General features: G+C 40.6%; 2 protein-coding genes and 1 long non-coding RNA gene across 7 annotated transcripts in view; 1 reads left to right on the top strand and 2 right to left on the bottom strand.

Annotated features, from left to right (window-relative positions):
• Window positions 1-8,495: 8,495 nt before the first annotated feature.
• On the bottom strand, window positions 8,496-34,025 carry LOC124626971 (uncharacterized). Its single transcript, XM_047153228.2, has 2 exons — window positions 33,916-34,025; window positions 8,496-8,905 (listed from the first exon to the last, which is right to left on the bottom strand). The coding sequence occupies exons 1-2, from the start codon at window positions 33,920-33,922 to the stop codon at window positions 8,496-8,498; spliced, it is 417 nt and encodes a 138-aa protein (XP_047009184.1). The 5' UTR covers window positions 33,923-34,025.
• A 14,400-nt stretch (window positions 34,026-48,425) lies between these two features.
• On the bottom strand, window positions 48,426-126,782 carry zbbx (zinc finger, B-box domain containing). 4 transcript variants are annotated; one of them, XM_047153224.2, is made up of 18 exons: window positions 126,674-126,782; window positions 126,212-126,294; window positions 125,826-125,939; window positions 122,233-122,308; window positions 121,330-121,375; window positions 119,083-119,186; window positions 113,747-113,842; window positions 104,859-105,026; window positions 96,523-96,700; window positions 89,293-89,404; window positions 76,268-76,380; window positions 71,912-72,030; window positions 71,697-71,755; window positions 69,290-70,731; window positions 65,519-65,736; window positions 63,445-63,616; window positions 59,215-59,367; window positions 48,426-48,959 (listed from the first exon to the last, which is right to left on the bottom strand). In XM_047153224.2, the coding sequence occupies exons 2-18, from the start codon at window positions 126,271-126,273 to the stop codon at window positions 48,712-48,714; spliced, it is 3,480 nt and encodes a 1,159-aa protein (XP_047009180.2). In that variant the 5' UTR covers window positions 126,274-126,294; window positions 126,674-126,782; the 3' UTR covers window positions 48,426-48,711. The 4 variants fall into 4 exon arrangements, with proteins under 4 accessions (XP_047009180.2, XP_047009181.2, XP_047009182.2 ...); XM_047153225.2 differs by having other exon boundaries at window positions 71,960-72,030; XM_047153226.2 differs by having other exon boundaries at window positions 126,217-126,294; window positions 126,674-126,685.
• Window positions 126,783-139,578: 12,796 nt separating this feature from the next.
• LOC128629597 (uncharacterized) overlaps window positions 139,579-144,179 on the top strand; it is a 10,878-nt gene continuing 6,277 nt past the window's right edge. The window contains exons 1-2 of one of the 2 annotated variants that reach the window (XR_008393957.1): window positions 139,579-140,290; window positions 141,929-141,976. This is a non-coding gene — a long non-coding RNA (uncharacterized LOC128629597). The remainder of the gene's footprint in view (window positions 140,291-141,928; window positions 141,977-144,179) is intronic. The other variant, XR_008393958.1, reaches the window with a different exon arrangement.

Here is a 144,179-nt window from a genome sequence, read left to right as displayed (position 1 = left end):
TTTGTAAATATTTGATTATATCTTTTCATGTGACAACACTGAAGGAATGACACTTTGCTACAATGTAAAGTAGTGAGTGTACAGCTTGTGTAACAGTGTAAATTTGCTGTCCCCTCAAAATAACTCAACACACAGCCATTAATGTCTAAACAGCTGGCAACAAAAGTGAGTACACCCCTAAGTGAAAACGTCCAAATTGGGCCCAATTAGCCATTTTCCCTCCCCAGTGTCATGTCACTTGTTAGTGTTATAAGGTCTCAGGTGTGAATGGGGAGCAGGTGTGTTAAATTTGGTGTCATCGCTCTCACACTCCCTCATACTGGTCACTGGAAGTTCAACATGGTACCTCATGGCAAAGAACTCTCTGAGGATCTGAAAAAAGAATTGTTGCTCTACATAAAGATGGCCTAGGCTATAAGAAGATTCCCAAGACCCTGACACTGAGCTGCAGCACCGTGGCCAAGACCATACAGTGATTTAACAGGACAGGTTCCACTCAGAACAGGCCTCGCCATGATCGACCAAAGAAGTTGAGTGCATGTGCTCAGCATCATATCCAGAGGTTGTCTTTGGGAAATATATGAGTGCTGCCAGCATTGCTGCAGAGGTTGAAGGGGTGGAGGGTCAGCCTTTCAGTGCTCAGTCCATATGCAATTCTCCAACCAGAATTAGGGCATCAGGATTGATCAGGCAGGTTGAAACCATCCAAACATCTCAGTCCACCTGTCACGGAATGGGACTGGAGGCGGATGTAGGTGCAGGTCACACTTTTTATTATTTAAACAAGAAACAAATAAACAGATAAACAAACACACACAGGGAGCGCGGTCTCTACTGACTATACACACTCTGGTCTCCTAGCTACGACCGCTAGCATGCTACACCTTAGCATATACCGTTACACTTCCTTGACGAACCAAACCAACTATAATACTGCGCGATGTGCGCAGTCAGGGGGGGGGGGGGTTAAATAACAAACCTAATTAAACTAAAACATTAACACCTGGGGCAAATCAGAGACATGCTCAAACTTAACTCAGTGTCCAAGTGGGAAGTGAACGAAAACAAAAGAGTCACGTGACCAGTCAGAGGCCGTACCGCAGTGCCCTCTGCTGGCCGTGGCGTAACACCACCATAACACTCTATATAAATGAACCTCTAGATCTGCTTCTTTACAGATAGATTTTGGAAAAAATCTATTCATGAAATGCTTGACTAAACAAATATGTTTTCAGTCTAGACTTAAACACTGAGACTGTGTTTGAGTCCCAAACACTAATTAGAAGGTTGTTCTATAACTATGGGACTAAGAAAAACTAAGAAATAAGCTCAGACCCCTGGTGTAGCCTTCGCTATTCAAGCTACCAACAAATAGCCTGCACCTTTTAATTGAAGTAGGCATGCGGATCATAAAAGCCCAAAAAAGACCATTCAGTGTCCAACAGTAGTATTTCATAATCAATGCAAAATTTGATTGGGAGCCAATGCAGGGTGGATAAGATAGGGGTCATATCTTTTGATTCTAGTAAGTACTCTCTTTGCTGCATTCTGGACTGACTGGAGCTTGTTATGGAACTGGTTTTTAGCATTGCATAACATTATATCTCTTATCTCACCAATATTTCTGAGGAAAAAGAAGGCTAGTAATATTATCTACATGAGCTTTAAATGAAATACTGGTGTCAATAATCACACCAAAGTTTTTTTTACTACTGCACATGATGAAACAGAAGATCGTACATAGATACCATGTAATCAGAAAGCTTACATCTAGCTGCATGTCATTCTAATACAAGTACTTCTGTCTTGTCAGAATTAAGTAGAATGAAGTTAATAAGCATCCAATGTCTAATGTCCTTTACACATTCCTCAACTTTATTAAGCTTGTGGTCATCTGGCTTTGCTGAAACATACCTAATGCTAATATGAGTGTGTGAAAGGGTGAGTGAATGGTACCCTGTGATAGACCGGTGATGAATTACATTTGTGATTATATTGGGGATTTTAATACAAATGCTATAGATGTATTGCAAAAAATAAAAATGGGACACATTATTTCTTTGGAGGTTGGGATGTTCATCCTGTTTTCCCAAACAGGTACTGCTCATTTGCAAGCCATCAAGCTACCTTTGATGTGTATCCTTTGGACCAAAGAGGTCAAACCATTATAAAATAAAGTGTGTAGTCAGGTGGGCTGCTCTCCAACAAGTCATTATTACTTCTTATTTATCCATCCTTATTATTTTATGTCCAAGATCAAAGCTAAACCTTAGACTAATATCTGGGAGTGACTGTATAAATGAGACAGAGAGAGAAAGAAATATATACAGTAAGCAGAAGGAGACAGAGAGTGAGTAATGAGGAGAACAACACATTAATTTGCAGTTCTGTAAAAGTTGGCATATGGATAAAGAAAATATGTGATAAAGACTGATTGAGGATATGCAAGGCATTTTCAACATTGTGTAATATTACATCCTGGAACTTAAAAGGATGTAGTTTGGATTATACATAAGGAAACTCCACAAAATAATCCATAAAATTTAAAATGGGTATGGAGGAAGTGAACAACCAGTTGTCATCAAAAGTAATGCTGAATTAAGTAAATTAAAGTGATATTCAATTGAACTCTCTGCTGCATAAATTATTACTATTGCCTCAAAAATGTTATGTATGATTATTACTTGAATTAGTTCAAGTAAAAAAAAAATACGATTAAAACAATTTGCAATGGTGAAAAATATCATATAGTCAAAAATAACACAAAAGCATGAAAACATTACAATTGCAATTACTGCATTTTCCATACTATAAGTTGCAGAGGTTTTTTTTGCCAGTAACCAGGTAAAAGTGATATCTTCTAGAAAGGAATTACAGTTGTAAAAAGTATGTGAATGGGTTTACTCACTCAAAATACATACAAAAATTAGACCCACACATATTTTAGGTGAAGTATCTTTTTAATTCTTTCCCTTGAATTCTTAATAATTTCTTTTGAAACAAACAACCAACCAAACAAACAAACAAAGTAAGGTGGAATTGCAAAATGTCTGAAATTACAGTTTTTCTTACTTTGAATGTAAAAAATGTAAATATAGAGAATATAGTGTCTAGTGTCTTTTTTTGCTATGTAGACTTGTTTCAATTCATGAATGCACATATCACAGTTCCATTATGGTATGTTGTTGCCATATGGCACCAATTACATTTTACAATTTAACAGAATGCTCAAAATATATTAACTTGTTTAAATGACAAAAAATAACTGTTAATTTATCTCAGATTTTTAAAAAATTTTCCCTTTAAGTAGTTTTGCCTAAATATAGAAAAATTCATCCAATTTTAAGAGCCCTCATATTATTCACCATGCCATGTGATTGCAGAAAAGGAAGTGCAAACAGCAGTTCCTGGTCAGGTGACATGCCTTTTTTTTTTTTTTTTTTTTTTTTTTTTTTTGCTATGTCAAAGTTAAAGTCCCCTTTCTTCCAGTTACATAGTACAAGGAAAATAGTAGTTTTATATTATTAGCTGTCAAAAAATTGGAGATAAATTAATTGCTGCCATATGGCAACACCATGTGGTAAAGGTATAAAGACACCTTTTCCTGGAAGAACCCAGAGTTTGTTGGAGAGCATACCTAAGCAAACAACAACATAAAGACCAAGAAGCTTTTTAAGCAAGGCAGAGACAAAGTTCTTGAAAAAGAAAAAAAAAACAGCTTTTTTTTTGTCCTGGTTATCCTATTATCTATTATTTGCAAACACCTTAAAAAAATTTTATTCAAAATTATGACTTAATCTGTTTTGATAAAACATAATTCCAAATTAATCAGTGCTACTTCACTTAAAGTTTAAGTGGTGTGAATTGTTATGCAAGGCACTGTACAGTCTGTGGACTGCACAGATATGAAAACAGAAACAAGACAGAGTAAAAAGCAGTATAGATGAGATGCAGATTATCTAAAATCTTTCTCAAAAATAAAAATGCTGAATTTGGACTAAAACTAATAATTTGTGTAATTCATCAAATGCCCTAGTGAATCTAAGCGCTCAATTTTGAAAATAGTGCCTCTGAAAATCAAATAAATTCTACAATGATGTACAATGTTGCCAAATGCCCCTACATTGCTCATAGCTAACTGTGTTTAATGACACACAGTAAATAAACAGTGAATATGTTATTTGATTTGTTTGTATTTATAAATGTAAGATATACAGCAACAATTGGGGTGGCAATGTTTTAGCTGTGAAAATGCTGACTGGAGGCTAAACTTAAAACAGCTAACCACAGTGAGCTACAATGTTCATTTAAAGCCCTGGTTCTAACATTTGGGCTGTTTCTTAAACTGGCTGATGCATTAGTTTTGAACACTAAATCCACATGATTTTGAGACAGTGCCATGACTGTGATGATGTTGCTCCTCTTCAGAACATTCAACAGGACATGCTCTTTTATAGTGTTCTAAACATTGGATAAGCATTTGCAAACCACTGGGATGAAAATAAAATCTATGACACAGTCACAGAAATACTGAAACAATATTCCTAAGAAATTCCTAAGAAAATCAGGCATGATAGGATGCAAGAAATAAAAAAGTCAGCCTGAAGGGATAAGAGTTCCATGGAAGATAATGGAATGTTCATGATGAGTTATTGAATCGAGGATGGCAGAAACAAGCTATTGATGGGCTCCGGCATGTCAATCTGTTCTCCAAAGAACGATTTTGTTCTCCACTCCTGATTAGAAAGCTTACACCTGCTGATGGATTTTGATTTGTACAATATAGAGAAGTGGCACATCAAATTGAAAAAAAAAATAAATAACTGAATGATATGTGAACAGGATAGTTATATAGATTTTAGTTTCATTTGATGATTCCTTTAAGTAACAAAACTTTGAACTACAGTAGTTACCACAAAGCAGGTTTACAGAAATTAAGGCTAGACCATAGACATACAAATTAGAGACCTACTGTTAACTCCAGAATTATTAGCACCCTTTGTGAAAATGATCAAAAATGAATACACAGCAAACAATTTGACGTCGAATAGTCAGCGAAAAGTCGCAAAGATTATTGTTGATGTGACGTATAATCAAGTCGCTTTCAAGCCATAAAACGGGGACACTTTTATACGCATTTTATTGTTGAAATCAAGCCTCTAAATGTAATGGCTCTAAGCGGACATTATACGTCGAAATGAAGTGTGATTTCGACGAAACCATCGTGTACCCTATTATCGCTCACATTCAAGCGTGATATCGACCACTATCAGATCATCTTTCATATTTATTAAACGCGATTTCCACCACATATTAGCAACGAAGGGATTGCGACTTCAGAATCTTTTATTCAGGTATATAAAATAAACAACATTTTTCATGTCATGGAAATGCCTAGAGTACAATCTATTTAACAGTCCATTCATATATAACACAAACATACCAGATCAAGATATAGCCTATATGTACAATGAAATCTAATGTGGTTTAGGGATGATATCTGTACATGTGCGTGCTTAGCTTCGTATGTTTGGTTTCGTATGTGCAGTTTTGTATGCAAGAGATTTGGTATTCCCGTAAATTGGAGAATATGCTATCAAAAAATGAAATAAAAATAAATCTTAGTGAACAATTACCAATCACATCTAGATATATTTCTTTGAAATTACACAGCAGTGACTTCATTAATCAGTTTTTTTTCGCATAATTTCAAAGTAATATAGAGTTTCAAGAACGTTAACATTGTTCAAGCTTCTTTTCTATGTATATTAGACGTCGATGATTTTTTTTCATCGTGATCAGCCTCTTTTCGACTAACTGTAGCTTTCATTTCAATGGCAGGGGTTCGCTTGACTTCGTCGAAAGCGCGTTTGTGTTTGCTGAGTATGCAGTATAAAATGAAAAACAAATACAATGAGTGTTATTTTCATCTTAACATATGCAGATGCATGTAGCTTTATTTTATTTTACTAGCTTTATTTAACGTCTTTGAAAAGAATTTAATAAATTAGTACTTTTACAAAAATACTTTTAAGATTCCCCATACTCTTAAAGTTAATCTTTAAATTTTATATTGAAAGATTTTATTAAATATTTTAACAGTTCATGGTATTTTATTGATGATATCCCAACAAATTCTGTGCAACAAAGTGCATGCCACCTCTGCCACAAGAAGAATGTAAACAATAACAAGAATGCAAAACAAGGTAGCATGGCCTCAACCTGATGGCCAGCAGCTCAACATCAGATTCTTGTCTTTGTAGTAATATGCCCTGGGTTACACCATTTGGAGTCAACAAAGACAGCAAGTCCGCCACACCCAATGTCTTACCACTTTGTTTCTCCCTGTGCACCCAAACTAGCGAGAAGCTGGCTAGTTCCACTGAACAGTCAGGAATTTTCCTGTTCAGCCATGTCTCCAACATTAGACATTGGCTTATGACTTCAATTATCAAATATCGAACTCCATTACCTGTAATATTAAACATTAGTCTGATTTGACAAACTATATTGCAGTGTGCACATGAATTGTGTACATCAGTCTGAAAAACCAGGATGTCTGGTTACTTTAATATTAGTGGGAGTTCCATTCTTAGTCAGTCTTTTATAGTCTATCTGTGTACATTTATCTGCCATTGGGGCATGGGAAGAGCTTCATTTAAAAAATCTATACCAAACTGATCCCTTGACTGTATATTTGGTAAAATTAATAAAGTTATTTTAAATATTATAATACATCTGGAAATGATAGTTATTCATTTAAAAGCAATGGATAGAAAAATTACATAAAGATTGTATTTTGGTTTTGTGCTGGCAACTCTGGATACCGTGGAGCTAACGCAATTTGTGCAAAAACTGTTTATAGAGTGCTAAACCTGACATTTATTAGTTGTGCATTTAAACAGAAAATCACATTTAACACTCCTGTGTGTATTGTCATAACTTTAGTTTGCATATTTGATTTTGAGACTGCGTATTATGATGTGTTTTTTTGTGAACTCATTCCAGTGTCTTCCCCATGTACTACACTCAATACAGAACAGCTTATATAGAAATCAGTGAAACTTAATAAGGGTGCCATTTTAGACAAGGCATTAGTGTTCACCAGACACACACACACATGCAGTGCACTGAGCTAAGTTGTACCTTACTTAAACATGTTCAAACATTTAAATTAATTTTACTTATTATTTCAACCAGACAAAATGTTTGTTTGTTTGTTTTTACATTTATTATTATTATTATTATTATTATTATTATTATTATTATTATTATTATTATTATTATTATTTTATTTTTACAAAAACGGCAGCTTTTGTTTAAAAAACTAAAAGAGCCCTTTTTTTACTGAGGTTAAGGTTAGGGTTGATTAAGATTATAGTTTTGATTTGCTGCGTGTAATATTTTAATTGTGGAAATTCAGCTTAAATGAGCTTAAATGTAATAAATAAAAATGACAGCAGGAATAAACAAAAAGCAACACAATAACACTTTGCTCAAAAATATGTATTATCTTTGTATGGCACCATGATCTCTGACAAAACTTAAATTTTCAGTGCTGTTTCTTTTTTCCAGCATTTTACCACTCCTTTCTTCTCCTGTTTTTTTTTAGCCCAGTAATGAGAGGCACCTGTTAGGGACCCAATTTGGAAACCTTTTCTTCAGGGCCTATTAGGGTAGGATGGGAATTTTGCTCATCAGAATTTTGCTACGCTTCATTAGCTGTTCACACTGTGGCACATGATTTGACACAGAGTGGACTAGATCGTCCTACAAACATGATGTGGATAATGAAAGATGCGGCTGCTCATCTACATTGCAGATTAATTGATTATTTTGTTTGTTTACATGACCACAATAATCATAAATGAATTTCCCACAACATTCATTTCAATCTATTTTTTTCTGTAAGACTGACATGCTCAGAGAAATTATATTAAATGACTAGTTTTAGAGAAAATCTCATTTACATTAATTTTCCACTCAAATGTGGAAAATCAACCAAGACATGACTGGTGTACAAATTATGTTTCTATACTGGTGCTAGGAGGCCCATGGAGCTAACATTTAATTGAAACTTATGTTGAATTATCTGCATAGCAACATCAGAATCTCATTGCTTTGTTTTGCAGCTGTAGCTATGAATGCAGACACATACATACACTGATCTAAACAATCCAGGAAATTGTACATAATGTCACTTAAATAAATATTTTAAAACATTTCAATTTATTTTACTTATTATTTCTACCTGACAAAATGTTTTTCCATTCCAGTATGGAACTTACCTGGTCTGCATTGATATCACAATGATCCGCTTTCTGATTGATTTTATAATCATGTGCCACTTTAATTTTAATATTAATTGACAACTATAATTTAACAAGTAAGCTAGCTAGCTTTAGCTTGCTAGTGTTGTAAATAATTTGGTTTACTGAACAAGGGAAGTAAGAAAATAACCACAGGACATGGAGGGTAATAGTATATTACCGCATTTATTGGGAAAAAGGGGGGCTAGTAGGAGAGTAAGAGGGCCTGGCAGGAGAATAGGAGGGAGAAAAAGACGGATGGTAAGGGGTATGCCCTGGTGAGGGAATAGGGCTCAACGGGTCATCAGAATAGTCTGTACTGGGGGAATCCATTGCCTCGTAATCATCAGCAGAATATAGGTAAGGTGTGTTGACGGCAGGACCCGTCTGAGTGGAGGCATCAACAAGGGTAGCAGCTGGGCTCAGCCGATATCGCAAAGGGGGAGGAAAGGTAGACGTTGTAGATGGAGTGCGTAGGACGTCAACCAAAAGAGTGAGGTCTGCAAATAGGTGAGACAGCTGGTATCTAGTGTTGAGATCAAAGCCCTCCAGTCCTTCCAGGGCAGCGAATAGGAAACCAAATCCCGCGTTGTGAGCTGCATACCAACAGACATAAGAGAGGCATGAAAAGGGGGGGCATTCACCATGTGCACCTGGTCACTGGTAGCCAAAATAACATGCAGCACTAAGTAGCAAATGGGCCACCAAGAAAGGAAAAGGAATGAGGCAAAAGCAGAGAGCTATCTATAGATCTATATATACACACACAGAAGGAGAGGGAAAAAGACGTATAAAGGAGCAGTAAAACATGAACAGTCACAGACAAGAGTAAATAATCTAAAACACTCACCCATGTTCAAATTAGTGGGAAAAATATCCAAAGATAAAGCAACAGAGACCCACTTTGTCCTACGACCAAAAGCCAAGTGATGAACAAAACAGGAAGTACGGTTTTAAAAAACCCAAACCGGGCTGGGTCGAACCTAAGGGGATTGAGAAAAGGCTAAAACAGGGACCTAAGGGGTTAGGGAAATAGATATAATACGATTATAAGGGTTGCTGAGATAGGGCACTGATGAAACATAAGGGTCGTTAGAACCTGTACAAATACGGACATAAGGGGAATGGGAGGTAAAAATAGCCAGACATATTGGTATTGGGAAATAGAAACAAGGGGGCGGAGGCTCATAGAAAATTGTATAAAAGGGGAGCCCCGCTCCGGGCTAGTCAGATCACTCTTTGGGATGTCTCAAATGGTTTGGATCTCATGTATTGGGCTAAATAAAATTGGACCTTTTGCTTTTCCTCACTCACTGATTCTGTGTGATATTTTGAAACCTGAATGAAGACTCGGCTGAACTAGTATATTTTTTGATAAAATTCCTAACTTGTGTTATATCTGTACTGTATAGTGGACAAAGAATTGTTTCCACATTTTGGCGACCCAGATGGGACTGGGCTAAGACCCAAATATCCTGAATCTGGGTTGTGGGACTCGGTCCCGAGGGACAGCAAAAAGGCCGTATAGGGAAAAGGTATGACAGGCACCTGTTTAGACAAAGTCCTGGCTTAGATAATCTGCTGTCACTCGGGTCAGGCCCCGCGGGATGGAGGAAGGATAGAGTTGGTCTCCAAAAGAGCCCAGCTTAATTGTACTACAATTTGGGCCACAGTTTAAAGAAGTGAGTGAGAAAAGGCAAAAGATGATGTGTCATGTAAAAAGTGCTTGACTAAAAGTAACAAAGTGAATAAGTGAAACGTGTGTTTGAAGTGCATGTGTGAAAGTCCTGTGATACCGCTGAATTAATAGATTCAGGTCGATACCGGCCATGTACAGGGTTGTGACTGCTTGGTGGGGACCCCTGATACCGCTGGAGCGAGTCCAGGTCTGCTTAGAGGGGTATAAATCCTGGGCCCAGGTCTGGGTAGAACAAACCCAGTGAGTGTATGAGTAAATATAAAAGTGTTTTGAATAAGGGAAAGTCAGAGGGAAATTGGAAATGTGTTATATGTAAAAGTGTATGATAACGTGTGAGCATTGTAGTACACAGTCAAAAGAAAACGAAGCTGGGCCGAGAGGACGAAAAGGAAGGGGAAAAGGAAAAACACACATAAAAAGGGAGGGCGAAACGGGAACAGCCAGGTAGGAAAAACGCATTCGGTTGATTAGTATGGCTACTGCAATGGAAAAAGGAAGGACAGCGCTGGACATTATTGTGGAAAAACACAAGACAGATGAAAAAGATATTAGACATTATTGTAAAAAATGGAATGGGAAAACTTGTGGACTATGGAAATGGCCTAAAGCGGGCACGTTCGAAGAAAAGGAGTGTCAAAAGATGAAAGACCGAATTATCATTTGGGGGAACAGAAGAAGGGACAAAGAGCACGAGAAAAGCAAGTCAAACAGGAAAAGATAGCAGACTGGTTTTACCGAGAAGGAAGAGAAAGGAGAGATCGAGAGAAGGCTTGGAAGGAGAAAGAGGAAGCGGAAGAAAAGGAAAAAGAAGAAAGAATGGAGAAAGAGATAACAAGGAAGGTGCAAGAGACTATGGAAAAAGAAAGATCCAGGATTGAGAAAGAAGTAGAAAGCAAGAGAGAGGACGTGGTGCCCCAAGCTGAAAAGCGGGGAGAATGGGGACCCCCGCCCCGTACAACCCCCAATTTAAAGCAGAAATAAAACCGCAGAAAAGGAACCCGCCGGTGGGAATATACCCACTGGTGGGAACAGGATTAGAGGGAGAGGAGGAATGGGAAGAAGCGGAAGTAGAAATGCAAGGAGTTTTCAAAGGACTACAAAAGAAAACTACGCCTACTCGAGGAGCACAGACGGAGGCTGAAGGGATAGAAGTTAAGAGGAGCATACACAGAGACACCTGTATAGAAGAACGAAGTATGGACCTTAGCATGCCAGATGTTGAGGATACAGAAAGGCAGAAAATGATGGAAGACTACGTCCAGAGCCAGCAAAGGACGCAAGAGGAACAAACACAGAGGGACAGGTGCGAGCAGTATCTATGGGAAGCAGAGCAGTACGAACAAACACAAAGGAGAAAAGTGGAATGGTACCTAGAGGGAGTGAAAGCTGAAGGCGCCCATAAATCTGAGAAAAGTTATGGGGGGGGGGCCCTACCAGCACCCCAAAGCCAAGTGCTCAGGCCAGCAGAAGGGAGAAGGGGCAGCAAGGGGAGAAACACAGAGGAGGGGACGCAGAGGGAAAGGCAGTCAGGAAACGTGAGGGTCGACAGGACTTTGTGGATAAAGCTTGGGACAGAGTAATAGAGAAAAGATGGATAAAGGGAAAAGGAAGGAAGGTGAGAATGGAAGGGGATGTTATAATAAACCCCTACCTAGGGTCAGATGATGAGGAAATGGAAGATCGGATAGCGAGAGTGGAAGATGTGATCATACATGATGAGGGAACGATGAATAGAATGGAGGAGCTGGCCGATCAGTCCAAACAAATAGCAGACGTAGTCAAGGTGTTACGAACCGAACTGGTGGAAGAATTAAAAAGGTTACAGGCAATGGAACAGGTGCTGAGTCAATCCACGACTCGACAGATGGAAGGCCTGAAGGAAACGACCCACATCCTGGCCGCAGCAGGGGTATCGCCAGAAGAAGAGAATACGGACCGGTACCGGCCAGTGGCAGAATTGGATGAAGAGAACAGAAGGAGTATGAGACAAGAGAGTGAGGGAGAGAGTGAAAGGAGTGACGACGACAAGTATGAACCGACCCAGGTGGAAACACCAGAGGACGAAGATGACAAGACAGGAAGGAAGCTGAGAGACAGAAAAAGCTAGAAACCCCCATTCAAGTATCAAACGAATCATACCAGAGGGAAACCCATGAGCAATAAACAAGAGGGCTCACTAAAGACGCAATACCCCCTGATGGTCAAAGGGAAAACACTGCAGTACACTCCATGGAATTTCATGGATTTGACTGGACTGATACAAAGGTTACCCAATATGTGTGAGGGTGGCCAGAAGTGGATCACGCAGTTTGAAGAAAAAACCGCAGAGCAACACCTGGCTGTAGGGGATATAAAAGCCATTTTGTGTCAAAGTGGGGAAGGGACGTACGGAAGAGATCTTAAAAACAGCCGATATAGACGACTCGCTAGATGACCCAAAAATTGATCCCGTAAAATTCGGGGGAATGTGGACGGCGATATGGGATGCTATACGAGAAATATATCCGGCTAAAATGGACCCGGGGAAACTAGAAGTAATCAAGCTGAAGGAGGACGAAAATGTGTTAGCCTTTGTACAAAGCTTCCAAGACAAATAGAGAGACGAGACGGGAGCGAAATGGGATTCCTCGGTAGTGAGTGTAGGACTGTTCAAAATGCTGTTGAAAAAAGCCCTACCGGATGAGGTACAGAAGAAGCTGGAAGAAGTGGTAGGGCTGAGTTCAATGGAATGGAATACATTTATGGCGCAGGTAACGCACCACGTAGAACAGCACAGAAAGATGAAAAAGGAGGCTAAAGATGCCACCGAGACTCTATTAGCCCAATTATACAAGGCACAGCTTGGGGAAATAGCCAGGACTAAACAGGAAGAGAAAGAGAAAAGAAAAGAGAGTGCCAAGCAAGCAGCCATGATGGTGCCTGCACAGCCAACAATCCTCGCTGGAACAACAGTAGAGGCAAAGGGAGCAGACACCCAGGGATATCCCCAAATGCAGGCGACGCAAGGATCTGTGATGATGCACCCGACTCCCTATGATCAGATGTATCCAATGGGTCCCCTGTTGGCTCAAATTTAGCCTATTACCCAAAAACATTTAAAACTCAACTTAGAAGCCAATACTCACATCTACCTCTGAGCCCAGTTGGAGATAGAAAAAATACACCAGCCGTGAGTGAGAAGAAGCAAGGGTCCAGCTTTATTGTTCCATTCCACCACACGAGATCCACACCGATGAGAATTCTCAAAAGTGATCCCCATACCCTGAGCTTAAGCTCCAGTATTTATACTGTATTTACACACTAGATAACCCATATGTTTCAAGAAGACTATGATCTCACTACCAATAGGGTTAAAAAAGAGCTCATTTACCTTACTCTTATGTTCCAGAAAAGGCCTATTTCACTTACACATAGAATTGAAACCAGGGGTTTTAATTTACACATAAAATGAGAACCCAGGCATTTCTAATAACCCAGAAAATAAAAACCCAGAGTGTTGAATTACACAGAGAATCAGAAACCAGGATTCTCAATTACCTAGGGAAATAAAATGACGTAGACAAGACGACTAAACAACCGGGAGGGACCTTGGTCTTATCGTTATCTCGAGGGGGGGGGCAGTTTGACCCAGCCACCCTTATAACTGGCTCTCTTCATGGTTCTCTAAAAATTAAGGCTTTCCTTGCGAGACGAGAATCTTCACCATCTGAATCATGAGTAAGTTATATTTTTCCTGTATTTCTCGTTTATAATTTTTCATATTTGCACTATATTTCTTATTTTATATATATTTATACTACTTGAAAAGCGGTTTACTGTACTTCCAACTTCTTAATATCATTACAGTTCTACTGTCCTGCATATCCTACTATTCTTTTTTATAGAGTTTCTCTATTACTATAAGATATTATTAAAGTTATTCATGTGTGTGTATGAGGAAGAGAGAGTGTGTGTGTATGTATGTTGTGTCTACTTGCCCGCCCTTGACTGTATGAGCGTGTGTGTGTGTGTGTGTGTGTGTGTTTTTAGCACTCCTCAGCTCGTACACTTCTTTTTGACTTTTTTGACTATTACTGCTCTTAAATTGCTCGTAATTCCAATCTGTCAATGTCCGCCTAATCCCGCTTCTATGTGTCTAGGTGCCCGTTTTTTCTTCTTCTCCCTTTTGCTGGATGCTAGGTCTCCCTTATGTTTATTTTATGACATTTTTTATCCACAACACCCCCCATGTACTCCGGACAGCCATATTGGAATAGAGGAAGAGGATATGGCAGGAACAGGTTCATGCCCCGAGGAAGTAACCAGACTGAGGGATGCTGGGAGTGTGGGGACCCCAGCCATTTGCGAAGGAACTGCACTTCTCCCGACTGACATGGGGTGAAAGGGTGAACAGGGCTGAAAGGTGAGGGCAGGTGTTGGGGCCTAGAGTTCCCCAACCAATGCCAGAAGGCAGCAGAACACAACTGCCCTGGCAGCCCCAGGCCCCGGTACCTCCGGGAGGCCACATGTATGGCCCCAGTGGAGGACAGGGACAGAACCAAAGTTGAAGATGCCCAGAGAAGCCAGAGGGTGAGCTGATGCAGTATGCCACCACACTGCACCCCGACCAAGAACCCACAATAACAGTGAAAATAGGAGACATGTTTAGCACACCTTTCATGATCGATACAGGGGCCACCTATTCAAGCATCGGGAAAGAAGGCTCCCAGCTCCCCCTTTCATGTAAGGCAATACAAACAATGGGCTTCTCAGGGAAAACACAAACCTTACGATTTACTGAGCCTCAGGAATTAACACTGGATGGGGTAACAATCCAGGCCCTGCTCGTGTATGCCCCAGATGCACCCGTCAACTTACTAGGAAGAGACACTTTGTGTAAACTAGGGGCACAAATACGGTGCGAAGCAACTGGCATATGGGTCACATTTCCAAAGGCTAGGGCCATGCAGTGCCTAATCGTACACGAAGAAAAAACAACAATACGGGAAGTGGACAAGGTGTACTGGCTGGAAATACCAGACTTACATCAGTCGGAACTATGGAAAAAGTATCAAGAATGGCAACCGTGGGTCCAATATATGCGACCAGAGTACAGGGAAGCGAGCGTTCCGCTGCACTGTACCATCAAATACGATAGAGGCGGGCAGGACCAGGACTACGCACAATTATGGGAAAAAATGGAACAAGGACAGAGAATGGACATCAAGACGCTGGATGTGATCTGTGGACCTCAAGGAGTGGCGGCAGTAATTAAACTCCCAGACAGAATAATGAATTGGTACCAAGAAGAAGAAGCCGCTCCCCATGTCACCCTCATGGTGGCACACGGTTTTGAGCCAAAAGACTTAGGACCCATGGTGAAGCAAGCGAAGGAGGTAAGGGAATGGGAACCCACTCAAAATCAATACCTACATACGTCACCAGATGGTAAATACACCCGCATCTCGATAGCAGCCATCGACATAGCGGTTGCAGGAAGTATGGAGATACACCGGAGGATGGATGAACAGAGTAAGCAAATGGCTATAGTGAAGCCAGGAAGTGACGCTACACAGGATCTGCTGCACGATATACCCGAGCAACTATGGACCAAGCACGCAACGGATGTAGGATTGGTGAAGTCAGCAGGACTAGCAAAGATAAAGGTCAAGAAGAATGCAAGGTTGCCCTATCAACGACAATATCCGCTCTCGGTGCAAACCAGGGAAGGTATAAAGCCAACCATAGAGGGACTGCTGGAAGCAGGGGTCCTCGTTCCCACCAGCAGTCCCTGCAACACACCCATCTTTCCGATAAAAAAGCCAGGTACAGACAAATGGAGATTGGTCCACAATCTGCGTGCCATCAATCAGATAGTGGTGCCAGAAACACCCATAGTACCGGATCCCCACACGTTGCTGACGAACATCCCAGAGGGAACAAGGTGGTATACAGTCATTGACTTGTGCTCAGCCTTTTTCAGCGTGCCTTTACATCCAGAATCGCGGCACCTGTTCGCTTTCACGTATGAAGGGAAACAGTACACCTACACGAGGCTACCGCAAGGGTATTGTGAAAGCCCATCAATATTCAACCAAGTGTTGGCCCAAGATTTGGCCACTCTGGATTGCCAGAGCACGGTCCTGCAATATGTCGACGACCTCTTGATATGCAGCTCCTCGAAGGAAGAATGTCAACGAGATTCACTAAAAATATTGAGGCTACTAGCAGAAAACGGCCATAAAGTCAGCCGGGAAAAGCTACAGTTTTGCAAAACCAAAGTAGAATACCTAGGTCGGGTATTAGAGGGAGAGAGCCGCACAATAGCTCCCATACATGTGGAGTGCATTAGTAAGGCCCCTAGGCCTCAGAAAGTACGGCAGATGATGGCCTTTTTGGGTATGGCAGGATTTAGTCACCCGTGGGTATGTGAATTTGCTCTGAGAGTCCAACCCTTGCGAGACATGATTAAAGCAGTAGACCATATGCAACCGAATGCTAAATTGGAGTGGACACCTGAAGGAGACGCAGCCTTTATAGATATAAAGGCAGCGCTGGCCAAAACTTTGGCAGCTGCTTGTAAACTGGGCAGTGGACAACGATGCAATGTGTACACAGACTCTGCCTATGCACATGGGGTATGCCATGGTTTTGGTCCTATATGGGGATTCCAGCGCGCCGACGGGTCTACTGCGACCCATGGAGAGGCGATCTCGGACTTATTGTATGCCATGAACTTACCATCAGCGGTAGCTATTATCAAATGTAAAGCACACAAGACAGATGGCTCTTTCATTACTAAAGGAAACACGTTGGCAGATGAAGCCGCGAAGAAAGCTGCAGTAGGACTGGCCCAGATGATGGCGCTCACGCAACCGGAAGAGATCTCAGTCCGTTACCCGATGGAGGACAATGTAGCACAAATAGTGGAAGTGCAAAATACAGCCGGAGAAGCAGAATTCTCCACATGGATAAAATGGGGGGCGAAAAAGGATAAGGGAACTGGCCTTTGGCGTAGTATCGATGGCATGTGTGTGGCCCCTGCCAGTCTCCTACCATTGCTGATAAAAGAAGCCCACGGTCTTGATCATACCAACAGAGCAGAGATGATCCGAAAGATAAGACAAGAATGGTTGTCACTGTATCTGCCCAGTGCGGTGGACCAAGCACTCAATAACTGCGAAACATGCATAAGAAATAATGTACGGAAGAACTTCACCACACCTCTAGGCCACATTCCTCCAACAGTGGGTCCGTTCAGACATTTGATGATGGACTATGTGGATATGGGGGCTGAAAACAGGAAAGAATCAAAACGCTACATATTCGTAGTAGAGGATCGGTTTAGTAGATGGGTAGAGGATACGGCCACTTCTAGAGAAGAGGCTAAATCTGCAGCCAAGTTCCTCTTTCGTGAAGTCATTCCACGTTTTGGTATTCCAGACTATCTGAGCTCTGACAATGGAGCTCACTTCGTCAATCAGACCATTGAATTGATTACCAAGGCACTGGGGATTGAGCACAAGTTGGGCTGTGTGTATCATCCCCAGTCCCAAGGTATGGTAGAACGGGCCAACGGCATATTGAAGAGTAAATTGGCAAAGATATGTGATAGCTCACGACTAACCTGGTTACAGGCTTTACCCCTAGCCCTGCTTAAAATGCGCTCCCAAACTAGCCGAGTGACGCACCTTACGCCCCACGAAATGTTGACAGGACGCCCGATGCCCATGGCGTTTACATGCGCCCCGTACACGGGCCCCTCGTTAGAGCAGTTGGAGGGTGAAATGAAGGACTATATACGCACCCTCACACAAATCCACAGACACTTGTATTCGCAGGTCCAGGAGGCGGTCCACGGCCAGGAAGTCCCCCAGGTGAGGCAAATCGATCCGGGGGACCACGTCTGGATCCGATTCTTCAAGAGAAAGAACTCTCTAGAGCCACGGAGGGAAGGGCCATTTGAAGTGGTGGCTGCCACAGCAATGGCGGTAAAAGTAGCGGGACAACCCCACTGGTATCACCTGAACCACTGTAGCCGAGGAGGATTTGGCAAAGGACCGCTACTCTGTGAATCAATGAACAACCGTTGCCCCCTGGCGAGCAACCCTCGACATCAGGAAAGACTCATCCGGCCCAGCTCCCTGAATACTCGGCTACCGACTCCAGAACTGACAGTGATAGCGGTACTGAAGAAGACCGCAGTCCGGCACAAGGTACAAGGGCACAGACCAAACGACAGGCACATCGGCAGACCCCTAGCCCCATCTCCAGTCCTGGCGGGGGTTGGTCCAGTGACGAACATACCACTGTTGGAAAGGCAGCTGGCCCATCAGGGATTGGGGAAGCACCAGTAAGCCAGGAAGCGCTGCCGATTCCCCCCACAGAGGTTGAAGACTTGAGCTCTATCTCAGCTGACTTGGCCTCTATAGTGCAAAGTCTAGCCGACCCGCCTGTCCAGTCATCTGTACCATATGAGACTATAGATTTTACGGATTTGGGCGGATTGAGTCCCCTGACCCTACTCTCGGAAAACGCGGCAGGTCCTTCCCCTGTACATGACCATGCCGGGCTCCCGGATAGCGGCCCCTCCATATAGACTCATGAGCAGCGACAAGGCAATTATTATAGTATGGGCTGTGGTCCTGGTGGCCGGACTAACCATGGCTCTCTTACTCGTTAGTGCACCTTTTCGCAAGCGTGAGGATACCCATGATTCTACCCCTGGATGTAGCTACACCCCGTCAAGTACCATGTCACCCAGCGCCGAGGCACCTGTTGCTACTTTATCCCCTCACCATTGATCTTCTGATCCTAACACACCCACGCCGAGATCACCCCGAAGACGTGAGAGAGAACGCACGAGTAGGTCGTATCTCACCAGATGACCTCGACGAAAATCCAGCAGAGCGTCAAAAGGCGGACCTTCTCTCCTTGTCCGTGTTTAGCCAAAATCTCGAAAACCAGGTCATAGAGCGCCTTGAGGCACGTCGTATTGCGTCGCGTCGTTGTGGCCGACCTGTCAGCGCCCTTCGGCCAGAAGGTTCCCCTCGACCCTTAGTGGAAGTCTCACTCCTGTACATGGCCACCTTGTCGGCTGTTCCCTGCCGTGAAATATTTTGTGCTCTGACCTTGATTAGTCTTACCTATCGGGAATCATTGCTTTGCGGCAGCCCACATGTGGCCTTCTATGGGTTTGGCCACAACTCCCTGAACCTCACCATAGGCCACCTCAAAATTATGGGGATCCCAATGAGTTGGTGGTGCTGCTTCAACCAGTCAGACCCCGTCCCCTCAAACAGCTTTGGTGCCTTGCCCCGACTCTCCTTTCGCTGTACAGCTGGTGCTTGTGTAACCCGGGGAGCTGAGACCTCCTTGTTCTCCCGCCACGCTTCCGACCCAATAGCCATGCAACTCACCCATGCTGACGCCTTCATGAAATTGCAACGTTACTCCATGTCTACGGCTGACACGCCCTTGACTGAGGATCATACTAACCTGTATCTTACCTGGATGTTCCATACTGCCTGTCCTGTCACGGATCGTTTCTGCCTGGTCTGCCATGACCGGGGATCTGCGCCACATTTCATGTTTCCCCTAGGCGACATTGCCGAGTGCCTCTCCGCCCCATATACAGAGAAGTTCCTGTGTCCCACGGTCTGTTTACTGGGATCTCTATCTATGGACTATGGCCCAGACTGGATGCGAAATGCCAGTTCGTTGTGTATGTTTCAGCCGGTGCAAACGCATGATGCTGCTTTTGTGTCTGTCCACCAGGAATTACCCCCAATCTTTCCCGTATGCTTGTGCTCCCCGTTCGGCACCTATGACGTCGATAATCTATCAACCCGCTGCAACCTCACCCTCCCCTCAGAGGTTTTGCGTATCCCCATGCTTCTGTCATATAACTCCACGACAGACAATTCTAGTTCGCTGCCAGCATACCCCTGGCAGCGATCCCTATATCCCTGGTGTTCGGCATCCGGGCGGTAGCAGATGTGTTCTGGTATTGCGGGGGAAACCGGGTCTGCCAAACGTTACCGACTGAATGGCAAGGATGTTGCGCCCCCGTCCGACTTGATGGAAAGACACGTATCATTGTACTACCTGACCCCCCTGGACCTCCTCCTCCGTGTTCTCGCACACGCCGTGATACTGCGCTCTGGAGCCAATACCTTAAGGATGCGGACACTATGAATTACACGGACTGGGCAGCTGACACGGTGGTCACCCTGAACTGGGCAGGTGCTCCGGTGAATGTCCCGGAGAAATACAAGGCCATGGGGTCGGTTGGAAGCGGGTTCGCCGTCACCCTGCTCAACTATCTGTGGTACAATCAGCAGAGATTCATTAACTACACTCTGGGCGCCTTGGGCCTTATCCGGGACCAACTTCATGGTACTTCTCTGATGGCGGCCCAGAATCGCTTCGCCCTTGATCAGATAAGAGCCCCAGAGGAGGGGGTCTGTACGATGATTGGCCCTGAATGCTGTGCGGCTATTCCTCTTCATACGGGTGAACGGGGTGCCCTGTCCAAGGTACTCGCCCGCCTCCAGGCCTTACAAAGGGAGCATGTGACCAACTGGATGGCAACTAAGTGGCACTTTTTTTTTTGCGACAGCACTAAGTAGCAAATGGGCCACCAAGAAAGGAAAAGGGATGAGGCAAAAGCAGAGAGCTATCTATAGATCTATACATACACACAGAAGGAGAGGGAAAAAGACGTATAAAGGAGCAGTAAAACATGAACAGTCACAGACGAGTAAATAATCTAAAACACTCACCCATGTTCAAATTAGTGGGAAAAATATCCAAAGATAAAGCAACGGAGACCCTCTTTGTCCTACGACCAAAAGCCAAGTGATGAACAAAACAGGAAGTACGGTTTTAAAAAACCCAAACTGGGCTGGGTCGAACCTAAGGGGATTGAGAAAAGGCTAAAACAGGAACCTAAGGGGTTAGGGAAATAGATATAATACGATTATAAGGGTTGCTGAGATAGGGCACTGATGAAACATAAGGGTCGTTAGAACCTGTACAAATACGGACACAAGGGGAATGGGAGGTAAAAATAGCCAGACATATTGGTATTGGGAAATAGAAACAAGGGGCGGAGGCTCATAGAAAATTGTATAAAAGGGGAGCCCCGCTCCGGGCTAGTCAGATCACTCTTTGGGATGTCTCAAATGGTTTGGATCTCATGTATTGGGCTAAATAAAATTGGACCTTTTGCTTTTCCTCACTCACTGATTCTGTGTGATATTTTGAAACCTGAATGAAGACTCGGCTGAACTAGCGTGAGTATATTTTTTGATAAAATTCCTAACTCGTGTTATATCTGTACTGTATAGTGGACAAAGAATTGTTTCCACACTAGTAATTATTATATTAAAAGGAAAGGCTTGGACTATGTTGTCTACTGATAAAAAAGCAAAGTCACAGCATTACAAAATAAGGTTAAATATTCCTAATATTAAATACACTTAACAAGGGATCAATGAAGTACCTAAATGTTAGAAAAAAGTTCATTTTAATTGAATTATTTAGTAAGTCAGCATGGTCAATGCTATAACTTGCATGGATCCTCCAGGATCCTGGGGGAGCTATGAATGCTGACATATGTAATGAGACCCATTAGCATTACTGTGACTGTGTTAAATCAACATCAACATGTATTAATGCTAAATAACCTGTTTGGCTTCATATTGTCATTTGTACAGCCCATTTATTGGTCTAGATAATAATGACTCCAAACAAGAAAGCATACAGGAAAGACTCTAAACCTACTGTTTAAGGGTGGGTATGTGATTTCACTATGACCTTGCTACTAATTAATGTAAGTAAGCTTACTTCCATAGCAAAATTACGCTTATGTGTACGTATATGTTAGAGATTCACAGATGTATCGGCCGATAATCGGTATCGGCCTCTAAAGACTATTTTTCCCGCTATCGGCCGATAGTATAAAAACATCCGATGATCAGTGCCGATTATATCCCGTCAATCAAAAGAGGGCAGGAAAACACAGCTATTTGGCGCACAAAAAGGAAAGAGCGCTCCTCTAGCGGGTGCAGCTGGGGTGCTGAAGAGACAGCTCCGCTTCAGCACCCCCAATGTTTTGGACAGCCAGCGAGCGCATGGCGGCGGGGCGGAGCCGCCGAAACACACACACAGCTGGCAGCCGATATGCAGCGCATTCGTTCTCCACCATCCAGCAGATGAGGGGGGAGTATAAAAGGGCGATCCTCCACTAGCAAAGAGAGAGAGAGGACTCTCTAGGTGCGTATACTAACTTCTGGTGTGTTTCTTGCAGAAAGCTCGCACGTGACTGATGGCTCCGCCCCTTGGCTGTGTCAGCGACGAGGATGAAGGACTGAAGCCGACCCTGGGCACTCGGCAAACCTCCAGTGTGGCACTTACCACCCGCGGATGACCACGGCACTCCATTCGAGATGTAGCTTGCACCGAGGTTCCATCGGTTACAATGTTCATTATATACACTTCAGGCATAGTACCATATCTAACCTTAACCAGTCATACACAGTTTCCTTTTCGGTACATCCGATCACAATCTTCCACACATATCCCAGTTGAATAATTTCCCATTATCTTTAACAGGCCCCAAGTTTTTCCATTTACTGTGGCCATAAGTTTCCAATTAATTTTTTCTTGGTTCACCTTTCCTCCTGCAAGCATCACTGTTTGCATCATTGCACTAGGGCTTATATGTTCTCTACCATTTTGCTCATTCTTTACTTACCTTTGAGACCTTCTTTCACCATGGACAGGTGAATACATTACCTTTACATTTTCCTACTGTGTGCCTGTACCATGGGTGAGTCTTTTTTCCCCACATTATCTACTCCTGTATGGTGTACTTATGGACTCTCATGTTTATTCTATGTGCTTTTAAGGTCAGGCTTGCATTTTTAACAGTCGTCATCTGTTTTCTGCTTCTGTGACTAGATGTAATGACCGCTCATGTGTACATGTTTTCTTGACTGTTCATGGGGCCCCACTGCTCTCACACTTCAATGCACACACATGTTGCACAAACAGTTCACATTATTCTTCCTTAAACACAGCTGTTTCCAAAGTGTCAGGTGATGTTTCAATTATTTTATATTTTATTACTCTAAATTTGTACATAATTTCCCACAATAGTAGAAATGGGCATTTTCAATGCTTTTGTTATATTCGAATAGTTACTTCTCATTTTGTGAAGCTCAACAACATTTGTTTATGAAGGGAATTTGGCCTATGTAATACCTTTATACCCCTGTGAAACACAAAGTCATGGTTGAACATTATCCTGTTCCTATTCAACCAGGTTTAATAAAGAAAATTTTAATATCAATGGGAATGTAGTCCAAATATATTTCTCTTATATGAATTCATAGGGGTGACAATAATTCATAATCTCATGAATTCATTGGGTGCCAATAATTATTTAACTTAATTATTTAATTTAAGTTTTTTGCAAATCTTTGATACCCATGCGAGCAGAGTAGTTTTATAATTATTTTTAACAAAAGATCAAAAGGTTTAACAATAAAGACACTTTTTCACAGCCTTCTTTGCTCATATTTACCAAGGGTAACCAATATTAGTGGAGGGCATGCATGTATGCTGATCACCCTGATTGAATGTCCATACTTCAGGATAATTTGTAGGTTACTGTCTGTTGCAGTGGTCATTCTAATGGTCTCAAGCCATTGTGGTGTTGCAGGCATGTTGTAGCATTGTACATCTGAGTAGGTGTGTCAGTGTTCACATCCAGGGGTTCGAGCCTCAGCTCAGTTGAGTGTGTTTATTTAATGAGCATTTTTGGCTGTTGCAGATTAACAGCAACCAGGGTTCAATTCTCAGCTCAGGGGGAGTTTAATTTTATTCAGGGTATTGAAAATATATGATCAAATCATGTTTGATGTACAAAAACTAATTATGTTAACGTATTTCAATTCAATGACATGGAACTGATGTGTGCATTTGAATTAAGTAAATTCAGTTAGCTTTTTTTTCAGTGTGTGGACTTCTGTGTTCACTTTAAACCAGTTTTTTTAATAGTGAAACTTTAAATCTAAGAAAAGTTCAAAAGAAAGGAGAAAATGGAATTCATTCAACACTACTTTATTTACACGTGCACACACAAGTCGTCCTTGTACACTGAAAAGAAATGCTCATTAAATGAGTACTCTCAACTGAACTGAGGCTCAAACCCCAGTTGCTGGTGTAGCACACCAAGGATAGTACCACTGTACATGACTCGATCAGGCTTACTTCTTATAATCCATCCATCCATCTTCTATAATGCTTATCCTCTTCAGGGTCACGGGGAAACTGGAACCTATCCCAGGGAGCATGGGGCACAAGGCGGGGTACACCCTGAATAGCGCAGGGCACAATCACATACATATTCCCACACATGCCAATCAGCCTACCATGCATGTCTTTGGACTGGGGGAGGAAACCGGAGCACCAGGAGGAAACCCCTGCAGCACAGGGAGAACATGCAAACTCCGCACACACAGGGCCACGGCAGGAATCGAACCCCCAACCCTGGAAGTGTGAGGCAAAAGTGTTAACCACTAAGCCACTGTGCACCCACTTTTTATAATCGAATCTTGTAATTAAAAACTTGTTTAAATTAGTTTTAGAATACGTCTTGATGAGAAACTTAATATTTTTATGTGAACCATACATAATATTTTTATTAAATCTAACTAACCACACATTCCATTTTTTTGTTTAATATGTGTTCAGTTACAGTATGTTGTTCCATGTGCCACCTGGTGGTTTTGAAGCACAACAAATGAACTTAAATTTAAGAACCGTGCCTGCAGGGTACCACGTAATCACATGTGACAAATTGTGTGAAAAAACATGAATTCTTAAAGGCCACATCTGTGTTCACCAGCTGGTTTGAATCTCTTAAGCCTCATGAGAAGTTGCTAACAAGTACATTTTATTCACCTGGGGCACTAGACACTTGTGATCAGTCATGACCTTGAAAGTCTCCAGACCAGCCAGGTATTTTTCAAATCTCTTGCAGACCTAAACACTGTCAAGACACTCCTTCTTGATCTGGGCATATCTGGTTTCAGCCTCAGACAAGGGTCTCTTTGATGTATTATAAAGCTGCCTGTTGTGGATGGTCATATGTCCATCCACAGTATGTCCATCCTCCAGTGTGACTGGAGTAGCTCATACAATGGGTGGCACACTGTTGACAGATTAGGAATGTACTTCCCCAGTAAAGCGACCATGCCAAGAATCCTTCTCCTGGACATTCTGTTGTGGTAAGAGTTTATGGATAGCTCATACTTTTTCCGGGTCAGGACTCACACTTCACTCATAAGGTCAAGGTCAAGGAGTTGGTATTGTCTCATTGCACACTTTTCTTTATTCAGCTTCAGTGGCTTTTTATGCCAAATGGAAGTTGGTTAAAGGATTATCTCCCAGAGTGCATTGTGAAATTAATTGAACTGTTGCTTTCTGTATGTAGGGGTATCTGCCAAAACCCGAATGCTGCATCCAGTAATGTAAACAGTCTCAGTCATTTCACTAACTGACTTGGTATGGCACATCCATTCCCACTCCCACCTACCTTTTTGCATTTGTCACAGGTAGACTTCATCGCTGTTGTTTACATTTTAGTTTTCCACATCTCCCACAGGCCTGGTTCACTCTCTGCTTCTGGTATTTTCGAATTACTGCTTTGATTTGCTGCTGCTGTCACACATAGTGGCCTGGACCTTCTTAAAGGGTCATACACTTTTATGCAATAGGTATTATATGACACCTGGGAGTTAATTTGTGCCTCTTTCCTGAACAATGCAATGTCTGTGTTACCAGAGTTACTATAGACTCCTTGTCAGCATTATAAAGTGGATGGTGAGTGTATAAAATAATACAATTAGTACAATATCTAGTAGTTAATATTTGATAATGGCAATATTAATTACTGTTAATAGATTTTAGGAGTATTTGTTTGTTTGTATCTGTCAGACTTATAGACTTGGAATTTTGAAGGACATTGTGTCCAGCATGATGTTTTTTTCTTTCTTATCATTTTCTCAGTCACTCAGTTTTCAATCAGCCACTGTCTGATTGCACTGGGATTACCAGGAGTCTACACACACAAACACCCACACACACACACAGAGACCATGCCATTAACAGCCTCCAAAATAAAACACTTTTACATCCAGCAATAAGTAACTGTAACACCTTTCCAAACTAGATGTCTCACACATGCACACAAAAGACTTATAAAAAATACACCTATCACAGACAGAAACATGATTTCCACGAGGTATGTTCAATGAGTACAATCAACCTTATAATTCCTGTATTCCAATAAGAAGACATTTGACGGCAAATGAAGGCATTTGCGAGGGCATTTTATTTGTGTAGCTCTTTTACTAATGGCCATTGTCACAAAGCAGCTTTACAGAAATAAATATATTCAGTATATTCTATATAGCACATGGTCAAAAAGTGCAATTGTGTAAAAAGTAAATTCATTACAGTTTTCACATGTCTATTTTGTTGAACTTATCCACTGCTAACTGATGGAGATTTGGGTGCAAAACTTTTTGTGGCAATTGCAGTCCTAAAGCTATCATAGTAATTGTACTCCTAAGCCAGCATCCAAGCATCCAAACATCCCATTTCACCACAACACTCTATGCCCATGAACCTTCCAGATCTGTGCCTTTACCTAAGAAAAAACTATTCACAAAAGGCTTGACTAAATAAATATGTTTTCAGCCTAGACTTAAAAACTGAGACTTTGTCTCAGTTCTAATTGGAAGGCTGTTCCATAACTGTGGGGCTTTGCAAGAGAAAGCTCTACCTCCTACTGTAGCCTTCACTGCTCGAGGTACTAATAAATAGCCTGCACCTTTTGATTTAAGTAGGCGTGGAGGATCATAAAAGACCAAAATTTCACTCAGGTACAATACAGTGCTTTATAGGTCAATAGTAGTATTTTACTGCCAATGCAGTGTGGATAAGATGGGGTGATGAGGTAAAAATCTTTTGGTTCTAGTTAGGACTCCTGCAGCTGCATTCTGGACTAACTGGAGTTTGTTTATGCAACTACTGGAACAGCCAGACAGTAAGGCATCACAATAATCCAACCTAGAGGTAACAAAAGCATGAACAAATTTTTCTGTATTATGTAGTGACATTATAGTTCTTATTTCAGCAATACTTCTGAGATGAAAAAGGCTATATAATATCATAATATTGTCTACATGAGCTTCAAATGAAAGACTGGAGTCAATATTCACACCACAGTCTTTTACTGCTGCACATGATGAAACAGAAAGGCCATCCAGAGTTATTATGTAATCAGAAAGCTTACTTCTACCTGCATGTGGTCCTAGTACAAGTACTTCTGTCTTGTCAGAATTAAGTAAAAGGAAGTTAATAAGCATCCAATGTCTAATGTCCTTTACACATTCCTCAACTTTATGCAGCTGCTGTCTGTCATCTGACTTTGCTGAAACATACAACTGTGTGTCATCAGCATAACATTGAAGATAATGCCATGCTTAAAAATAATTGTTCCCAGAGGTAGCATATGTAAAGAAAAGAGAAGTGGGCCTAAAACTTTACCTTAGTATGCGTAGAGAAGTCACCATTTACATCTACCTGGTCTTTTGATTTTGTTATTCCCTCGATGTTGATTCTCTACCTTACTTAGTTTGGGTTGTTTGCATGATCGTTTGACCCTTGCCTCTCTATGGTTATTGATTTCTGCCTAACCCTGTGGATTTGCCTTCTCATTAAACTGCCTTAACGGCATTTGTTTCCATTTCAGCCTCCATTACATGACACTAACTGTTGATCATTAGTTAAAAAAACTGTCTGGTTTTAAATTAATAGTCTGAATTTTTTTGCCTGATATTTTAAATTTTGACATTGAAAAAATTCATGAAGTCATCGCTGCTATATAATGATTGTGGGCATGTGTCTGTTGTGTCCTTGTTCCTAGTTAATTTTGTTACACTATTAAATAAGAATCTAGAATTGATTTTGTTATCTTCAATTAAGTTGGAGAGATATGTTGATCTAGCAGCACTAGATTTTCTATAGTTTAGGAAGCTCTCCTTCCATACAGTTTGAAATACTACCAAGTTAGTTTGATGCCATCTACGTTCTAATTTTCAAGTGGTCTGTTTTAAGGTGTATGTGTGATGGTTATACCAGTGGGCTATAGTATTTTCTTTTTAAATGTTTTTGTTGAGCTACCTAACATAGCAGAACATTGACTCCAAGCATTCAGTCACCTGATCAAGTTCTTTGGAATCAAATGGTGATCTAATCATAGTTGATAACTCTGGGAGATTATTGATAAAACTTTGTGCAGTAGCTGACATGAATGTATGTTTGACGCAGTAGCGTGGCAAGGTGCATAAACTACATTAAAACACATTTTATGAGATGAGATAATGATCCGAGATAGCTTCAGAGTGTGGAAATGTGACTAGATTTTCTACATTTAATGTTAGTACAGTGATGGGGAAAAGTACTTGTCCCATCCTGGTTTCTTCTGTTTTTGTGTATAACTCATAGTAAATTGTTTTAGAAATTAAAACAAAATACAGTGGGGGAAATAAATATTGAACTCATAAACATTCTTTTCAGTAAATATATTTCCATTCATACATATGAGGCTATTCACATGAAATATTCACCAGACATCAGTATTAACTCAGGAAGTCCACAAATATAAAGAATTCACAACATTAAAGTCCATAAATAAAGATATGTGTAATAAAGTGTAATACATTTGGCATAAACCAAACACAGAATTCCACAAAAAGAACATCATACCTTCAGACAAGCATGGTGGTGGAAGTGTAATGGTGTGGGATGCTTTGCTGCTTCATGGCCTGGGCAACTTACAATAATAATAATAATAATAATAATAATAATAGGGAAACATGAATTCTGCTCTCTACCAGAAAATCCTAAAGGAGAATGTCCAGTCTTCGGCCCATAAGTTGAAACTCAAGCACAACTGGATTATGCATCAAGACAATGATAGGTGCATAGGAGTAAATCCTGGTCCTAGAAGTAAGTGAAAAACTGATCTCCAGTTATCAGATCAATTTATTGCAGTTATTGCTGTTAAAGGTAGCACAAGCAGATTTTAAGTTTAAGGGGGAAATTGATCTTCACATGGGTTTTAGGTTGTATTTTGTTTCAAGGGTGGGTAGCTGCAGGTCAGAGTAATGGGTGTGTCGTAAGGTCTTTTCAGTTGGTCGCAAAAGCTGTCTGTTCCACTGAAAGGTAGGCCGTAAGCTTAAATGCTATTTTCCAACAGGTTTATTAACAGAAAGTGACAAGTCCAACATAGACCATGGGTGTGTACCTTGTAGTCATTATCCCTAAGCTTATTTCCCTTCTTTGACTGTAAGAATGGAGATAATGACAATAAAAATATTAAATCTAAATTTATCTTTGGAACTTCTGTCTGTCAACTGAGACGGCATGGCCAGGGGTTACTGATGTCATCACCAGCGCGCGTTTGATTTGGTCTTGGTGTACTAGCAGTTAATTCGGGCACCGTTGATCAGGAGCATAAATAATCAAAACAGATTACAATTATTATTTGAAGGATACTAATACGTCTTAAAAGAAGACATAAGTTCGAAATTTGCTTTCTTGTTTATTACCATTGTATTGACTGCACGTGATAGCAATAACATCTGTTATAGAAGTGGCAATTTCTACTGTTTAACTTGCAATACATCTATGATTTACAATTGTATGTTTCTCTGTAATTTCACTGCAAGTGCATGCAAACTAAAAACTGGAAAGTTTTTTCTAATAAACCAATGAAAAAACTGGAAGTGTTGAACATAAAACATTCAACATTAAGCACAGAATTTTTTAAAGGTAAACTGCTGCTTCTAGGTGACTAAGAACTATTTAGTAGCCTTCTATTAGTTGGCATTAAGCAATTTAGCAAACACACACAATTTTAACCAATAAAGCATTTATTAACTTATCAGTGGCAGTAGTGTGGGCCATGTGTTCAGAAGATATTTTGAACAATTTTAGACAAATCCAACATTCACACACATGCACTGACATTCACACTGTACTAGCAGTCCATAGTACAAAAGCCATCACATTCTATCTTTGAATAAAATGCTGTGAACTGCCTTTCTTTCTATGGCCACAGTATCCCACTGTGTTTTTGTAGATGCATTCACATCCAAAACACTTGGTGAGCTTAAACTCTACTCTGTATTCTTGCCTTACTTCTGGGCTGACATACTTCCAGTCAATGATGCCTACACACACTCAAAAAATTTTTTTAGAAACTGACAACCTCTGTAACATGTGTCTGCCAAAAACAATAAAATAACTCTAAAGCAGCAGATATAACGCAAATGCAGCAATGCATTAATTATGTTTGTATTTTAAACAGCTTTTTTAATATCACACCACTTACCTCCATTTTCTTCGTCTTTAATTTATTATTCATTTTCATATGGTTCATTGACGTGATTCATTTACATGTGATTCATTTACTAATTTGCTTCTCTTCAAATCCAGTTTTAGACTGTGATATTACAAAGGTCTTTCCAGATTATTACTTGCTACACTGTATGAGATAACCCCAGTAAAATTGCCTGAATTCTATAATATAATTTGTTCACCATGTTAGGTTTAAATCCTCTAAAAACAGATTCGCAATTAAATAACAACATTACATCCTTCAAAGCACTGGCATGTTCTGCTTACTCTCACAATCCTCCAAACACACACACACCCAAAGTCTCCATAAACAAATGAGACAGCAGTGTATCCTACAAAAACTGAACGTTGTCCACAATGTGAAAACAACTCGGAGAGTAAGCTGAGAGTAAGAGAGTAAGAGAGAGTAAGAGAGTAAACTCCATTTTCTTCAAAGCAAATGACATATCTATATGGTTAACGCTGACTGGCCAATGCAGTTCCAAGCAAGGAGCTCCTTTCACGAGAATCCTTTAGACATGCCTATACCTTTAGACACACCCCTACCTTCAGATACACCAATTTTCTCTGACCTACAGCTATCCATATCTTTTGTTTCAAGGTCTAAATCTATTTAGTAGGACATATACAGAAGAAATCAAATACATTCTAATTAACCCTGACTGAATATAGAACACAACCACCAACAATTAATGCTTTGTATAAAAGAACAACCAGGTTTGAGAAGAAATCTGCAAATTCACAAAGGAATTCAGAATTCAGCCCTGGGGGATCTGTAAAGAATAATTAGTGGAATTGACTAGATAGACTTATTATTTGCGGCTACATATATTATGTTAGTATATAGAGCTTCAATTTCTTTACAATTATATATATATATATATATATATATATATATATATATATATATATATATATATATATATATATATATATATATATATACACATACACACACACACACACAGTATCTCACAAAAGTGAGTACACCCCTCACATTTTTGTAAATATTTGATTATATCTTTTAATGCGACAACACTGAAGAAATGACACTTTGCTACAATGTAAAGTAGTGAGTGTACAGCTTGTATAACAATGTAAATTTGCTGTGCTCTCAAAATAACTCAAAACAAAGCCATTAATGTCTAAACCGCTGGCAACAAAAGTTAGTACACCCCTAAGTGAAAATGTCCAAATTGGGCCCAAAGTGTCAATATTTTGTGTGGCCACCATTATTTTCCAGCACTGCCTTAACCCTCTTGGGAATGGAGTTCACCAGAGCTTCACAGGTTGCCACTAGTGTCCTCTTGCACTCCTCCATGACAACATCACGGAGCTGGTGGATGTTAGAGACCTTGTGCTCCTCCACCTTCAGTTTGAGGATGCCCCACAGATGCTCAATAGGGTTTAGGTCTGGAGACATGCTTGGCCAGTCCATCACCTTCACCCTCAGCTTCTTTAGTGTGTTTGGGGTTGTTATCATGCTGGAATACTGCCCAGCAGTCCAGTCTCTGAAGGGAGGGGATCATACTCTGCGTCAGTATGTCACAGTACATGTTGGCATTCATGGTTCCCTCAATGAACTGTAGCTCCCCAGTGCTGGCAGCACTCATGCAGCCCCAGACCATGACACTCCCACCACCATGCTTGACTGTAGGTAAGACACACTTGTCTTTGTACTCCTCACCTGCTCGCCGCCACACACGCTTGACACCATCTGAACCAAACAAATTTATCTTGGTCTCATCAGACCACAGGACATGGTTGCAGTAATCCATGTCCTTAGTCTGCTTGTCTCCAGCAAACTGTTTGCGGGCTTTCTTGTGCATCATCTTTAGAAGAGGCTTCCTTCTGGGACGACAGCCATGCAGACCAATTTGATGCAGTGTGCGGCATATGGTCTGAGCACTGACAGGCTGAACCCCCACCCCTTCAACCTCTGCAGCAATGCTGGCAGCACTCATATGTCTATTTCCCAGACAACCTCTGGATATGATGCTGAGCATGTGCACTCAACTTCTTTGGTCGACCATGGCGATGCCTATTCTGAGTAGAAACTGTCCTGTTAAACCACTCTATGGTCTTGGCCACTGTGCTGCAGCTCAGTGTCAGGGTTTTGGCAATCTTCTTATAGCCTAGGCCAACTTTATGTAGAGCAATAATTATTTTTTTTCAGATCCTCAGAGAGTTCCTTGCCATGAGGTGCCATGTTGAACTTCCAGTGACCAGTATGAGGGAGTGTGAGAGCGATGACACCAAATTTAACATACCTGCTCCCCATTCACACCTGAGACCTTGTAACACTAAAAAGTCACATGACACCGGGGAGGGAAAATGGCTAATTGGGCCCAATTTGGACATTTTCACTTAGGGGTGTACTCACTTTTGTTTTATCTCACAAAACTCACAATTATATTTTCAGTGTATTAAAATCTGCATTCATAGTAACACTGTTTTGAATGTTAGTAAGACACTGAAAAAAAAGGTGTCCTCTTTTTTGGAAAAGCAGAATATAGTCACCCTAACTTTGTGATGTTATCTTTTATTTATTCATTTATATTTATTTATTTATTTTCTTAAAACAAACATTAAACATGTTTTTATGCTCTACAATAAGATCTAAATAAAAGTATTTTTAATCAGATTTCAGATAATCAGATTACATTACTTTCATATTGTCATACTTGGATTACATTACTGATAAAAAATTTTATGAAGTAATTTGTAACTGTAACAGAATACATTTTTAAAATAAACCTCCCAACCCTGAGCTTGTGTAATTGTCTAGAAATTCCTACTTTTATTTAAGTAGTTACTTGCCAGACTACTCTTACTTATGCTTGAGTCATTATTTGTTAAGAAACCTTTGCTGTAGTAAGTTTATTTGGCTACGCTACCCACCACTAAAGATGAATAACTTTGAAGACTGCTAAGACTGATGCCTCCAGAATAAAGTGCAACTGTTTTTTGTTTTGTTTTGCAAAACACCTATATATGAAATATATAAGACCTGTACCCTTGTGTCAGGACGTTGCCAAAGCAAAAGTGCAAGACAGTGTGTGTGTGTGCCAGGCTGAAATAAGCTTAGCCCGCCAAGAGAATCTAAGCAGAAGCCAAAAGAAGGGGAAGACAAATCTGCAAATAGAACACACACATACCACAGAGATATGCATGTCTGCACACTCACACAGGTGATAAACATAAACCCAGGAGGAGGTTTTATCAGTGCAAGAGCAGCCTTGTTCTTTCTGCAGCCATAAACACAATTCATCACCTGCATAAAAAATGTGCCTTCACACTGGCTACATCTAATTAAGAAAGAAAATTTGATGACAACAAAGAAATGGATTGAGCATGAGACTCCTGAGGATGAGGCTGGCAGTAGTATAATAACTGACAATCTAGGCAATGTGAATCTCTCCATACCTTCCATCTCAGTCAATCTCCCTTTCCTCTGAACATATATTTACACTGGCAGCAACATGATGTGCTAAAAAGGCTAGCAGTCATTTGTTTTTAGTAAGACTAATCAGTTTCCATCAACAAGGGGTTTAACTTTGCCAAAACATCAGTGATTCCATTTGGCAACTACTAATTAGCAAGGGCATGAGGACATTAAAGTGCTTAAGGTACTACAAACAAGTACCACTCTGATTGGTTTCTAATTAAGATGGAGGAGGAACTGACTGTTGCCAAAATAAACTTTCCTGTCTTGCATTGTTAGTCAAAACAAGGTGTTTTAGTTTTGTTGCATTTGGCAGACAAAAATGCCTTGACCATGGATGTAAAGAAAAACATTTTCCTTTCCAGAATGTGAGACAAGACATCAGTAGGTTTTGTATGGATAACAAAAATGTTATCAGTGAAAATGTCTGGTAACCCTGGTCCCTAAGAAGGGAACTCCATGTTGCGTTTAGCATAACACTATGGGGAGCGCCCTTGTACGCGACCAGCATCTGAAGCTTGTGTAAAATCATGCCTATTTATAGGCCTGCCATGATCAGGTAACGTGCCAATTAAGTGTGTCGCATGATATATATGGCACCTGTGAACCGTGCTGTCAGCCTCTATTATCTGAAGCGAAGATGCAATTCACAGACCTACCCTGGTATGACAAAGCTACATAACATCTTGTTCCCTTCTCAGGAAACAGAGTTACATGCGTAACCCAGACATTCCCTTTCGAAGGGAACTCCATGTTGTGTTTAGCATAACACTATGGTAACGAGAATACCCACTCCGTCATTCCAAGGGTATGGCCTGTTCAAAAAGACCCATGCCTGAGGGTCACTTCAAGCCTGGGGCAGAATTAATATCCAGGCTATAATATCGACTGAATGTGTGTGGCATAGACCACTCTGCAGCAGCACACACAACCTGTTAGGATACCCCGTTGGACAAAGCCTTCAAGGAGGCGACCCCCCTAGTGGAATGAGCCCTTATGCCCAGAGGCGTAGTGAGACCACAAGCCCCATAAGCAATAGAGATTGCTTCCACTATCCAATTAGAGAGGCGTTGCTTTGACCCAGCATCTCCTCTACTGTCACCACCAAGCAGACCAGCAGCTGCTCCGACTTACGCCACTGGCCGGATCAGTGGACATAAGTACAGAGAGCCCTTACTGGACACAGCAGGTGCATTCTCTCTTGATAGGATTGACCCTGCGCATGTTGGGGATAAAAACACCCTCATCGTAGTAGAATCCTAATAACCCCTAGAAAAGTTGTCCACTGCACTGGAGAAAGCATACTTTTCAGAGGTTCAACCTGAGCACCAAGCTCTTCATGTGGGTGAGAACAATATCTCGATGTTGAACTGCCAGTTTCTTGGATCGTGCTAGAATTAACCAGTCATCCAGGTAGTTTAGTACACGGATGCCCTGGAGTCACAATGGAGCCAGAATGACATCCATGCACTTTGTGAAGGTGCGAGGGGATAAAGCTAGCCCAAAGGGAAGAACCCGTTCTTGGCTATGTAGAAATATGAACCTTTTAGATCTATCGTCACAAACCAGTCCTCAAACTGAATCTGTGGAACGATAAGTTTGGGCATCAGCATCTTGAACCTGTATGTCCGAAGAGTACAGTTCAGATGACACAGATCTAAAATTGGCCACATACTCCTATTTTTTGTGGACAGGAAATAACAGCTGTAAAACCATCCATCCCTAGGGGAACAGGGTACATGTTCTATGGCCCCTTTGTCCAAGAGGGATCTTACTTCCTGCGTTAACATCGGGCTCTGGTCTGTACTGACTACTGCGGTGAGCACACCTCTGAACCGGAGGGGGGTCGAGCTCTAAATTGGACCCAGTAACCCTTTTCTACGATAGACAAAACCCATGGAGACACATTTAACAGTAGTTTCCATGCTTCCAGATGGTCTTTTAGTGACGTTAACTATTCCACATTCTATTGGAGGGAAAGCATCAGATTTTCGTTGCCCTGTGACAGCTCAGTGACCAGAGAATACTGAAAACGTGGGATAGCCTTGGCTAGGGGAGGCCCTACAGTAGCATTGGGGCCTTACTGCCGTAACAACCTCATGTCCCCTGATACGTCCCTCAACGGCCCTTTTCTTTTTCTGCCTGGCCTTTATGACCATTCTCAGATCAGGCCTAGTAGCAGGCCATGACTGTGGCTGCCCGGTTCCCCTGGCTGACTGCGATGGTTGGCAGGCTGCCATACTCGATTTCTGTGTCTGCCTCGCACTAGCGCTGTGAACTTGACACAACAAGGAAGGAACTGGCTCACTTAGTCAAGCTCACTCAGCAGGTCTGCTATGGTAGGCCTGCAACACTGTCATTGTCTGCAGTGACCCACAAGCAAGACTACTACTGCATAGACCTTGTCCACCAGTGCCACGGTGGCCTTACACGGTGGCTTGGATGGCAAAGGCGGCCCCCTAAATTACCCTCTGTGGATGGAGAAAGGTAGCTCGCAAGCGCCTCCTCCACTTTCATCATAGCTAAATAGCCATGCCATTCATTCCCCACAGTGGCCGAATAAGCCAGCATCATGGGGTTATAAATACAGTTTATACATGGTTTTCCCCGAGAAGCTTGATATTTTGTTATGCACTTCTGGAAAAAAGGGGAGTTTTCTGCAGTGTGAGGGATTTACTTTCACTGGGGAGAAAAAAGCTCATCCAGCCTTAGTAATCACTTCAAGCAGCTCTTTATATGCTGCTCTCAGTTTTTAGTACACCCTTCTGGCTCCTCGGTGTCAGAGAGGAATTATAACTATTATTTTTGTGTGTGTGGTTTTTGGGGTTTTTTTTTCGTGACGTGTGCTCTAAAATCCAATGGCGAGCCGGACCCAGAAGACAGAGCAAGAGATAGAGCAGCACTCATCTCCGGCTCCTCTTCCGGATCCATAGGAAATCCCCCGTACCTGAGACGGCTAGCTGCCTCGGCAGTGGCCGGCCCAGATCCGCGAGGCTCTGAAACCCAACTTGCTTCGGCTTCCAAGAAGAGAGCGAGTCGTGAATGGAGCTGCCTAATGTAGGCGTTATAATGTACAGTCACACACCTCTCGAGGGCTGCCGTTGCATGCTCCAACCTTAGACACTTCACACAGAAAGTGTGCACTACTCCGCGTGATGAAACAGGAGCAAGGCGTAACACACTTCCTGAATTCTCACTCATATTTTTTTCTCACTCATTCCTTTGTTTTTCTTCTCTTTTTTAAAGGGATAGAAAAGTTTGAAACCCACTTGAAAACCACTGCACTAAATTGTTACACTATACACTTAGTACCTAACTATTTGCTAACTGGATCACGATGATAATGTCTTAAATCAAGCAATAATATTTTGTACTGAACTGACACTAAAATGAACTAATAACACTAATGCTAGATTTTTTTGTAAAGGTGCTTTGCGTTGTATGATTTTCTTAGATTGCTTATTAAGGTGTGCTCACTGGAAGACAATTTAGTTGTGTCAGAAATTTTGCATAAAAATTTTGGAATGTGAATGATGCTATGACAGGAGTCTAAAACATCACTTTGTTGAATCATAGGACTATTTTAAGTCTTATTTGTATAGCCCAACTTGCAGTACACATGAACATAACTGAATTTGGCCGAGATTTGGTATCATATTGTCCAGTGTGACACACAGCCTTTAATCCTATTTATAAAAGTGCCTTAGTTAGCTGTGTGAGAAATCCTGCTGTGAGCTGTTGTCACTTAATGACCAGATCCTAATATTGACCTAGTTAGTACACTCCTCTACAACGTGTGTTCTCGGTTTTCATCCTTGCTTCTTTCAGTCAGTAAGAACATACTTTTTAGGACCATGCAATTCATTTCTAGAGGGGATAGTGGGCTATCTGTTCCTGTCAACAAAACACCGATGGCTGAGATCAAAGGTCAGAGATCACATCTGCTACATCAGTCTTAAAAAATCAAGATCAAGCAGAGGTGGTGTAATACAAAAAAAACATTATTTTCTCACAAGACAAGCCTAGACAAGCAGCGATAGCCCTCTAGGGAACACAGAGTGGGCACTTCTGAGGCAACAAAAGAGAGAGGTTCTCAGAGATGTAGATAAAAAGATTAAAAATAGAGAGACAGAATGATGGAGAGAGTATGGGGAGCAGGAGAATGGGATTTGAAGCAGATTATTTTTCTTTTATCAAACATCTTAAATCAGAATATTATGGATATTTATGGAAGCAAGTGAAACAGAACTACAAATGTTTATACACAGAAAAATACACAGAATGGCATGAAGAAGCGAGACTGGGGCTGATTGCTTTCTAGCCCAGACTGCAGATTCATGACTGTGACAATTATGCCAAGTGATGTCACATACTAAAATTCCTCTTAGATTTCATGCAATTTTGGCTGATATTTCTATAAAAACTTCAGCAGTGTCTGAGAAAGAGCATGTGAAATAGTTGTGAAATAGAAGTATTTACTCTATTATCTCTTTTCTATTCAAAATGTATTTGGCGGTGAAACTACAAGTTGATAGACAAAGCAAACAGTATTAAATAAAACATACTGAAATTTCTACAATGAAAAAATAAAATCAATGAAAAAAATATACCCTTTATTAAAATCTGAGAATGTGTACTTTACCTACATCTGAATTGCTTGAGTACAAATTTAAAACATAAAAAAGTGCCTTTGTCCCAAATATTATTGAGGACACTGTATTTTGTGATTGATGAGAGCTTGTGATATAATGCAGTGCTAATATGTTCATTGAGCTATTGATGGATATTAGATTTTAGCGCTTTCATCTAATATCATGGATTGTCATCACTGATGTTGAGATAGAATGAAGAGGGAAAAGAGAGATAAAAATCCCAACAAACCAAGCAAAGCATATCACTGTACTAAACTTTTTTATTTTTTTTATTTTAAGAATCAGCTTCATGCAGCAGATAGCAGATACTCTGTTTTAGCTTAGCTTAGGCAGCTCATCAGACCAAGGACTACCTACAAAGAGAGCTAGAGAGGTCAGAAAATATACCCTTGTAACCCTCTGTAGCCTCAGGTTTCTGTTCTTGGCTGACAGGTATAGAACCTGATGCGATCTCCTGCTGTTAAGCCCATAGTTCAAGGTTTGCTCTGTGGTGCGTTCTGAGATGGTTTTCTGTTCACCATAGTTCTAAAGAGTAGTTACTGTAGAGTTCATATCAGCTTAAAACAGTCTGCCTATTCTCCTATGACCTCTCTCTTTAACCAGGCATTTCTGCCCACAGAACCAATGCTCACTGTATGTTTTTGTTTTTGTTTTTCTGTGTAAACTCTTGAGATTGTTGTGCATGAAAAATTCCAGGAGATCAGCAGTTTCTGAAATACTCAAACTAGCCCACCTGGCAACAACTATGCTATGGTCAAAGTCTCTGAGCTCACATTTTACCCCATTATGATGTTTGATGTTAACATTAACTGAAACTCTTGGCATGTATCTGCATGATTGTATGTATTGCACTACCACATGATTAGCTGATTGGATAATTGCATAAATCAGCTGGTGTACAGGTGTTCCTATTAAAGTTGTAAGTGGGTGTAGGTACAAGCCATTTAACATGAGGGGGAGTGAGATATTTAAAGGGAGTGTTATCAGCTGCAATATGATTACAGGCAAAGGTGAGCACACTTTCCTATTCGAATGCATTTATATAACAGCTTATAAATTGAAGGAAAAAGTAAAGCAGCCGACCGACTAACATTTTCAAATATCTAACAACAAAGTAGCAGCATAAATAAATTTTGCCTGTATACTAGCAGCTAGTCTGTAAGTTTCATTAGATGGCTTGTAAGCATAACAGTCAATATACATCGATGAGTAAAAATATTATGACCACTCACAGATGTAGCGAATAATGTTGAATATCTCATAAGTCTTGTAGAGGCCACGGCATGGTGGGTTGGAGCTGTTTTGGTGGCACATGTTAGACAGGTGGTCATAAGGTTCTGACTCATCTGTGTAGATATCATGTTTCATAGAAGAAAAAGCTGATTATATTCTTTAAATACTGCCTCACTTTAAAAAAGAAAGAAAGAAAGCAGGAAATACAGCATAGAGGTGTTTGGTGTAGCCTGTGGGAAGAGCAGACACACAGATAGACACACTTCTCTGAATCCTGTTACACAACACGCAGCACAGTAACTAATACAGCAAAGAGACACACTTCAGATCACATGCCTGAAGCACAGATTTGCCCCTACTATTACACAGACATACTAAAAGACACCAAATTATTTAAGCTTGCTTACATTTTATACCAAGTTACACACATAATTTGGGAGACACACATACAGCCCTAAGCCTGTACACATAAACATGCAGTGCTATTTTACTTAACTTGTCATGGTAAAGGGTTTTACAAGCATTTATTCAACTGAGGCCTTGAACTAAGGGAGGATAAGCAGAACATGAATACAGAGACTGAGGGATATAGACACAAAAAGATAGGAAGTAGGAAGAAAATCGGCACAGGGACACAGTCAGATGACTATATTGGTACTTGAAAACAGTATCATGTGTGTCCTTTTTGTCTTCAATAGGAACTTGTGAATTTAGCAAGGTTCTTATTACTACTTTTTGTTAAAGTTGTTAGATTCTGGCTAAGCAACTGAAAAATTAGTCTTCTATCATAATGACTGAGACAATTTAGATTTAGCTAGCTAGCATAGAGTCATATGGACAACATAAAAAGAAAGTGAAACAAAACTATAGAATATTAACATTTCCTTGGAGATGCTGATAAAATATTAAAATCTCCATGCAACAAATATTATAGTGCAATTACACTTAGCATGACCCACTAACAAACCTCCATGTATCCGGCCATATTGAGAAACATTAACATTGTGGCATTGTTCAGATTAGTAAATCACATGTATAACCCTGTCAGACCTTAGCAAAAGAGCTATTAGAAAATAACAAATATTAAAGTCCTACATATCAAAAAAGTGGCCTGTTTTAGTTACTAAGCACAGGCATCTGCATAATATACAGCTGAGCAATCAAGGTTACACAATGTGCATTATCAATTCAAGCCAATCAAAAAATGTAATTCAATATGAGCATCTGGTTTTAAGATATGTGGCTAGCTAGCCTGCAACAAAGATTTTCCTTCTGATTGGTAAGGCATTGGAATTGCTACTAACAACATATGCAGTTGTGGGTTTATGGTAACTGTGCTTTTTAAAAAAAAAAAAAAAAAAAAGATTGTGCCTTTGTACCAAAAATTATGAAGGGCACAGTATTATGACATTGATGAGAGCTTGTGATATACTAAACATATTTTTAAACACAAGTCAGCAGGTAGCAGATACCCTGTTTTAGCTTAGCCAATCAAATGCATTTATATAAATTATTTAGCTAAAGGCAGCTCATCAGACCAAACACTACCTACATAGAGAGCTAGAGAGGTCAGAAATGGACTTTGATTTTACTCTTTCTGGTGATATGAAAGTGACCAGGCAATGTGTCTTCAGTTGTCCAGTTTTTAAAATCTCTATACAACAAATATTATAGTGCAATTACATTTAGCATGAGCCACTAGCAAACTTCCATGGATTCATCCATATTGAGAACCATGTGGTATTCTTCAAAGTAGACCTTAACAAAATATCTATTTGAATATTACAACTTTTGAAGTGGTTCTATGAACAACCGTATATCCTATAGGAGCGGTAAATATCACCTTAATTCCTCCTTCTTTCTTGCATGCACATATGCCAAACCTTCCAACAAAGTCACAGCGTGACTGTATGATGTAATCTTTGCTGAAAAACATTGTCATACAGCCATCTTCCATTGAAACCTTCTTGCGGAGTTCCCAGGAGATCAGCGCTGGTTCCAAATGACAGGGAGCCCTGACAGTTATCGGGTGTTCATAGAACCACAGAAAATGCATACATTTACCCCCTGTCAGGGGTTGTACATGTCACTTGAATAGTGTGTGCCCTGGGATTGACTGGAAATAACATTGGCACTAACTGGAAAAAGTGTTTGGGAGGGAGGGAAAGAGCAATTGTAATCTTTTATGACCTGGAGAAGATTTACAGTGACACCCGGGCAGAAGCAGAGCAGACATCCTGGAGTAGTGCACCTTTATGTAGTGCACTTGAGGAGGAGAAACTCCTCATAGCGTGGCATGTCACAATAGTGGCTAAGCATCTGGCTCACATGTAGGGCATGGGGATGATGTCAATCACTTAATAGGGATAAAATGCAAAATTCATATACTGAATTTATATATTTCTGTAAAGATTATTTGTGGCAATATCCATTATTAAAAGCACTATACAAATAAAACTGAAATAAATTAATAGTGCCTGCAGACTTAGAAACATCCTATGTCTTTTCTTCTTGACAGATGACCAGTTGATTTGGTGAATTAACAGCCACTGTCTCGTCCACATAATACCATAGGGTGTGTATCGAGCATGACAAGGAACTTTTTGCAGAAGACTGCAAGGTCAATTGATTGGTGAATAAAATTAGATAAGTTTATGAGCCCTCAGTGAGACACCAACCATGGTGCTGCAATGCCTGCCATATGTGGTGTAGACAGGGACTTTTCACGATCTATCAGTCCCTGCAGGCAGGCTAATAATCGAACAACTGTGCAGTGCATTGGATCCAATGTAGTGAATACCATTTGCAGAAGTTTCCACCTGAGGGCATACAAGGCCCATGTCAAGAAGGAAAGATGTTGGAAGTTTCCCTGTCTAAATTGAGTCTGACCTATTGGGTGATGGACATCATCCCCATGTACAAGGGGCTCTTAAGTTCAGGAGTATTTCTTGGACTGCTAGATCAGACTCCAAGGAGCCAAAATCAGGTTTGCAGGTAAGCTGACCAAGTGTGCTAAATCTTTATCCATTTAGGACTACAGATCTAGCTGAGGAAGAAGCTACCAGGGTGTTCCAACCACTAGTAAGCGCAGCAGTGGAAACATCAGGACTTTGGGGCCTAATGGCTGAATTCTGTACAATATGGCCTGAATCAGCGGCAGAGACAGAAATGTTTACAGTAGACAGTTAGACCAGTTTTGGACCAGTGCATTATTTCCCAGTGAGCTGCCTGGCATATACACTGCATCATCAGCACACCTGCTGTACCACTGCGCCATCCTGGGAGGAGGGTTGCTCTTAGTGTGGATGAGCCCAGTTGAGGAGCTCTTATGCAAGCTGGAAAGCACCATCCAACAATGCTTGCACTAATGGGCCGCATGGTTGCTGTGATAGAGGTACAGCAGGGACACTAAGCTTAAATGTTTGTAAAATGACAAACTTTTCCAGTAACATTTTTGTTGATTATGATGCCTTTGTTTTATTTCTTTCTTTTGTTTTATTTAATTTTTTACTTATTTTTGCATTGTACTTCATGTCTTGTTTTGTTTGTATTTGTCTACCTCATACTTGTTCACCTCATTGTAACAGCTTAACTCAGTGTTCTTGATTACATAAAAGACACAATTTACATTTGCACATGTTCCTGTATGTATTTTGATACACATTATACGAATAAATCTTTTTGCACAACAATTCTTGGAACAGTCATTTATTATGTGAAGGAAACAATGGCAAACAGTGAAATAGTAATAGTAAAATACTAAACTTCTATTTTACAATAGTAAAATAGAAGTAAACAATATTAAAATAGAAACAACAAGCTCAATTCAACATTTTCACCCTTCCTGTGTGTTGAAGTACTGCAACAGTGCAGTTCATACATCAGTTCCTTCTGGGTGTTTGTGCTGAGGTCATGCCTGGATGGGTATTCTGTTTACATTCACAGCTGAATTGTCCTCATAATAACATTCTCCAAGCTATTCACAGATACTGTGTAGCAAGGCAGCACCATATTCATAATCAGCTGCAGTTTACATTTATCTATGTTCATTCCTTTTTTGTAGACATCTCCATTGTCCTTTTAACCTCCCAAAACTCATCTCCACAATTGACCTTGCTTGACCCTGTAATTGTACCTTTGCTGCTGTGGAGTTAATCGGCCAGTGTCAGAAAATAGTTTCATGAGCCAGTTCTGCAGAGGGTAAGCTGAGTCCCCAATCAAGTAGTAGACAACATCACAGCCAGAGATAGTGACTTTGTGTTGGCTAAACATATATCCATTTCTTAAAATGTTTCACAAAGATGACTGTCTGAAGATTCTTGCATCATGCACACTCCCAGGATAGCCAACACACAAATCCTAGAAGAGTCCTTTCCCATCCACCACTGCTTGCAGTACTATTGAATGCCATCCTTTTCTATTATAATAGTCATAAGGACACTCTTCACGTGCTATAATAGGTATGTGGCTGCCATCAATCATGCCGACATATTGTGGTATTCCCCAGCGATTTAAAAAAAATGTGCCATCTCCACCAGCGTAGTAGAACCAGGGAATTGTATGTGTCTCACCATAAGAACTTAAAGTACTACATTACAGAAGTCCTGCACACAGTTAATACTGTGATTCTGCCTATCCCAAAAAGGTGACTAACACTTTTGTACTCGCTGCCGGTGGCCAGTTTCCAAAGGGCAATGGCGACTTGTTTTTTTAAGGGGCAGACACAAAGGATAACTTGTTTCTTTGTTCCAGTTCATGCCTCAGATGCTCACATATGTAATCAAAAGACTCTCTCTAGACTCTAAAATTCATGATGAATTGGGCCAGAGTGAATTCAGGAACAACACTGTTCCACTAATGACTGTTCCACCTCTAACCGCAGAGGTCTGCCTTCTCATCATCTGTGAGATTATCTGTTAAATAAATATGAATAAACATTCCGTTGTTTTAATTTACAGTATCTAGCTCACTCACTCACTAGCTAGCAAAAGTATACCAAAATAAATGCAAAATTAAGATTTAACACATTACCTTCCATCTTGAGCATAGATGTTGTCGATGGCAGTCGTGTTGAGCAATGTAGTAACGATGTATTACATTTCTCTCTGTTCATGAAAATTCTCAAAAACATGAGTAACAGCTGCACACAAACATTGTGATATGCCATGTTGGTTTTTGGACTGGTGACATAGTCATGTAAACAACACATAGCAAAGTAACCCATTCCAGAACTAAGCGAGTTCTGGAACCTGAATGTGAACCGTTTTGGTGGAGAACTCTTCACAAACAATGGTGTGGAATGGAATACTTATGTACATGTGCTTTTTTGTTTTTTATTTTTAATAAATTTGCAAAGGGGGCGAATGGTGGCTTAGTGGTTAACACGTTCTCCCCGTGCTGTGGGGGTTTCCTCCGGGTACTCCAGTTTCCTTCCCCAGTCCAAAGACATGCATGGTAGGCTGATTGGCGTGTCTAAAGTGTCTGTAGTGTATGAATGGGTGTGTGAATGTGTGTGTCATTGTGTGCCCTGCGGTAGACTGGCACCCTGTCCAGGGTGTTGTTGTGGATAAAAAACCCCACCTTGTGCCTGATGCTCCCTGGGATAGGCTCCAGGTTCTCCCACGACCCTGAAAAGGAGTAAGCGGTTGAAGATGGATGGATGGATGGATGGATAAATTTGCAAAGATTTCAAACAAACTTCTTTCACGTTGTCATTATGGGGTATTGTTTGTAGAATTTTGAGGAAAATAATTAATTTAATCCATTTTGGAATAAGGCTGTAACATAGCAAAATGTGGAAAAAGTGAAGTGCTGTGAATAATTTCCGGTGCACAGTATATGACATATATAAGACCACTGCTCTATTCTCTAACACATGGTGACCTCTCAACTGAAGAGAAGAATTTCAGTGCTAGGTGTACGGTGATTTATATAGCACACTAGGTGCGGGTCTTACACAGCCTGGATGGCAAAGCCGGCCCCCCTGATTTCACTGCCATTGATGGAGCAAGGTAGCTCACAAGTGCCTCCTCCACCTTCTGCAGCGTTTGTCTCTGATTCCTCCTCCAGATCCATATGGAACCCCAGGATCTGGGCCGGCTGGCTGCTTCAACAACAGACGGCCCAGAGTCATAAGGTTCCGAAACCCATCTTGCTTTGGCAGAGAAGCGAGAGAGCTGGGAGCAAAGTCGCATCTTTGCAAAGCATTCACAATTAGTGCAGTCAGCCCCCTCAAGGCCTGCTGCAGCACGCTCTACTACCATATACTTCACACAAAATATGTGTCCATCCCCCTCTGTAATAAGAGAGCAGGGAGTAACACACTTTCTGAACTCTCTTAGGCTCATTCTGTTGGCACAGGATACTGACAGAAGAGAAAGGAAATATATATATATATTTTGAAAATAGAGAGCAGTGAAGAGTTTTAGGAATGTTCACACACACACAACTGACATGCAGCTTCGCAGAAGACAAAAGAGCTGATGACGTGGTTTACAGGTGCCATTTTATAGTCACGCAAAATGTCATGTCACCTGACCAGGATAGGCGTATAAATAGTCATGATTTTACACAGACTTCAGAGACCGGTCACACGCACAAGCGCTTCCCACAACATGAAGCTCACGCATCATTGAGTTCCCTTTGAAAGGGAACAGGATGCCTCTGAACTATTAAGGACTACAGAAGCATTGCACTCCCTTCATACATCATGAAGACCTTGTAAAGGCTGAGCTAAACAGCTCAAACCATTGGTTATAATACATATAGTTTACCTGAACTGGTGGTGGGTATGTTAAGCATTTTTTTCTATGATATGGTCAGCTGGGGGAGCAGCATCTCTGCAGGAAACACCAAACTCTCAATATGCTGATCAAGAGAGCTAACGCCATCAGAAGACTGACTCTGGATTCACTGGAAACAATAACAGAGAAGAACAGTTCTGTCCATCCTTGCCATGGCACTTTTCCAGGAGAACCTTTAACTTTTGGCTCATTCCATGCAGTGCACTAGGAAGTGCTATTGGGCGTGCAGTGATCCATTTTGCACTGTGTGTAATTTGTTAACATGTTGAATGTCTAACTTTGTCCTGTACATCAATATGTCTTTTGCTACTGTATCACCCAATTTTCCCATTTTTGCATAGCATTTTAAATGACAAAAGGTCAATTGAACCATGGAGATTGAGGGGAAATGAATTCCACAGCCTGGTAGCCATGTTGTTAAAAGCGCTACCAAAAGTTGCCATCAGTACGAATGTTATTTGAATGACAGGAAGCTCAGTCAGGTAGGGTAGAACAAGGCAATTCTGGAAAAAAGTATTATATTATATTATATTATATTATATTATATTATATTATATTATATTATATTATATACAACTGGAAATGGTGAACTGAATAAGACCTCTTCATAGACGACAGAATGGGAGTGATGTGGTCTTATTTCCTAGTGTAGCTGTTAATTTGAAGGTGAAATTAGAGTCAGGTGTTTGTAATCCCAGTGATTGAAATCAGGTGTGAGTGAGCACACTGTTTTATTTAAAGAACATGGATCTATCAAAGTCTGAGCTTCACAACATGTTTGTGGAAGTGTATCATGGAATGAACAAATGAGATTTCTGAGGACCTCAGAAAAAGAGTTGCTGATGCTCATCAGGCGGCAAAAATTACAGGTTATGTACAAATGAAGGACATTCAAGACCATTGTTTCTGCAAGAGCAAGACATGTAATTGTCCACAAGGTCACAAAGGAACCCAGGGTAACCCATAGTAACTAAGGCCTCTCTCACACTGGCTAATGTTAATGTTCATGAGTCCACCATCAGGAGAACACAATAACAATGATGTGCATGGCAGGACTGCAAGGAGAAAGCCACTGCTCTCCAAACATTGCTACCTGTCTGCAGTTTGCTGAAGATCCCATGGACATGCCAGAAGGCTATTGGAAAAGTGTTTTGTGGATGGATGGGACCAAAAGAGAACCGTTTTTGTTTAAATGAAAAGTGTTATGTTTGGAGAAAGGTAAACACTGCATTACAGCATAAGAACCTTATCCCATCTGTGAAACATGCTGGTTGTAGTATCATTGTTTGAGCCTGCTTTGCTGCATCTCGTCCAGGATGGCTTGCCATCATTGATGGAACAATGAATTCTGAATTATATCAGGAAATTTTAAAGGAAAATGTCAGGACATCTGACCGTGAACTGAATCTCAAGAGAAAGTGGGTCATGCAGCAAGACAACGTCCCTAAGCACACAAGTCATTCTACCAAAGAATGGGTAAAGAAGAATAAAGTTAATGTTTTGGAATGGCCAAGAAAAAATCCTGACCTTAAACCATTAGAAATGTTGTGGAAGGACCTGAAGCAAGCAGTTCATGTGAGAAACCCACCAACATCCCAGAGTTGAAGTTGTTCTATACTGAAGAATGGGCTTCCTCCAGGCCGATTTATAGGACTGATCAAGTGTTACCGGAAATGTTCAGTTGCAGTTATTGCTCAGTATCTGGGGGTCACACCAGAAACTGAAAGCAAAGGTTCACATACTTTTGACAGTCCCAGATACATAACATTGGATCATTTTCCTCAATAAATAAATGACGAAGTATAATATTTTTGTCTCATTTGTTTAATTGGGATCTCTAGTTTTAGTATATACATAATATATAATACTCTGTGTTAATAATAGTTGCATTAGGTTTGAGCATGCATTTCACAACAGAGGGTTAGTAAAGGGTCAATTATTGTGATATTGAGAATTAATATTTGCAAAACTTATTACATTTATATGATCAAAGACTGACTGTTATTAAAAAAAAAATAAAAAAGGATCTAGTCATGCCAAAAACGGTACTATATGGTTACAAAAATGTTATATATTTTAAAAAAATCAGTCATTTTTTAATCCATTTTCTATTGTCCTCATGTCCATCTGTTACAAATAAATTTGGCTCAGCACTCATCTGTTTGAACTCTTCCTCCAGGGAGGCAATGGTGAGCAGATCCTCCTCATCCTGTTTGATGTGTGTGATCTCGGCTTGTTCCAAACTCTGAACCTCCAAAATCTCTAGAGCAGCGCGAGAAATGGGAAGGGATGCACACATAGGATGAGAAACACCCTGAGTGACTGGAGCAGATGCACCTAAAGGGAATGATAGGAAGATAAACACACACAGTGAATGGTGAGGAAAATAAAAATCTAAGAAGAGAATAAAAGAAAAAGGAAAGAGAGAAAAGATGTGATCAAAGGATTTAAAGACTCATAAGAATATGAAAAAGAAGAGACAAGATTTATAGAGGAGAGAAACAGAAGGGAGGGTTGAAAAGGAGAAGGATGATGAAGGTAGGAAAATGAAAAGGCAAGGAGACAAAGGACAGGATAGGAAAAAGAAGGAGAGGACAAGGTAAGAAAAAGAGAGAGGAGGTAGGATAAGAAATGAAAATCAAATACAGGATATGAAAAGAAGAAAAAGAGAATACAGGATAATACAAATAGGAGAAACATAGAAGAGACATCATGAAAAAAGAAAGAGAAGACATAAGAAAAGAAACAAAATACAGATTAAGAAAATGAAAAATGACCATAAATGAAAAAATGGGGATGATGATGGAATGAAAGTGAGTAGAGTGACGGTAGGATAAGAAAAGAAAACAGAAGACAGCATTAGAAAAGAGTGAAAAGATGGCATGAGAAATATAGAGGACAGTGTAAGAAATGGAGTGAAGATAGGATAAAAATTCAAAAGAGGAGATAAGAAAAGGAAATAGAAAACAGGATTGGAAGAGTAATTAAATAGGAAAAAAAACATGGAGAGGAGAGGACACGGGAGCAGAGGAAGAAAGATAAATCAGAGTGATAGTGAGTAGAGAGTGAGAGAGTAAGAGAGATAGATAGACAGTATAAAGTAGGAGGTAAACGAGTAGCAGCAGGTCAGCTGTGTTTTTGCCCCTCAGATCTAATCAAATAGAGCAGCAGGAGACTTCTGCCCCTCAGGCAATCACACACACACACACACACACACAACAAACTTGTTAGAGAGAGACTAGTGAAGGATGCACTACACATACACACACTTGCAAAAACATACTGTACAAGCCTGAGAGAGGCAGAAAGAGCAGTGTAAGATGTGGTAAACACACACACACACACCAAATCCACCCCCCTCCCAACACAAACACACACGGCCACACAAACATTGTAGACTGTAAAAATGCCTTTCTTGAAACAAGCAAGACACAAAAAATCTAGTTAAAGTGTACTAAGTAAAAACATCTGCCAATGTGGTAAGCAAAACTGACTTGGTACGAATTCTTGAAAATAGCATAAATATCTAGTCACTACAAATGCTATTGGATCTTAAAACTAGACAAAAATGACAAAATTTAGGGAATTCTTATTACAAGCAATGAAAACTCAGTTAGTCAAGATAGACTTACTTAAAATTAGTATTTTGGTCTCTTGATTATTGAGCTGACAGTAAGAGTTTATCCCTTAATCTAAGATTAATACTTAGCACAAAAAGGACAATAAGACAATTTCGTAATAAAAACAACAGCATAATAAAAACTTATTGAATTTGTCTTAAATTAAGGCACCAGAACCATTGTTATTTTTAGCTTTTTTTTTTTAAACAGGGAAAAACTGCAACATAGTGTCAGTGATTATAGAAGCAATGGGCGGATACAAGGGCCAAAACTGAAAACAAGAATCATGAACATACCAATGGACACAAGGCAAAAACCTGCAGACTAAGAGCGGCTGTAGGACACATGATAACACATGAACACGACAACAACAACAACAAAAAAAACTAGAGCTGCGTCCAAAATCACGTACTATGACAGTATGTACTGCATTCGATGAAGTACCTAATGCATGGCCATTGAAACAGTACGTACTACTCAGTATGTGTGTGTAGTATGAATTCAATCCCGGACATACTATATCCGCCATATTGGCAGTCATGTAACCTTCAGCATTATCATAAACACAAAAATCTTAAAGGGACCACCAGAATAAAGTAACCACACTAATGGCAAATGCACATCAGGAAAGTTAACTGAATTAGCAATTTAATGTGGGCAGTGTTGACAGGCGGAGGTAAATTCGTTGCAGTTAGCTTGGCTGGCTAAGGCATGATGGAGATCACAAAAAGGTTTCAAACGCTGTGAGAACTGTTTTCTTGTTTATACCTTCAATGAGTTAACGATTTATTTTAGTATTGTTAAACAAGTCCTGTTTAACCAAGGTTTAATACTTAAAAAGAGCCAACGTGCTGTCTTCCACGATTTTTTTCTGAGCTTGTCCACACCAGTCCTGTTGCATTATGTGATTTGTGACTCACGTAGTGTTCATTGGTTGCACACTGCAAAATCTTGCCAGAAGAAGTACGCCATCCTGGTATTTCTTGCCTAGTGTTTCTCGTCTACCAAGAATTCGGACATACTACCCCTCTGGTGTACTGCTTTTCACCTACTGTGTAGTAGGGTAGTACACGATTTCGGAAGCAATAGAACTTCTATTGGGGTGCTTATTTGGGGTAACACAGAACAGGTGTGAGTGATCAGTGACAGACAGCAACTGCATAAAGTTGAGGAATGTGTAAAGGACATTAGATGGTGGATGCTTATTAATTTCCTTGTACTTAATTCTGACAAGACAGAAGTACTTTTACTAGGACCACATATAGCTAGAAGTAAGGTCTTTGATTACACAGTAACTCTGGATGGCCTTTCCATTTCATCATGTACAGCAGTAAAAGACCTTGGTGTGATGATTGACTCCAGTCTTTCATTTGATGCTCATGTAGATAGATATTACTAGGATAGCCTTCTTTCATCTCAGAAATATTGCTAAGATAAGAAATATAATGTCACTACATGATGCAGAAATATTAGTTCATGCTTTCATCACCTCTAGACTAGATTATTGTAATTCCTTACTGTCTGGATGTTTCAGTAGGTACATAAACAAATTCCAGTTAGTCCAGAATACAGCTGCAAGAGTCCTTACTAGAACCAGAAAGTATGACCACATCACCCCGATCTGATCCACACTGAATTGGCTTCCAGTAACATTTTACATTGATTATAAAATACTACTACTGACCTATAAAGCAATAAAAGGTCTCGCACCACAGTATCTAAGCGAACTTTTGGACTTCTATGATCCGAGGCGCCTACTTAGATCAAAAGGTGCAGGCTATTTGCTGGTACCTCGAATAGTGAAGGCTACAGCAGGGGAACCAGCTTTCTCTTATAAAACCCCACAGTTATGGAACAGCCTTCCAATTAGTGTTCAGGACTCAGACACAGTCTCAGGGTTCAAGTCTAGGATGAAAACATATTTGTTTACCCAAGCATACCATGAATAGACTTTCTTTTACGCAAAGTACACAGTCCTATCCATCACAGGATAGTAAGCATACCTAATAATCTCTCCCTCTCTTTACCTCCCTCTCCCTCTCTCCATCTGTCGAGCCACGCATGATTTTATGGAGATGCCAGTGATCCTAACCCTTTCTGCTCTCCGGACCTGCCTGATCCATCCTGATGCCCTACCTCTGGACAGAGCTCTCATCAACTGGAGGCTACAGCCTGGAGATTGCTTAGGGTGGTACGGCTTGAAGTGAAATGAAATAGTTTTCACATGGACATTCTCACTGTGGTTGCTGGGACTATGGTTGCTTCTATGGCCTTGGGATTGCAATTACCACATGCAGTTTTGCACTCAGGTCTCCTTTGGTGAACAGTGGACTAGTTCAACAAACAGAATGAACTTTCCTTTACTTTCACACTATCCGTTGTTACCCAGATGAGGATGGGTTCCCTTCTGAGTCTGGTTCCTCTCAAGGTTTCTTCCTTATTTCATCTTAGGGAGTTTTTCCTTGCCACCGTCGCCACCAGCTTGCTCAATAGGGATAAATTCACACATTTTTTTGTTAAAAGCGCTATACAAATAAAATTTAATTGAATTGAATCAGTGGGACATGTGACATGGCCTTGTGCCCGATGCTTCCTGGGATAGTCTCCAGGTTCCCCGTGACCCTGAAAATGAGTAAGCAGTTGAAGATGGATGGATGGTCATGTGACATGCTGGGGCTGATGGCTAATGTAGTTTAGTGTGGATTTCAGCATAAGCATACTGTAGCTGCTTCATTGAAAAATTTAAGTATGCAAGTGGTCTTAGTATTAAAATAAGTAATACCCATCTTGTTACTCTGCTGGTATATTATTCAAAGCATTGTGTCTTTGTGTCTCTGCTATGAGTTCCATAGATACTGTTTTGTGTTTTGTTTTGATTTGCATTAAATCTTATCTGCACTTACATCCACCTTCACCTCCAAACGTGACAGAATGAAAGACATTCAAATGGATGCAATAGATTTTTTTTTGTATCCAAGAGAAGATCTTGGAGTCCCTGAAGTTGGAACCGAAGGGGAGGGAATCGTGGATCAGGGCCACAGAAGAATGGCTGAAAAGCCATGCGTAAGATCTTTCCCCATCCTCCCTCCCATGTTGTGGATTCCTCTGGGCCTGCCTCTTTGACAGACAATGCCATTCAGCCTCCCTGGTTGATTGAGGATTTCGTTCAGCCTTCCTGTTCTGCTGAGGATGCTGCTTAGCTTCTCTGTTCCAATGAGGACGTTGCTCTGTCTCCCAGTTCAGATGAGAACTCCGCTTTACCTCCCTGCTCCACCTCGGACATCACTACGCGAGGCTCCACTTTGGACATCACTCCACTTTCCTACCACGCTGAGGATGTCGCTCCACCTTCCTGCTCAGATGAGGACATTGCTCTGCCTCCCTGCTTGGCTGAGGACGTTGCTGTCATCCTGCTCTACTGAGGACATCACTCTGCCTCCATGCTCCGCTGAAGACATCACTCCATTTCTCTGCTTCACGCCGCATGTCACTCCCCTTTCATGCTCCATGGAGGACATCGCTCCCCCGTCATGCTTCACGGACCGCAACCTCTGGCCTCATGGAGAACTTCACTCCTCACTCTGGTCTCATGGAGAACTTCACTGCCTCCTCTGAACTCCTCTAAGTGAGGGATTCTGTCATGAAAATACCGGAAAAAGACAGAAAAGGTCATTATGCTAAACCGAAGGTGGAGGAGGCGCTTTGTGAGTTAATTCTCTTCATTGATGGCAGCAAAATCAGGGGGGGTGGCTTTGCCATCCAAGACATGTAAGGCCATGTAAGGTTGGTTGGAAAAGCCTATGCAAAAGTGGGTCTTGCTTGTGGGTCTCTGCATACAATGGCAGTGCTGCAGGCACAGAAGTGAGGGAGGCACAGAAGGTGAGTGTCGAGGCCCACCTCCCCCTGCAGAAGGTCAGTGGGACTGGGTGGCCACAGTCACAGCCTACTAGTAGGCCTGATTTAAAAAATTATAATCAGTGCCAAAAAGGCAGAAAGAAGCAGTACTGAAGGGCCATGGAAGGAGGTATCAGGGGATGAGAGGTTGTTAGGGCAGTTAGCCAGTATTTCTGTAGGACTCCCCTAGTCATAGTCATCCCAAGTTTTCAGTTTTCTCTGGTCAGCGAGCTGTTACAGGGCAATGAAAATCTGATGTTTTCCCTCCAACAAAATGTGAAAAGTTAACATCACTAAAGACCACCTGGCAGCAGGGAAATTATTTCCAAATGTATCTCCATGGGTTCTGTCCTCCATAGAAAAGGGTATTGGGTCCAGTTCATAGCTCGACCCCCCATGGCGTGCTCACCACAGTAGTCAGCACAGACCAGAGTCCGACGTTAGTGCAGGAAGTAAGATCTCTCTTGGACAAAGGGGCCATAGAACATGTACCTCTTTCTCTGAGAGAGGCAGGATTTTAAAGCCATTATTTCCTGGTGCACAGAAAAGATGGGAGTATGGAGCCAATTTTTGATCTGCTTCATCTGACCCATGCTCTTTGGATATACAGGTTCAGGATGTTGACGCTCAAACTTATTGTTCCACAGATTCAGTTTGAGGATTGGTTTGTGATGATGGATCTAAAAGAGAAGCATATTCCATTGCCCAGTCAGGAAGTTCCTGAGGTTTGTGTTTGGAGGCAATGTGTAGTATCAACGTGCTGTGGCGGGGTGGTCTATACCATACACATTCATTCGGCATTAAAGTTTGGTCAAGGATCTTACAGTGACCCTCAGACACAGACCTTATTCTCAGTATGATGGATTGGGTATACTCATTCCCACAGTGTGAAGCTCACACAACGTTGAGTTCCCACTGAAGGGGAACATCTGCGTTATGCATGCAACCCTGTTCCCTGAGAAGGGAATGAGATATTGCGTAGCTTTGCCATACTTGAGTATGTTTGTAATTGCGTTTTCGCTTCAGACAAAGAGAAGCTGATGACATGGTTATACGACGCACGTAATGCCACATTACCTGACCACAGCAAGCCATAAATTGGCGTGAGTTTACACAAACTTCAGTTACCAGTCACGCGCAGAGGTGTTACCACATCATGAAGCTCACGCAACATCTCATTCCCTTCTCAGGGAACAGGTTTACATGCGTAAACCAGACATTCTTACCCTAGATAACACCTTTCCTTATCCTTTCTTTGACCTACTGTAGCGTCAATCCTGCTTAGTCCCAGTAGTAGTTCTAGGCCTCTAGGTTCTGATCCTATGTCTAATTCTGATCTAATTCCTAGTTCCAATCCTAGCCATAAATTCGTGTACTTTATAGAACTCATTTGGGTGTTAATTCTAGTTATAAATCTTTTCTTGGTCTTTATACTACTTCTTATTCAAGTGTTCAGGAATTATGGAGCAATGATGCCTCTGCAGTGTGTGTGTGTGTGTGTGTGTGTGTGTGTGTGTGTGTGTGTGTGTGTGTGTGTGTGTGCGTGCTTTGGCCAGTGTATTAATCTCATCAGCTCTGCTTTAATCACAGAGTGAGAGCTGTAAATGTGTTTCAGTAAATCACACCTACAGTGAACATTTATGCGTTTCTTGCGTTTCCGTCTAAGTGGACGAGGCATGAAGTAAACAGTGTATTCAGCCTTGTTGAGGAGCTGCTGCATAAAATATTAATAAGATTTTTACACTATAAATAGATATAGTGGTACACTCTAGATTTCATCTCATGGAATTTTTAATCTGGGTAGCAGTTCAGGAAGGTGGAGGAGCCTTTTATTATTATTAGTTATTATTTTGGAAAGATGTGATATTTTTAGCTGTCTGAAGAAAATAAGAAAAGTTGTCATGTGCTCCCATGGGCTTCTTAATCTTTTAGTAAAATTGTGTGTAAGTGTTTGCATAAGGGTTAGGGTTAAAAATATGTACAGTATATCTACTGTACCCAGGTGACACTGGATACCAAGCACAAAGAGATTGCTGTGTTTAATTGTTTTTTGTTGTTGTTGTTGTTGTTGTTTGTTTGTTTGTTTGTTTTTATTTTAAGCAAAGTGTCTCCCTGATACCATATTTGAAAACCAGAAGGGGCTTGTTTCTGCAGGAAGCAAATGGTCTGCAGCGCACTAGGGAGTATATGACACATTGTATTGTAGCTTGAGACATACCAGATCAGTCACTTATCGGTCACTTAGTGCTGGCTGTAATGAAGTTTTGAACCACTGGAGTCCTCTTCCACTCCTCCATGACGACATCAGGAAGCTGGTGGATGTTAGAGACCTTGTGCTCCTCCACCTTCCATTTGACGATGCCCCACAGATGCTCAATAGGGTTTAGTCCATCACCTTCACCCTCAGCTACTTTAGCAAGGCAGTGGTCGTCTTGGAGGTGTGTTTGGGGTCGTAATCATGCTGGAATACTGCCCTGCGGCAGTATTCCAGCATGTTCCCTCAATGAACTGTAGAGGGACAGTTCCTACAGTTCCCTCAATGAACTGTAGCTCCCCTGTGCTGGCAGCATTCATGCAGCCCCAGACCATGATACTCCTATCACCATGCTTGACTGTAGGCAAGACACACTTGTCTTTGTACTCCTCACCTGGTTGCAGCCAAACAGCTTGACACCATCTGAACCAAATAAGTTTACCTTGGTCTCATCAGACCACAGGAGATGGTTCCAGTAATCCATGTCCTTAGTCTGTTTGTCTTCAGCAAACTGTTTGTGGGCTTTCTTGTGCATCATCTTTGGAAGAGGCTTCCTTCTGGGATGACAGCCATGCAGACCAATTTGATGCATTGTGCGGCGTATGGTCTGAGCGCTGACAGGCTGATCCCCCACCCCTTCAACCTCTGCAGCAATGCTGGCAGCACTCATATGTCTATTTCCCAAAGACAATCTCTGGATATGACGCTGAGCACGTGCACTCAACTTCCATGGTCAACCATGGCAAGGCCTGTTCTGAGTGGAACCTGTCCTGTTAAACCACTGTATGGTCTTGGTCACCATGCTGCAGCTCATTGTCAGGGTCTTGGCAATCTTCATATAGCCTAGGCCATCTTTATGTAGAGCAACAATACTTTTTTTCAGATCCTCAGAGAGCTCTTTGCCATGAGGTGCCATGTTGAAGTTCCATTGACCAGTATGAGGGAGTGTGACAGTGATGACACCAAATTTAACACACCTGCTCCCCATTGACACCTGAGACCTTGTAACACTAACAAGTCACATGACACCGGGGAGGGAAAATGGCTAATTGTGCGCAATTTGGACATTTTCACTTAGAGGTGTACTCACTTTGTTGCCAGTGGTTTAATTCAATTCAATTCAATTCAATTTTATTTGTATAGCGCTTTTTACTATAGACATTGTCTCAAAGCAGCTTTACAGAAATATCAACATGGTATACAGATATTAAAGGTGCGAATTTATCCCAACTGAGCAAACCACTGAGTGGCGACGGTAGCAAGGAAAAACTCCCTAAGATGTTTTAAGAGGAAGAAACCTTGAGAGGAACCCGACTCAGAAGGGAACCCATCCTCATCTGGGTAACAACAGTTAGTGTGAAAAAGTTCATTATGGATTTATATGAAGTCTGTATGGCGTTAGGAGCAGCCGTAGTCCCAGCAGTCTGGAATTAAAGAAGATTTGAGCTCCATCCAGAGGCAGAAAGGATCTGGATCTCTAGTATCTCCATAAATTTGTGTGGGGCTCGGCGAAAGGAGAGAGGGAGAAAAAAGATAATTATGACTGCGAAGTAGTAGAACAGAATCTAGTCAGGGTAGGCTTGAGTAAACAAATACGTTTTAAGCTTAGACTTAAACACTGAGACTGTGTCTGAGTCCCGAACACTAATAGGAAGACTGTTCCATAACTGTGGGGCTCTATAAGAGAAAGCTCTTCCCCCTGCTGTAGCCTTTACTATTCGAGGTACCGTCAAATAGCCTGCATCTTTTGACCTAAGTAGGCGTGGCGGATCATATAAAACCAAAAGGTCGCTTAGATATTGTGGCGCGAGACCATTTAGTGCTTTATAGGTTAATAAAAGTATTTTATAATTAATGCGAGATTTTACTGGGAGCCAATGCAGTATTGATAATATCGGTGTGATATGGTCGTATCTTCTAGTTCTAGTTAGGACTCTAGCAGCTGCATTCTGGACTAACTGGAGCTTATTTATATTCCTACTGGAACATCCAGACAGTATGGCATTACAGTAATCTAATCTAGAGGTGACAAATGCATGAACTAGTATTTCCGCATCATGTAGTGACAATATGTTTCTTATTTTAGAAATATTTCTGAGATGAAAGAAGGCTATCCTAGTAATATTATCTACATAATGTCATTTAGACATTAATGGCTGTCTGTTGAGTCCATTGTTAATGTTATGTTCCCCAAACACACCTCTAAGATGACCACTGCCTTGCTAAAGAAGCTGAGGGTGAAGGTGATGGACTAAACCCTATTGAGCATCTGTGGGGCATCCTCAAATGGAAGGTGGAGGAGCACAAGGTCTCTAACATCCACCAGCTCCATGATGTTGTCTTGGAGGAGTGGAAGAGGACTCCAGTGGCAACCTGTGAAGCTCTGGTGAACTCCATGCCCAAGAGGGTTAAGGCAGTGCTGGAAAATAATGGTGGCCACACAAAATATTGACACTCTGGGCCCAATTTGGACATTTTCACTTAGGCGTGTACTCACTTTTGTTGCCAGCAGTTTAGACATTAATGGCTGTGTGTTGAGTTATTTTGAGGGGACAGCAAATTTACACTGTTACACAAGCTATACACTCACTACTTTACATTGTAGCAAAGTGTCATTTCTTCAGTGTTGCCACATGAAAATGTATAATCAAATATTTACAAAAATGTGAGGGGTGTACTCACTTTTTTGAGATACTATATATATATATATATATATATATATGTTCATTTTGTCAAATTGCTGCTATTTCCATGCTAGTTTTTCTAATGCGCACATTAAAAATTTCCATTTAAGTGCATAGAAACTACATAAGAAATATCATACCTGATTGACTCAGCCTCCAAGATGGTTCCATTTTACGTATTGTTGTAAAAGATCGTGAGTTGATGCTGATTGGCTGGTTGTTAATTACTACACCAATAAGCTTTGCCTCTGCATGATTTAGAAGGCTACTCTCTGGCCTCCAGATAATGTTACCTACAGAGAGAGAGAGAGAGAGCAGAAACTTTGGCATTATTCGAACAATGTTTTGTGTGTGTGTGTGTGTGTGTGTGTGTGTGTGTGTGTGTGTGTCCATCCATCCATCCATCCTTCCATGTATATATCCATTCAATATGTCTGTCTCTTTATTCGTCTTTCCATTCACCCATCCATCTACCTGTCTGTCTGTACATTTACTGTCATCCTGTCTATTCACCTGTCTATGTTTACTTGTTTTCTATCTTGTTTTCTATCTGTATGTGTCTGTCCATTACTCTTTATCTGCCTGTATGTCTGGTGATTTACCTGACCATCTCTTTGTTTGTCTGTCTGTCTGTCCATTCACCTGTCTCCCTATCTATGGCATATACTTAGATCTGAATTCAAACTAAAGCAGTTAAGCCATAGATAACATCAAAAATCACTAGAATCTATCACATAATTCCTTGTGTTCCAAGTGTGCTGTTTCCAGTATCCTTTTTTGTGAACATATTAGCCTGATAGTCTATACTTGAGTTACAGTTGAATACTCAAAGAGCAAAATGTCAAAGTGCATAACTCAGATTAGCTTTCGCTAATGAATTTATGTCCCTAAGTCATGGACATACTAAAGTTATTTTTCCTGAGTTTTAGAAAGTTGAAGACAGCCAGACACTACATATTAAGGGAGCAGCAGATGCATGCATACTGAGAGACATGTCTCTGGGGTTAGCACATGTCTCCTTTCTGTGTCTTAAATGAAGGCTATAATTAAGCCATTTTCCAGCTCAGTGGTTGCTGCCCTTGTCACTGTGCTCAGGGGAATGCAAGCTAGAGAGACAGACCAATAAAACCTATTAGATCATGGCACTCTGAGGAATAAAAAACGATGAGAAAAAAGAGTGATGGCTATATGCTGCAAAGAAAAAATGAGCAGAGGAAAAGCAGACACTGCTGACAGGGAAACATCACTCATATGACCTTTCCTGCCTCTCATTAAGGAAACATTTTGATATATAGCATCTACAGTTGAATTCAAAATGATTCAACCCCTATTGAAAATCAGGTTTATTATCAAAATCTACAGACTTTCAGCTGTTTGCAATGAAATCAAACAAAAGCAATTGAAATAGTTAAACACAACGAATGCTTCAAGTGGTTTACCCAAATTCAACTGAGAATGCAATTTATAATAACTTCTCCAGTCTCAAAATTATTCAACCCCTTCATGGCAAGCATTTTTAGTACTCAGTAGAGCACCCTTTTGCTGTGATGACCTGCTGCAAACAAGATGCATAGCCAGACACCACCTTCTGGCCTTCCTGAGGAATCTTAGCCCATTCCTTATGAGCAATGGCCTCCAGTTCAGTAATATTCTTGGGTTTGTGTGCTACAACCGCCTTCTTCAAATCCCACCAGAGATTGTCTATGGGGTTCAAGGCAGGTGACTGTTATGGCCTTGTAGGACGACTTCTGCAATCATGCCTTGGTGGAATTTGAGGTATGATTGGATCATTGTTCTGTTGGAAGGTCCAATGAGGCCCAAGCTTCAGCTTCCTCACAGACGGCATGAGGTTTTCTCCTAGCATTTCCTAATACTTCATTGAATCCATCTTGCCTTCCACACACTGCAGGTTTACAGTGCAGACGTGGACAGAGTGCTCTTCATTCTTCTTCCTCCAGACATGCAGCTGATCCATAGTGCCTAAAAGTTCCAGATTTGTTTCATCGTTCCACAGAACAGAATCCCAAAACTTCTGTGCATTATTTATATGATTTTGAGCCAACTTTTCTTGTGCTTTTGGGTCAGTAGTGTTGTACGTCTTACGTTGTACCTTACTGTGCTCACTGAAACCTCAGTGCCTGTTGCCACCAAGTTTTGTTGCAGGTCTTTTGCAGTCACTCGAGGGTTTTTCACAACCTGCCTTCTCATAAATCTGGTTGCATTCATTGTGTTGAACTATTCCAATTGCTTTTGTTTGACTTGTTCAAACTTGTACAAACAAATGAAAGTCTGTAAATTTTCACAATAAACCTGATTTGAAATGGGTGTCGAATAATTTTGATTGCAACTGTAAAAATGAGGCCATTAGAGTTCTGTTTCTCTCCACTGACTTCCTCCCTACTGTATTAATGGCAATCTTAGAAAGTACTAATGGAAATATTACTGTTTACATTCTAACTTATGCACTCTTAAGAGTAACTCATTAAGTGTGGGGAAAATGGAACAGGGGAATAAATGGATATATGAGAATGGCATAATCTGTGCAGTGGCTGTTACCCTGCAGTATTTTGTTGGGCCATTCATGTAAACACAGAATAATTATGGTCCGAATAGCATAGTGCTGTAAAAAATACAGGTTTTATATATTTTTCATTTACTTACTTTCATTTACTTAAAAAAAAAAAAAAAAAAAACACCTGGAGGAAAAAATGGCCTGATAATGCAATACAGAAAGCTGTTTCAATTTCAATTATGAAATACAAATATACACCGGTCAGCCATAACATTAAAACCACCTGCCTAATATTGTGTAGTTCCCCCTTGTGCCAACAAAACAGGACTCCACAAGACCTCTGAAGGTGTGTCATGGTATCTGGCACCAAGATATTAGCAGCAGATCCTTTAAGTCCTGTAAGTAGCGAGGTGTGGCCTCCATGGATTGGACTTGTTTGTGCAGCACGCACCCAGCCATCCAAATGATGTAAAAGAAAATGTGATTCATCAAACCAGGGCACTTTCTTTCAATGCTCCATGGTCCAGTTCTGATGCTCACATGACCATTGTAGGCACTTTCATCAATGGACAGGGGTCAGCATGGGCACTCTGACTGACTGATCTGTGGCTACACAGCCCATATCCAACAAGCTGCAATGCACTGTGTTCTGACACCTTTCTATCACAGCCAGCATTAACATTTTCAGAAATTTGTGCTACAGTAGCTCTTCTGTGGGATCAGACCAGACAGGTTAGCCTTCGCTCACCATTCTCATCAGTGATCATTTCGATGGCCATGGCCCTATTGCTGATTCACTGGCTTGAACCACTTTTGGTAGGTACTACTCACTACATACTGGGAACCCCCCATAAGACCTGCCATTTTGGAGATGCCCTATGCCAGTTGTCTAACACTCACAATTTGGCCCTTGTCAAAGTAGCTCAGATCCTTACATTTGCCCATATATATATATATATATATATATATATATATATATATATATATATATATATATATATATATATATATATATATATATATATATATATATATATATATAAATTACACTACCTTTAAGCACATTTGTTAAAGATGAATGAGAATCAGACCAATAATGGCACTATTGGGTTAAGATACAAAGCGAATCAGAGCTAGGATGAGCTTCCTAAGCTTAAAAAAAAAATCCATCTGTATTGTATTATTGTCTCATACCTCAAGCTAAAGCCTCAGGTGGACATAAAGTCTTTATTAACTCATCTTCTACCGTTTTTTGCCAAAAATAATAAAAAGCTTGAGGACAGGAATAGTGTAGAAAGGAATAAAGAAAATCCAGCTTGTACCAAACTCCACTGGGTTACAATCTGATTTGATTTTGAACATGCACACATGCGCGCACACACAAACACAAAAAAAAATAAAATAAACACATGACAGTGTGTACAGGAAGCGTTTGAAGTGCTCCCTTAGCTAATGCATCCTCCATTTATATCATATTATCATCTCCGGTGGACATAATCTGTCCCTCTTGACTGACAATAAATGTCTTTCATTTTCTACATTACTTATTAAACGGTTCCACTCCATATGGAACAATAACACAAATGAAAAGATAGCACTTTTGGCAAAGTTGTAGCCTGGATTGCAAATATAATCCATTATAACTACTGACAAGGAGTAGAAAGATTTGATTTGATTTACTACACCAATCTCCGTATCTATAACATAAATAAACTTAAATAAACAAAAATTAAATAATCTAAATATAAACTAAACACTTACCATCAAGTATGATGAAATACATTGTACTGATTGACTCTTGACATAGAAATCAATTTTATTCACCAGAGAATTTTGGACTGTTTGCACTAGTACTGACCTAACATAAAGGCCTCTGAGTTTGTGGAGTGTGTATGCATCTCTGGAGGAGCGTGTGATGGAGCTGGACTCAATGGAACAGACCTGGAGTCTAGCCCCAGCGTGAAGAAGCCATCCAGGCCTTGGTAGTTTGTGGATACACTGTTGTATCTCTGCGCTAATGAGCTTACAGCCTGTAATACAAAGAAACATTATTAATATCATTAATAACTTCATTATTTTTACCATATATTTCCTTACACCTAAAGCACCACTAAAACCATGATCAGAAAACTCATTTACTAACACAATGTTGAGCATAATTATCATATCACAGCCAAGCCAAGACTCAGTTTCCCAGGAGGCACCGGTGACTACAAACATGGCCGCTGAGAACTACACTTCCCACACATGCATGTGCTCACCTTCCCCGGAGTTCTAATCGCACATAGCTGCTTCCAATCACACACACACTCCCACTACAGCATTTAAGAGACTTTAGAAGCAAACAGACTTTGTGAAGTAATACGTTTAGTAGACTTGCTCTCTGCTGTTTTGCCCACCCGTTTTCTTGTGAGTTTTGATTAAGTGAATTTGACCAGTGTTTATGTCCCCGACCTCGATTTCTGCCTAGCCTCGTTTTGTTTGTTTGCCTGATCGCCTGACTCCTGCCTGTTTTCACGACTACGAACCTTGACTCTTCCTTTGGATTATTCTGCTTTGATTCTGTCACCTGCAACTGGTTCCGTCTCCACCCTCAGAACGTGACAGTAATGGTCCAGAAAAATTTTAAGCTGGATAAAGCTGATACAGCTGTGTGCATAGTTTTTTGTTTGCTTGTTTGTTCTTTTAGATGTGAAGCACCACACACACCTGGTTTGTACCTAGCTAGCCAAATGAATTTTAAAAAAATCTCACTCATCAAAGCCATCTGTGGCTGGCAGCCAAGGGGGCAAAATTTGCCATATTCTCTGGATGGGAGGGATGGCATTTTCTCTCTCCCCCCTGTCAATCACAGCTACATAAGCCAATCCTGTGCATTGGCATCTCATGTATGCAGAAGAGTGTAGATAGTGCTTTCCTCTGAGTATTTTATGCTGTCCTATGATGCAGAATGAGCAATAATTCATGTGATTGGGTGGCTTTACATGTCCCAGAAGCGCATTAGTCCTCACCATTTCCAGTTGGTAGCAGTGATATGATAGGGGAGAGCTGGCTGCTGGGTGGGAATTGGCAGGTGATCAAATTGGGGAGAAAAAAAATCACTCATGCCAAAAATTCTGAACATTGTTTCTGTTGAATGTTAGGAACCCACAACCGCTGGATGTATCAAATGAATACTTTATACTAATGCAAGCTACATTCAATTTCTGCTGCCACTGCAATACAACAGTTTAATGCTGATGTGAATTGTTGATTCTGTAGAAGTATAACGGTAGACACCAAACTACATTATTTACGGTAGGTCGGGTTTAAATAATTTTTTTGTGAAATTTTGTTATCTGAGTGACACCCTAATGTTTGGCACTGACCTACTGTATGCACTTTAGTAGAGATGACCACAGGCAAAATACACCAGGGTGCTTTGACAGTGGTGCCTCTCTTCAATGATACCTTGTGTCATTGGTGAAGAAAGGAAATGAGAAATGTCCATTTCGTGATTGTTACCAGGCCGCTGTAAATTTGACGCAAAATTAATTTAGATTAGATAAAAACCTAAAGAACATGAGCCAGACAAAAGAGTGAAAATGAATGTCCTCTGACTAGATATTTAATTTATATTTTAACTTACCACTTTCTCTCACTTTCTCCCTTAATTTTTGGCAGGTCAAAAAGGCTATTTATCACACAGGAAATTTGATTCACAGAACTAAATTTCTCAAATATCAGTAATATTAAACTCATTGGGTCAATAATTTAAAAAATATTGGATCTTTGCAAGAACAACATTTGTTTTTTCAGTTCTGCTTCCCCTCAAAAACAAAAAAATATTTCTGCAATTTCAATCCTACTTTCTATCTGCACATTCTCCATTTCTATCAACATATGAGAACTGAAGCACATTGCAGTGAAACAGACACGTTTGCTATGCTCACCAGGGATGGTTTGGTAAAGAATGCTGACTGCTCTTCAATCGTGGGGCTCTGAGAGGGGAAAGGAAAATCTGCAATGGGAAACAGTGATGGAGGGAATGAGAATGTGTTTCTCTCCTCCTCTTCCTCCATGTCCTGCAGTGCACATCTCCTCATTTCTTCATCAGAAGAGTCTTCATCAGTGGGCATCATGCCAACACTGTCACTTGACATATCTGAATCTGCACAAAAACCAACAGAAAAGTTTTAGTGTTATTAGAATTGTACTAAAGATAGTGAAGATAGCAATGTAATTTTTTAAAAGTTATTTCTAGATGATGGCACATAAACACTTCTTGAAGTGTTCACCAAAAAGGAATGTACAGTTTCTTCCACAAATGTACTCCATTAGCCAAGACATGTTTGGTGTCTGAACTTTACTGTAACAAAGGTTCAGTAAACAGTATGACCAGTTGCATCATGTCTAAATTATCCTACACTCAGATAAAAAGACATTCCTCAACATGGTTTGAGGTAAAAGTGTGTAAATGTGTGAAGCTACCCTTATAGTAAGCAACATTAGCCTTTGATCCAGTGAAAAAAATAAACATGCTAATATCTAAAGAAGCAAACATCTCTGGGATAATGTAAGAAGGAGAATTTTGTTAATTTCATTTTTACCAGATTTATCACTTTAATGAGGTGAAAATCTTGGAAAGTTGTCTATATTGTTCTGTTAATTTACAAAAAGCTGAGTTCCCTTTCAAAGGCCAACCAATTGAAGGACACAACTGCACAGACACTATGACAATTTGGAAATGCCAATCAACCTACGACACATGTTTTTGGAATGGAGGAGGAAACCCCCAAGAACAGGGAGAACATACAAGTTCTCTGCATGCACCCTGCAGGAGACAGGAATTGAAGTCAGGAATCGAACTACCAACCCCAGAGGTGTGAGGCAAACATGCTAAGCCATGCTCCCCCCATAGATGGTTCTGTAATAAATAAATAAATAAATAATCATTGGCATATTCCTGTGGTACAAGAGGGATAAAAATCAACTTCTGCTTCGCATAAGGCCATATCACACCACCCTGTCATGTTTTATTCCTTTCTTTATTATTTTCATTCACACTGTTCCTAGTGTATTGCCAATGTTTTTTTTGTTTATTTGTTTGTTTGTTTGTTTTTTGAACTGCTTCCACATGTCACATGACCTGTAAAGCAAGCAGCCTATATAGCTAAACAGGGACGTGCACAGACATTTTGGGGGGTAGGGGCTCAAGTGGAAAAAAGTTATCATAATTGTTTCTTTTTTAAAAAAAACACACACAGCATAACTGATGGTCACAAGGACTTAGTTTCACATTTGAGAGAGGGCTGTCTGTATCCTTTAAAGCTCTATCAGCCTACAACAAACTAATAGAATGGATAGTTATTAGATGAGGAGCCTACAATCAAAATTATGAAGTTACTGTTTAAGGCAGGACACTTTTTTTCATGTAGTAGTCAATTTTGAGATTTTGGTCTATTTTGCTTCCATGTCTTCTTTTACTCTAATGGAAAGAAATGTGCCAAAATACACATTTAGATGGTGTTTATTTTAAGCCTACTACCCTCCGTCTGTTTGCATCTGTAGATTATTTCTAAATTAACCAAAACAAGCTAATCTGCATATTTAAACATAACATTTCAGGGGGAAAGACTCCTGATGTAAGTCAATAACTGGGGAAGATCTGTGGTGGTCTGCTTTAGTTATTTTGTTTATCCTATTCACCTGTAGTGTCTTGTCAAATGTATGCAAATTCGTGCATTTGAATTAGTTAACACATCATTTGTATATCAATCTGGTGATTGTGATGATGTTATTAGACACAAATTTTACGGTATTCACCTGCAGTGTCTCCACTGAGTACAGTACATTAGCCTGTATGGCCATGATATATTGCCTTAGCTAAACTTTAGGTAACTTATTACATTAGCTAGTAGCTCATGAGTAATGCATATTTTCAAGACACAAGTTAACTGTATTTGTCTTTTGGCAAATTAGATGTAATTTCATTGGTAGTAACTGGACATTGGTATCTTAGTCTTTTGTTCATCACTATGAGATTAATTTTCCATCAAAAGTATTGCAGTCACGGAGGGAGGGAAGGCATCTAAACTCAACAAAATCTCATCTCCTGACCTGATATTTAGATTTTTTATTCAATAAATATATTTGTTTGACCAGGAAGCTGTGCACAAACAGGAATATCTTCATTTATTAAATAAAAAAAAAGCACTCCAGAAAAAGGGCACTTTCTCTCGATGAAGAAAGAGGGCAGGTGCGCAAGCCCCCTTTGATGTCTATGTGTGCACAAGCCTGTAGCTAAATATAGTACCATTATGATATCATCATTATGAAATTATACATACAACTGTGTCTGCATTTCTTGAAGGAAACTGTTGTCTGTCCCATAGATAAACACAACGATTGCCAAATGTGAACGCGATTTTATTAACAGAACTCGAGTCACAAACACGACACATCACCTGTTAACATAGCTCACGTGGGTTCCTAGTACATGCGCACTGAGGGGCAAGGGTGTTCTTAAAGAGCCCAACACATTTAGAGCATAGCATATTGGAATATACAAATCATGCTGTATTTCTGAACAGATCATTTATCACAATGATCTACAGAAACCCTGGGTTTACAAAACCCTCAAAAGTTTGGAAAGTGTTAATGTTCATAATTGAAGTGATACATGAATAATCTGTCAGTGTATTGTAATGATTACATTTTACACTAAAAATATATTTTAACCTTGTTGCCTACAAAACAAAGCTTGAACCGGGTCTGTATTCAATCTGTTTCAGGATGGGATCATCACAGAAAAATGAAGACAATTAAATAGAAAGTCCTCTGTGATTATCTTGCAAATATTGTTTTGTATGATTAAGTGGGAAATGGGATTATAATTATTATATTTGTTATATATTTTATAAATTAAGAATGGCTCCAAAAGCTGCCAGTTGTGGGGTGTTCTCGTTCTCGTTCTCATTCTCTCTCTCTCTCTCTCATCTTTCTCTCTCTCATCTTTCTCCCCAGTGCTTTAATAACATTTATAATACACAGCTTGATGCCTGCATGGTTCTGCTAGTCAGCAAGTAAAGCTTAAAGTTCCTGCTGTGTGGGAACAAAGCAGTGTATGTGTGATTCTTAGTCAGAGCGTGTGTAAGTATATGTGTCTTTCTTTGCATGTCTCAAGTCAGCAGAGTTCCTGCTGTGCTGTGTGCATATCTGCATTTCAATTCCGATTGTTGGGAGCCCCAGGTGATGGTGGTGATTAGGTTCCTGCCTTGTGTTCCTGTAGTTTTCCTCAGTGTGTAATTGCCTGGCTTAATGCTATGGTGCACTGGGTATTTATTTAATGCTCTAATCGATATCTAAAGAGAAAGGCCTTTATTGCTCTGTCTAAATTAACTTTGGCAAGCAAACAGGGAAAGTGCAGACGGTCTGTGGAATCCAGGACTAATCAAAAATGATGCACAAACTTGCACATCTTGATGTTGCCAAGTAAACAGCCTTCCAGATAGCTACTTAAATTAGCTATCATTTTATAACATAACTATGTCACACACACAATATATATATATCATCAGTGTCATTGCATTACACCCTTTATTTACTGTATATAGTTAACTGTATTTAGATATATTTTACTTGTTATTTTTAGCTGATAGATGATGGCAAAGGTACAGAATATTGCTTAGTAGTGAACAAAACAGGATGCTAATTTTACTCACTTGATGATCTCAGGTGAATAGGATATGAGCTTTGAAGGATTTCTGACTTTGATGATGATGATCCTAAAGGAAGTAAACATGGTTCCTCGTTGTCTGAGAATAAAGGTGATTTCTGAAGTTCTGAAGGTGGCTGGAACTGTGATGGAGTGTTATCACTTTGGGTCTGAGAGGATGATTTAATAGACAGTGGCTTCAGAGCTTTAGCTCTAATATGATCGAGTTCTGAAGGCATTGGACTCAATTTTATCCTGGAGGAAATGGATAAAGCTGGCGAGAGGCATTGAATTGATGTGGAAGGCGATGGGCCATGGGATTGAGCATAAAAAGAGGAATCAAAGCTCTGTGTCGATGTGGCTTGGAGTTTCTGAAAGTCAACAAGTCTTGGTGATTTTAAGATTTGAGTAAACCTATTTTTATCCTCTTCTTCTTGGACAGTCCTACACAACAGTGGTTTAGGAACTTTAGCATATACAATGGTACACTGGTCTTCTGGAGATACTGGGCTCAGTTTTGGCATGAAGGAAGCAGGAAATGCTGCCGATGAGGAAAGCAATGGACTGTGGGATTGCAGAGAAAGAGACATGGAGGAATCCCAGTCTACTGCTGACTTGTATTGTGGTGAAGAAGGCTCTTTAAGTGTCTGTGGTTTGTGAAAATCATTGTGTCTTGGTAACAGAGTTCTTTGAATTGTGTGTTCCTCTTGTTGATGTGATGTTATTAAGGCAGGTACTGAACTGTTTAAAATAGCTGAGATATCTGATTTTTGACCTTCATGAGAAGTGAATGATGAAAGTTTATCAGATTTTGGTGATTGTGAGAACTGACTTAGCATTGTTTCATTAGCAGGTTTAAAACATCTTTGTGAGAAATCGAGTGATTTTGTTTGACACTCAACCTCTTCTGATTGGGAAGGCAATGGGGGATTCAGAGTATTTGATCTTGTTTGATAGCTTTCTGAATGAGTCAGACTCTGTTTTGGATTGGACAAAACAGGGAATGCTGGTGTTTGACTCTGAATTGATGTGGAAATTAATGGACTATGGGATTGAGAAGAAAGAGAAATAGAAGAGCAGGAATCCCAAACCTGTGTTGTACATTTGAGTGTTGACTTGGATTTTGATGGATATCTTGATATCTGTGGTTTGAGAAGTTTTGGTGATTGTGGTTCTTGAAATGTGTGTTCCTTATATTGTTCAGTGTTTAGTATATCAGAGTCTGTTAAAGTGGAGATAGCCACAGATTTTTGGAGCCTATGGAACGTGAGTGATAACAAGAGCTGGTCAGAAGGTGGTGACTCTGAGAATGATTCTACTGACCCACTCAGAATTCTTTCATTATCCAGTGTTTGAATTTTTAGTGAGAAATCCAGTGGCTTTGTTGGATTCAAAACTTCTTCTTCTGCTTGGGAAGGCATTGCTAAAGCATCTCCTCCTTGATTCACTCTGTAGGAGAAAAAATACAGATAAATCCACATCAGAACCCAAAACACAATTAAGAAATGAAAGAAAAAATAGGAACACATACCAATTTTTGAGCATCATGTCATTGGCTAATACCTCTTCCTAATTATCTCCTTTGTTTCCATTGTGTTCTAACTACATTTTTCATCCCTATCCCATGTATTAATTTTCAAAACAATCTGCATCCAGTTCCCCTGTATTATTACTTCAACTGATCTGTGTACTATGTTGTTGCCTGATCTGCAGCCACTGTATCATGTACCTGAACTTTACACCACATGTCATTACCCGATCTGTATCCCACCTGATCTGGGTCGCAGTGTCTTATCTGATCTGCACTCACTATCATTATACATTATGCATCCTTTATGTCATTGCTCATTTGCAATCTCATTAGCTATCCAATCTGCTCCCCCTGTGTTCTTACCCAATCTGTATCCTTAGTCATGGTGTAATCTTCAGCCCATTTGTTATTACATGATTATTTTATTCCTTGTGTGGTAAGCTTACAATACATTACATTTTCTGAAACTGCTCAATGCATACCAGAAATGGAACCAAATATTTTACACTATTTTATGCAAAGATATTTTACTATTTTATGCTAAATATAATTGTACACTGTATACAGTATTTTTTCCATTACCTTGGAAAAATAAGTTTTAACTTAGAAGTATAAATAGTACAAGTACAAGACGTTTACAACCGAAGTAAATTAATACATAAATAAATACAATAAAACTGATAAAACAAAATGACATCAGGTTTCCTGTTTTAGTTTTCAGTCCAGTGTGTTTGGGTTTTCATTTTCATTCCATTCAATTACAGAATAAAATAAATATACAATTCCATTAAAATAGAATTTATGACACAAGATGAGATACTGAGAACATACTGAGAACTTGTTTATGTTGTTCAATATCTCTTTTCTATGTAGCATGACTCACTTTTTATAATTTCTCTGCTTGACTCCAAAGGAAGCACCCACCAGAGGGTCTCCTGCTGTCTGGATAAAATAAAAACCAGAAAACAACCGATGGGAAAAATCTGGAGAGGAGATTAAAATGTAAATGCATAGCTTACAGCCATACACTAGTTAAATAGCGGATATCTCAGTGCCTACAGGTGATATGGGCAGCAGCCACAGAGAGCACTGAATTACCTCATCTATCTCTCTGATACTCAGGCATGATTTGAAAATGTTATTCACTTTTTCTGCTTCTGCTGAGCTGGAGATGGCAAAAAGAGAGACGCAGTAATGGTGCAGATCCATCTCCTCAGCTGCAGCACATGTGAAAGAGAGACAGAGATTATGTGACAGGTGGAGTCTGACGGATATTTTATCAACGTGCAAAATGTAATCAGTGTAAAACAAAAGTAAGAGCATGTTTCAGACAATACATTTGAGACAGGAAGGATTTAATAATGCAAAAAAAAATTAGTCAACTATATTTACAGTGCCTTGCATTTATCCCCTTGAACTTTTCCACATTTTGTAGTGTTATAACCTAGAACTGATATCGACTTAATTTGAATTTTTACCATTTGATTTACACAATATGGCTAAAACTTGAAAGTGACATTTTGACACAAACTTAATTCAATAAAAAAGCAGACAATTGGTGGTTACATAAGTATTCACTTTGGGTCAATAATTGTTAGACCCACATTTGGTTGCAGTTACAGCTGTATTCTGGAGCATGTCTCTATAAGCTTTGTTCATCTGTATCCTCATATTTTTGCTCATTCTTTTTGGTAAAATTGCCCAAGCTCTGTCAGATTGGATGGAGACTATTGGTGAGCAACAACTCTCGCCACAGATTTGACTTTGTAAGCTTCAGTAAGCTTTGGCACATTGAACTGTTGGAAAGTGAAACTCTGCACAGGTCTCAAGTCTTTCGCAGACTGGAACAGTTTTCTTCTAGTATTGCCCTGTATTTGGGTCCTTCCAATGTGCCCTCAAACCTGACCAGTTTCCCAGTCCCTGCTGATGAAAAGCATCTCTACAACATGATGCTACCACCATCATGTTTCACTGTGTGGATGATGTTCTTGGGGTGATGAACAGTGTTGTGTTAAGTACTGCTTTGTAGCGAGGCCAAAAAGTACAATTTTGGTCTCATTATAGCAGTCTCATATTCCATGTCTTCTGAATTTGGAACAAATACATTTAAATGTCTTTTTTTCAATAACTGCATTCTTCTCACCACTCCTCCAAAAAGTCCAACTTTGTGGCAGGCTGCAGGCTGTGGCTGTCCAGTGAACAGGTTTTTCCATCGGTCTCTCCAGCTCCTTCATAGTTACACTTGCCTTTTTGATTGATTCTCTGACTAATGTCCACTATGCCCAGTCTCTGTCTTGAGATGCCTCCTCTAGTTGGTTGTGCCATATTTTTTTTTCTCCATGAATTTAATAGTTCTCCATGGGATGTACAAAATTTGGGATTTTTTATCACTAAACTCTGAGTGATGCTTTGTCCAAGACTTGTTTTGGAATGTATGCAAGTATGCAATCAACAAGACCACTTTTAGCTTGGTTTTGCTAGTTAACTAATCAGCATAAACCAGCTACGAATACATTTTTTGCAAGTCTAAGCTGTTGCTTTTTAGTGGGAAAGCCACCGAATGGAAGCTTTAAAGAAACAAGCCAAATATAACAGTGAACAAACAAAACAAATGTCATGTCTATCAGGGAATATTCACCAACACACCAGTAAAGGGCATCCTCCCCTGAATTCTACAACTCCTCTTCAATTGTTGCAGACACTTCCTATTCCTAGAGTATAAATAGCACATGGGCAGTTCGAGTAACTGCAAAACCCAGCCGAATAGTTATTGTGTAAGTTCTGAGCCTTTGTTTGCTTGACCCCTGCTTCTCATCCTTTTTTCCATGTTCTTTGGACATTCCTCTGGTTCTCTCAATCCTGTATCTGATCTGTACTCTGTTCCTTGCCTGTTCTATTGACTGCGTTTTCATACTGTATACTATGGATTGTTAATAAACCTCTTATACAAGGATACGAACCATCCCTCTGTGTCCGTTATATTACAGGGTTCTGAGAATAAAGAAGTACAAGACAAAAAGGATGTAGAGCATGAAAAGCACTATAAAACAACAAGACTTTGCAGAGAACATTGCCATTTCAAAAGAACAAAGTGAGACAACTAGAAAGGCGATACAAATGATCAGGCACCATGAACAAAAACAGAGTAGGAATGAAATAACCAGAGCTATGTCTCAGATCATATACTTCTCATTTTTTTTGTACGTTCACACTGGAAAATGTAGTGAGATGTTCCCTATGAACACTCAGACAAACATAAAGAAAATGCATGTGAAATGTGCTTCCTGGTTTTAGCCTACTTTCTGTAGTGCCAGTAGAGTTTGATTTGAGTTGTCAGTATCACACAAACATCCAAGTACAACCCCAATTCTGAAAACGTTGGGACAGTATGGAAAATTCTAATTAAAACAAAGGGGAGTGATTTGTAAATGTACTTTGACTTGTATTTAAACAAAAACATATAAAGGCAACGTATTTGATGTCTTACCTAATCAACTGCATAGTTTTTTGAAGATAACATTTATTTTGAAAATGATGCATGCAAGAGGTTCCAAAAAAGTTGGTACAGGGGCAATTTATGACTAATAGCAATGTCACAAGTTGAAATAAGGTGGTGATGTAAAACAGGTGAGGCAATTGTCTAATCATTGTATATAAGGTGCCTCCACAAAAGGCCTAGTCCTTCAAGAGCAAGGATAGGTCGAAGCTTGCCGATCTGCCAACAGATGCGTCAGCGACTAATTTAACACTTTGAGAAGAGCATTCCCCAAAGACAAATCGGTAGGATTTGGGGCATTTCACCTTCTACAGTGCACAATATAATTGAAAGATTCAACAAATCCGGTCAAGTCTCGGTGCGTAAAGAGCGAGGACGAAAACCACTTCTGAATGCATGTGATCTTCGATCCCTCAGACGTCACTGTCCTAAAAACCATCATGAGTCTTTAATGGATATCCTGGCATGGGTTCGGGAATACTTTGGTAAACCTTTGTCAGACGACACCATTCGCTGTTGCATCCACAGATGCAAGTTAAGGCTTTACTATGAAAAGCAGAAGCCATATATCAACACTGTCCAGAAGTGCCACCGACTTCTCTAGGCTCGGTCTCATCTGAGATGGACAGTAGCACATTGGAGTCATGTTTTGTGGACAAAACAGCCATTGTGTTCTCCAGGCCTAAGAGGAAAATGACCAAAGAGGAAAAACACCACACTGTTATCAGCTCAGCTCCAAAAGCCAGCGTTTGTCATGGTATGTGGGTGTGTCAGTGCCCATGTACACATTTTAGAGCGACATATGCTGCAATCCAGAGCAGGACAACGCCAAACCACATTTGTAAGCAGAGAGTGCGGGTGCTAGCATGGCCTGCCTGCAATCCTGATTTGTCTCTGATTGAGAATGTATGGTGCATTATGAACCGGAAAATAAGGAAATTAATTCCCAATACAGTTGCACAGGTGAAGAAATGCATAGTGGATGAATGGGGAAAATTCTGCTTGCTAAACTTAACTAACTGGTGTCTACAGAGCCCAAATGCTTAATAAGTGTTATTAAAAGAAACGCTAATGTTTCACAGTGGTAAACAGTCAACTGTCCCAACTTTTTTGGAGTGTGTTGCAGTCATCAGATTTGAAATGTGTGGCTGTCACAACTTTTTCGTAATTGGGGTTGTACTACATAGTCAGGCACATGGTGTCTCTTCCAAGAATACAGTGTATTGTGTAAGATTTAAGACATAGCTCACAATTCAAATGGGAAGTGTTCATGACTGTGATAAAAAAGCTACATCCTCAGAAGAATAATTTAAATATATTCAAGATCTTTTCAATCAACGTAGTGACAAACTGTCAGATTCACGGAAGAGGTTTAAATCTGCCCATTTCTGAAGTCATATTTTAAGCTTGATACACCGTAGGAAGACATGTACATAGTGTCAAATAGACCATTTTCAATCAGTTAGCTGTGCATGATAATGTTCAGTCTCAGAAAATAATTAGTGTACACATACAAGGTGTGAGTAAGTGTTGGGGGTGATGCTGGAACTCAAAGTTACAGTGTTTAAGTGAGATGCAAGCTTCTTCACTCTTCTCTACTCTTTTTCTTCTTTCCACCTGCAAAATCTCAATGTGTACGTGTTCCTCTGCTGTCAGAGGCCCCAGTCAAGCCATTAGACATCTTCTCCACTGTGATAAAAGCTCTGAGAATAGCCTTCAGTGGTGTAAGTGTGATTGATTGGCAGCACCTGCTACAGGAATTCCAAAGGCCTGAGCAGTGAGGGGGTGAAACAAACTTTTTTGAAGTGTGTTTGAAATTCTTGGTGAGGCCATTTAGTAGGTATGGTAGGTAGGATTTCATTTATTGATTGAATAACTGCCTGTGGCTAACACACATATATGCATAACAGTTTCCTTTGCAATCTTTCCATTTTTGTGTGGAATAGAACAATGCTGACCTGTCAGTTCATGAGTCTCATGGGTCTGTTCAACAGGCCGTGTGCAAGTGTCTGTAATCGGGTCCTGTGGGGATCTCGGGGTGGAAAGCAACTTTAAAGATTCATCCTTTGTTCTGAAGAAAAAGAAGATGAGAATCAGTGTACAATCTCATAATCTGATCTTATCACTACAGTGTAGAGTCACTGATTTTTATATTATATATATATATATATATATATATATATATATATATATATATATATATATATATATATATATAACACACACACAGTGGGGAAAATAAGTATTGAATGCATGAACATTTTTTTCAGTAAATATATATCCAATGAGGTTATTCACATGGAATTTTCACCAGACTTTGGTATTAACTCAAGAAATCCACACATATAAAGTAATCCAAACAAGCCCATAAATTAAGTTATGTGTAATAAAGTGAAATGACATTGGAAAAAAGTATTGAACACACTAAATTAAATTTATTTAATACTTAGTGGAAGAGCCTTTGTTTGTAATGACAGCTTCATGACACTCAGTGTATGAAAAAATTAATCAGCCACAGTATTCAGGTGTGATTTTGGCCCATTCTTCTAAACATATTGTCTTTAAATCTTGGATTGAAGTCAGGTGATTGACTGGGTCATTCTAATGCCTTGATTTTTTTTTCTCTGAAACCAATTGAGAGTTTCCGCTACTGTATGCTTTGGATCGGTGTCCTGCTGGAAGGTCCACCCACATCTCATCTTCATCATCCTGGTGGATGGCATGGCAGCAGATTCTTCTCACGAATCTCCCGGGAAAGAGCTCCATTAATCGTTCCTTCAATTATATGAAGTGTTCCAGTACCATGTGATGAAAAACAGCACCACACCATGATGCTTCCATCTCCAAACTTCACTGTTGGTATAGTGTTTTTAGGGTGATATGCAGTGCCATTTCTTTGTGAAGCTCAACAACCTTTTTGACTCAAATCAAAGTTGTATTCCTTGGTTTTACCCATTGTTAGAAACGACAAAGGGAATTTTGCATAATTGTTACCTCATATTTATACCACTGTGAAACATGGTTGAACAATTTCCTTTTCCTGTTCATCCAGGTTTACTAAAAAAATTAAATATCAATGGGAATATACTTCAAATATATTTTTCTAATATGAATTCATAGGGGTGCTAATAATTGTTGCACACCTATATTTACCAAAGTTTTTTTTTTTAAACCTGTGTTGTGTTTGCAATTGTTTGATATCATAATATTTGTCACATAATGTCCGCGAGGCTCTGAAACCCAACTCCCTTAGGCCGAGGAGAGAGTGAGCTGCGAGTGGAGCTGCCTGATTATAAAGCGCTCACAATGCATGCAGTCAGCCCTCTCAAGGGCTGCTCTGGCACAGCTGCACCCCCAGACACTTCACACAGAAAGTGTGTCCATCCATCCCCATGATAAAACGAGGGCAAGGCATGACACACTTCCTGAATTCTCCCTCACTCATACTTTTCGTTTTTTTCTTTTTTTAAAGGGACAGAAAAGTAAAGAGATTTTTTTTATTGGAGAAGAAATTAAGAGTCTTTTTGTGACCATTCACACAATACAACTGACATGCAGTCTCACTGAAGATAATAAGGCATGGTTCACAGGTGCCAGTTTAATAATCACGCAACATACTTAATTGCCATGTCACATGACCGAGTCAGGCCTATAAAAAGGCATTATTTCTTACAAGCTTCACATAACAGTCAGAGGCGAGGGTGCTTCCCACAAGGTGAAGCTCACGTAACGTTGAGCTCCCTTTGAAAGGGAACCTGTGCTGCCCAGTTGGGGGGAATATACATAGACAAATTTAATATTTCACTCATGCTGATTAGGCTGCTTTAATATTTAATTAAAAATTTTATTAAAAAAATAATAATAATTTAAAATTTAATATTTCACTCATGCTGATTAGGCTGGTAGGCTGATTGGCGTGTCTAAAGTGTCCGTAGTGTATGTATGTGATTGTGCCCTGCGATGGACTGGCACCCTGTCCAGGGTGTACCCTGCCTTGTGCTTCCTGCGACCCCTGCCCTGTATTGTTTCCTGCGACCCCTGCCTTGTAATATTTCAACCTGTGCTGCCCAGTTGGGGGGAATATACATAGACAAATTTAATATTTCACTCATGCAAAAGACCATTCTACACTCTTTTAAACACTACTATAATATTAAAAAAAAAAAAAAGCCTGAATAACAGGCTTCAATGATTATAGAACGGTTGCACTCACAGCAGTAGCCATGAAGAAGGCAAGAAGCTAGAAACATATCAACAAGCAAATTTCAGAGTCCCTTGAATCCCTGCAGTATATCTCTCATCCAAACAGGTCTGTAGACAATACAGCACATATCACTCTTCAATATTCCCTCAAGCACCTGCACAAATGGAATTCCTGGACTTCTGGACTACAGCTTCAGTTAACCCCACTAAGCTAGTAAGGAAACTACCTGACAGTGGTCTACCCACTAACACCTGAATCTTTGACTTTTCATCTAATAGATCTCAGGTGGTGAGTGTGGAATCTCTCTTCATATAACACTCAGCACTGGCATTCCTCAAGGTGTTATAATGTTCTCACTATACACATTATGGTACACAAGAGCGCATGGTAGCTTAGTGGTTAGCATGTTCATTTCACACCTCCAGGGTTCGATTCCCGCCTGGGCTGTGTGTGCGGAGTTTGCATGTTTTCCCCCGTGCTGTGGGGGTTTCCTCCGGGTGCTCCTGTTTCCTCCCCCAGTCCAAAGACATGCATGGTAGGTTGATTGGCATGTCTAAAGTGTCCGTAGTGTATGTATGTGATTGTGCCCTGCGATGGACTGGCACCCTGTCCAGGGTGTACCCTGCCTTGTGCTTCCTCCGACACTGAAGGAGTAAGCGATTGAATATGGATGGATGGTACACAATGGAGATGAGTCCATGAGTTCATAATTAAAATTGTTCAGTAACCTAACTCTGTACAGCAGTGGTCACCAACCCTGTTCTATGAGATCTACCTTCCTGAAGGTTTCATCTCCAACCAAAATCTAATACACCTGTTTTAGCTGATTAGAACTTCTTAAAGCAATGATTAGATGGTCAGGTGAGCTTGGAGCTAAATCTTGACCCTAATCACCCTGGTCACTTAGTTCACATGCAGGGACACCAAATACAGCCTCAGGAGGAAAATATATATATATATATATATATATATATATATATATATATATATATATATATATATATATATATATATATAAAGATATATATATCTGAAAGTGTCATCACCCACAGAAACCACTTTGCCAAAAGTTTTTTGTTTTTTGTTTTTTTTGTTGTTGTTGTTTTTTTAGGAAATATTAAAGTAATATTACATTAACAGTGAATTTAAGATAATAATAATAATTTGTGATGAATGCTACCTTGCCTAATAATCTGTGTTTGATCCATGCTACCTGAAGAAAGAGCTCAAGCTTGAGCTCCTGAGTTTACATGTGCCATTACAAAATGGCATCCCATAAACCTAGACCATGCATAGAATGTTCATTTATGAAGAAAGCATTATCTTCTTCACAAAATACAAGAGAAAATGCATAAAATACATAACAGAATCATAGAGTGTTACAACTGAGTAATGTTGCACCTTCTAGAGGCTAGGTGCATGTTTTCAGTTATAATCTAAGGCACAAAATGTTAAAACAATGCTACTTGGTAAAATTCTAAATAATAATAATAATAATAATAATAATAATAATAATAATAATAATAATAATAATAATACATAATAAATAAATAAATAAATAAATAAATAAATAAAAATCTTTGTAAAGGTACTAAGGAAAAACGTTCATTAATTTCAGCTGTCTGCTATAGTTAAATGTGGTGTGTTAGGTCAAGAAACATACTGAACATGCAAACTAATAAGGACAAACTAAGTAAGCAGCGACCTAACACACTCTCCAACATATTCTAACCCATTTTATTCTCATGAAGTGTTTATTAATGAGCTAATGAGTTAAATGAGATCTGCAATGGTCTGGAATTGAAAACTGCCTAAGTGTTTATAGCAATGCAGATATGAAAATGCAGTGTGTTTCTATTATAATAGAGGAACCGAGAGCTGCAGTGGCTGAGAGGCAGAAATCCAAATTTGATTCACTACACCAAATCCTCTCCTTAACCTAAAACAGTAATTTAACACATAACTGTGTTCAGCCTTCTGACTCATTCTATCCTTTTTACTTTATTTGTCTTTATTCTCTCTATTTCAAGCTACCCTGAAGCTCTTCTCACACACACACACACACACACACACACACACACACACACACACACACACACGTAGAGAGAGAAAGAGACCATGCCATTAACAGCCTCAAAAATAAAACACTTTTACATCCAGCAATAAGTACACACACACACACACACACACACACACACACTGTACTGTCTTACTGTACTTATAATTCCTGTACATAAATCTAACGCAGGGGTCTCCAACCTTTTTGTGAGTGAGAGCTCCCTGAAGGGATTAAAATAGTCTAGAGGGCTACTTGTTTGATATACTCCAAAAATATACAATTTGTTATAAATATAAAAAATATAAACACAATGGTGCTTTTTAAACTTTAAATTAACAACATTATGTCAAAGGGATAATTAAATATCTTGATATCCTGGCTGTTATGTCACAGCAAACCAGTGACTACATTTCTCATCCCGCACAGCAGCCTACAAACATGGCCACCATGGACTACACTTCCCACACACATGTTTTCACCTTCTTCGGAATACTAATCATACACACCTGTTTCCAATCTCACACACACTCACACCACAGTATATAAGAGTATATGACTTTGCATCGTATTGAGTTTAATGCTTTGCCAAGTGGTTGTTCTTTCTCATTTCGTTTCATGTTTATTGACCTCATTTCTCGCTTACTGACTCTGATTCAAGCCTCGCCCTGCTTATGCCTGTTTGCTGATCGCCTGACCCATTGCCTGTTTTGACTACGCTTCTGCCTAATGATTTGGATTTGTCTGCCTGTCGTTCCTAAATAGAACATCTTTATCTGCACTTACTTCCGCCTCACATTCCGCTACGTGACAGTATACTGTGCCTAAATATGGAAGGAGCAGGAAGACGGAAGAGACGTCACACAAAGAAAATTAAGAAAACCATCCCAGCTGTGAATTTGATCCCGTTTCCACTGTGGACTAGAACCAATCTCCCGGAGCTGTTTGATAGCTTGTCAGGTGCTCCTGAATTTTTTCTTGAGGACTGCCAGATATACTTTTCCAGCATAACGGACCCCAAGCCTGGCGAGAAGCAACAGCTAGGGCTCTTGTTGTCCCGGTTTTGCAGCCCAGCACGCCAGTGGGCACAGCATTTAGCAGCCATGGGATCTTGGGGACTGGAGAGTGTCAATCTGTTTGTGGGACTTGTCATGAGGTAGCCCAGACTTCTGGGCGATCTTTGAGGATCTTGTAGGGGAACCATGCCTCAGAGATGAACCAGATGTGCCATTTACTACATATTATCAGCAGACTTGCATTGCAACCTCCTTCCCAAAGCTCCTGCCTAAGACCCACTATGTGGTCTCAGCAGCCAAGCTCCAGCTCGAGACCCACGAGGAGGTCTCACCTACTGAGCTCCAGCGAGAGGTCAACGTAACGAGTTTGGCACCAGAGATCTAACCTGAGACCCACGAGGTGGTTTCACCTGCTGCGCTCCAGCCAGAGGTCAACGTGGCGACCTCAGAGCTCCAGCTTGAGACCCCTGAGGATGTCTCACTTACTGAGCTCCGGCCAGATGTCAACATAATGACCTCAGCCCTAGAGTTTCAACCTGAGACCAATGAGGTGGTCTCAGCTCCAGAGCTCCAGCATCAATCCAAGTTCCTGTCCGAGGCCAAAGAGGCAACCTTTCAAGCCAAGTTCCTGTCCAAGGCCGAAGAGGCGACCTTTCAAGCCAAGTTCCTGTCCGAGGCTGAAGAGGCGACCTTTCGAGCCAAGTTCCTGTCCAAAGTCCAAGAGACTGCCAACCCAAGCTCTGCTAACGGCAAGTTCCATCTAAAGGTCAACGATGTGACCTTCTACGCCAAGTTCCAGTCTGAAACTGATGCCACGACCAACCAGGCTCTGCTCACACCTGAAACCGACGCCACGACCAACCAAGTTATGCTTACACCAGAGTCCGCTGAGGACGCTGCTCTGCCATCCTGCTCCACTGAGGATGCTGCTCTGCCTTCCTGCTCTGCTGAGGACGTCACTTTGCCCTCCTGCTCCGCTGAGGATGCTGCTCTGTCTCCTAGTTCATGTGAAGACATTTGGCCAGGACCACCTGGGGAGGGAGTGTATTTTGGGGGGAGTTCTGTCATGTCACAGCAAACCAGTGACTACATTTCCATCCTGCACAACAGCCTACAAACATGGCCGCCATGGACTACACTTCCCACACGCACACATGTTCACCTTCTTTGGAATACTAATCACACACACGTTTCCAATCTCTCACACACACCACAGTATATGCTCCAACACTATGACTTTGCGTAGTATTGAGTTTAACTCTTTGCCAAGCAGTTGTTCTTTGTTCTCGTCTTGTTTCATTTCATGTTTATTGACCTCATTTCTCACTTACCAACTCTGATTCAAGCCTATTTATGCCTGTTTGGTGATTGCCTGATCAATTGCCTGTTTTGACTATGCTTCTGTCTAATGATTTGGATTTGTCTGCCTGTTGTTCCTAAATAAAACGTCTTTATCTGCACTTGCTTCCGCCTCACATTCCACTACGTGACACTGGCATAAAAAAATGTTAATGATTTCTCACAAGCAGTTTTAATATTTTTAAACAATCAATCCTGAAAAACATTCCAACAAAATGTATTGAAATATGTACCTTTTTATAATCTTTTCTTTCACATTTCTCTGAACACATTTCCCTAAATAATTTAATTCCATTTAATTTCAAGAGTCACTTGTCACAGTTTAACTTTGACAATAAATATTCTTTATAATGACTGCTGTATTCTGTCCAAATCAGCCTACTTTATTAGGCAGAAAAAAAATACAGTGGTCAACTAATAGCCTTTTATTAGGAAGCTTGGCATTGCATAATGTCCACAAGTGCCCTATAATCAGGAGTTTAACCTGACACTGCAACTCCAAATGTGCATCAGTAAGGTATGTTCTGTGTTTGTTCTTAATAAAATTCATGTCTGAAAATGCAGATTCACACAGGTAAGTTGAACCAAAAAGACAAGCTACTTTCATGTCTGCTGTGTAAATGTTTATGTATTTCTCTGGGTCAACAAGTTTCCAAAAGTCTGTGGCCCCCTGATGGGCTTTGAGGTTAATGGCACTTTGCATAGTGAGAATCTCCATCTCAACCTCACTAGAATCCAGGTTCAATGAATCACTTCGTTTCTCAGAAATGTACAATATGTCCACTGGCATGAAAGGATTTGCAATGAATGACAAGCATGGTTGCAGCTTATCAAAGTCATTGAATCTGTCCTCAAATTTTTGTCCAAGTTTTGTCAAGCATTCAGAGTACTTATTTAATTCTCTGTCAAAGACCTCAGATGCAAAAGCCTTGTTGCTTAGCATTGACTGCATGGATGGAAAGTGATACAACCTCTGTAAATATGTGGAGAAAAACCTGACCTTGGCATTAAATGCATTCACAGCACTGATCATGTTACTGATTGTCTTACCTTTACCTTGCAGTTCACAGTTCAAATTATTAAATTTCCCAGTGATGTTAGTTAGGAAAGCAAGGTCCAGTAGCCACTCTGCGTATTCAAGCATGGAGGTGTCCTCCCCTCTGCATTCCATGAACACCTTGATTTCACTCAAAAGTTCAGAAAAAAGCTGCAAAATCCTTCCTTTGCTCAGCCATTGAATTTCAGTGTGAAGCAACAGGTCAGCATATTCAGCTGAGAACTCCTTAAGTACCTTGAATGACCTGTGATGTTTACCTTTTGACTGGATGATGATAATTATTTTAACTACGGGATCATTACATGATCAAATCCCATCACTTTGGCACACAGTGCCTGCTGGTGTATAATGCAGTGGTAATGTAGAAACTTTGGGAAATCCAGGCCCCCTCTGCATAGCGCAACGAATCCAGTGTGGTGGCCAGTCCTCATAGGGGCTCCATCAGCTGTCACTGATACCAGCTTTTCTAATGGTACGTTTTTGTTGATGAAGTAACCGCATCATAAATATCATCAACACCCCTTGTTGTTGGCTTAAGGGGCAGTACTGTCAGGAATTCCTCGTTCACTGTAAAATTACTAAAAACACTCTACGGCTAAAATCTACAGACTCATCACATGGTGTGGAAAACCATTTGCACGAACCCTAAGTCTTTCTCCAGTTGCTTTGTTACATCCACTGATATAGCCATGACTCGTCTTGCATTTGTGTTTGCCACCAGTTGAACATCGGAGAGTGCAGACATGATTTCATCTCCATTCTTGTGATCTTTAAACAGTACGTTCGCGATTACAGTCATTGCTACCTTGACAATTTCACCATCCGAGAATAATTTTTTGTGTTTTGTCAAAAAATGAGCAACCCTATATGAAGCTTCAATTATAGTCTGTGACTTCTTAGTGGGTCTGGTAAAAAAAAATATTGATACCTTCTTAATATTGCTTTCAACTCGTTAACTTTTGCTTTTCTAAGTGATGTACCTGGTGGATAACTGGTTTTGAAGGTCTTGTGGATTGTGGTGAAATGTCTCTCTGCGTTGTGCCTCTTGGATACCACAATGCTAGGTGCACAGATGAGGCATGCACTTTTGCCTTTGACATTTTTGAAGATAAATTCTCTCTCCCACTCCTCATTAAAGTAATAAGTCTTTTTCTTTTTTGCAGTACCTGGTGCACCATCAGCTATAATTAATCCTTTGTTGTTTTTTTGTTATAATTGATTTCACCTTGTTTATGCCACCAGCTCACTACCATCTCAACTCACAGAATAGCCTATGAGAAACGTATATATATATATATATATTTTTTTTTTTTTTTTTTTTTTTTTTTAATGTTAAATATTTTATGTGGCCACCATTATTTTCCAGCACTGCCTTAACCCTCTTGGGCATGGAGTTCACCAGAGCTTCACAGGTTGCCACTGGAGTCCTCTTCCACTCCTCCATGACGACATCACAGAGCTGGTGGATGTTAGAGACCTTGTGCTCCTCCTACTTCCGTTTGAGGATGCCCCACAGATGCTCAATAGGGTTTAGGTCTAGAGACATGCTTGGCCAGTCCATCACCTTCACCCTCAGCTTCTTTAGAAAGGCAGTGGTCGTCTTGGAGGTGTGTTTGGGGTCATTAACATGCTGGAATACATGCTGGGATCATGCTCTGCTTCAGTATGTCACAGTACATGTTGGCATTCAGGGTTCCCTCAATGAACTGTAGCTCCCCAGTGCTGGCAGCACTCATGCAGCCCCAGACCATGACACTCCCACCACCATGCTTGACTGTAGGCAAGACACACTTGTCTTTGTACTCCTCACCTGGTTGCCACCACACACGCTTGACGCCATCTGAACCAAATAAGTTTATCTTGGTCTCATCAGACCACAGGACATGGTTCCAGTAATCAATGTCCTTAGTCTGCTTGTCTCCAGCAAACTGTTTGCAGGCTTTCTTGTGCATCATCTTTAGAAGAGGCTTCCTTATGGCACGAAAGCCATGCAGACCAATTTGATGCAGTGTACGGCGTATGGTCTGAGCACTGACAGGCTGACCCCCCACCCCTTCAACCTCTGCAGCAATGCTGGCAGCACTACTATGTCTATTTCCCAAAGACAACCTCTGGATATGATGCTGAGCACGTGCACTCGACGTCTTTGGTCGACCATAACGACCATGTTCTGAGTGGAACCTGTTCCGTTAAACTGGTGTATGGGCTTGGCCACCGTGCTGCAGCTCAGTGTCAGGGTCTTGGCAGTATTCTTATAGCCTAGGCCATCTTTATGTAGAGCAACAATTCTTTTTTTCAGATCCTCAGAGAGTTCTTTGCCATGAGGTGCCATGTTGAACCTCCAGTGACCAGTATGAGGGAGTGTAAGGGCGATGACACCAAATTTAACACACCTGCTCCCCATTCACACCTGAGACCTTGTAACACTAACAAGTCACATGACACTGGGGAGGAAAAAAAGGGCCCAATTTGGACATTTTCACTTAGGGGTGTACTCACTTTTGTTGCCAGTGGTTTAGACATTAATGGCAGTGTGTTGAGTTATTTTGAGGGGATAGCAAATTTACACTATTACACAAGCTGTACACTCACTACTTTACATTGTAGAAAAGTGTCATTTCTTCAGTGTTGTCACATGAAAAGATATAATCAAATATTTACAAAAATGTGAAGGGTGTACTCACTTTTGTGAGATACTGTATATAAAATGTGTGCGCGTGTGTGTGTGTGTGTGTGTGTGTGTGTGTGTGTGTGTGTGTGTGTGTACATAGTGGTGCTTGAAAGTTTGTGAGCCCTTTAAAATGTTATACATTTCTACAAATATATGACCTCAAACAACATATTTTCACACAAGTCCTAAAAGTAGACAAAGAGAACCCAATATTTAAAAATATTATATTTATTGAGGAAAATTATCCAATATTACATATCTGTGAGTGGCAAAAGTATGTCAACCTATGCTTTACAGAATCTCATGTGGCCGCTTGTGCAGCAATAACTGCAACTAAACGTTTCCGGTAAGTGTTTATCAATATTGCACAGTGGCTTGGAGGAATTTTAGCCCACTCCTAAGTATAGTACAGCTTCAACTCTGGGATGTTGATGGGTTTTCTCACATGAACTGCTTGCTTCAGATCCTTCCACAACATTTCTATTGAATTAACGTCAGGACTATGACCTGGCCATTCCAAAACATTAACTTTATTCGTCTTTAACTGTTCTTTATTAGAACAAACTTGTGTGTTTAGGATCATTGTCATGCTGCTTGACCAACTTTTGAGATTCAGTTTACGGACAGATGTCCTGACATTTTCCTTTAGAATTTGCTGACATAATTCAGAATTCATTGTTCCATCAATGATGGCAAGCCGCCCTGGCCCAGATGCAGCAAAACAAGCTCAAACCATGATACTACCACCACCATATTTCACAGATGAGATAAGATTCTTATGCTGTAATGCAGTGTTTTCCTTTCTCCAAAGATTATGCTTCTCATTTAAAACAGAAAGTTCTATTTTGGTCTCATCCATATATAAAAATTTTTCCAATAAACTTCTGGCTTGTGATCCATGTGATCTTTGAACTGCAGATGGGCAGCAATGTTGGTTTTTTTTTTTTGGAGAGCAGTGGCTCCCCTTGCAACCCTACCATGCACACCATTGTTGTTCAGTGTTCTGCTGATGGTGGACTCATGACCAATAAAATTAGTCAATGTGAGAGAGGCCTGTAGTTGCTTAGACGTTACCCTGGGTTCCTTTGTGACCTCACAGACTATTACACGTCTTGCTCTTGCTCTTTGTTAGTCAACCACTCCTGGGAAGGGTGACAATGGTCTTGAATTTCCTCCATTTGTACATCTGTCTGACTGTGGATTGGTGGAGTCCAAACTCTTTAGAAACGCTTTAGAGATGGTTTTGTAACCTTCTCCAGCTTGAAGAGCATCAACAACTCCTTTTTCTGAGGTCTTCAGAAATCTCCTTTGTTTTTGCCATGATAAACTTCCACAAACATGTGTTGTGATAGATCACTTTGATAGATCACTGTTCTTTAAACAAAACGGGGTGCTCACTTACACCTGATTGTCATTCCACTGGTTGAAAATACCTGACTCTAATATCACCTTAAAATAACTGCTAATCCTAGAGGTTCAAACACTTTTGCCACTCAGATATGTAATACTGGATACATTTTCCTCAATAAAGAAATGACCACATACAATATATTGGTTTAATTGGGTTCTCTTTATCTGCTTTTAGGACTTGATGATGCTTTACCTCATGTTCTAAAGGTTTCACAAACTTTCAAGCACCACTGTGTATGTGTGTGTGTGTGTGTGTATATATATATATATATATATATATATATATATATATATATATATATATATATATATATATATATATATATATATATTCCTGTGTCATTATACTTTATTACACAACTTTATTTAATGACTTTATTGTTGTGAATTCTTTATATTTGCGGATTGATTGAGTTAATACTGATGTTGTACATCATGGATACCTTATAACAAAAGAACTTACACTTATACTGCCTAACATCATATACAGTATGTAACATCATATACAGTATATCAACATATGTGGAATCAGGATTTGGGAACTGTGTCACATTAAGTTTAAATATGACAAACAAACCATTTTTTGTTTTGCTACAATCAATAAAGTAGATGTTCTTTTTCTGTTTGTTAAATATATTTGTCAGCTGGCCAAAACTAAAAGACATGGAATCTGCTTGTCTTAGGCACCCTGGATAGTTATTTGTCCACTATATTATAATAATAATAATAATATATAATAATTAATTTTATTTTTTACAGTGCCTTTCCTACACTCAAGGGCACTTTTATCTGGAAAAAAAGAACTAATGACATTCTTCTTAGCATGCTAGGGTTTACTCTGCAGGCTGGGGTTTTTGGAATTGACTAGGCATCTCCAGTGACCTCAATAGAAAATTAAGCTATTACTGAACTCAGTAAGGGGATGAGCAAGAATAAAATCACATTCTCTGTCAAGACCATCCTTCATGTTGAAATTATATCTTCCAGTTGTGACATAACTCAATGTATTAGCATCAATGCATCATCAAATAACACTGTTACATGTTTGATTTCCATTCCTCAAGGGAAACTGCCTAATGGGGTTCAGGGGGATTTTTAAGCCTGGGGAAAGTCATTAACTGGTCTGTCTTAATTAAGGCCCAGGAGGTTAAGTGAGGCTATTTAGCATCTCCTAGGACAGTAATTTATAGGCTAAAGAAGCCCTACAGACCTGCGGTGTTTCTTCAGCATCAGCCTTTCCATGTAGCTTAGACCATGATCCCTAAACTCAATACGTATGTGAGTTCTTCCTCCAGCCTGGGTCCCCATCACCTCCATGCTTGCTATAAGAGAAAAGACAGAGTAATGTGAGCAGGTTACAGATCTTTAGTTTTGGTTTTGTTACTCCCAGAAATGCTGTTAGTAATTTTTGTGTAGTTTTAATTAGTGATGCAGTAATGGCTTTTTTTTTCCAAACCAAATACACACGTATTTTGGTCCTCATTTATATAAATGCTGATATTGATTGTCATGTAACATGGATTGGAGATGGCTGCCAGTGCAGTTAAAGCTTTTATTAAAAGGTATAGGCAGACAAATCCAAATCGATAGGCAAAAACGTGGTAAAAAAACAGGCGTGGGTCAGGCGATCTACAGGCATAAACGAGGCAAGGCAAAGCACAAAATGAGAAACTAGGGCCAAGATCAAGAATCGGAAATGAGAACACAGAACAAAGGCTTGGTAACACACTGGCGGCAACACACAGAAACGCAGTACTTCGCCTGGAACAAAGACACATGGGGGTTTAAATATACAAACTAATCAAAGAGGGAAACAAGAACAGCTGAGACATTAGGAAAAAACCAATTACAGAACAGGGGCAGAGAGAGGACAGAAACAAAATGCATGTGTCAAAAGTAAACACGGTCAGTGCAAACCTGGAAGCGCTTGTTGTCGTGCTTCGGGTAGTTCATTACTACTAGGCTCATTATTTATAATATTAACTAGTTTATTTTAAATGAAGTGCATTAGCGAGCTACATTAGTTACCTTGGATAGAGTAGGGCTGCAACGGTGAAGTGCGGGCTTTGTTTCACTTTGGAAAATTTATTCTGTACCTTTATAAGCAAAACACATTTCACCTTCCTAGCACTTATTGCAGTACTGGTTGTTGCTGTGTGCTGCTACCAGTGAACTCTCCTTGATGAGTTTTATGTTCAAGATGTTTTATCAAGTTGCTTGTATGTCGAATATACTGTAGTAGCTCTTCTCAATATATTTACAGAGTTTCACTTCATGTTGTCTTCAAAGTAGGAATGGAAGAAATCGAGTGGCCCGCACAGAGCCTGACCCCAACCCTGCTGAACACCTTTGGAATAACCTGGAATACAGACTTCACCCTAGGATTTCTTTCCCAACATCAATACCTAACTTTATAGATACTCTTATGGTTGAATGGACAATTTCCCACAGCCAAGCTCCAAAATTTAGCATAAAGCTATCCCAGAAAAGTGGACATTTTAGCAAACAGGGACAAACTCTGGAATGGGATGTTTAACAAGCACATACAGTGCATCCAGAAAGTATTCACAGCACTTCACTTTTTCCACATTTTGTTATGTTACAGCCTTATTCCAAAATGGATTAAATTAATTATTTTCCTCAAAATCCTACAAACACATAATGACAATGTGAAAGACGTTTGTTTGAAATCTTTGCAAATGTATTAAAAATAAAAAACAAAAAATGCACATGTACATAAGTATTCACAGCCTTTGCTCAATACTTTGTTGAAGCACCTTTGGCACCAAATACAGCCTCAAGTCTTTTTGAGTATGATGCTACAAGCTTGGCACACTTATTTTTGGGCAGTTTCTCCCATTCTTCTTTGCAGGACCTCTCAAGCTCCATCAGGTTGGATGGGGAGCGTCAGTGCACAGCCATTTTCAGAGCTCTACAGAGATGTTCAATCAGGTTCAAGTCTGAGCTCCGGCTGGGCCACTCAAGGACATTCACAGAGTTGTCCTGTAGCCACTCCTTTGTTATCTTGGCTGTGTGCTTAGGGTCGTTGTCCTGAGCGCTCTGGAGCAGGTTTTCATCAAGGATGTCTCTGTACATTGCTGCATTCATCTTTCCCTCAATCCTGACTAGTCTCCCAGTTCCTGCTGCTGAAAAACTTAACCACAGCATGATGCTGCCACCACCATGCTTCACTGTAGGGATGGTATTGGCCAGGTGATGAGTGGTGCCTGGTTTCCTCCAGACATGCCGCTTGCCATTCAGGCCAAAGAGTTCAATCTTTGTCTTGGTCTTGGTCTGAGAGTTCTTCAGGTGCCTTTTGGCAAACTTCAGGTGGGCTGTCATTTGCCTTTTACTGAGGAGTGACTTCCGTCTGGCCACTCTACCATACAGACCTGTTTGGTGGAGTGCTGCAGAGATGGTTGTTCTTCTGGAAGGTTCTCCTCTCTCCACAGAGACACGCTGTAGCTCTGTAAGAGTGACTATCGGATTTTTGGTCACCACCGTGACTAAGGCCCTTCTCCCCGATCACTCAGTTTGGCCAGGCGGCCAGCTCTAGGAAGAGTCCTGGTGGTTCCAAACTTCTTCCATTTATGGATGATGGAGGCCACTGAGCTCATTGGGACCTTCAATGCTGCAGAAATGTTTCTGTACCCTTCCCCAGATCTGTGCCTCAATATGATCCTGTCTCAGAGGTCTATAGACAATTCCTTGGACTTCATGGCTTGGTTTGTGCTCTGACATGCACTGTTAACTGTGGGACCTTATATAGACAGGTGTGTTTCCAAATCATGTCCAATCAACTGAATTTACCACAGGTGGACTCCAATCAAGTTGTAGAAACATCTCAAGGATGATCAGTGGAAACAGGATGCACCTGAGCTCAATTTTGAGTGTCATGGAAAAGGCTGTGAATACTTGGCAAATGGTGCACTTATATAGCGCTTTTATCCAAAGCGCTTTACACTTTCACCCATTCACACTATTCATTCACCCATTCACACACACACACACCAATGGTAGCAGAGCTGCCATGCAAGGCGCTAACTTGCCATCGGGAGCAACTTGGGGTTCAGTGTCTTGCCCAAGAACACTTTGACATGTGGAGTCACGTGGGCCAGGAGTCGAACTGCCAACCCTACGATTAATGGACAACCCTCTCTACCACCTGAGCCACACTCGACACCCTGTCAAGTGTGTCGTCAATTCCCCATTATTTCTGAGTCTACAAGTGTTTTTGACACCGGAACCAGTAATTTTAGGAAAGACCCCATCAGAACCCGTGACAAATCCCTGCATCAAAAAAAGTGCATTGGTGCCCAGTCTGCAGGGTCTTTCCCAGAACAAACACCAATTGCAAAAAACATACTAAAAATGAACTAAGCACAACAAGAAGTCCTGAAAAAACTTTAATTACCATTTTAGCAGTCTTTGTAAACTTCAAACAGCAAATGGCCTAGACCTTGGTTCCACTTATCACAATGACCATGCTTGCAGAGAGTTTATTGGAGCAATAGCACAAACCTCAAGAGACCAGATTGAAAAGGAAATTCAAGAAAGTTCTTATCAATTCTTGCAGATGGCAGTACAGACACTGGTATCATAGAACAGGAGTTGGTTCAAGCCAGGTATGTGAGAGATAATGGTGACATATTTGATCATGTATGTGGATGTCATGTATGCCATTGAGCCAGTCAAGAGCTCAAATGCTGCAGGTGTTTTAGAAGCTATCGATGAGGAAGTGAACACCATGGGTATCGGGGAAGACACATGGAAGGAGAAAGTAGTGTGTGCAAACTTTGATGGAACTGCAGTGATGATGGGTGAGAAAACAAGAGTAGCTGGGAGACTGAAACAGAGGATACCCTACGTCATAACAATCCACTGTGTGGCACAGAAATTAGAGCTAGCCGTACTGGATAGTGTGAAAGGTTGTGAGTACCTGGTCAAATTTGAGGACATACTGAAAACCATCTTTAAGATGTACTACTATTCCCCAAAGAAGCAAAGATAACTGACTGAAATAAATTAACTGCTTAATGAGAAAGTGGCACATTCAGTGGCCTGAAAAGCACATGGTAGCTCTCAAGCAGGCTAAGATGTCTGAAGGCTGTGGGAAAAAAATTACACTCCCACTGTTGTGCATATGGAGAATATTGCAGGAGGAAGTGACATTAAGTCAAAGGATGCTGCCAATACCAGAAAGCCTTGAACACAAAGTTCACAGTGAAAGATGATGGTAGCATTTGCTACTATGGAACTCAGCTCACAAAAAGCCAGTGACCTGCTAGAAGAGGGGAGGGCACAGACAAAGACACCGTTGGTGCAGAGTTTCAGAGGATTATTGACAACACAGTTAAGTACATGGACCACAGATTTAAAAATCTGTCTGAAAAACCTCTCTCTTGTTTAAAAGTTTTTGACCCTTCCATTCTTCCACACCCCAGAGAAGAGCTGGCAAATTATGGGGATGAAGACATGGATTATCTTGTCACACAATTTGCCAGTTTGCTAAAGGAGGAAGAGAAGGAGAAAATTCTACAAGAATGGATGGATCTAAAAATGTGGCTTTCAGAGCACCGGGGTAGAAAGCTAGATTGCTTGTACACAGATCTCTTCACTGAGAATCCAGAACACCTCTCTCATATCTTGTTGTTGGTGAAAGTAATGCTGACAGTAAGTACATCGACAGCCATCTGTGAGAGAGGATTTTCCTGTATGAACCGAGTGAAAACATCATATCATACTTCTCTACAGTCTGAAACACTGAATGACGCAATTCACAACTCTCCATAAATGGGGAATCAGTTGAATCTTTTTGCCCTCACAAGGCAGTTAGTTCCTGGATGTTTTCAGGAGGAGGTTCAAGACAGGTGGAACATAAAATCCCAGCAAGGACAAAAAGCAGAGAGGTGGAGTCTGGTGCACAGGAGGAGAAATGAAGATGAAGGAGATGCTATGCCCTCAACACCGAGTGGCATTTTCTCATCTGTGACATCAGTTGATATCTCAGAATCTGACACAGACTGAGTCATACTGTTCACACAAGTTCCTAGAAATTAAAATTCAGTTAGAACCAGATGCATATTTGTATTGTTGGTTGTAATTTGATTATTTTATATCCAATTGTTGATATTGTTGTTTAGAAAAAGTTTTTGATTGATGTTTTGACCAGTTTTCTACATAAAAAAAATATTTTAAAAAATACATTAAAAAAAATTATTTGGGCTAGTAAAATTCCTTTCAGGGGACCAAAATCTGAAGAGTGAGTGCCTGCCCGAAGGACTACCAGAGATTTTGAAATTTTGCGAGCACCATTCCCTTCCCCACTTTAATTACAATTAAAAGAGCACTTTTTTATCCAACTTTTGTCTCCTGCGTGTCTCTTGCGTGCCTATATTCAGCCCACCGCAGCTTTGAGTAACTACAGATGGAAATAAGACATTGGGTGCATGAGAGATGGAATGAGAAAGTGAACAAAGAGACCAATATGGAAAGAGAGAGATGACAAAGACACATTAGACACATTAGTAAAATTAGACACATTAGTAAAACCTTGTTGACAGGATAGCAAATTAATGATAAATTAACATCTGCTATGTGGTGACCAAAGAAGATGATTTGATCAGGAATATGAAACACACAGTCATTCATTAGTGGACATACATTCTGTTTTCCATCAAATCTTTTAATTTGTGCATAATAAAAATTGATTGAAAACCAGAGATTAAAAATGGAAAACTGTGTTATATCACTGATGGCCCGGGTAGCAACAAATTGCATATGATATCAACAAATTGCATATGATGTGTGTGTGTGTGTGTGTGTGTGTGTGTGTGTGTGTGTGTGTGTGTGTGTGTGTGTGTGTGTGTGTGAGAGAGAGAGAGAGAGAGAGAGAGAGAGAGAGAGAGAGAGAGAGACTGTCATATACAGTGGTGCTTGAAAGTTTGTGAACCCTTTAGAATTTTCTATACATCTGCATTTTCACAAAAGCAGACAAAGAGAAACCAATTAAACAAATGATACAAATATATTATACTTGGTCTTTTATTTATTGAGGAAAATGATCCAATATTACATATCTATGAGTGCCAAAAGTATGTGAACCTTTATTAGCAGTTCATTTTAAGGTGAAATTAGAGTGAGGTGTTTTCAATCAATGGAATGACAATCAGGTGTGATTTAGCCTCCTGTTTTATTTAAAGAACAAGGATCTATCAAAGTCTGGTCTCCACAACATGTTTGTGGAAGTGTATCATGGCATGAACAAAGGAGGAAAAGATTACACAATCATCTGTAAAGAGTTTGGACTCCAAAAATCCACAGTCAGACACATTGTGTACAAATTGAAGAAATTCAAGACCATTGTTACCCTCCGCAGTAGTGGAGACCAACAAAGATCACTCCAAGAGCAAGAGATGTAATAGTCCGCAAGGTCACAAAGGAACCCAGGGTAACTTATAAGTAACTAAAGGCCTCTCTCACATTGGCTAATGTTAATTATCACAAGTACATCAACAGGAGAACATTGAACAACAATGGTGTGCATGGCAGGGCTGCAATGAGAAAGCCACTGCTCTTCAAAAAGAACATTGCTGCTGGTCTGCAGTTTGCTAAAGATCCCATGGACAAGCAAGAAGGCTTTTGGAAAAAGTGTTTTGTGGATGGATGATACCAAAACAGAACTTTTTTTTTTTTTTTTTTTTTTAATGTGAAGCATTATGTTTAAAGAAAGGAAAAAGCATAAGAACCTTATCACATCTGTGACACATGGTGGTGGTAGTACAATGGTTTGGGCCTGTTTTGCTGCATGTGGGACAGGACAGCTTGCCATTATTGATGGAACAATGAATTCTGAATTATACCAGCAAATTCTAAAAGAAAATGTCAGGACATCTGGCTGTGAACTGCATCTCATGAGAAAGTGGGTCATGTGGCAAGACAACGACCCACACAAATCGTTTTACCAAAGCACACAAATTGTTTTACCAAAAAATTGATGAAAAAAGAGCCGTTATTGTTTTATAATGCCTAGCCTTAAACTAGTAGCCAGAAATGTTTCTGACCAGAAACAATTAGTTGCAGTTACTGCTGCACAATGTCACACCAGATACTAATAGCAAAGGTTCACAGACTTTTGCCACTCACAGATATGTAATATTGGATTATTTTTTTTAAATAAATAAATGACCAAGTATTATATTTTTCTCATTTGTATAACCTTTAGGAATTGTGGGAAAATCTAATGATGTTTTAGGTGATATTTATACAGAAATATAGAATATTCTAAAGGATTCGCAAACTTTTAAGCACCACTGTAGCATGTCATTGTCTCATCTGTAAACATACTTCTCCTCATACTACTTATTTACCAAGTGATCTTTAAGCACAATTAGGGACTACCTACATTTTGTGTGTGTGTGCGTGTGTGTGTGTTAGTTACCTGGTCGAGCAGTTTGTACATTGTGGTTGGGTTCATGATGTTCTCTGTTGCCATGTGTGTTTCCTGCTCTCCACTCATTCAGAGCCTTCTGAAAACTTCTGGAAGATTCCTCTTCATCAAAATTGCCTCTCAGAAAGGAGTCTTCATTCTCCTCATCTGCATCATTCACAAGCAGCACCTAAAGCCAGATATGGGTACTTACAAATTCAATGCCATTTACTTAATTAACTTTTGAAAGTTTGTTAGTTGAAGTTTGAAAACAGTGTGCTGTATTCAGAGATATATGCACGTAATGAAGTTTTAATATCAAAAGTTTGCTGAAAACAGAGGTGTGTACCAGATAAGAGTGATTCTGACCTCGAACTTAAGGCTATATTTACTCTTCTAATGTTGACTTGAGCAAGGAGCACTATTACATCCAGTGAAACTGTCTAACAGTTTGTTATAACCACAACATTTCCTCCTGAAACTTTTGGAGAACATACATAAATGCACTCAAAAATTGTGGAATTTGTGATTTTTGTGTACCTTTACACGCAACCAATATCTGAAGTCTGTGTGAAATCACGCCTATTTATAGGACTGCCATGGTCAGGTGACGTGGAATTATGCGCATCGCGTGACTATAAATGCCGCCTGTAAACCACTTCATCAGCTTTCTTTGTCTTCAGCGAAGGCACATGTTAGTTGTCTGTGTGAACATTCCTAAAACTCACTTCTCTCTATTTTCACAAAAATACAACCCCAATTCTGAAAAAGTTGGTACAGTATGCATAATGCAAAAAAAATAATAATAATAATTAATTTGAATTATTATTATTATTATTACTGTGTGTGTATGTATGTATGTATGTATGTATGTATATATATATATATATATATATATATATATATATATATATATATACACACACACACACACACATACACACAGTATCTCACAAAAGTGAGTACACCCCTCACATTTTTGTTAATATTTCATTATACCTTTTCATGTGACAACACTGAAGAAATGACACTTTGCTACAATGTAAAGTAGTCAGTGTACAGCTTGTATAACAGTGTAAATTTGCTGTCCCCTCAAAATAACTCAACACACAGCCATTAATGTCTAGACCACTGGCAACAAAAGTGAATACACTCCTAACTGAAAATGTCCAAATTGGCCATTTTCCCTCCCTGGTGTCATGTGACTTGTTAGTGTTACAAGGTCTCAGGTGTGAATGGGGATCAGGTGTGTTAAATTTGGTGTCATTGCTCTCACACTCCCTCATAGTGGTCACTGGAAGTTCAACATGGCACCTCATGGCAAAGAACTCTCTGAGGATCTGAAAAAAAGAATTGTTGCTCTACCTAAAGATGGCCTAGGCTATAAGAAGATTGCCAAGACCCTGACACTGAGCTGCAGCACTGTGGCCAAGACCATACAGTGGTTTAACAGGACAGGTTCCACTCAGAACAGGCCACGCCATGGTCGACCAAAGACGTCGAGTGCACATGCTCAGCGTCATATCCAAAGGTTGTCTTTGGGAAATAGACATATGAGTTCTGCCAGCATTGCTGCAGAGTTGAAGGGGTGGAGGGTCAGCCTGTCAGTGCTCAGACCATACACTGCACACTGCATCAAATTGGTCTGCATGACTGTCGTCCCAGAAGGAAGCCTCTTCTAAAGATGATGCACAAGAAAGCCCGCAAACAGTTTGCTGAAGACAAGCAGACTAAGGACATGGATTACTGGAACCATGTCCTGTGGTCTGATGAGACCAAGATAAACTTATTTGGTACAGATGGTGTCAAGCATGTGTGGCGGCAACCAGGTGAGGAATACAAAGACAAGGGTTTCTTGCCTACAGTCAAGCATGGTGGTGGGAGTATCATGGTCTGGGGCTGCATGAGTGCTGCCAGCACTGGAGAGCTACAGTTCATTGAGGAAACCATGAATGCCAACATGTGCTGTGACATACTGAAGCAGAGCATGATCCCCTCCCTTCGGAGAATGGGCCGCAGGGCAGTATTCCAGCATGATAACGACCACTGCCTTGCTAAAGAAGCTGAGGGTGAAGGTGATGGACTGGCCAAGCATGTCTCCAGACCTAAACCCTATTGAGTATCTGTGGGGCATCCTCAAACGGAAGGTGGAGGAGCACAAGGTCTCCAACATCCACCAGCTCCGTGATGTCGTCATGGAGGAGTGGAAGAGGGCTCCAGTGGCAACCTGTGAAGCTCTGGTGATCTCCATGCCCAAGAGGGTTAAGGCAGTGCTGGAAAATAATGGTGGCCACACAAAATATTGACACTTTGGGCCCAATTTGGACATTTTCACTTAGGCGTGTACTCACTTTTTTTCATTGTAGCAAAGTGTCATTTCTTCAGTGTTGTCACATGAAAAGATATAATCAAATACTTACAAAATTGTGAGGGGTGTACTCACTTTTGTGATATACTAAATATATATATATATATATATATATATATATATATATATATATATATATATATATATATATATATATATACACACACACATACACATACACATACACATATATTTCTTTTCTTTTCTGTCACTATCCTGTCAAACACAATGAGCCATAGAGAGTTCAGAAAGTGTGTTACCCACTGGTCTCATTTTATTACCGGGGGGTGGACACATTTTTTGTGTGAAGTGTTTGGCAGAAGAGCATGCTACAGCACCACCTCGAGGGGGCTGGCTGCACTCATTGTGAACACGCTTGGCTCTCTCTCTTCTCAGCCACAGTGAGATGAGTTTTGGAACCTTAGGGCTCTGGGCCGGCCACTGTCGAGGCAGCCAGCCGGCTCAGATCCTGGGTTCCCATATTGATCTGGAGGAGGAACCACCATCTCTTGCTTTTTCATCTGGATCACACTCTCTGGTTCCGGTTTTGGATCTCACAAAGCGACTTCTCTTTACAGCATGGAGAATCAACCAACTGGGAGCCAGTGCATCAAGAATGGAGAGCAGCTCTCAGTCCTATAAACAGATGCTCGAAGTGATCACTGGGGCAATTGAGAAACTAGAAATTAGACTGGCCCAGGGAAGAAGAAGTGGCTCATGGCAGGCTGGATGACTGCTTTCTTCCCAATAAAAATAAAACTCCATCACACCAAAAAAAAAATCCCCTTTTTCCCCCAGAGGTACATCATGAAATATCATGCTTCTGGGGAAATCCATACATCAGCCATATTTATAAGCCAGATTATTTGGCAATCATGGGGAATGAACAATACAGGTAAAGATTTTCTATGCCAAAGGTGGAGGAGGCGCTTGTGAGCTACCTCTCTACATCAACGGCAGCGAAATTATGGGGACCAGCCAGGCCATGTAAGACCACCTCAGTATTGGCTGGCATAGCCTATGCAGCAGCGGGCCTCGCTTGTGGATTGCTGCATACAATGGCAGTGTTGCAGGCCTACCAGGCAGACCTGCTGAATGAGTGTGGAGTGGAGCTTCACTGGGCCACAGATTTGTCTCTTCGGTTGATCAGGCAAAAAAGACCATCATATCAGCCATTCTATGGGTAGCATGGATGCGGTGAAGAGGCACCTATGGCTCAACCTCTCAAGCATGGCAGATAAGGATAAGCTCTCCCTTCTGGATGCTCCTGTTGAACCTTCTGGCCTGTTCAGCAGTGCAGATGACGTCATCGCCCACATCACAGTGTGAGGGAGGCACAGAAGGCGAGTGTGGTGGTCCGCCTCTGCCCACAGAAAGCCAGGGGGACTGGGCAGTCACAGTTGCAGCCTGCTAGTAGGCTTAATATAATAAATATTATCAGTGCCAATCAGACAAAAAAGAAGCAGTCCTGATGGGTCACGGAGGGAGATATCAGGAGATGAGACTTTATTATGGCAGTTAGCCCACAGTATTACAGTAGGGCCCCCCCAGCCAATGTCATTATTTCCCAGTCTGCAAAAAAGCTGGGAGTATGCAGCCAATTTTAGATCTACGTCATCTGAACCATACTCTTCAGACATACAGGTTCAAGATGTTGACACTCAAACATATCATTCCACAGATTCAGTTTGAGGACTGGTTGGTGACGATAGACCTAAAAGACGCATATTTCCACACAGATATATTGCCCAGTCATAGAAAGTTCCTGAGGTTTCCGTTTGGAGGCAACATGTGTCAATACCGGGTTCTTCACTTTGGCTGAACTTTATCCCTTTTCACCTTCACTAAGTCCATGGATGCCACTCTGGCTCGCTTGTGACTCCAGGGCATCCATTTACGAAACTATATGGATGACCCACATAAGGAGCTTGGGGCTCAGGTTGAACATCAAGAAAAGTATGCTTTCTCCTGTTCAGAAGGCTTTTCTAGGGGTTATATGGGATTTGACTACAATCAAGGCATATCTATCCCCAACACACATAGTGGATAGATATGCCCTATCAACATTGTGCAATCCTATTAACATTGCACAAGAAAAAGTTGGGTCTGGGCATCCCCTCCAGTCTCTACAACAGATTGTTGGGGCTTATGACGACAGCAGCCAACGTCATACCACTGGGCCTATTGCACATGAGACCATTTCAGTGGTGCCAGAAAGGTTGGGGATTTCATCCGAGGAAGAAACCCCTGAAAGTAATCAGTGTCATGCAATGATGCCTATGTGCTCTGAGAGTTTGGAGGTGGCCCCGGTTTCTAGCCTCGGGTCACACTCTAGGGGCATCTCCTTACCGCAAGACGGTAATGACAAATGCCTCCCTCATAGGCTGGGGCACAATCTTACATGGCCAGCAAGCTCACGGTCTCTGGAGCAGACCTTATCTAGAGTGACATACATAAGGTCTGTATTCCTAGCACAAAAATATATTACCTCAGTTCAGAGGTCACCATGTGTTAGTTGTGACAGACAATAAAGCGGTGGTCTAATATATTATCCACCAGGGAGATTTACATTCATGCCCCCTCTTCAGGCAGGTGCAACTGAGTGGCGCAACTTCTCTGAGCGGAGACAAAGTTTTTGTCAGTGAATACAATGTACATTCTGGGCAACAGGAATGTGGGGGCAGACATCCTGTCAAGCCAGGGGCTGAGGCCTGATGATTGGATGCTTCATCCATAGGTGGTGGAGTCCATATGACGGAGGTTCTGCCAAGCGGAAGTGGATGTGTTTGCCTCCGAGGAGACAACACACTGCCCATTATGGTTCGCCCTCACTCCTCCCGCACCATTAGGGCTGGATGCCATGGTACACACATGGCCCTGAGGGACACCAGCTCATAGATTCCGGTCTCTCAACCGAGGTTGTAGAGACCATGTTAAACGATAGAGCTCCATCCATGAGAAAATTGTGTGCTTTCAAGTGGCCACTTTTTGTCTCGTGGTATGAGGAACGTTAGTTAGACCCAGTAAACTGCACAATAGCTACAGTCCTGGAGTTCTTACAAGGACATTTCTTAGCAGGGTTGGCTCCTTCTACAATTAGGGTCTATGTGGCCACCATTTTGGCCAGCCATGCCCCTATTGATGGAGCCTCTGTGGGGCAACATCCTCAACATCATGGTGCCAGATGGCTGAGGCCCATCTGCAGTCCACACATACCTTCCTGGGACCTTTTCTGTGGTCCTGGAAGGTCTGTCAGGTGCCCCATTTGAGCCCTTAGAGAAGCCTCAGAGAAACTTCTGACTCTAAACTCAGAAGCTTCTGCTGGCCTAGACATCTCTCAAACAAGTAGGAGATCTGCAAGCTCTCTCTGTTGTCCCTTCCTGCCTTGACTTTTCCCCTGGATTAGCCAAGACACTCCTATGTCCTAGGCCAGATTATATTCCTAAAGTGCCTATGTCTGCTGCCCAGCCGGTACTGTTGTAGGCTTTCTGCCCTCCTCCGTTCCTTACACCAGAACAAGAAAGATTGCACCTACTGTGTCCAGTAAGGACTCTTTAGTACTTACATCCTCCTCTCCGGCCACTGGCATAAGTCGGCGCAGTTGCTGCTCTGCTTTGGCATTGACCGTAGAGGTGATACTGTGCCATAGCAGCGCATCTCTAATTGGATAGTGGAAGCAATATCTATTGCTTATCACACATGCAGTCTCGCTATGCCTCTGGGTATAAGGGCTCATTCCACTAGGGGGGTCACCTCCTCAAAGGCTTATCCAAAGGGGTACCCTTACAGGATGTTTCTTCTGCGGCGGAGTGGTCTACATCACACACATTCATTCGGTATTACAGTTTAGATATAGATTCCACCCCAGTGTCGAGGGTTTTGCAGTGACCCTCAGACTCTGACCTTTTTGGACATGCCATACCCTCAGTATGACAGAGTAGGTATAGTCTTACCCACAGCGTGAAGCTCACGCAACAGTGAATTACCTTTGAAAGGGAACATTTGGGTTATGACCCTGTTCCCTGAGAAGGTAACAAGACATCGTGTAGCTTTGTCACACTGAGGTATGCCTGTAAATTGCATCTTCACTTCAAACAAAGAGAAGTTGATGACATGGTTTACAAGTGCTATTTATAGTCATGCTATGCGTGAAATGCCACATCAACTGACCACGGCAGGCCTATAAATATGTATGATTTTACACAGACTTCAGATACCGGTCACACGCAAAGGTGCTTCCCACAGTTTGAAGCTCACGCAACATCTTGTGTGTGCATGTGTAACTGGTTGTAGTCTGCGTTGTGTTTTATTTTATCCAAAGAAAAAGGTGGACGGCAACTGGGTCGACTTCTCATTTATTCTCTCCTCTCTCTCTCCCATTCAACCATAACACGAAAGGGCGGAGCACTCTCCCATTCAACCATAACACGAAAGGGGGGAGCACCTCTCCCATTCAACCATAACACAAAAGGGCGGGGGGGAGCACATGTTGAAACAAAACACAAAAAAAATCACACAGATAAATAAAATAACAATATACATATATATTATATACAAATTAAAATGAGTAAATAAGTATATAAATGATGTTTCAAATAAAGATGAAATTAGATTAATCAGAGCTAAATAAAATCCTACCTCTCCCATTCAACCATAACATGAAAGGGAAGAGGAGGAGCAGCCAAAACAGGAAATTACACAACCCAATGACATCACGACAACCAAAAGGGAAAGCACTCACACAAACAGACAGTCACATCAGGTACACCTCTCCTTTTTGTGTAATTCTACACATTAAATTTAAGGAGTGTTTTCTATACCTGTTACACGTGCATGTGTGCCTGCGTGCGTGGCTTTTTCCCAAACAAGGTAATGAAAAGCACCCCGGTAAACAGAGAGAGAGGAAAAAAAAAAATCAAGTCATGCTCTCCAAAGCATGGCTCCCATGTCCTCATTTCTTGACACACCTACCAGTGTTTGTACAGTATTCCCATCATTAAGATACCCACTCTGGATCCCTCCAACATCGGCAACTACTGACTGGTATCACTTCTCTCTTTTCTTTCTAAAATCCTTGAACGCACTGTCTACAATCAACTGTCTCTGTACCGCTCACAGAACAACCTCCAAGATTCTAACCAATCTGGCTTCAAAGCAGCACATTCCACAGAGACTGCCCTTTTGGCTGTCACTGAGAAGCTACATGGTGCTAAACCATAGAATCAGGTGCTGGTTCAGTCTCTTGTCATTTTGACACTGGACTACTGCAACTCACTCCTGGCAGGTCTGCCTCTGGGTGCCATTCAACCTATGCAACTGATCCAGAATGCAGCTGCTCAACTTGCTTTCAACCTTTCAAAGTTCTCCCATACCACCCCATTGCTACACTCCCTCCACTGGCTTCTTGTAGCTGCCTGCATCAGATTGAAAATTCTGATGCTTGCCTACAAAGCCAAAAATGGACCAACACCCACTTACCTCAAATCACTTATCACACCCCATACTGCACCACGGTCCCTCCGAACCTCCAGCACCACTAGACTGGTGCCAGCTTTGCATTATCAACGCCTTGGCCTGGCAGTGAGTGTGCACTTAATGACCATGGCCTTAAGGTACATGACACGCCAGCTTCTGATATTAATTTGCACAGATAGGAGGTATAATTACTTTCTAACTACTTATGGATTTCAGTTGGTTCCTTGCCTTACCTTGCCTTGAAGAACTGCTTTTTCTTAGCGTGTTCAATACTTTTTTCCTGTGTCATTCCACTTTATTGCACATAGCTTTATTTAACTTTAATGTTGTGAATTCATTATATTTTCAGATTTCTTGAGTTAATACTGATGTCTGGTGAGAATTTCATGTGAATAGACTCATTGGAAATATATTTACTGAAAAAAATGTTGACATGTTCAATACTTATTTCCCCCACTGTGTGTGTGTGTGTGTGTGTGTGTGTGTGTGTGTGTGTGTGTCATACTCGTATGCCATGCATCTGGTTATCAGAAACAGGCTGGAAAATTGTAGAGATTGCTCTGCATTCTGGATTTGTTCCTCCATCACCACTGTCTTCGTCTTCTCCACCTTCAATCTTCATCTGAAAACGATTCACCACATCAATTGTGCTGATGGAGGTATGGAGCTCAGCCTGGAAAGAAATATTTTGCACAATATTAAGATTCTTCACTAATTTAATCCAATAATGCGGGCTAAATAATGAGGAAAATATTGGATTTGTGAGTACTCAAATAAAATCAGTTCTTATTAGGTGTTTATACATTTGCATACGAAAAGCCCTCCGGTCAGGTCTGCGCTGTTTTTGTCCCTGTTGACCCATCCACATGTCGCATCATCATCTGTTCCCAATGTTGACTGGAAGTGTCGCGTATCGTGATGGAGTGGAGATAGGACGGATGCAAGTGCAGTATGAACAGTGTTTATTTTAAAAGAGAGACAGGCAGACAAATCCAAAACGTGATCCAAAAATGTAATCCAAAACAGGCACAGGTCAGGCGATCGGCAAACAGGCATACACAGGGTTAAACATGAATCAAGGTCGTGGTCACGGAAAACAGGGTCAATAAACAAAATGAGAAACATGAACTATGACGAGGAACTGGGAGCGGATAATCCAGCGTGAACTAACTCTAAACATGGAACGTGACTATGACTACTAAACGAACTAATCTAACGCTACGATAATCTTCCGCGTTGTGTGCTGGGAGGCGCGCGGTATATGTGGACTTGATCAGCATCTAAACTGCTAGCAGCTGAGGTCAATACAGACACACGTGAAATCCCAGCCAATGACAGAACAGGGAGGAGACATGACAGAAACATAAACAAAACACACGTGTCCAGATGTCACTACTGTCAACAATGAAAAAGCAGGTGCTCGCGCATTCGCACTTAGAGCACGCTGCTTCAAGGGGAAATCATGACAGAACCCCTCCCCCAAAGGCACTCCACCCGGAGTGCCATGAGTCATCCCATTTCATTGTCGGCCCCGGCCCCTGGGCTGAATGTCCCAAGCAGAGCCAGGAAACCGCACGGTGTTCTTGGTGGCGCAGGGAAGCGGAGCGACGTCCCTGGCTGAACAGGGAGGCAGAGCGACGACCACAGCCGAGCAGGCAGGCTGAGCGAAGTCCTCGGCGGAGCATGAAGGCAGAGCGACGTCCACAGCCGGGCAGGCAGGCTGAGCGAAGTCCTCGGCGGAGCATGAAAGCGGAGCGACGACCACAGCAGGGCAGGCAGGCTGAGCGACGACCACAGCTGGGCAGACAGGCTGGGTGAAGTTCTCGGCGGAGCATGAAGGCAGAGCGACGACCACAGCAGGGCAGGCAGGCTGAGCGACGACCACAGCCGGGCAGACAGGCTGGGCGAAGTCCTCAGCGGAGCATGAAGGCAGAGCGATGACCACAGCAGGGCAGGCAGGCTGAGCAAAGTCCTCGGCGGAGCATGAAAGCAGAGCTTGGTTGTCCGTGTCAGCAGACTCGGGCGTGAGCAGAACTTGGTCGGCCGTGTCGTTAGACTTGGGCGTGAGCAGAACTTGGTTGGCCATATCAGTAGACTTGGGCTTGAGCAGAACTTGGGCGACCGGGTCGGTAGACTTGGGCGTGGGCTGAACTTGGGCGACCGGGTTGGTAGACTTGGGCGTGGGCTGAACTTGGGCGACCGGGTCGGTAGACCTGGGCGTGGGCTGAACTTGGGCGACCGGGTCAGTAGACTTGGTCTTGGGCTGAACTTGGGCAACCGGGTCAGTAGACTCGGGCTTGAGCAGAATGTGGTCGGCCGTGTCGTTAGACTTGGGAGTGAGCAGAACTTGGTCGACCATATCAGTAGACTCAGGCATGAGCAGAACTTGGTCAGCCATATCAGTAGACTTGGGCTTGAGCAGAACTTGGTTGGCCGTATCAGTAAACTTGGGTGTGAGCAGAACGTGGTCAGCCATGTCAGTAGACTTGGGCGTGAGCAGAACTTGGTTGTTAGGCTTAGATATTAGTGGAATTTGGTCAACTGGATCAGCAGGCTTGGACGTGACATCAGGAACTTGACTTGACTTGGACTTCAGAGACTGGAGACTTGACTTGGACCTCAGGGACTTGAGACTTGACTTGGACTTGGACCTCAGGGACTTGAGACTTGACTTGGATTTCAGAGACTTGGGACTTGACTTGGATTTCAGAGACTTGGGACTTGACTTGGACTTGGACCTCAGGGACTTGAGACTTGACTTGGATTTCAGAGACTTGAGACTTGACTTGGACTTCAGAGACTGGAGACTTGACTTGGACCTCAGGGACATGAGACTTGACTTGGACTTGGACCTCAGGGACTTGAGACTTGACTTGGATTTAAGAGACTTGACTTGGACTTCAGTGCCTGGAGACTTGACTTGGACTTGGACCTCAGGGACTTGAGACTTGACTTGGATTTCAGAGACTTGAGACTTGACTTGGACTTCAGTGCCTGGAGACTTGACATGGACTTGGACCTCAGGGACTTGAGACTTGACTTGGATTTCAGAGACATGAGACTTGACTTGGACTTCAGAGACTGGAGACTTCACTTGGACTTGGACCTCAGGGACTTGAGACTTGACTTGGACCTCAGGGACTTGAGACTTGACTTGGATTTCACAGACTTGAGACTTGACTTGGACTTCAGAGACTGGAGACTGGACTTGGACCTCAGGGTTGAGCTCTGGTGCTGGAGCCTCCCTGTTGACCTCTAGCTGGAGCTCGGCAGGTGAGCCCACCTCATGGGTCTCAGGTTCGAGCTCTGAGGTCGCCAGGTTAACCTTCGGCTGGGGCTCTGATGCTGGGGCCGCCCTGTTGACCTCTAGCTGAAGCTCGGCAGGTGAACCCACCTTGTGGGTCTCAGGATCGAGCTCTGAGGTCACCAGGTTCACCTCCGGCTGGGGCTCAGGTGCTGAGACCTCCGATGGGCGCTCCGAGGTCACCCTGTTGACCCCGGGCTATATCTCTGCACGGGCTCTCCGGTGGAGTTTCTCATGCTCCCTCCAGCTGCTCATGAAGCATTCATGAGAGCAGTAGAATGCTTCCTGGAGACCCAGTTTTTTGCAGGTAGGGCATTGTAGCTTGGTCTCCCTCCTGCAGCCCTCAGACATGCATGTCGGTGCCACCTCCTCCACGTTGGCTGGAAACTGAAGCAGATTGGTGGAGGCTGACCTGTCAATCCCCTCATAATAGAGGTTAAAGGGCAGGTCAGGCTGGGGCTGTCCATTGACTCTCCACCCCAGTAAATCCAGACCATGAAGCTGCCCTGGTTGCGTGAACTCCTCCATAAAAAGTTCTGCAAATTGAGTGACATCCTGGAGGGCAGAGGACCCAGTGCTCACCAGCTGCTCCGCCCAGTCACGGGCCAGACCGCAAAACCTGGACACCGAGAACCCGATCCACTGTCTCTTAGTAGGCTTGGGATACACCAGGCTGCAGAAATATTCCTGGCAGCTGAAGAGGAACTCCAGCGGGTAGCTCCCCAATCCCGCTGTCTCTGGCGGCAGTTCAATGGCGTACCGCTGAGGAAACTGCACGGACAAGAAATGCGGCCAGTAATCGGAACGTTTCCCGATAAGATATTGTCCTGCTACTCCCGTTGTAGCGTGATGTCTCCCCTGTCCTCCTGCTGCATCCATGTTAGGGCGGAAGATTCTGTCACGTATCGTGACGGAGCGGATATAGGACGGATGCAAGTGCAGTATGAACAGTTGTTTATTTTAAAAGAGAGACAGGCAGACAAATCCAAAACGTGATCCAAAAATGTAATCCAAAACAGGCACAGGTCAGGCGATCGGCAAACAGGCATACACAGGGTTAAACATGAATCAAGGTCGTGGTCACGGAAAACAGGGTCAATAAACAAAATGAGAAACATGAACTATGACGAGGAACTGGGAGCGGATAATCCAGCATGAACTAACTCTAAACATGGAACGTGACTATGAGTACTAAACGAACTAATCTAACGCTACGATAATCTTCCGCGTTGTGTGCTAGGAGGCGCGTGGTATATATGTGGACTTGATCAGTGTCTAAACTGCTAGCAGCTGAGGGCAATACAGACACACGTGAAATCCCAGCCAATGACAGAACAGGGAGACATGACAGAAACATAAACAAAACACACGTGTCCAGATGTCACTAATGTCAACAATGGAAAAGCAGGTGCTCGCACATTCGCGCTTAGAGCACGCTGCTTCAAGGGGAAATCATGACAGGAAGATTATGACTTATATTTTCCAGAAACCAAATATAACTGGAAGGTTATAAGAAGTTTATACTCAGAAAGCTGTAAGTGCAAAAACTAATGTTCTCAGAGATCCTCAGGCTTATGAATTAAAATCTTCCACATATCCAGTAATGGCTGGAAGATGCTGAGCTTAAATATCTGTCAGAGACACACTAGTGACCAGAAGGTTTTGAGCTTAAATACCAGGAATACCAAGGTTTATTAGTTCAAATCCTAGAACTGTCAGAGAGTCACTGTTTTACTCTTTACTGCTAGGCTATATGCTTGGTTTGGATTTTGCCTCCGTTTAAGTCCTAAAAGTGTCTGCCAAAAATACATGAATAAATGTAGCATGTAAATCTAAAACACCATGCAATCTAAAAAGAGAAAAGAAAACTGATGACTGCATCTCTAGAGAAACAGGACTCACACCACAGGGATCAAACTCGAGAGCAAATTCATGGGTGGTGTTGTGATTATTTTTTTCCTCATGTTCCTTTTTCTCATTTTTTGATGAAGGCAAATCAAACAGGATTAGGAGTGCCGAAACCTGCCTCAGTGGTCACATTCCTCTAATCCAGATTCAATGTGGCCCGCCAAGCATTCACCTTTGATTCTGGCTAAGCTTTTTCTCTCTCTCACTCACGCACACGCACACACGCACACTTTTTTCTTACTATCCTTATGAGGATCTTCTATTGACAAACAGTAAGTATTACTGCAGCTAATTAATGATATGCTACACCTAAATTTAACCCTAACTCTAAACTAATGTAGCTGTATTTTAAAAGGCTTGTAAAATTGAATGTACCAAAGTGATACAAGCAAAACAGTACAACATCTTCCAATGCCACTTTTATTTTAATGGATATTTTTTATAATAGTGTTGCACTCATTCTGGCTTTATGCTTTGCCTGAAAATTGCTGGCCCACTTACATTAGAATTCAATCTGTACTCTAATAAATCCTGATGATATTGTTTTATTATGGATCAGACAGGAGTTCTGGGCAGAGCACACTGATATGGCATTCCAATCTTTGTGATTAGCTGCCATGGCATGATAATCAAAGCACCAATTCTCCAAAGAGTGCTTAATTTGAACCTTCAATGCTGCTAACAGAATTTTTATTCATTAATTTTCAGTGAGTGCTTTACCCTGGTCTGGGTCCTGGTGGATCTGGAGCATATCCCAGGAACACAGAGCAAAACAGGGATGCGATGCCAGTCCATAACAGGGCATCACACATACAGTACAGACAAGCACACACACTGACATCTAGGGGCAATTTAAAATAGCCAATCCATCCATCATCAAGGATTTATGTGGTGACAGAACACAAGAAAACCTAGAAGAAACCCATATAGACACAATGAAAAAAAAGCAAAAATCTGCAAAGACAGTAACGCATGCTCAGGATCAAACCCTGTACCCTGGAGCTGTTAGGAAGCAATCTGACCATACAGCCCACAGTTTTTATGAATTTTGTTATGCATTTCAGTTATGCCCCAAGCCAAGCCTTCCAACAAATGTAGTTATTTAATGCCTGCTAGCAGCTTATCTAGTTTCCCTTGTTTATTTTGTAAAATGAAGCTGTCACACTACATACTGTCCCATTATCTTCTACCATAAATTGTTCTACACACCCAGTGACTGTTGTTGCACTGTTTGCTTTTAAAATTGTGATTGATTTCTATGCAAATATTTAATTTGGAAAGACGCAGCGGTGCTTTATGACAATACAGGTGCTTTATGCATTGCACATGAATACATAACATATTTATGTAACACAGGCATAGAGGCACACACATTTTGGCTTCGGCTGTAATGTACTGTATTCCCTGACAGTAAGACCACAAAGTGATCAGCTGTCTGTGTGTGTGTGTGTGTGTGTGTATCTGGAACACTGAGTATAATAGGAGCTGACACCTACCTCCATTGCAAGTGTGTGTGTGTGTGTGTGTGTGTGTGTGTGTGTGTGTGTGTGTGTGTGTGTGTGTGTGTGTGTGTGTGTGTGTGTGTGTGTGTGTGTGTGTGTGTGTCTTAGTCTGTGGTTCAGTGGCTCTGAACTAGAGCAGCGGGAGGAGAGCAGCTCATTACAACCACCTCACAACCAGCACAAGCAAAGCCTAATCCTTACACACACACACACACACACACACACACACACAGACTGCACAAAGCCCTTGTATCACCAGTAATGTATCAGAGACTGATATTTTTTGTATATGGTCATCAAGAAGTCTCTCTCTCTCTCCCTCTCTCTCTCTCTCTCTCTCTCTCTCTCTCTTTCTTTCTTTCTTTTTCTCTTTGTGTATGTTCATTTGTTCCAACATACAGTGCAACTACTTCAGGTCTTGATTGCATCAGTAACTACACTCACCTAATTTAATACCAGTGCTGTAATATAACACACACACACACACACACACACACACACACACACACACACACACACACACACACACAGATAATTTCAAGGTAATAAAGATATACGAAGGGAATATTTTATCTACTTTCAATTACTTTTTTAATTTTTCTAGCAAAACAGGTACACACGTCCTTCTTTAATGCCTTACTTTACTGAAGCTAACTACCAAACTAGTTGGCAATTTAACTATTTATGATTAACTGCTAATAATAGTTACTATTATTCTGACTGATTAACTTTATCCTATGATGAAACATTTCTGTCCTGGTGGTCTATTCAGGGATGACTCCACTCCCACCCACAGGGCACGAGGGCTCACTGAATAGTTTATAGAGTATGATATCATATGCTATAGTATTTACAGTCACCAGTTCTCAGTCTAATTGGACACCTATGACATTACAGTGACTTAGAGCACTGTCCTCTACCAGCAACAAAACATCAGCTGAGGGAATATCTTTTGGATGAATGATGTTCTTCTCTCCAGTACAGTGCCACAAATTTGTAGAACTGCTTCCAAAGCAAAGCTGTTGGTAGTGGTCAAACACCTTACTAATTCACTTTATTTAGTTTTTCCTTTCATTTGTCATCCATCTGTATGTTGAAATGGTTTTATACACATTGTATTGGAAATGATGAGCTATAGTTTCTAACTGTAGATCTACATGTTGCTAGGATAACGTATGCGAGTAAGTGTACAGTGTTTATAAAGGAAGATCCTGTGTAGCCGGAATGAGCAATCTATATAACTGACACTGCTTTTTATGACTAAATTTCTGCCACACCACTAGCTTGGAAATGAGATTAGGTCAATCATTCAGTCATAGCTGTTGTCAGCCTATGATCTTATTATAGTGAACATCTATCACCTGCCTTAAACAGCAAAGAAAATTAGGGAAATTGAAATGTCACTTATACTAGAGTCTAAAACAAAAAGCTAAATACAGTACATGCCAGTATCAGGGGTTCACTACGTGCATACAGTACCAGCAATATTTTACTCACATAGCTCATAGCTTCTATAAGTGGATAATTAAAAAAAATAGAATATATTGAACAAAGATATCAAGCTTAACAATGCTATTTTATATTTTACCCCAGTTTTCTCCCTGATTTGGTAACCTGCCAATTCCTACCCTTCAGTTAACTCTCCCCTATGATCTGACAGCTTCCAACAAGGAGAGTAAAGGCTATCAGGTGCTTCCTCTGAGACACATGTTGTTAAGATAAGATAAGCTATAACTTTATTAATTCCCCGTAGGGGAAATTTAGGAACCTCTGTATCTTTTGGAGTTGCTGCTCATGTTACATCACAGGGCAATGTAATGCACTCGGAGGAATGGGTTATCGGCCCTCTTCCACATTCATGAGCTGAAAGATGTCCAAAATTACCTAGCGTAACTGTGACTGACAAGGGGAGCAAGTAATGCAATCCCTTCCACCCAGAGATCATAGCCAATTTTGCTCTCTTGACTTTATGGCTATGGTATTCAAGCTCAAATTACATAATTAATTCAATAATAAAGATATGAATACTTACATTTTATTAACTTAAATGCTAAATTGAATAAAGTTTCAAAAACCAGAAGATAAGCTAGCTTCAATTGTAAGGTCAACTTTCAGTTCCACAATGCCCCCTGGTGAAACCATCTGGGTGAACACCAACCTTTACCCTTCGTGGGGAAAAACTAAAGTCTCCACAATGTCAAAACTGGATTCATATCATTATTGGTCCATATGGTCCTCCCTAAAAGCTAAATACATGCTTGTGTCAGGGCTGGACTGTGAATACACACACACACACACACACACACACACACACACACACACAGCCACAATAACTCTCAGACATATGTCAATAAAAAAAACCTTCAATTCAAATACTGTGCAGCTTCTGCAATCTCTAAAACAAATGCCTGCATGTTTGTCTTTGAACTCATCTGCACCACTCTGATGGCCTGACTGTCTGTGTGTGTATGTATGTGTGTTTACTCTCCAGTCCCGTATACAGATGTGTGTAATCAAAGTTGGATGCAGAGAGAGAGAGAGACCGTTAATGGCGAGATGGAAAAGGACAAGCACAATTGCTGCTGGTGTTTGCGGAAAGACGCGGATGTGGTGTGGTGTGTGTGTGTGTGTGTGTTTGTGTTTGGATGTGTTTTCCTTTGTGTGTGAACTGCTTCTCACCTGCATGGGAATAATATGATGGACCCTTAGTGCCCCCTTCTGGTGGAATTTGGCAAAGCAGCCGACACAATAATCCTCTGTGCATTCTGCACACACCTTTTAAACAAACACATAACCACAAATGGTCAAATTTGAAGTTTTAAAAACAGAAACAATTACAATAAATTATTCTTTAAAATGCTCCCCAGAGATTAATTTGTTCTTCTATAACTTTTAAACATTTGCTGTCTTATAATGAGGAACATGCTTGAATTTTCCCATAATACAAGTCTAATAATAAACAGATTCGTGTTATTTAACAAAAGAAAAATACATGTAATTATTGATATGGTGAAGTTTTCTGTTAGGAGTCATTTAATTATCATGTATGGTTTCAGTCTCAGGTCTCAGCATGTTGTAACAGTCAATAAGTTTTCCGCCATATTACAGGACAAATCCTTTGTCTTCAGGACAAAGGATTCTTTTCCCCCTGTTTCTCAGTAATGTGAAAAGTTTTTTTTTACTTATTACCTTCAAGAGAGAGAAAAAAGCAGAGGCTGGTGAGGGAAAGATTGTTTGTAGTTGCTATAACGTACGTTACAACAGGAATGTTCCACAACATTAAATGTAATTATAAATCACCCTACCACTGTGGATGGTATTTCTATAACATCACATATCATCATATGTTATTTCTTTACATGTTAGGCTTTAGTATTCTCTTCCAGGATGGTAATGCCCCAATCCTAGCGTAGTCACTGAATGGTTTGATAAAATTATTGATAAAATGATCAGTCATATGCTATGATGTTCACAGTCACCAGATCTGAACCCAATTGAGAATTTATGGGAGATTTTGTTCTGGCAGCTAATCGTGACGTGACGTGACGTGACGTGACCTGACGTGACCTGACGTGACCTGACCTGACCTGACAGACAAGAAGGTCCAAGAAATTAATTCAAGCCACTCATCTCCACCAGCAGTCAAACTCCACCCACAACCAGACACCAAACCAAACCATGTGATCATATTTAGATAGCAAGCAATGTGTAAACACATGGCCAAAGAGCCTCAACTCTCAGCCAGGTGTGTGTGTGTGTGTGGGAATGTGTTATAAATATACATTAAAATCAAGCTAACAAGGAGCATAAAAACTTCAGGCTTCATGCAGACTTCATGCAGGGAAATCTTGTGCTTTCATTTCGGCTTGGCCTTAATAAATATTGAAATGAGGGGAAACACTAGATGTCGGTATCTTCAGGGAGCTCATTATTTGTTTTCAAAAATGAAACGAGTGAAGAAGACGAGATGAGGAATATGATTTGAGACAAGGCCGAAATGGTTATAAAAGAAGCAAGCCAACTTTGTTTATTACTTTTAATGTACGCTAACAGCAATGCTCTCTCTCTCTCTCCCTCCCCCTCCCTCCCTCTCTTCCTCCCTGGCTTTTCAACCCAATTCCAAAAAAGTTGGGATGCTCTGTAAAATGTAAATAAAAACAGAATGCAATCATTTTCAAATCTCATACACCCATATGTTATTCACAATAGAACATAGAAAACATATAAAATGTTTAAATTGAGCAAATGTACCATTTTAAGAAAAAAATAAGGTAATTTAGAATTTGATGGCTACAATAACTCTCAAAAAATTTGGGACGGGGGCAACAAACAGCTGGAAAAATAAGTGTTACTAAAAAGATGATATATAAGTTTTGCCTTTTATTGTTTTCTTTGTTTGCTGTTTCAAAGTCCTGGTATCAGGGGTACGAGACTTAAATATCTTTCTGAAAAATGAAAATGGCATGAAAGTAGCTGCACCATCTTGACTATGCTATGATGCTACAGTTTTTTGGGAAGCTTAGCTTTGCGGAACATTCAGACCCGAATTACTAACGGTGTGATTTTCAGTTTGTTTGCGCTCCCCCAAAAACATTTAGCACCAGCCACCACTGGCGATAATAACTGTAATTAGATCAAGTACAGCAGAAAAGACAGCACCTACAACTGAAGCTATTGTACAGAAAGTAAATCACATACTGTACTGATATAAAGGGTAGAGAACTTTGAAAACTATGCTATAGAGCCAGAGCAAATAAGGACTTAAAATGATGCAGACTGCAGATTGATGCAATATGCATGGATGAAGAGTGCCCAGTGATCTCAGCTTGATCTCAGTCTTTAGATATTAATGAGATATACAGCACTGATCTTGAGGTCTTCTGATATGAATTAAATATAAATCTCTAATCTTTGGTGTTCAATGGCACATTCTCATCCAATCCCCTATGCGGGAGGGTCAGGGCTGTGGTGGATCCTGAGAGCACTAGGCATGAGGTGCAAATACATCCAAGATGGGATGCAAATACATCCTGGATGGGATGTCCATCGCAAAGCACCATGCACACACTCATTCAGAAAAGGGGCAAATTAGCAAGCCAATCCACCTACTGGAAACTGGAAAACCAATATGTAACCAATACATAGGGACAACATGCACAAAAACACCCATGATCAGAACTAGGGACCCCGGAGCTGTGAGGCAACAGTGCTACCTACTGCATCACAATGTCACTGCTTAGAATTTCCTCTTAAGCTTACTGGATCAGAGGATGGAATTAAGGATTTGGTTAAATTCAGAAGCCAAGCTTATGCATTTTGAATGGCAAGTGAGATAGCAAATAAATAGCATCTGACTTATCGATATGAGCATCTTAATGACCATATGGATAATCGCTAATTCATGCCCCAAAAAAGGGCATTGACGATGGTGGAGTATAGCTTCCACACGTTTTAGGAGTTACATGAAGGGTGATTTTGATAAGGCTAGTAAGAGGGATGCCATCCTGTCTCTTGGTTTTTTTTGTATGAGAGACAAAACCAAAGTGATATGTAGAACTTGATGTACTGGACAATGTTTATGTAGGGACTGATGAAGTGATGCTGAGGAGATGGGACTTGGTCACAGCAAAAATAAGCATTGTTTTTGAAGCACTTCTGAAACAACGTTGTTCCAAAGAAGACCTAGAGACGACAGTACCTTAACAGTAAGTGAGCAAACAAGGAAATAATCCATTGGACTCTGTTAGAAGGAAGGAATCTTGGGGAAACCAAGATTCAGGGTGTGTGTGTGTGGCATGGGATATCATTCTCAGGCAGGCACTGAAAACTGTCTAGGGAATAGATTTTAGCAGCTAGCAATAGACATAAATATTCTGGTCGTCTCTGTGATCAGCATAGCTTCAACTGAAGCAGTCAATAAATACTCATGGTTAGCTGGAGTAGGACCCGGGTGTAAACCCCAGGATGGTTTAGTAGGAATCTGTTGATGTGTGACAGAGCAATATATGCATGATAGTTTCAGGATGAACTGAGGACATATGCTTAGGAGTATGCAGAATGTAGGAGAGAGCAAGCGATATATTTTTTAAAGAGAAAGTGATATATTGCAACAAAATCAGTAGAGGAGTAGTGTGGCTCATCAAAGAACAGATGCCATCGTGATGTGGGTGTGCCGTGGTGATGACGTAAAACAAAGTGAGCAAGTTGACGAGTTGATGTCATGATGACACAGCTGTGTCAATGTGACAAAGCTATAGACTGAGTCACAGGGCTAAACTAACTCCTAGTAGAGGACTTGCATATTATAGTGCATGCAGTTAGGACTAATGGGACAAGTAAAAGTAAACACATTGGTTAGAGTTGTTGGCACTGTCATTCTGGAACAAGTTTGGGCCCCTTAGTTCCAACTAAGGGAAATTAGAAATTATAATGCTACAGCATACAAAGACATCCTATAAAATTGTGTCCTATACAATATGGGTGTTATAGTCAGGTGTCTACAAACCTTTGGCTATAACATTAGTGATCAACATTCATTATCAACATTAGTGAGCTACACTACAGTACTTGCTCTCTCTCTCTCTCTCTCTCTCTCTCTCTCTCTCTCTCTCTCTCTCTCTGTCTCTCTCTCTCTCTCTCTCTGTCTATCTATGAATCTATCTATAATGATACTGAAGTATCTTGCTGTACAACATGATGTTGCTCAGCTTAACCTGGCTTTACGTGCCAAGTCAAAACTGTAATGCCTCTCTTTCACTTGCTCGCTCTCTCTCTCTCTCTCTCTCTCTCTCTCTCTCTCTCTCTCTCTCTCACACACACACACACACACACACACACACACACACACACACACACACACACACACACACAGAGGACCAGTGAAAAAAATCAGGTGACGGGTTTTAGACAGAATAGTAAAACTGAGCTATGAGAGAAAAGAGTGACAGGGATTGAATCTGTAGTCTAGGAAGAAGTTGCAGTGCAGAAGTGTGTGTTTAGAGAAAGATAAAAGTGCAGAGCCATCATCACGCTGTGTGTGAGTATGCATGTGGGTGTAGTAGTAGTAGTAGTAGAGAACACGGGCCTCATAACACCACAATCCACCACGGTGATAAGAAAATAGAAGCCATATCTCTCTTTCACAGCACACACATAAGTCATCCCATTTCCTCTGAGTCAGACAGTCAAAGAGTCCCTGAACTTTGCCAGGGTGAGTTGCACACAGACTTATCACTGTTACTAATATATGTGAACTGCACTGACAGATGGCTGGATGGAGCATCTGGATGGATGGCTGGTCTAGCAAAAGTGAGTCAAGGCAACTGCTACATTCTTGAAAATGTTTCTCCAATCATCTATGGAAGTTTCTTTTCCTTCCATTGTTTCCTTTTTCTTTCTTTCTTTCTTTCTTTCTTTCTTTCTTTCTTTCTTTCTTTCTTACTATAATAGTTTATTGTAGTATACTATAGTAAAGACATTGTAAAAAGAGGGGGACAGATTGATAAACAAGAATATATATATATAGAATTGGATAAAATGGGTTTAAAGGTGGGATACCCATTTTGTGGATGGATGGATGGATTTAGAAATACAGTTTAAAGATGCATTTGGTCTCATTTTTAATTGTTAAAATGAGAAAATCTAAGCAAGTGAATTGGGAAATGTGTGACCTTTTATTTTATTGTAAACAACCTAGAGCGAAATGAAAAAGGCCTAAATCATTATCACTCTAATTAGATACGAATCAGTCCGATATTTGTTTTGCTAGTGTGCTATGTATTTATTGTCACTTTATATCTATATATAAAACCCTAAGTCTTTTATCTATAGACTTACTATTCAAATGTGTCTTTCTTTATCTATTCTAAGGGGCAACATTTAATAGATATGTGAATATGAATAAGCAGGTACAGTAGATAGATATAGATATCTAGGTGGATAGAAGGATGGATGGCTATATGATGATTGGATTAAACAGTCTGTTTCATGTAGAATATGGACGAATTATGACTCACCAGTCCAGCGGTTCGAGCTTCACACTGTCCACACACTTTTCCTTTTAGCCTGGATTTTCTTCTCCGTCCATCCTTTGGAGGTGGAGGCTCTGGCACCCTTTCACCTAGAACACACATACATACAAACACACACACATCTTAAATACTTTACAAATCTATGCCTGTTTAATAGAAATAGTAGTACTTCTGCAAATAAATTCCAGACAAACATAGACCTTCTCCAGAAAAGTAATACTCATCACATTACTGATTTAGTTTTAGATGTGTTTTCTAAAAAGTGACAGTGAATTTGAGTTTAATGTAGATCAAGATCAAATATAAATCATTTTATAAAATTTAATTTATCAATAATAAATGGTGTGCAGCCTTGGGAAAGTTTACCTCCTTTCAGCTGTGTTAGCACATATTCTGCTCCTTTTAATGCAGGCTACAGTGTTCAGCATGATAATGTAGCACAACAAAAGTATATTAAACAAGCATGCACATCATGCAAATTGACATTTATTGAGCGTAATTTTTATGGAATTACACAAGATTTATAACTGCTGCCTTGTAATTTATCATACTTTATAGAATCATCACTGGCAATACTCATGCTGAATGAACTGTAAAGGTTGAGAAAGCTGGTGGTAGCATAAGGAAGGCCATTTTTAACACATATTTTTGTTTACATCAGTGTCAATGATTATATGACAGCAGAAACAATCCGGTTTGAAAATTGCCATGAGTTGTACTTCACATAGCTGCTATATTCAACCCATACAAAAAGAGAACATTTGGTAATCTTCACTCTCTTACTATGGTCTAACTGTATTGACTGTCTATGGCATACTACAGTACTCTCTATAGTTTTTATTTTCCTTCTATTTGCTGGCATTTGGTCAAATTATCAGTGAGCATGGGGTCTACAGTGAGGGGAAAAAAGTATTTGATCCTCTGCTGATTTTGTACGTTTGCCCACTGACAAAGAAATGATCAGTCTATAATTTTAATGGTAGATTTATTTGAACAGAATAACAACAAAAAAATCCAGAAAAACGCATGTCAAAAATGTTATAAATTGATTTGCATTTTAATGAGGGAAATAAGTATTTGACCCCTCTGCAAAACATGACTTGGTACTTGGTGGCAAAACCCTTGTTGGCAATCACAGAGGTCAGACGTTTCTTGTAGTTGGCCACCAGGTTTGCGCACATCTCAGGAGGGATTTTGTCCCACTCCTCTTTGCAGATCTTCTCCAAGTCATTAAGGTTTCGAGGCTGACGTTTGGCAACTCGAACCTTCAGCTCCCTCCACAGATTTTCTATGGGATTAAGGTCTGGAGTCAAAAATGTTATAAATTGATTTGCATTTTAATGAGGGAAATAAGTATTTGACCCCCTCTCAATCAGAAAGATTTCTGTGGACAGGTGTCTTTTATACAGGTAACGAGCTGAGATTAGGAGCACTCCCTTTAAGAGTGCTCCTAATCTCAGCTCGTTACCTGTATAAAAGACACCTGGGAGCCAGAAATCTTTCTGATTGAGAGGGGGTCAAATACTTATTTCCCTCATTAAAATGCAAATCAATTTATAACATTTTTGACATGGGCTTTTCTGGATTTTCTTTTTGTTATTCTGTCTCTCACTGTTCAAATAAACCTACCATTAAAATTATAGACTGACCATTTCTTTGTCAGTGGGCAAACGTACAAAATCAGCAGGGGATCAAATACTTCTTTCCCTCACTGTATGCAGACAGCACATTTATATATTTCTGTATTGCCTCCGTATTATGTAGTAATCTTATATTTTGAATTGAATAAACTCAATAAATTACTTATTAAAAACTAAATTAAAAAAAGGAAAAATATTTATTAGAAGCAACCAAAATAGACGCATGCTATAGTAAGTAAATGACTCAATCTGGCTCTACAGACCAAGATGGTAAGTCTTGGAGTAACTCTGATTGCACCTTCATTCATTCATGATGGCCAGGGTGACGGTGGATCACACATACACACTCACATACACACTCACATACACATACAAACACACACGCATTCCAACAATCACTCACTCAGGTGTAATTTAGCTTAACCAATCCACCATATTTTGGGAGGTTTGAGGAAACCAGAGAACCCAGAGGAAACCCACTTGGACATGCAGAGAACATTTGAACATCCAACTACCCTGCTTTCACTTAAACACACGCGCACACACACACACGCTCGCACACACACATACACACGCACACAAACACACTTACCAGGCAGAGATTTCAGCACTCTTATCTTCATCTTGCTGGGAGAGTTCTGCCCGAAAACACACACATAATGTACTAGAATAACTTATATGCTTCAATTTTAAATTAATTTACTGTCTTCATTAATTTAATCACTGTTACGCTTAAAGATGCCATATATCGAATGCCTAACTGTCCAGCTACAACACAAAGAATCATTTATCAACCAATAATTAATCAATAATTTCTGAAGTCCTCACTAAGAATCTTGACTAAGGATGCATTATTTAAAACCAATTTTAGCAATAAATAAATAAATAAATATTTTTTTAAAAACCTGAAGTCTGTCAAATCTTGTACACTGCAAGAAGAATATATATATATATATATATATATATATATATATATATATATATATATATATATATATATATATATATATATATATATATATATAAGGAAAACAAAATATATTGAATATAGGCAAATCCAACTAATAGTTCTCTTTATTAGATTTGTTTTTAAACAAGATTATTACGTTTATTTCTAGAAATTGTGTTTAATTTTTGCTTGAAATATACTTGTTCTCTTGGCAGATATAATTTTGCATTTATGTTAAGCATTTATTAGCATACAACATGAGTGGCACTATGCCATACATGCAAATCAGCACCAAAAAGTCTAAACAGCCATGTTGTGTTTTAAAATTGATTATTGGTTTGTGTTCTTGTGCAACTAAATAACATGAGAAAATGATCTGTCATTTTCATTTAGTGCAAAACAAAAGTGATTTAAGACACAACCCTATAAAATCCACACACTGTGTAGTCAAACAAAGAGTGTTGATACATAATTGAGAAATATACACTGCTTTGGAAAAGTTATTAATAATGACTTTCAGAGCTGTATGGTAGAGTTAATCCTCACTTTATTGAGATTTTTGTATTTGTCCCTTGTCCCATCATGGTTCTGAGCAGATTTCCAGCGAAAAGCACCACTCTTCCTGTAAAAAGACATCAAACCATGCGATCTTTTAATGTGCAACCATTGTAATGTTCCAACACTCAGGTCAGGTTTATTTAAAACAAGCCAAATGAGAAACAGAGTGCTGGAGATGCTGGAGAAATCAGTTAAAGTGGCAGCTATAATCTTCAGTAAATATAAAAAACAAAATACATTGACATCAAAAGTGAATGAGACAGAAATGTAAGGAGAGAGTCAAAGAGAGTAGAGAGGAGAAAGATAGAAAATGTGGTTAAAAAAGAGATAGACAGTGGATTTGATAATAAGAACAAGAAAATTAGGAGAGAGACAGGAGAATAAAGGATAAGCAGGAGAGGGAGAGAGAGAGAGAGAGAGAGAGAGAGAGAGAGAGAGAGAGAGAGAGAGAGAGAGAGAGAGAAAGCAAATGAACAGAGAAGGAAGAAAAGCTTGCAGAGAGGTAAAAAATGATAAGACAGAGAGCCTGTGAGAAAGAAAGAGAAAGTAGAATTATGAGAAATGGTGAAAATGAAAAAATAGAAAATAAAGTGAAGGAGAAAGTACAAGTGAAAAAGAAAAAGAAGAAAGAAGTAAGATAAAAAAGTGAAAGAGAGTAACAGGAGAGTGAAAGTGAGAGGACAAGGGGATGGCAAGACAGATGGAGACAGTAGTAGCAAGAGACAGAGAGGAGTGTGTGTGTGTGTGTGTGTGTGTGTGTGTGTGTGTGTGTGTGTGTGTGTGTGTGTGTTTGTGTGTGTGTGTGAATTGCATTTCTAAACAATGAATGAAGATCAGGAACCAAGCTTAGTCTGGCACTTATTACTTATTAATTATTATTATTATTATTATTATTATTATTATTATTATTATTATTATTAAGATTTCCCTTTGGTACAGCAATGGTTAGTGTTTAAATGTAATGAACATCTCATGTACAAATCCACTGAAGCTATATAGTTAACAAAAAATATTTACAACAAAAAATGTAAGTTATGATTGCATATGTATTCACTCCATTATTGTGAAACCCCTAATTTTTTTTTTTTTTTTTTTTTTTTTTTTTTTTAATGAGACATGGTTTAGTGCTCCCCTAGTGGAATAACAAAGTTCTTTTTTTGACTTTGTCATTTATTTACAGTCCACAAGACCATTTTTACTTTAGACTGCATTTTAAATTCGTTTGGTGGGCTGGATTAGAACCTTTATTGGGCCAATGGGTATATTTGACACCACTGATCTAAATCTTCTTTAAGATTACATGTACATAATAAATACATTCAAGTATAAGCTCATATTGTGATTTAAAACAGGAGGTTGAACATCACACTTTAGATCAGGGTTCTTCAAAGTTATCTACAACAAAACTAAATATGTGAATTTAGCAGCTTCCTTCAGTTTGGACATGTTTTAGCTTAAAAGCACATATGCCGCCCAAAAATGCACCCTAACTAACTAGCCGCATCCCTAAAGGAGCACAGTAAACAGTATAATACAGCACAGTACCCTGAAGAAGCTGCATTATTTCAGATGATGCATGAGGTCTTAATTGACAATGTGCAACCTGCGTGAAGAACAACTTACCAAAAACATTTTCATTTTATTACACTATATTAATTTTCCACTGTCATTACACCATTTTAATTCTTGGATGAGCTGCAAAACACACACAATGCCAAGATATTAAGACATGGCTAAGTTCATCCCAACCCTCCCTTCACCTCAGCAGTGATTCATCACGATGGAGTGTGTACACCACAAACATGCCTCTCCTTCACACCAGATGAGTTATGGAGCTCATATATCCTGATTTAAGCCTCTAAAAGGGCCACACTATAATTCCACACCCAGGTAGCATCTGAGTGTTATTAATTAAATGTTGCAAAGGGGTTTCTCTGAGGAGGGAACCGCCAAAGTAATAACCCCAAAGTTTGTTTGCTTTTTATGGAAATTTTCCTGCTTAAATTTGGTTCCATTTACTGGAGCTGTTGCTCTTGCTTTACTGGCACCAGAGAAACGCAAACTTTGATTGGATTTATTACCATTTTGTACTTTTGAGAAATTTAAGTATGAAATCCTGTCTGTCTATATGGTGGACAAAGTGAAAGTGGTATATACGTGTTGCTAATGGATTTAAATATTCATTCATTCATTCATTTATCTTCAGTAACCTTTTTCTCCTGGTCAGGGTCTCGGTGGAGTGCAGCTTGGACACAAGGTAGGAATACAACCTAGAACAGGATGCCAGTCCAATGCAGGGCACAAAAATACACACACTCAGACATTCATTTATATCTAGGGATAATTCAGAGTAGCCAATCCACCTTCCACCATGTTTCTGGGAGGTGGTAGGAAACTGAAATACCAAGAGGAAACCCACATGGAGATGACGGGAACACACAAAGCTCAGGATCGAACCACAGACCATGGAAATGTAAGGCAACAACACTACCTATTGCACTACCATGCTGCCCTCGTTAAAATAAATGGAATGTAAAAAATAAAGAAACATCTAAATAGCCACTTGTGAAGGTGTGCAAGCGTGCTGAGATGTATCATGTACCATGTATGACATGGTATAGCATCATACAGCCATCTTCCTGTTCTTCTTTTCACCTGTGCACATGTTAAACTACATATCATGACATATTCAACTAGAGAAGGACCTAGTTCAACTCTTACCATCTACAAGCAAGCACCTATGATGGGCTCTAAGGGCTCTAAGGCTCTAGGGTTGGATGGTGCAATACAACCCACAACTTCGAATTCACTCTTTCACACAACACCTGTTCAAGTTCACAATGCCACAATGCAAGAATTTTATTGATAACTTTCAAAGGGGTAGTCAGGCAGACCCAAGCTTACCCATCTTCAACCAGCTGCAACTGAGGCAGTTCACCTAGCCCTGAAGTTCTTGTTGTTGGTTCTGAGATGTCACCATGTTGTGGTCCACTCAGAGAAGGTCATGATGGCCAGCAATATATCAATGATCAGGGGCAGCATGAGGTCCATGACTGGCCTCAATGAGAGTAATTCAATGGTGTGGCAGAGGCATTGTCAACACAGTGCATAGGTTCAGGTGAGAGACATATGTTATCCAGTGGATACATCATCCAGGTGTTTCACACCACCCCTGTCAGTTAGGAGGAGTGAAATTGAACTCTGGGGTTAAAACTTTCCTCTAGACTTCCAGATAATTGTGAGAATCCCTTGGCATTTGGAACCAACATTGGCTCAGCAAGAATGTGCTGGGGGAAAAGGCTGTAAGAAGTAGTATTTTTTTAAGTAGTAACTACTTATTGCAAACATTCCGTTATATATCAGTACAATTTCATTGTTGGAAGTTCTCTGCAACAATTTGTCTCTGTGTTAAAGTGCTAACGTATCCATCAATAATGTGACTGAACTTGGTGTTTTACATTTTCAACAGCACACTGTTTGAACCATGTTGTGGTTGTATCTTCATAAAAAAAGGAGCAATTATATCAGGTTCCCCTTTTCCACTCCCTCCCTCTACTGCCACCCGTATGTGTGTCACTTACTCTCTCTCCTCTTTCTCATGACTCATGACCTCCTGGAGTTGCTGCAAGCGACTCTCCATGTCCTTGTTGTCCTGGCTGAGCTGTGCCGTCTCCATACGCAGCTCACGCAAATTCCTACAAGGCACACAACATATTTTACCCCACAGAAAATCCTAATCAGAGAAGCAATGTGTCAGCTGGTCTCAAGACAAGAAGCTTCAAATCTGACAAATTAATTAACATCAATTTTTTACAGTAGGATGAAGATCTATCTGCCACGTTCCAGAGATTAACATAAATGTGACTAATACACCAGACTCAATACATAATTTACACTAATAATAATAATAATAATAATAATAATAATAATAATGTAAAAACAAAACCAAAGGGGAAAAATACTCAACCTGACATTTAGCTTTACTGATTTCGGCTTGTTGTGAAGGACAACAAAGTTGTTTAAATTCATGGTTGTTGATTTGGCTTCCCCCTGTAAAAGAGAAAAAAATATCCACTATAAATGTGACTAGCAATACAGAAATGGTAGTAATAATAATAATAATAATAATAATAATAATAATAATAATAATAATAATAAAGTAAACTAAACAGTAATTATATATTACAGTATATACTAAATAGGACAGTACAATATAATGTAACAGTACAAGGCAATGTATACTATAATTCTGTATATAAACGTATTTTTATATTGGAAATATTAATTTAGAAATATAAATATTAAATAAAAATCTGACGACTGTACATTCAGAAAATGTATCTAATACTCGTTTAGATTCTAGTCATCACTAGCGCCCTGCAGTTAACATAGTATCTAACGTTACATGTCGGTAAAAGTGTTGTCATACCTGAAAGACGTGCCAGAGAGATGAAACTGTAAAATTGAAAGAAAAAAAAAAAAAAGTACAATTCTTTTCTAAAACGAGTTAATTTCTGACTCGTTCTAATCGAACTTGCGCTTCGATTAACTGTGTACTAGTGACACCATGGTAACGGCAGCTGTCGCGAGAGTAGGACGATATTTCCGCTACACGAAGAAAGCATGGGTCATGATTCGCTGATAGAAACGTGCGCTTTAAATGGCTGTTGCTGATTGGTTCGCATTGTTCCGAGTATATTGTGTTCATCAGTGTGGTTTATTAATAAGCTGATTTAATTACACTTAAATAATTAATTAAATGACTGGCTATTTGATTATGTATCTGGTTAAATGTGTGTTTATCTATGTGTTTTTTTATATTTTAGTGTAATTCTATGAATAAGTACCTTTTCTATTCTGGCTCCTAAAAGTGATGAAAATTACAGTGCAAATGTTTTAGGTAGGCCTACATGCAATATAACGAAATTAAATGTGTATTAATATTTCTGAAACTGCTTATCTTCTGGGATTTTCACTTAAAACAGTCTCAAGAGTTTATGCAGAATTGTGTGAAAAACACATTCAGTGAGGGGCAGTTCTTCGGGTGGAAATGTCTTGGAGAGGTCAAAGAGAATGGACAGATAACAGCACAGTAGGCACAAAAATGGGTAGCTGATAATAATAATAATAAAAACTTAAAAACCTGTGAACAAATAGGCTTACTTATATTTATTTGTTCTATTTTTATATTATCAGCATGAAATGAGAAAAACAACCACTGTGGACTCTCTCTCTCTCTTCAATAACTGCATATCAACTCCATTACTAGCTCTGACGTAGAAATGACGTTAGAGAGAGAGACATTAGTGCAGTAAAACATCTAAAAGAAAGTCTAAAACAAAAATAACATCTGTGCATATAGTGTTTATAATTCTTAAAAGAATGGATGGCTGAGATGGAAGTTATGCATCAAGATGATAAATTGTCTCTGATCAGGATAAATAATCCATTACCAAAATACATTAAAACTCTCATGATGCACAATCCATCTTGTACATTTATAAATTGGCCCAGTAGTGAAAGCCTTTACCCACCTATTATGCCTTATGGATAGCTCATACTGATAGCCCCATTCATTGAGAAAGAGAGGGAGAGGGATACACTCCATAATTTTGTGTTCTTGCCTCAGCCTATTTTGTTGTATATGTCATTTTTATATATTGACAAAAATATGATAAAAGTAAAATGACAAAATTGATGTTACATTGCACCTCAGTGTCCAAACTGAACTAAAAGATGCCGAATCATTTGTGCTGCATTTCTGCAGGATGAAAAATAGAACACAAATGTTCCTTTCAGCAGCATAAAATTTTACAGCACAAACCCAGCACAAGTGTAAAAAAAAAATAATTAAAAAAAAATAATTAAAAAAATAAAGAAAAGAAAAATAGAAAAAGAAAACATTTTATTGGTTTTCTATTCATATGGGTGCTGCTGCAGAGAGGTTGTTTTTCAGGTTGCATGGTTTTCAGGTGGTCCTGTAGTGAATGAATACAGGCATTTCAGGCAATATAGAAATCTCAAACACATATTTTATAGTATTTTTCTGTGTGCAACCACAAAAAAAGTTATAATTTAAATTGTTTAATTTCAGTTTCTTCAGTTAAAGTTTGACAAATGTGCACATATTTGTTCACTGAAATATAGTTATTTTTATTGATTAAAACAATGCTATGTTACTCAAAATAAAATGGACTACAAAATAATCAATAAAATATAATCAAAAGAACAAAATTTATGACAATAAATGTGAACATTGACATGGCACTAAGTTCACATAGTTCACATACACTTTCTGACTTTTAAACACACCAACAGAGAAGGGTTCAAGGGAGATAAGGTATGAGTGAGGGATTATACGAGAGAAATATCAAGAACATAGAGAGCAGACAAGCATGAAAGGCACTGTGATCTAGGACTCAGGTTTATTTGGCCCCAAGGGTTGGCACACTGAGACTTTCACAGATAGAAGCGGCTGATCGAGAGATGGAATGATGATCTTGGAACCAGCAGGAGGGAAATTTCTGCTCCAATAACAAAATCAGAATGAAGAGCAAGGGCAAGAAAAAAGAAAGTATAGAGAAGAGAGAGCTGACCAAGAAAAGAAAAAGGAGAGTAAAGGAGACTGAATTGCATGTACAATACTGTATGTGTAGGAGACCACACACTGTTCTTCTGTGTACATATAGTTCTTCTTACCGCAAATGTAGTTGATCATATAAAAAGTTTACTTCTTAATTTTGTACTGAAGCCAAGAGTACAAGGGTTGGGGGCCTTGCTTGGTGGCGCTGGAGTTTGAACCCCTGGCCTTCTGATTAGTAACCCAGAGCCTTAACTGTTGAGCCACCACTGCCACCCACTTTATATTGGTCAGGGTCAGGGTAGAATCCGGAGAGTCGATCATGGAAACACTGGTTGTGAGATGGGTCCCCTTTCAAAGAGAACTCAACGTAAAACACATCAGCAGCTTTATTTGTCTTCAGTGAAGCCGCATGTCCGTTGTTCATATGAACATTCCTAAAAATTCCTTTCCTAAAAATTCCTGAAAAGTTTGCATACCCCTTGCAGAATCTGCTAAATCTTAATACTGTCAACAAAATAAGAGGGATAATAAAAATCCTATGTTTTTTATTTAGTACTGTCCTGAATAAGCTATTTCACATAACAGATGTTTACATATGTCCACAAGACAAGATAATAGCTGAATTTATAAAAAATACCTGCTAGTCAGCTCAGGTTCTGTGGTTCCCATATGGATTTGGAAGAGGAACTGGAGACGAATCAGGATCAAACTATCCGCATCTGGGTTTTGGAGCTCACATAAGACTTCTTTCGGGATGGGGTGTCAACCCACCCTCTCTGACACTGAGGAGCCAGAGGGGGGAGCCAATGCACTAAAAATGGAGAGCAAGTCTCAATACTATGAAGAGCTGCTTGTAATCATCACTAGGGCATTCGAGAAACTAAAATTAGACTGGTCCGGGGAAGAGAAAGTGGCTCGTGGCAGGCTGGACAAGTATTTACTCCCCAGTGAAAAAAAATGTGAAAAACCGTACACCAGCCGTGTTTATAACCCCACGATGTTGGAGCCACCTATGGCTCAACCTTTTGGGAATGGGGATAAGGATCAGGTCTCCCTTCTGGACACTCCTGTTGAACCTTATGGCCTGATTGGCAGCATGGTTAATGCCATCGCCGACAGGTTTCGGGAGGCGAAACAGCAAAAGTTCCTTCCCCATCATGTCGAGTTTGCCTGGGCATCCACGAGTGCGAATGCCAAGGGGACCAGGCAGCCACAGTTGCAGGCTACTAGTAGGCCTGATTTATAAACTGTTATCAGTGCCAATCAGGCAAAGAAGGAGTGGTCCTGATGGGACATGGAGGGAGATATTCAATTAAATAAAATTTTATTTGTATAGCGCTTTTAACAATGGACATTGTCTCAAAGCAGCTTTACAGAAACATATAAACACAGGATACAGATTTTAAGTGTGTGAATTTATCCCTACTGAGCAAGCCAGTGGCGATGGTGGCAAGGATAAACTCCCTAAGATGATATGAGGGAGAAAGCTTGAGCAGAACCCGACTCAGAAGGGAACCCTTCCTCATCTGGGTAATAATGGATAGTGTGAAAGTAAAAGAAAGTTCATTATGGTTTTAACATGAAGTCTGTTTGTTGAACTAGTCCACCATTCACCAAAGGAGACCTGAGTGCAAAACTGCATGTGGTAATTGCAGTCCCAAGGCCATAGTAGCAACCGTAGTCCCAGTAACCACAGCAAGAATGTCCATGTGGAATTGAGGTCCAAAACCATTTCCATGGTACTTCAAGTGGTACCATCCTAAGCCATCTCCAGGCTGTAGCCTCCAGTTGATAAGAGCTCCATCCAGAGTTAGGGCATCAGGATGGATCAGGCAGGTCCAGAGAGCAGAAAGGGTCAGGATCACTGGCATCTCCATAAAATCATGTGTTGCTTGACAGAAGGAGAGAGGGATAGGAAGGTAAAGAGAGGGAGAGATTATTAGGTGTGCTTACTTTGCATAAAAGAAAGTCTATTCATGATAAGCTTGAGTAAACAAATGTTTTCAGCCTAGACTTAAACATAGAGACTGTGTCTGAGTCTCGAACACTAATTGGAAATCTGTTCCATAACTGTGGTGTTTTGTAAGAGAAAGATCTTTCCCCTGCTGTAGCCTTCACTATTCAAGGTACCAACAAATAGCCTGCACCTTTGGATCTAAGAAGACCAAAATAGAATTATAGAAGACCAAAAGTTTGCTTAGGTCCTAAGAGACCATTCAGTGCTTTATCGGTCAGTAGTAGCATTTTTTTTTTTTTTATATGAGGGAACAAGAGGTTGTTAGGTTAGTTAGTCCCCAGTATTACACTTTCTGTGGTCAGTGAGCTGTCACAGGGCAACAAATTTCTGATGCTTTCCCTCCAACAAAATGTGAAAAACTTATCACTAAAAGCCCATCTGGCAGCATGGAAACTACTGCCAAATGTGTCTCCATGGGTTCTGTCCACCATAAAAAAGCGTTACCGGATTCAGTTCAGAGCTCGAACTCCCTGGTTTAGAGGTGTGCTCACCACAGTAGTCAGCACAGAGCAGAGCCTGGCATTAGCGCAGTAAGATCGATCTCTCTTGGACAAAGGGGCCATAGAGCATGTACCCCTTTCTCTGAAGGAGGGAGGTTTTTACAGCCATTATTTCTTGGTAAGCAAAAAAGATGGGAACATACGACTAATTTTAGATCTGCATAATCTGAAACGTATTCTTCGGACACAGAAGTTCAAGATGTTGACACATAAACTTATCGTTCCACAGATTCAGTTTGAGGACTGGTTTCTGATGATAGATCTAAAAGATGCATATTTCCATGAGAAATATTACCCAGTCACAGGAGGTTCCTGAGGTTTATATTTGGATGCAACGATTACCAATACTGGGTTCTTCCACTTGGTCTAGCTTTATCCCCTCAGACCTTCACGGAGTGCATGGATGCTCTGGCTCCCTTGTGACTCCAGGGCATCCGTGTACTAAACTATTGGATGGCTAGTTAAATCTAGCATAATCCAAGGAGTTGGTGATTCAACATCAAGATGTTGTTTTCGCCCACATGGAGCTTGGGGCTCAGGTTGAATCTCAAGAAAAGTATGCTTTCTCCAGTGGACTTTTCTAGGGGTTATATGGGATTTGACTACAATGAGGGCATATCTATCCTCAACAGATGTAGGGTCAATCCTATCAACATTGAACAAGATAAAGCTGGGTCTGGGCATCCCCTCTATTCACTGTGAGAGACTATTGGGGCTTATGGCAGCAGCAGCCAATGTCATACCATTAGACTTATTGCAAATGAGACCAGTTCAGTGGTGTCTGAAAAGTCAGGGGTTTCGTCCGAGCATTCGTCCGAGCACAAAACCTCTGAGAGTAATCAGTGTCACACAATGATGCCTATGTGCTCGGAGAATTTGGAGGTGTCCCCGGTTTCTTGCCTCGGGTCACACTCTAGGGGCATCTCCTTATCGCAAGACAGTAATGATAGATGCCTCGATCACGGGCTGGGGCACGGTCTTAGACAGCTGTCCAGCTCACGGTCTCTGGCCGTCATCTAGAGTGACATATAAATTGGGTAGAAATGTGTGCCATATTCCTAGCACTGAAATCCATTCTTCCTCAGTTGAGAGGTCACCATGTGTTAGTTGTGACAGACAATACAGCAGTGGTCTCATATATCAACCACCAGAGAGGGTTACATTCACGCCCCCTGTTCAGGCAGGCACAACTAATTCTTCTCTGGGTGAAGACAAAGTTGTCAGTGAGTGCAATGTACATTCCAGGCAAATGGAATGTGGGGGCAGACATCCTGTTGAGGCAGGGGCTGAGGCCCAGGGATCGGAGGCTCTATCCACAAGTGGTGGCATCCATATGGTGGAGGTTTGACCAAGCAGAATTGGATGTGTTCGCCTCTGAGGAGACAACACACTGCCCACTGTGGTTCACCCTCACTCCTCCTGCATCATTAGGGCTGACGCCATGGTACACATGTGGCCAAGGTCACGTCTGTACACCTTTTCCCCGATTGCTCTGCTCCTAAAAGTTCTAATGAGAGTTCTCCAAGACCATCTATATCTGCTGCTAGTAGCACCTTATTGACCAGCTCAAATATGGTTCTTAGTGATAATATCCCTGCTAGACTGCACACATTTGCAGGGATCTACTGTCTCAAGCCAAAGGGTTGATTTATCATCCTCAGCGGGAACTATGGAAACTGTGGGTCTGGCTCATTAGGGGCACCAGCTCATAGATTCCGGTCTCTCAACTGAGGTTCTAGTGACCATGCTGAGCACTAGAGCACCATACACGAGAAAATTGTATGCGTTCAAGTGCCAACTTTTTATGACATGGTGTGAGGAACGTTAGTTAGACCCAATAAACTGTGCAATAGTTACAGTCCTGGAGTTCTTACAGGGACATTTCCTAAAGTTATATTATATTATATTCCGAAAGTGCCCATGTCTGCTGCCCAGCCGGTAGTGTTGCAGGCTTTCTTGCCTCTTCCATTCCTTACACTGGAACAAGAGAAATTGCACCTACTGTGTCCAGTAAGGGCTCTTTGTACTTACGTCCACCGCTCCAGCCAGTTGTGTAAGTCGGAGCAGTTGCTGGTCTGCTTTGGCAGTGACAGTAGAGGTGATGCTGTGTCAAAAGCAGCACATCTCTATTTAGATAGTGGACTCAATCTCTATCGCTTATGAGGCATGCAGTCTCGCTATGCCTCTGGGCATAAGGGCTCATTCCATTTGGGGGGGTCACCTCTTCAAAGGCTTTATTCAAAGGAGTACACTTACAGGATATGTGTGCTGCAGTGGAGTGGTCTACACAGCACATATTCATTCAGAATAACAGTGTGGACATGGATTCCACCCCAGGCTCAAGGGTCTTGCAGTGATCCTCAGGCTCAGACCTTTTTGAACAGACAATACCCTCAGTGTGACGGAGTGGGTATATTGGTTCCCAAAGCATGAAGCTCACTCAATGTTGAGTTCCCTTTGAAAGGGAACACCTGGGTTATGCATGTAACCCTGTTCCCTGAGAAGGGAATGATACTGGAGTATGCCTGTAAATTGCATCTTCGCTTCAGACAAATAGAAGCTGATGACGTGGTTTACAGGCGCCATTTTATAGTCATGCAACACGCAAAATGCCACTTCACCTGACCACGGCAGGCATATAAATAGGCGTGATTTTAGACAGACTTCAGATACCAGTCGTGCGCGAGGGTGCTTCCCACAAGCATGAAGCTCAGACGTCTCATTCCCTTTTCAGGGAACAGGGTTACATGTGTAACCCAGACAAACACACCCTGGATGGGGCACAAGTCCATCACAGGGCATCATGCACACAATCACACACCAGAAGCAATTTAGTACAGACAATGCACCTACCAGATTTTGGGAGTTGGGAGTAAACCAAAGAAAAACCCACAAAGTCACAGGGAGTTCTTGCACAGAAACTCCTCAGAGGCAGTAACTCAAGCTCAGGTTCAAACCAGGGACAATGGAGCTTTGAGAACACAGTGCTACCCACTGCACATGCCACTCTGTATTTAAATCATTTCAGAATATAGAAGAAAAAGCATTTTATTTAAAAAATATATTTACACTGCTTTTTTTCCTGTGAATCATATCTATCCTTCTGTCAAGCTGTATACATAACATTGTACTACAGTGTTAGAAACTACATTAACAAGTCTGTTTGAGATACTGAACAACTTATAAGAATAGAGTGTATGATGTTTAATGCCTGCAGGTTGAACAATACTAAAGGTATTCCTTTCTCTTGCTTGTTATCTATGTTAGTTTTATTGCTTCAAAATATTTTTGGGTAATGGGAGAAATAGACTTTTTTAAATCAAACTGTTACAATACCTTGTTGGAGGCAAACGCGGACGAACAGTACTAGAGTGCTGTCAGGCGATCGGGTGAACAATCCAGACTGGGCTAGGCAGGGAAATGTAATCCAAATACTGGCGATAAATCCAAATACTGTAGAACTCCGAAACAGAGACAAAGGCTTGGTGACCGTCAGCGGTAAAGCAGCTGAGCATTTACTTCGCAAGGTACTGAAGTTAACGGGGCCTTTTATAACCTATGATGAAGCACAGGTGCTTGCATGATCACGTGCATGGTCGGGAAGTGTAGTTCTCATCAGCCATGTTTGTAGTTGGCACTGCATTCTGGGAACTGTAGTTGCAAGTTCGCCTCGACGTGACAAACAAACTCTGTTCTTACTATTATTAGCATTATTGTTATTCTTTAAGACAATGGGTTCTTAAAGAAATGCTTGAAGAACTTTTTTAAAAAATATTTTACTTTGATTAACCAGTATCTCCTGATACTATTTACTATTCAAGCCACACAAATATTATCCATTGGTGATATTCAATTATCTAATAGAATGAAGCCTAATGTCAACACTGCATTACATCACTGTAATCTTCTTACAATAATCTCTTAAATCCCTCATTAAGAATTATGTGCCAATTTACCTTGAAAAAGCTAACTAAATTAGCCCTATAATTCCAGGAAAATATCAGAGTCTGTGTGTGTCTGTGTATGTGTTCTGACCTTAAAAGTACTGTAATACAAGAGGGATAGTATATATGGAAGAGTGTGTAATGTTAGTGTGTGTAAAAGGTGCTGACACTGCAGCACTTTCTCCTGATTGGATTTAATCTCAGGGCAGATAGATGAACCCGCATACAAGAGGCCCAGCCTGTATTATTACAACCAGAGGACAAGAGCAAGAGAAGAAATAGAGCAAGAGAAAGACAGTAAAAGATAGACATGGAGTTATGATGTTTGTTTGTTTCACTCAATAACATAATAAGAAGAATAATGGAATATTGTTTGAAAATCATCATTATAGGTCTCCACAAAGGTTAACATGATCATCGCAATTATTGCTCACTACTGAGATTGTGGTTATTTATTCTAAATGGGTAGAGTCTGTGTGTGCTGCATCTGTAGGGTGATTTATACTGTACTGAGAAAAAGGATGGGAAAGCTGTTTACTCAAAGCTCATTTATAATGGAATACTAATGGCAGTCATTTCGGAACTCAATAAACATTAATCTGATTTTTTGTGCAATGCCTTAATGAATTCGGCAGTAAAATGTATTCATAAATTAAGATCTAAATCTGTATAATTGGTCCTTTCAGATGAAAGGAAGAATTTCTTGTTGAATTTGTATGGTGCATTACCTTCATTGTTGTGTATGTGTGATGGTGTGGATCCAAAAACTCTACAAGAAGAACTTTGGTAAGACATTCTCTCATGCCTGTCACAATATTAGACTTTTTTTTTGTTAGAGTGTAAAAATTGTAGTTGTAAATGTGTTGTGTAACTGTTTATTTTAGACTTTTATTTATGGAATTCAACAGCTGTTCCTCCGTGCTCATTCCATTCAGTGAGTTTCAACTGAATGGTTTTTATGTTCTTCTCCCAGCACAGGGAAATGTTCCAACTATTGTTTGTGGTAGTTGCACATACACTACACACTATAGTTACAGTGGTGGATAGAGTTTAGATTAAGAAAGGAACTTTCCAGTTTTTCATTCACATGCTACATAAGCTAACAAGCTTGTTCTTCACATTGTTAAATCTTGGAATCAATTAAGACTCCAAGGGCATGTAAATTGAGTGTAAAGCAAATATATACATACCTAAATACATCCAATACCTTGCATAAGAATTCACCCCTTAACTAGAATTCACCCCTGTTGTTGTGAAACCCACATGGTGGCTTAGAGGTTAGTACATTCGCCTCACACTGCCAGATTTAATTCCTGCCGCTGCCCTGTGTGTGCCCATATTCTCCCCATACTGCAGGTACTCTGGTTTTCTCCCCCCATCCAAAGACGTGCATGGTAGGCTGATTGGCCTGTCCAAAATGTCCATAGTGTATGAATGGGCATGGGAATGTGTGTGATTGTGCCCTGTGATGGATTGTCATCCCATCCAGGGTGTACCCTGCCTTGTGCCCAATGCTCCCTGGGACAGGCTCCAGGTTCCCTCTGACCCTAATGTTGTGAAATGTTGTGAAACCCCTGAATCCAGTGTTGCCAGGGTTGTGGTTTTCCCACACAAGTGGGCTATTTTGAACATATAGTCGTGGGAAAAATTACAGAGCACAAAAATGTTTCATTGCCAACAGTGATCCACTAAAATTGGATCGTTCCTTTATGGGTGTTGATCCCCGGAATGAATATCTGGCAACCCAAGGGCTGCTGCAGCGAGTGAGGGACTGGAAGGGTGCCTTTTTGATGGCATGTCACGTATTAAATGAGCATTATGTGAGTTAAGTCCACACCTGTGAAAGGCAGCGGTACCCTGGTAGAAGTCAGTGACAGTGTGAAGTGTTGGTTGGTCTGCGGATGAACAGTCAAGCAGAATTATAAAATGGCAGGTAAATGGGGCAAATATGGAAAGAAATATCGCAAAGAATGGGAGATAGAAAAATAATTAATGGAATGGATCCGAAGTGTTCCAAATGATGATTAAAAAAGCGTTCTGCAAATATTGCAAATGTGAAATCAGAGCTCACCACAGTGATCTGTTAGCTCATGCTGCGAATGAAAAGCATAAAAAAAAATTCACCTCCTTTCTCAAATGCCAGAACTTTACTTGACACAGCCAGTTCCTTTCTAAGAACTAATGTTGCAGTAAAGGAGGCATAGTTGAAACAGGCTGCTCATGTTGCTTGCCACTGTTGTGGGAGACATTTCCAAGAAAGGTATCAGTTTACACAGAATGAAATGCACAACTCTAATTAATTTGCTGATGTGACCAGTAGTGCATGAAGACCTTCTGGAGGATATAGGAAGTGGACCATACTCTATTATTGTTGATGAGAGCACTGATATCACAACCAGACTATGCAGATCAGAAAACAACTATGCATAGGCCTCAGATATTACAGCAATTAGTTCTCACAAATCATTATCACATTTGCAGGAGTGATACATATAGTAGCTGATGATTCACTGACCATAGCAAATGTTTTACTCAAATTCCTGGAGGACAACAAATTGTCCATACTGAATTAAAATCAGATTGATTTTCTGAAACAATGTATGGACAAATAGAACACATTATCAAAATATTACATATTTATCTACCACACTAAGGCCTACTACACTTTAGCCTAGCTCAAACCATACAAACAGGATTTAAAATAATAAATAAATCAAAAGTAATGGTAAACATTTCTTTTAAGGCTTTTTTCCAAATACAGCAGCAGCAGTTGTCTCTGATTGGGCTACTTTTCATTCCTTTTGGGTTGGTTTTGAGTTGTCATTGGGCTGGAAATTTTTCTTGGACCTGGCAACCCTGCCTAAATCAGTTCTGGTGCAACCAGAAGTCACATAATGAGTTGAACGGAATCCATCTGTGTATATTTTAAGTGTCAAATGACAGTTCCTTGAGAGCCCCAGAGTTTATTAGAGAACATAAACTAAACATACAGTATCACAGGGACCAATTCCAAGACAAAGTTCTGGAAAAGTGTCAAATATCCCAAAACTTTTCAGTTTGAGGTTGTAAAACAAAATGTATAAAAGTTCAAGAAAAGACACTGGAAGAAGAAGAAGAAGAAGAAGCAGCAGCCTTTATTTGTAACAAATTATAGTACAGTGAAATTATTTAAAACATACATAAGATACCTGTTACAGAACAGAGGGATAAACAGGAAGTAAGTGCAGGGAGCACTGCCTTTATTAATAAATCAATGAAACAAACACAATGCTCCTTAAATGCTCCTCGGCTGGGCAGGGCAGCGGGACAGCTTCTTCGGCGTGCATGAGCTCTGAGGTCGCCATGTTGACCTCAGGCAGGAGCTCCACAGCTGAGGTCTCCCCGTAGGCCTCACGCTGCCGCTCTGCTGTCACCCTTGCCCCCCCCCCCCCAAAAAAAAGTTCTGGGCTAGCCTTCCGCTCCGGACTAGGCAGCGTGACTGGATCTCCCTCAGGGCAGCAAGGTGGAGTGTTGTTCCGCTCCACGAGACGGGGGCGAAGCACTTCCTCCACGCCACGGAGCAACCGGTCTACTTCTCCCATCCGCTGCTTAAACCGCAAATTCTCCTGCTGCCTCCATAGCGCAGCTTGGTGTGCCTCCTGCTGCTTGCGCTGCCAGGCGTAGTACTCCTCCATTGTCGGGAAGTTCCAAAAATAAAGAAATTTTTCGGACTCTGGGCTCTCCTGCTACTTCCATCGTTAGGCGCAATATTCTGTTACGGAACAGAGGGATAAACAGGAAGTAAGTGCAGGAGCACTGTCTTTATTAATAAGTCAATGAAACAAGCAAACACGGGAACGCGGTCTATACGGGGTTAGCGAGAAAACATGGGACTAGAGTCGAGGCAAGAAACAGGACATGAAAACAAAGACCGCTTTGCATGCTAAACTTTGATGCTACACCTTTAAGACTGATGCTTCTCACACAGGTATTTCAACTACAACTAATATCGCGCGACGTGCGCATAGACCCGAGGGGTTTAAATACCCAATATAATTAATCTAAACTAAAGATGCCTGGGTTAAATCAAGGACATCCTCAAACAGAAACTAGAACTCGGGTAGAAAGCGAATGAAAATAAAACAAAGTCATGTGACCAGTCTGGAGCCGTGCCACAGTGCCCTCTGCTGGCCGTGGGGTAACAATACCAATGTACTCTTCACAGAGCTTGGTTTAAAACAAATCAGCAGGTTAATGAGAAAATAAGTCAACATAAATACTGTATTACCTACTATGAGTAACTTTTGAAAGGGACTATTGGTGCAGCTCAGAGAAAAAAAACACTCCAACCCTAGAGATAAAGTATGTTCTAGACATTGAGATGACTCAGCTGAAGCTAAAAAAAAAAAAAAAAAAAAAAAACTTGCCACGGAGGCTGAACTGGCTGCAGAAAATTCTAGATTCAATGTTTTAATGAAATCTGAATCACTGCAGGGAAAGAGAAGGAAAAGCACAAGGCCAGAAACTAGCAATGCATGTGCATCCACCACTGAAATGTCCATTGAATACAAAGCCATTGCAATTCAAGAGGCATGAATGAGACAAAGGGCAAACAAAAGGGAGTATAATCCATTAACACAGGGGTAGCCAACTCAAATTCTGCCAGGGCAACATCAGCAGTTTTTGTGGTACCCTGAAGGGCTATAATCAAAGTTCATAATTGTTTTGCTGTTGTTCTTGTTATAAATTATTAGGATAGCAGTAGGATGTTTCTTGGAAAAAGAAGGGCTAACAGAAATTAATGAAGTATTTGCACTAGAACTGTAGGTAATACCATTTAATATACTGATTATAATATACGTTTTTTAAATGTGTTTAGTCACATTTTGTCTACTACCAGCTGTTGTGATGAGAAACATGATTAGCCTATTGGGATGAAAGCTACTCGGTAACTATACTATAAGCACAGAGATATGGAGGTGGGAGCCTGCAAAACAAAAGGAGATCAGGTTTATAAATTAAGGTAAAATTTTTCCCCTATCATTTAGGTTATTTTGCAAATTTTTGGTGGAACTGTTATAAAGATATTTTAAAACAACATTGTTAATATTAAAAGATTTTTTGATGGTTGACTGTGCCTTAAATAACAAGTTTGTGTCATCACTGCTCCTACTGTTGTCTGACATCCACCTGAACTGTGTCATACTTACCAATTCAATTTAAAATAAAATATTAAAAGCCCAAACAGAAAGTCAGTATCAGAATAAAGGCTTAACTGCTCTCAGTGATGCCCTTGTGGATGTCATGAGAAAGCAAAATGAAAACAAGTTACTGGTCAAACAGCAAGAACTTTCTTTTCTTCCAGTAAGAGAAATTCTTTTCTTCCATGAAGAATCTCTTCAGTTCTGATACTTTATCTACAGTGGTGGCTGGTCAATAGGGGGTGCTGGGTCACCACCCCTTCAAGTTATCCAGAGAAGGAGACCACTTAAACATGTTAAACATATTTTGCAAGATAATTATGAAATAAAATTATTTAGTTGTACTATTTGCCTTTTAGTCATGTTAGCATTTATTTTATTATTTTTTTAATCTATTTCCTTCATATCTGTCTGCAGGGCTCCGGCCAAATGAGTGTATATGTAGGTCCTTAAACTTTTGTAAAGCGGGTGATTTGAGGCTGCTGTCTAATTGGCTTGCTTCAGATGGTCCTCAGTGTGCAGCTGATTGTGCCCCAGACACTCCCACTTTGTTGTTAGCGAGTCAGTATAGAGGGTATGCATGTGACATCACCGTAGCCAGAACTCACTGTGGTCACACCCACTAAATGACAAAAAAGACTGAGCAGCCACATTAGTGTACAGCATGAATTCTGTGAAAACACAGAAAAAAACGCATCTATAAATTAGAAAAGGCTGTTGTGTGATCAACTGTGCTAACAGATTCAACAAGATTTCGGAGCTATCTTAGAGTGCCAAAAACACATTTTTACTAAGTCGAGCAGTGTACTGTAAGTGTACGTTCTTTCAGCATGTAGTGTTCATGTTGTACAATGCTGAAAAATTTGCTACATATTTCTTTTTAAATGCCGCCTATTTCCACTGATGAATAATGGGGGCTCATTCATTCTCTGACTGTGTTTTACCTTCACAAATATATAACGCTAGTAAGTGGAAGCAGTGTTCGCTATTAACAATCTAGGACTAGCTAGCTTATGGTTTACCTGATAAAATTATATAATAAAATAAAAATGTGTACATACCTGTCCACATGCAACTAGAATGTTTATTTGTGTTCTTATCACTTTAATTTCTCCAACAACACTGGCTCGAAGTAGTACCAAGCATCAAGGCTTTTGTATGCCAGTACATATAAATGTCTGGAAAAACCGATTTCTGGCCACATGCCAATGTCTGTGGACCACAGGTTCACTGTCACTGTTGAGTCCAACTGCCTTTAATATAAGTTGATAATCGTTAGTTATACTAGTTTTTGCAACTTCCCCTATTAAAACCAGCCTTTTTGCTGGATGTTTTGCTGCTCTGTCCGGCCGAAGGGGCGTGTTCCGGCGAGAAAGTGACATCAATGCATACCCTCTATTGTTTTTATATTTTTGGACCTCGTGATTGGACTATTCTCAATGACTCTCTTTCCCACTCAGCAGCTTGTCAGTTGACCAGCACTGCAAGAGATTGTTAACAACGTAGAAGTAAGTGTAACATTTCTTCGAAATAAAAGAAAATTTGGTTTTATCTTTACAAATAACCCTTTCACAAGGTTTTCAAATGAAAAAAAGGATAAAGGAGCTTGGACCAGATCGACCCAACTTACATATTCAGCAGCAGTCGAGTGATTGCAGATGAGCTTACACCTTGGGTTTCTCCGGTGTTCTGTCGATTTGTCCTACCTTGTCAGATTTTCCTACCATAGCGCAAAATTATAGCTATATCTATTGATCCATCCTACCACATCGAAAAATCCTGCTGCGGGTTTCTGCTTCATGTCTGTGACTACATAAAATTATTTAGTGTAACTTTGCCGAAGATTCTTATTAGGCAATGGTAGGATGATTTTACAGTACAAAATACCCTATCAGATTGTCCTGCCATTCTAAAATTAACAGGTAGGATGATTTTACAATGCAGAATACCCTATCAGATTCCAAGTCCACATAGAAGTAGTAAAAAATTATGGACGTGTTGATCAGCGCGACAAAAATTACACAATATTGATGTATGCATGTGCAGTAAGCCCTGGTAGGACAATCTGACTGGTAGGATGAAATGTCAGGACACTTATATCAAATGGAGTTGGCTAACTGGATGCAAGAAGTCATACATTTTATTGTTTTCCTTGTTTGCTGTTTCAAAGTCTTGAGACCAAAACGTTGTGGAAACGACAGGGGTACAAGACTTTAAACATCTTTCTGAAAAATGCAAATAGCATGAAAGTAACTGCAGCCATCTTGACAATGCTAAGAGGCTACAGTTTTTTGGGAAGCTAAGCATTGCTGAACAGCTAGATGAAGGCAACAGGATTGGCAAGGGTAACATTTATTTTCAAGTAGTGCTACTGGCCGTTGTTTAGGCAACATTACAGTGTTGTTGTTTTTTGATTGATTACAGTTTTTTAGATAATTACTTTATTACTGATAATAAACCCACATTAAACTCAAATTCACTGAATCATGGTACTGTCACGTCGCTGCGAACTCGCGACTACAGTTCCCAGAGTGCAGCGCGAACTACAAACATGGCTGACGAGGACTACACTTCCCATACACGCACACACTCGCATCCTCCGGAGTTCTGATCACGGACACCTGCACTCAATCACACACACACAGTATTTAGGTCATGCTGAGAACAATGTTTACTCACGAAGTAAACGCTCAGCTGTCTCGTCTCTGTCGTTTACCAAGCCGTCGTCATTGTTTTGGATTTTCCAATTTACTGCCTTGTGTTTTGACTACGATTCCCCGCCCTGCCTAGTATTGTCTGTTCGCCCGATCGCCTGACCTCTGCCTGTTTTACATGTTCGCCTTCAGCCTGATCTTCGTCTTCCAGTGTCTGTATCGCCTGCGCTTGTTTCCGCCTCAGGTATCATAACAGATTACTTTGCCTAACTATGGAAGCAGCGGGCGCCCTGGAATGGCGTCAGTTCAGTTACGAACAGAATTGAGCCATAAATGTGCAAGAGAACAGATTTCTCGCCTAACAGACCAAGTGGTGCTCCTGTCTCAATCTGTGCGCCCCGCCACGTTGTCTCCTGCGCACATTCAACCATCGCAGCCTGTGCACTTTCTGCCACCGCCGCCTGTGTACATTCCACCATCCGCAGCCTGCGCACATTCCACCACCACCGCCTGCACGCTTTCCGCCACTGCCAATGCCGGAGAGCCATAACGATGTAAGGGGTTCTTGCTACAGTGTTCTCTGTTCTTCGCCAGCTACCCTGAAATGTCGGAGACCCGTAAGATCACTTACTTCCTGGAGTGCTTAACCGGACATGCCTTGTTATGGGCTACCACAGTGTGGAAATGAGAGGGCGGCACCATCCCCTTGCTGGAGGATTTCATTTCCTGTTTCCAGCATGCTTTCGATCATTCGCCTGATGGATGGGAGACCGGCCAGGAGCTCATGAAGATCACGCAGGGCACTCGTGATGCGGTGGAGTATGCCCTGGAGTTTCGTACCATCGCGGCACAGAGTAGGTGGAACGAGCTGGCCCTCAAAACAGCGTTCCGTCAGGGGCTGAATCCTGAGTTGGTGAAGGAGTTGGCCTGTCAAGATGAACAACTCACATTCAATGCGCTCATTGACCTCGCGATTCGGCTGGACTGATTACACCGGACCAACCACCCCATGCTGTGGGAGCCCAGGCTCCCCATGCCAGGAGCCACAGCAGGACCC

The sequence above is a fragment of the Ictalurus punctatus genome, chromosome 4 (assembly GCF_001660625.3).
Source record: "Ictalurus punctatus breed USDA103 chromosome 4, Coco_2.0, whole genome shotgun sequence".
Classification (NCBI taxonomy): domain Eukaryota; kingdom Metazoa; phylum Chordata; class Actinopteri; order Siluriformes; family Ictaluridae; genus Ictalurus; species Ictalurus punctatus.
This window is presented reverse-complemented; position numbering and strand designations above follow the sequence as displayed.

Coding starts and splice junctions, on each gene's coding strand:
- zbbx (XM_047153224.2), bottom strand. CDS start 126,273: ATGAATTTAAACAACTTTGTTGTCCTTCACAACAAGCCGAAATCAGTA. Junction 121,376..122,232: donor AATACAAAAATCTCAATAAA/GTGAGGATTAAC, acceptor GTTTTCGGGCAG/AACTCTCCCAGCAAGATGAA. Junction 76,381..89,292: donor ATGCTGAAGAAACACCGCAG/GTCTGTAGGGCT, acceptor CTTTTTCTTCAG/AACAAAGGATGAATCTTTAA.